This window comes from Python bivittatus, unplaced genomic scaffold (genome assembly GCF_059951505.1).
Source record: "Python bivittatus isolate LINGU-HERP-01145 unplaced genomic scaffold, Pbiv_v1 ctg000200_np1212, whole genome shotgun sequence".
Taxonomy (NCBI): Eukaryota; Metazoa; Chordata; class Lepidosauria; order Squamata; family Pythonidae; genus Python; species Python bivittatus.
In genome coordinates, this window is record NW_028277040.1 from 7,142,870 (window position 1) to 7,283,677 (window position 140,808).

The window sequence follows — 140,808 nt, forward strand, 5'->3', positions numbered from 1 at the left end:
TGCTCACCACTTTTTATCTCAAAATTGCCTCCTCAAATTGCTCTTTTTTACTCTAGGGGAAAGAGATGAAAGCCATGTGAAGTTCTCTCGCCAGGAAGAAAGCAAGCCAAGTTAGTGACACAGTTTAGGCTAGATGATGATATACGGCTCAAAATTAATTTCAAGTCCATCAGATGCTTTAAGTCACTAATGAAAAATAAAGACAAGTATTTAGGCCATTCATTTATATCATATATTTCCTAATGAAATTAATATTTAAAAAATTGCAACAGAGAACTGAATGGTATTAATTGAAAAAACCAATAAAAGATATACAAATATGATAAAAAGTGAAACACAAATTGTTCTTCGTTATATCCTTTGATGAAATAGGCTTTTATAACCTTTATCTTAATGTGCATGTTAAAATTCTTATCTCAGAAACAATCATGGGGAAAAATACATCAGAAGGAGCACTTAGAGATGCAGCAGATGGGCAAGGACTTGCCACTAAAACATCACAAATAATCCTGATGAACAATTTCTTTCTCAAGCATGAACCTATTTTTAGTTCCTCCCCACAACTTACAGGTATTCATGATTAAAATAGCTTCTGAGGAACAATGCAGTTTATGCATTTTTAAGTTGTTCATTCAACTAAAATAAATGTGACTACTGAACAGAACAACCTTCTACTTTCAAATGTGATGACAAAGGTAGCATGAATTATTTTATTTGTTATATCTAACACAAAATGCATGCTTTTTATATTGTTCTCCATAAACTAAAAACTGAATTAACGTATCTTCAATTTTTAAAAAATTCTTCACTTATTATACATTTTATACAATTAGAAGAGTGCAATTGTTTAACTTGTGCACTGTTTTCCTTCCCCTGCGTTACAGTATGGATGGGGTGGGGATGAAATGACACTGAAACAATGAGCCTGCCACATTAGAAAAATAAACTGTCTTTGATTTACTAAGTAATGGAATTCTGACACCATGCTCCTATTCATTTTTAGAAATCTGATCTTACAAAATGGCGAAGAATGTACCTCATCATACTTTCGCATTCAAAATATTGACACGTGGAAGTACTCTTTCAATAAATGCTTCTCAACTGATCATTTGCTAGCAGTATAATTTTAAGGAAGAGAGCATTCCCCCACCCCCCACCCTGGATAACTGGAGGGTTAGCCTAAGAGCAAAACGTCTATGGCATCGAGTCATAGTTGGGGAACAGAAAATTACAAATTAAATGATCTTTTCAAACTTTTAAACTTGGGACATTGAACTATATAGATGTGAGACAAAGTGAAATCACATTCAAACCCTACAGTTACTGTCAGTATATTCTGACAGACCTAATACCAAACAGATCTAAAGTGGGGCTGTGCTACTTTCAGAGACTTTTGTTTGCACCAGCATCCCCTTCTGCTTTTTATTTAATTAGCCTCTTATCACATTAAACAAAAAAACACCTAGAAAATGCTTAAGAAAACTTGCTGTCCCAGGCTGCCTGCTTTTGGGGAGTAGGAAGAGGCATCTGTCCAAAGGGAGTTCACAGAGTAAGACCCACCTCTTCCCTGATCCTTTTGATATTTGAGATAATAAAAGGAGGGAGCCAGGCAAACTGGGTCCATTCAGGCTAATGGGCACTAGGCAACTCCCTTCTCAAAATGAGGCTTCCTTTTCTGGTGTACCCTTTTGGAGCACAGCACCTCTGGGGCAGTGGGGAGGGTACTCTAGTCCCCCTAATCAAATTTCTTCTTGCCCTTGAATACTGCTACCTTGAGAAATCAGTTTGGCAAGTGTAAGTGAGAAACGGAGCTCCTGCGATGTTTTCTCCAACAAAAAATTCCTGAACTTGTCCTTTAAGGCTGATTTAGGGATTGCGCAGCTGTTTAGGTGGATACCTCAGACTTTCTTTGTAAAGTTTGATTTAAGCAAGCCATAGATTCAAGCCTGTAAAACTGCTTGCCATGAAAACTGTGACTGTTTGTCTCCCCCACCCCAACTCCAGACAGTTCAGTGTAGCTCAAAGGGCAAACACTAATAAGAAAACCTAATTCCATGAATACTCAACTCAACGGTACTGTCAAAACAAACTAGAATGAAATGTGGTAGGGCTATAACTTCCAGTAAATGCATATTGTATGAATCTAGGCTGAAGTCTTAAAAGAACTGGCAGCCAAATTGTAGGTATGCTATGACTCTAAAGAATAAAAGCAAGATACTTTTACAAACTTAGTAAATAATAGACAAAATTCATTGGGAAAGTAAATGATTTTTAAAATTATGAAACGTGGGCCAGAAGAGGGTGAAAAATATTACTATAATAAAATTATTTCATTCAGAATGTCGTCATGCTAGGTGCTATGTTGCTTGTATGGATAGATAGATCTGCCTGCCTGCATAGCTACAGGGTTCATGCTGTGGCAAGTGCTATACTAGTTTCAGTCTAAGCAAATGTTCCTACTGGTTTTCAAGACACAGGTAGTCCCCAGTTTAAGAACAAGTTCTGTTCCCAAGGTCTGTCCTTAAGTCAAATTTGTATGTAAGTCAGAACAGCATTATTGTATAATACTGCATAAGTAGTATTGTGTAATGAACTTGAACCATTGTGTATTTAACTCGAATCATTGTGTATTTAATTCGAATTTTGCTACAATAGGCTCTGTTCTTAACTATGGGTTGTCTGTAATCTGGGTGTTCTTAACCCAGGGACTATCTGTTGTAGTTTAATGCACCAGAGGTTGTAATAGTCATGTGCAATTATGTACTGTTCTATATATTTTCTATATGATTCTTTCTACTGGGCGATTTCCAGATATGTTGGATTACAACTTTAATAATTCCCAGTCAGAACGCCAAAGGTTGATAGGCTTTTGTGACAGGCGTGAATAATATTCTAGAGGAATAACTAATGAAAAAAGAGGAAGAGATGAACTGAACAGACAGGATCCTTTTCATTAAACTCTAAAGTAGCCAATCACATATAGGCAACTTGATGTCAGTACTAAGCAAGGCCATTTTGGCTGTAAAGATAACCAAGACATAGAACTCATCCCTTGACAATTGGGCAAATGAATCCAGGTTTTAGCTTTCTACTTAAAAAACATGCCTAAGCAACCTGTACACAATGTGTTTAAGATAAATTACAAAGATTAGACAAAAATGTATTTTCAGTAAGCACCAAAAGCATTCATTAAGGAAAAATATACATAAATACTATATTTAACTGACAAATTGCATAAACTATACCATAAGAATGACAGCCAGCCAGGGCTAGTTTACACACACAAGGGGCTACATCCACCCACCCACAAGCATATGCAAGAGATTTTACCTTTGCTCTTCCCTCTATGTCACTCCCCCTTTCAATTCTGCTCTGCATTTGTATTTCTAATTTTCACATGCAACTTGGTTTGGTGAAAATATACCATAGATCACCTATCCAAGGTAGAACTTTCTTAGCTTGTAAATTTGCCAATCAAAAATACATTTAATTAGTATCACACTACTTGGGTAGATAATTATTGGTTGTACAAAAGATCCTTTGATTCCTTACATTTTGTTCAATACTTTCTTGATTAGAATTTCCCAACCTATGTCATTCATTATGAAGAAAAATTAAATATCTAATTTGGAAGCATGAAAGAGAAAAGATTTGTTCTTTCTTTTCAGTTTTTTTAAAAAGGAGTCTTAACGGTAGGGGAAAATCATGCATTAACTGTAACCTTAGAGCACATATACTGATGGATAAAAGCAGTTACTTCAAGCTGATTACGCTCTGCAGAATTCATGGTTAGAAACCACTGGTTGCCGAATTATCAGATTAAACACAGCTACTGACATTTTAACTCCAAAAAGAACGTGTAGTAGGAATGGAAACACAAAGGATATTATGAACTACAGACTATTGCACATTTCAACATAATACAAGTGTAAAATAGAAAGTTCAAAAGATAATACACTCTGTTACACAGAAACATACAAATGATTTGTGCACACAACTCAAAACATGAACAGCGGATGCCACCATAGCCCACTGGCTTAGCTGTTTAGTGACCTTTAGAAACCGGTCCAGACTGATTATCAGCAATACGTTTTCTTGTTTTTGTTTTTTAAAAAAAATATTTTGAGACCACAGCATTTGATACATATATATATAATTCCGTGGTCAAGGATGAACAGATGTAATTTTGCAATTCTAAATAAAAAGTGCAAAAATGTAAAAAAAAAAGAACAAAATTAAAAATATGGAAGCATAAGCTAAAAATTGTCTGCATAGCTGAAATCTATTTAAAGCAAGTCCTTGGTAAGGAGTACTGAAAGAAGAAAGCAGGGTTTGTTTGTTTTTTAAATATAAAATGTCTTCTGCATGTTCATTAATAGAATACAATAATGTCAGTTGTGTAAGCTTTTAAACAATTCACAGACAGTTCACTCCTGCATCTTTAGACACCATAGTTGTTGCGGTACCTCCTTCTCCAAGGTAAACAGCTGTACTGGATTTAGAACTAACCACCCTGTCACTCCCATTGTTGTTAATCTCACAATCCAGGGGTTCTGTGGAGATGACCCATGTTGAAGGGCGCCATCTCTTTAGGGAATAAGGCGTTTTCACACGTTTCTTGATCTTTTCTCCTGAGCCGGATTTGCCCTCAAGAGATGATTCACCCACTAAAAAGGAAGAATACACAATGTTATCACATAGGCTAAAAAACATAAGAACAATAAAAAGAGCCAAATCCTATGACAAGTAGTAGATGATAGACCTTAACCATATACTCAACTGTATACAATAATCAAAAAAGTACAGTAACTAAAATGCAAGATGATTTACCACCTAATCTACTTATTTTCTATCTAGTTTGTGTTACTGTCACTACTAAAAATTTTAAAGTGTTATTTTGGACTTATTCTTGAATGGCAGATCTAAGCAGAATGAACAGCAGACATTTAGAGTACAGTTTATGCTAGAGTGCAGATAAGAATGTACTCTTACTATGAAAACTTCTTGGACACAAAACAACAGAATACCAAGGAATACCAATGACTTCAGCCAAGTCTTCCTAGGATATAATTTGTTTTGTGTAGGGATTGTTTTAAATGGAGAAGCATCAAACATTCAGTCACCCCTTCCCTAATTAAAAAATGCTAAAAAGCACCAAATAATTGTGCTGATTCTTTTGCTCTAAAAAAACATACATTTAACCTAGTATCAAAGTTTTTCACTCAAATATTTACCACTGCATGTCTAAACTGACTAGTTAAACTCTTAGCTCTGCTTCTGAAAGCTACCATACTAAAGGGACTGATACTTTTTTTTCCTAGCGTTTTTCCCACATGTACAGGGTCTGCTTTTCAGATCACCAAATGTTGATCCATTGGTTGCAACAGGAATTGACTGACTGGCTTGTTATCCAAGCCTGACACTGTGGGCTGTGAGAGTGACTGGCCCAAATTTACCCAGCTGGCTTTCAAGCCTCAGGCAGGACTAGAAGTCACAGTCTCCTGCTTTCTAGCCTGGAGCCTTAACCACTTGACAAAACTGGCTCTCACTAGAGAGACTGATATGCTATGAGAAAACTAGTAAACCAGTAAACCAAATCATGGGTTTCGTCTGATGTTTGAAAATTCAAACATAAAGTTCTAAATTATATTTAATGCATAGTTGGTATGAAGGCTTAATTCAACTACAGGTAATCCTCAATTAGCGACTGCCTTGTACAGTGACCATCTGCAGTTATGATGATGATGAAAACTAACTTTGCAATCAATGCCCGCATTTACAATCTCGCAGGTCTGTAAAGCAAAGGAAAGCTGAAGTAAGATCATAAGCACAGTCGTGGTTTCACTTAGCAACTGCTTCACTTAATGATCAAGTTAATTGGTCCCAATTGTGGTAGCTAAACGAGGATTACCTGAAGTATGGCAAAGAAACTATTCAGATCCTACTGGACTATAATGGAAAGAAGGCTCCTTCTCCTTTAATTAAATTACTCAAACTAAATAATATAGTGTTTTACATAAATCTGATACAGCTTCTTATTTCATATAGATAAAGATAAATTATTCTGGTTGTATTCAACTAAAATTGAGGATATGTACATGCATATGCAAAATATCTGTTCTTCCATTATGCCGCATATTACAGGATAAGAAAGCTTTCTAAAATGTAAAAGAATTACTGCTCAAAGTGATTTAGAATATAATGACATAGTGAATTGGTAATGAGCCATCTATCAAGCAACGGAAGGTTTAGTCAACCCTCGAAAGCACTCTTTGTCTCATGTAACTTGAAAACATTGATAGATTTCCCTTGCTAATTCCTCGCCTTCCAAAAGAGTCTATTATAATATTGGGCATAGATAACAAACCAAAGATCAAATGTTTAAGAAAAACAGTTTTGCTAAAGCACTTTCTTGAAGCCATGGCTTTCTTAGGAAAAATACACTAAAACCCCTGCACAAATTATTTTTAGATTCCATAAGCATAAGCACATATTTATGCTTACGAGATGAAAGGATACACTTCACGGGAAAGAACCAAGGTAATTTAATTGAGCTACAAGGCAGACAGCAATGGAACAAATACAGAAAGGGACTTATGCTTTGGTTTGGGGGAAACAGGCTGCAAACAACAACTTTACTACTTGTCACCTAAAATCAACATGCTTAATTCTGGGAATAATTTTGCCAGTATTCACTGATGAATCCCAGCAGAACTCACACTGAATATTACACCCATCCAAAATATTTGTGGCAGAAAGATCCAATGAGTTAGGTCTCTGCGCTCTTCTAGTGTGGGTCGGTCCAGAATTTGGTGCTGTTCTCCGGCTGCTCTGGGTAGAAACACCTTGCTCTAGATACAGGTTGCCGCTGTTGTTGTTGTTGTTGTTGGTATTTGTCCGGCCATTTTCCAGTGACCGTTCTCTTCTGTCTACCAGTCGATCGAGAATGCCCTCGTCATGGCTCACTTGCTGCTCCCTTCTTAATAGCGGCTCATGTTCATCAGGGCTTGAGTTAATATTCAGACGACTATCCTCTCCACTGAACTGATGCTGCAACATTTCCTGGGCTCTGTGTGCTCCTGAGGTGGTTGTTTGGCCTGATGGCACTGTCCCGTTGGCATACTGTGTCGATACAGGATGAGAGTTTGTTGTATGGCTCCTCCCTGCCACTTCATTTGTTGTAACTGTTACCAAGTGAGGTTCTGCAGCATTTATAGTATTCATCTTGGCAACTCCGGTTTCTACTTGCTTCAAGTTTGATTTGTGCTTCCCTCCAAACTTCAGCCGAGGCTCCTTTGTTGAATTTTTGGTGTTTAAGGGTAGGCTAGTAGGCCTCTTTGGGAGGTTCTGCTGTTTGGGAAGAGGGTAGACCTGAGCAGGCTGAACATCTGGAATTAGACAGGCTTGGCCATTTCCAACTTGCATGAAGTCCTGCTGTCCTGTTGCTTCTACTGCCAGTTTTATCAGTGGGTACAACAAACTGGAACTAGTGCTGCTAAGTGGATCTGGCCCACTGAACTGTTTAAGAGAATGCTCCATCAGGTTTTCATCAGAGCTTTCTTTTAAGTTTTTATCCACTTCTTTTGGATCCAGCTTGTTAGTTTCCAAGTCCTCCTCTGTTAGCTGCAGACAAACAGGAGTTGGACCAAGTGACTGCATGCCATTTGCAGCACAAATATTTGTTTCACCTGAATAAGGCATCTCAGAAATGGTGGTCATGCCAGTGCTTGGAGTAAGGCCAGTTGTGTTAGTGGTGGTAGTGTTGGTTGACAAGCTGGTGACACTAGTCTCAGGGCTTGGAATACGAGCTTGTGCTTGCTGCCGCTCATAGTTAATGGAATTTCTGTTCTTCTCCCCAAGTGTCAGTGGTGTGCTTGACATTGAAAGTTCAGATGAAATGTTCTTCACTTTGCTATCGCTGTGATTAATTGAATCCTCAATGAAAGATGAGGAAGAATACTCTTGATATGGTCTGATCTTTGCCATTCGTCTATGATGTGACAGATTTCTTTAGGAAAACAAAAAGACAATAAGATTAAGAGTACTTAGATAGTGTTTCATCTTAGAAGTATTTCAAATGCAAAAGAAGATATTTTAACCAAGTTTAATGACTGGGGGCCTGAAGAAATGGGAGGGTTCAGTGTTGATATTTCACAGGTTTCCATGTGACCTCCTTGATATTTCTCCCTTTCTCTTTAGAAGTGGCATGCCTATGTTTTGTTTTGTTTTTAATTATGGTTAACCCATTCCCAGCAATGTTACTAACACAGCTTTTTAAAATATCGGGAGAAGGGAATTTTTGGGTGATCTTATCGTAGATGTTCAGTTTCATTCTCTGGGGTGAAGAAGCAAATAACAATGGGATATGTGCCAGTTAATTTAATCACTAGAGAAGATGACAGTTGCCCATGAGGGCAGAAAACCTTCTGAAGTACTCTTGCAAAATCTGTGGGGTTTAATGAAGCTGCCAGATATGGTTTGCATGACAGTTCTACATACTTCTGTAAGGGATACATTAGTGGAGAAGACTCCAGGTGAGGCTGTTATCCTGAAAAAGCAAGCTGTTGGTTCTTAAATACTTTGGTAATGTATGTTCAAAACCACACATTTGGTTAAAACAGAGATTGGGGTTTTGATCCTTTATGGAAGTGGGGTGACTGGAAAAGAGTAAGAGAGGAGGAATAATTTCTAGCCTTTTTTGGGCTACTGAGTATTTTGGAATTTGGAGATTATATTATGGACATACTCAGAAAATGTTAGCCACAGAAGATGGGGTCAGCCACAAACCTATATGGGGCCCAGAAGCATTCTTGTTAATACAAATGCTAGAAGGGTACTTACTTCTCTCTGATTTTTTAAAAATTAAAATATTCTTTAAAACAGAGGAGGCATGAATAGGACATTTCCAGGCACCAAGGAAAATGCCCAAAGGCACCTCAAGGTTCATGGGCATCATATTGCTTATGCCTGGAGTAAAATGTCTCCTTCTTTTAGTGAGATATTTTGTGCACCTGAAGGGTTTTGTATGAGAGTTTTAAATCTTGACTGTCTCTATGTATCCAGGATGTGACAATTCTGCCTGAAGGAATGAAAGGATTCAGGGAAGAATGAAGGTTGTACTCATTCCTGAGGTGAGTGAATGACAGTATGTACTTCTGATGTGACAGAGGACTATTCCTTCTTTATGGACAATATATCTGATCTACAGGTCAGGAAAAGGACACTGAACAAAAGCTACTAAGATAAAGTGAACATTCTAAGAAGAGAGAGAGGTTGAAATATAAAAATTCATGCCTAGGCAAAGAAGGGGAAAGAACTGGGGTGGAGTACAGCAGAACCAAGCTTAGAAACAAACATCTAAAAATGTAATTCTTGCCTTCCTGAGCAAAGGAAAAAAAATCTTTGTAGGATGCCTTTTCATGCCAAACTAAGGATATTTTCAATTCAAACAATGTCATGTACATCTCAGTAAGTATCTTTCAAAGTAACCACAACTGTATTTAACTGTATATAACAATTTGCGCAATACTTTCCTGGACTTATTTTCAGTTTCATACTGAGACAGCCTATAAAAGGAATATAGATGCGGTTGAAGATATTTTTCTATGTTTATGTGACTTCAATATTGCGATACTGATTGGATTTAGCTTCCTTTTCCAAGTATGCAGCTAATATGCAGATACTGTATATGTGATAACAATTCTTAAGAAATTACTTCAGAAAAAAAAAATCATTACAGCCTGTGACTCAAGAATAACCAGCATAACAGGAAGATGCTACCGGTTGGAAAAACAGCTTTTTCTATATATGTAAATTAAGTGCTGGAGAAATGTGAGGTTCCTGTAGTGAAACCAAACCTTTAAGAAAAGCATGTGCAACAAATGTGGAGCTTATGTGCATATACTGTACTACTTTTTTTTTTGGACTATATACCGTTCATTTTGCATAGCTGTAGACATAGGGTTAACAGTTGGGCTGACAGATTTATTCCTCTCCCAAATCATCATGAGTTCCGCCATCCTCTCTTCAGCACACTGGGCTGTCAGCCGAGCTTCGGCATCTTGATCCCAGCAGTCTTCGATTGTCTCTTTCAGTGACCTCACAGCCTACCAAAGAAAACAGGATGACATTTTCTCACCCTCTTTTTTTTAACCTTTTGTTCTTCCATACCAGTGCTAATGATTAACAGTTGGATCATGCATTATTATTAAAAACGTACAGGTCTAGGAAGAGTAGTATTGGATAAGACCAAAGGCTTATCCATTCTAACACTGTTTTCCATAACAGCTAACTTGATATTTAGGAGAAATCTGTTATGTTGGACACAAAGACATAAGGTGCATTTGAAAAGTATTCAGTCCCCCTTCACTTTTTTCAATTTTGTTATGTTGCAGCCTGATACTACAATCGTTCAAATTATTTTTTTTTCTCATTAATCTACACTTAGTACCCCATAATGACAAAGTGAAAACAGAATTTTGGAAATGTCTGTAAATGTATTAAAAAGGAAAAACTGAAATATCATATTGGCATAAGTATTCAGACCCTTTGTGGCAGCAGTTACAGCCTCGAGTCTTTTTTCGGTATGATGCAACAAGCTTTGCACACCTGGATTGGGGGATTTTCTGCCAGTCTTCTTTGCAAATCCTCAAGCTCAATCAGGTTGGATGAGGACTGTCGGTGGACAGCCATTTTCAGGTCTCTCCAGAGATGGTCAATAGAGTTCAAGTCAGGGCTCTGGCTGGGCCACTCTAGGACATTCACAGAGTTGTCCCTAACCATTCCTGTGTTGTCTTGGCTGTGAGCTTAGGATCACTGTCATGTTGGAAGGTAAACCTTCGGCCCAGTCTGAGGTCCTGAGCACTGTGGAACAGGTTTTCATTGAGGATATCTCTGTCCTTTGCTCCATTCAGCTTTCCCTCAACCCTGACCAGTCTTCCAGTCCCTGCTGCTGAAAAACACGCCCACAACATGCTGCTACCACCATCATGCTTCACTGTTGGGATAGTATTTGGCAGGTGATGAGTGGTGCCTGGTTTCCTCCAGACATAATGTTTAGAATTGAGGCCAAACAGTTCAATCTTGGTTTCATCAGACCAGAGAATCTTGTTCCTCACAGTCTGAGAGTCCTTCAGGTGCTTTTCTGCAAACTCCAAGCGGGCTTTCATGTGTTTTGCACTGAGGAGAGGCTTCTGTCTAGCCACTCTGCCATAAAGCCCAGATCGGTGGAGGGCTGCAGTGATGGTTGTCCTTCTGGAACTTTGTCCGATCTCCACACAGGATCTCTGCAGCTCAGTAAGAATGACCATCGGGTTCTTGGTCACCTCTCTTACTATGGCTCTTCTCCCCTGACTGCTCAGTTTGGCCGGGCGACCAGCTTTTGGAAGAGTCCTAGTTGTGCCAAACTTCTTCCATTTGAGAATTATGGAGGCCACTGTGCTCTTGGGAACCTTCAGTGCAGCAGAATTTTTTTTGTAGCTTTCCCCAGATCTGTGCCTTGCAATAATCCTATCTCCGAGCTCTGCAGGCAGTTCCTTTGACCTCATGGCTTTTGCTCTGATACAGTATGCATTGTCAGCTGTGAGGCCTTCTATAGAGAGGTGTGTGCCTTTCCAAATCATGTCCAATCAATTTAATTTACCACAGGTGGACTCCAATCAAGGTGTAGAAACAGCTCAGCACCAATCAAGAGGCACCTGAGCTAAATTTCAAGTGTTGTTGCAAAGGGTCTGAATATTATGCCAATGTGTTATTTCAGTTTTTCCTTTTTAATAAATTTATAGACATTTCTAAAATTCTGTTTTCACTTTGTCATTATGGGGTATTGAGTGTAGATTAATGAGAAAAAAAATGAATTTGAATGATTGTAGTATCAGGCTGCAACATAAAAAAATTGAAAAAAGTGAAGGGGGTCTGAATACTTTCTGAATGCACGGTAGTTCTCTCCAAATATTGTTTCCCAGCAATTGTCATTCAGAAGTCTGCTGCCACTGATCATGAAGATTTCATAAATCATGACTAGTTGTCACCAATGTTTTCCTCCTTGAATTTGTTTAATCTCCCTTTAAAGCTCTCCAAACAATTAATAAGTAATGATATATTGGAAAACTGTATTCCTGCGGCCTCTTGTCTATTAGCTGTCAATATATAGCAGGCATTTAACATTACAAAAATAAAAGAGTTAACATAGCAAACATTATGGAATGTATCAGCATTTTTCTATTTTGCACTGAAATGTTTGTTACAGCACTTAAAATTTCACAACAGTGATCTGTTTCATGGTCCAACAACATCAACTGAATTGAAAAGAACTGTCAACTGAAAAGAAAAAGCAGCATAGCTTATGTTTTGCTTTTCTTACCAAGCTGTTCTCTTTCCAGGCCTCTGGGAATTTTGGTCTTTGCTTTTCTCTTGAAACAAGAACTTGCATATCTTCAAAAGTGGGGTGGTTTCCAACTTCTATTTGGAATGCTGTTTGGAACTCTGGCACAGATTCTCCTGTTTGCCGAAAAAGTTATGTCAATGTTATCATAAAGCAGAAGAAGTAAAATAACAGAGTTGATGTTGAAATGTTGGGGCATAGCAAAAAAAGTGCTTATCATATTGTTTCTTCTTTTTTCACAGCCAAGATTGGATTTGTTAATTTACAGAGGCAGAAAATAAATAGGGAAATGGTATATAAACAGCTGGAGAGGTTCTGAAAGTTTTCACTGAAGCTAATAATTAAGCAAAATTCCTAGAAGTGGCTTACCTATACAGCTAGGTGATTCAAATGTAATAAACATTTTCAAAAGCCTTCTGGCTGCACATTCATGTACCCCCTACTTATATTATTTAGGACTTTGATTTTAGGATAGCTTTGAGTTGTAAAAAAGAAGGAATAGCTCTGAGTTTTTAAAAAGAAAAAATGATTTATCCCTTTTATATCTGTCTACATATAAACAGAATTTCATAGCACATACTAATGGATTTCAACTTTTTATACTTTACTTCAGAAATAAAGATGGATGAGTTTTGGCTACTCTGTATGAAAAGTGAATACAGTCTGGATATATTTCTCAGGTACAGAAATAGGTTTAGCACACAAACAACATTAAACAGCTGTGTTCCTAAAAAGCAAGAAGTGAGTGCTCCTCTTTAGGAATCTCATCAGCCTGGAATACAAACCTTATAAAGCTGTTTGGAGATTATAAAGTAGGAAGAATTTAGAAGATCCAAATAGAAAATAGATGAGGTATTCTCTTTAAAAAATATTTCTTTTTGCTGAACTGCATTAAAAAGCTTTGTTGGTTGTCACAACAAGCTTCTGCAAAGAACTGCAATGATAAAAAGTGATGGTATAGTAATGTCATGATACAAATTCTATCCTTTCATAGGTGTATCCTGGTTGGACATAAATAACAGGATTTGCATTATGACATCGTTATGCATGGGTTGTCATTTCCCCTCTCCTTGTCCCTGCTGCAGATGTGTACGCTTATTACCTGTCAGCCGAGTGCTCTATTATATTACAGGAGAAGTTAGGGGAATTATCCATCTTTTCCTCAATTCTTGAAAAAATATAGAATTGGAAGATTTTTTAAAAATCTTATGGATTCATTGTCCAGTGCCAGATCTAACACTTATATCCAGAATATAAGCTTTTCAGCTCTAGAGCCAACCAACTCTCAATTTCATTTTCTTCCAAACTGACCCTTTCAACATTCTGCAGTCTTTGGAAGCCACAATGCTTAAATTGGTTGGTTTAATTTTTTTACATTTATAAATGAATATGGTTCTACCTAGTTGGAACATGTCTTTCCTGAGTGTGCAGAAAACATTAGCTTAGTTTTAGTGGCCACATTTCACAAACAATAAGTCGTTACTGCTATATTTGAAGGATTCACTTAAAGGAAGATTGTGAAAGTACAGAAATCTAGGAATATAATCTAATTTTTTTTAAAAAACAACGAATGGAGATTTAAAATTAATATATCTATAGCTAAGCTATATTTGTTCCAGTTGTGCTGAAAGTTGCATATATATGTTGCTTTAACACAGAGATAATTGATATGTTAATATGTATTTTAATTATCTTACATCCACTATATTAAGAAAAAATACTCATAGCATGAACTAGAGGTTTAAATATGTGGTAGGCAGACTTCGGATCTGTGGCATACACTTTCTTTTTTCATTAAATCTCTCTGATCAGAGGATGGCAATGTGTGGCCAGCAAGCTGCATACAGCCTCCAGTTCCTTTTTTTTTTTTGTTTCCTGGCAAATTGCCCTGCTAAATCTAACTGGCAAATTAAATCAGTGGATTAAATTGCCCCTTTCAAAAAAAGAAAGGACTAATAAAGCTTACCTACTTTACTTACACACATCCCCCCAAAAAACAAAAAGCAGGGATTTTGGCCTCATACCCTTGATGTTACCAGTTCAATATTCAATGCTGCCAACTGGCAATTGGGGAAAAAAGTAATCAAAAAACTCTGCCTGCAAAAAGGTTGCCCATCCCTGTCTTATATACACCACCTGGCAAGTGGTTGGGTTTACAGACTACACTAAGCCACTCCCTTCCCCAAGGAAAGGTCAAAACCTAAGAGCTGAACACACTATGCATGGCAGTAACCATTAAGTCTCATAACTGACCTGGTTAAGCTTGTTCTTTGAACCCAGCTGGTGACTCAACAGCTGTAGTTAGAATTAAAAAGAATATATGGTGCCTCCAGTCACACACTCATCCCCAGAACTGATTTTCATTACCAGAACTAAGCTCTTAGCCTGTTAATGTAACAATGAACACCCAGTTGTCCTCTCCTCCATTTTTCTTTGCTTCAGAAAAGTGAGGGAGGGAAAGGCAGCCTTAATGGCTATTATTACTAAAGAGCTGGGTATCGCCATCTTTGTCCAGCTACTGAAACTCATGGAGAGATTCCCAGCCATCTTTTGTCTTCTCCTAATGTAAGAACCAGTGTGGTGGTGTGGTTAATGTGCTTGCTTAGACTGACAAGTCCCAGATTCAAGTCTACTCTCACTGATGGACTTTGACCAGCCACCCTTCAGTTCAATTAATCTCACAGGGTTGCTGCTGTGGCTAGAAGAGGGAGAAGGGAATTGTTTGCATAGTGCCCTGAGCTGCCAGAAGAAATGTAGGCTAAATAAACAAACAAGTGGTGTGAATTACTAATAATTCAGCTGTTAAATAGGAGCAAATGTTTAGGCTAAACCTGGCATTTTCATTTTTATTTCTAGAGGCATATTGGTACAGAAGTTTCACAATCTCCCAAGAAAGCAAATCAAATTGGTATGATAATATCATCAAATGCAAAGAATTTAATGCATCTTCTTGTATGAGTTATGCTGCCTTTGCAGACCCGGAGGATACCCTGATCTACTCTTCGCACAATTGGCAGGTGCCAGATAAACTTATGGAAATTGGATATACTAGAGTAGTCATCATAGAGACTTCCAATCAACTTCCATGGACAGGTCCTTGGCATCCATTCCATCAGACTGCTACTAAGCAGGTAAGCTTTCCTTAATACCTAATGCTTATTGGCAAGATTAACTTGGTATTATATACCAAGGTTATGTATTTCATCATAAAGCAGAAATGTGGATACCACTCTATAACACTAGATGGCACTGAGCTAATTTGACAAGCGAAACAAAAACAAGATAAAGCAAAAAAATCTGACAACCAACACCCCCAAATTCTTTACACTAAGGAATTACCTTAGCCTTGGCTCAGTCAAGAAAACAACAACAATCAACAAATAGAATGGCTGATGTAAGTGAAAAAGGATGGAGCATTTCAGAAATTTTTCTATTACCTGGGAAAAGGTCTGTACATCTCATAAAAATCTCCCAATAGATTAGACCTAGTGCATACATATCGACTTGTTTCAAAGCTGATTCACAGTCCCTTAAATTTACTGCTCCTTCCAGCACTTCAGGGGCCATATAGCGAATTGTCCCAACCTGTAAAGACATGTTGTGGCATCCTTACATTAGCTTGGTATTTATGAAATCCTGTTCACTGTCTTTCAAGTAATTCAACAGGAAACATTTTTAGCTATATTTACTTTCATCCTCAAGATAGCATTAACATGAACATAAAGCTTCTTTGAGACCCATGCTGTTGAATCCCAGTCTTGTTATTTGGATTTAAAGTAATGTCTATTCTGTCCTTATTCTCAACACATTTTATTTTGATATTTAATCAGTACTTTTATGAAGAAAACCCAGTGAAACTGAAGAAAAATTCTTCTTTAACAAAAGTCCACTAAAAAGAGGTGAAAGTTGCATGTTAAACAAAAAATAATCACCAAATCAAGTAGGTGTTAAAATCATAGTTTTTATTTAATAATCAACAATCTTTAAAAAAATCTTAATCTTTGCACAATATACATTTGAAAAATAGTATAATACATACTACAACTTTAACATTAAATCAAAATCCCCTGGAGTATTCTTAAGTTTTATGAGTATCCTTAGACTACTGAACTGAGAATAAGCAAATGCTAGAAAAACCTACCGGCCTGCGCAAAGTACTAACCTACATTTGTTTATCCTGAGGGTAGGTAGGCACCTCACCAGTTTATCTATTGATCATGGGGTCTTTTCTAACTGTCTGTGCTCACCATGGCAATCTCTTTTGTGCCATGCTTTGGAGTAGAAAAAAACCTTCTCTCTTCCAGTTCAGGTTTTATTAGCAGTCAGGCAACCCTGAGGCTGACAGAAATACCTGCAGGACTCTGATGCCAGGTCTAGTAAGATATGTTCATTGTGTAAGGTATGAGCAACTCAAACATGTTTCAAGTTGGCTTTCCCACTTCAAAATATATTTAAGGAAAAAATTACCTTTGCCTGTGAAAAATCAGAATAAGAAAGGTATGCTTGAAGCTCACTTTATGTTTTATTTGCAAGCAGATATGCTAACGATTTTTCAGTGTTTAAATCCACTCTTAATTCTCAAAGGAGATGAACAAACCTTATGATAGGTTTGGTTTCAAAATTTCCAAAATGTATTTTTCTTTCTTACTCACCTCGCTAATTGCAGCATTGTCCTCCTCACCTGGGCGCACCAATCTATTTCCTGTTAGCTTCATGGAGAGACCAAAATCACTAATGACACACGTTCCATCATTCTTTACTAATACATTGCGGCTGTTCAAATCACGATGGGAAATGGCAGGCTTGTAATGTTCTGTTTGAATATATAAATACATCGCTTTACCATTTCTAGTGGCTTCTTTTCATATAATATAAAACAGAACATGGGTACTTCAAGAAAACCGATAACACTTTGAGCAGATGAAAACTATGATGGCAGTTTTATGATTCTTTTGTGATGGCAATTCAGATACATTAACAGCAATTAAACAGGAATTGTTGGGAATACCTGTTAAAGAATGTCATAGTTATACTGTATATCAGTCAGGAACATATGAAATATCAAGTTCCTGCTATTTATCAGAGAACTGTACCTCCTGAATATCTTAATTTCTGAATCTCTTAATTTCTAAGCCTTAAAAAGTCATCTAACTTCCAAGCAATTCTATAAATAAATTACTTAGCTAATACTGTGAACCATAACTACACCTTTAATAAAGCTTGATTTCCTTTTTTATTAGCTGCCCCACAAATTAAGATTTTATAATTTTAAATTTTAAAACGAAGACTTGAACACCTGTTTCTTAGTTAATTAGGGGTTCATTATAATTACAGATCATACTGCCTACCACAAAATCTACTAGTTAGGTATATGCATGGTATCTAACTACCTAGAGTCACTGGGAGTCGGACAGCATACAAGTTTAATAAATGATGATGATGATGGTGGTGGTGATGATTAAAAATTGTATGCTGTTATTTAATATAAGTATCTTACACACTATTTTCTGCTCATTTATAAATTAAATTTATGTACACTTGCTCTTTACAGTATTATTGGGACAGCAATGGCGTTAGCATGACAGGTCTGCAAGGTAGGGGCTAAACTCTTAAGCTCAAAGAAATACTAGCAACCATGATAAGGAGCTACTTAAGGCGTGTCCCTCTTGTTGATTAAGACTACCTACGGGGAGATGCATGGTTGGCTCCACGTGGTGGTAAATACATCCTTGAGAGAGAGGATGGTTCCATCTGTCTTGAAGGAGACAGTGTGCCTCCTCCTCAATGAGCCTTTTCTGGATTCAGTGGTTCTGGACAATTTTTGTCCAGTCTCCAATCTTCTTTTTTGGTAAGATTGTTATGATCAGACTACAACTTTACAAGGCCATGGAAGAAGAGGGTTATCTAGACTTGTTTCAGTTGGGTTTCAACTAGGGCTTAGCGTAGAGACAGCACTGTTAATATTTGTTGATGATCTTTCAAGGTGTGACCATTCTGGTTTGTCTTGATCTCTCAGTAGCTTTGGATAACACTGATCATGGTATCCTTGTGAACTGGCTACTGCATCTGGATGGGGAGAAACAGGCTTAAACGCAACCCTGACAAGACTGAGTGGCTATGGATGCATGGTTCTTCCAGTGCCAAAGATTCTTCATCTTTGGTTCTGAATGGGGTGGCACTTCCCCATACAGAACTGGTGTGCTATCTGGAGATTCTCCAGGACTCAAAGCTCCTGTTTCAACTCCCACACAACTGATTGCCTGGGATGCTTTAATTTGGATTGCTCCTCTGACCTGGACTGTACAGTGCACTTTTTCTGCAGTAAGCAGAGAGTTGAACTTCATGCCCCAAATGATCCCTTTCAACTCTATGATTCTAAGATTGTATTTTTAATAATATGTGTGATCATTTCTATTAGTACTTGTACATGAAATACTTTTAACAATACGTATCAAACTGTACACTAGTAGGCATAACATAGCTTAAATCAAAAGTTCAGATCTAAACACCTATTATTATCTTACCTCCTCGTGGTAATTCTGTATGAAGATATGCCAGGCCTCTAGTTATAGAGTGTGCCATTCGGCAAGAACTCACCCAATCACTAGCATGAAGAGTCAAATATCTGCACAAAGAACCCTGGAAAGAATAAAGAGAGGGCACTTCCTTAGTGTTTATCTCCTACATGCTTTTCAACATTGGAAATCACGGAGGGTGGTACAGGGTGATAATCAACAGGATGAAACTAATGCACTTGTGGTTGCTGTTTGCTTTGTTTATGTAACAGCTCTCTCTGCATCCTAACAAATGCACTTCATGAGAACCAATTAAATAATACCTATTTTCTTCAGGAGAAAGAATAAAATCTAACACACATGTAGAAAAGATATTATCCTATATTGTTTGTACTGAATGAAATTACTTAAACAGTGTTTACTTACCTGTAGCTGCAATTCTTTGAGTGGTCTTCTATAAATTCAAACACATGGATTATATGCACTTGCTGCAGAGCCCCACTGGAACCTTCTAAAGCTTACAGCCTTGCCCTCATGCATGCTATGGGATTAGATGTAGCTCCTACTGAAACTCTTCACTTCTTAAGACCAACACAGGGGTCCAAAGGAACAGTGAGGTCATCTGAGACCCAATGGAGTAGCAAAATGGGTTGTATAATTTCACACATTACCACTCAAAAAACAGCAAAATTGCAGTTACAGACAAGTAATCAGTTCATGAGATTTACACATGTGATTAAATAGCATGTTGCTTACCTACAGGAAGGCCCTGTTACCATAAAATGCTTGCAGAGAAGACAGCCCTTGCAAAGGTTGCATCTCTCTGGAAGCACAGGTCTAGCCGTTATTGCTGGGAGAAGGTAGAGGGCTGAGCCCATATAGTTCCTATGGGGGAATATCCTGGAGGAAGCCTGCTGATGCTGCCATTCTTTGTGTGGAATGAGCACAGATTGGAAGAGGGCAAAGCTCTTTGCCACCTCATTGTAAAGTTTGATGATTGCCACTATCCATGTGGAGAAACCAGGCAGGAAATACCATACCCTTGAAATCGGTCATGGAAAACAAGGACTAAACATTGGCCCTAGTGAAACAGTGCTGTACAGTCCAGGTAAAAAGTGAAAGCATGATGAATATCCAAAGAATGAGACAACATTTCCAATGATATTAGGGATTTCTGCTTTACTGTTACCACAGAGAACAACAGAGTTGCTGCAGGCTAATGGCAATGGGGGTGCTGGAGAATAGAGGCGTGGAAGTCTTTTCATGAAAGGCTTTTTTAGCAGGTAGAAAAAAGAGAAGTACTGCCCACCAAAGCGGGGGGAAAAAGGAGGAGATAGCTGCAAGGAGTTGCGGAGAGGGTTAGATCTCACTGGTTTAATACAAGCAAAAGGCCAAAACATGATGAACCTGATGCTGCAGGGGACTAAAGCTGTTATTTCCAAGCAAAATCTTCAGAAGATTTCCATTTAGCTGCATGGAAAACCTTTGTGGAAGCCTTTCAAGAAGGTAATGTAACCTAACCTACCAAATTCTCCAAGCTATAAGTGGGATATGTCAACAGCTGTTTTTGAGAGGAAATTATGGGGTGTCCCATTCAAACAAAGATAAGTGGTAGAGCAAAATCCACATTTTGCTATACTGTTGTTATTATAAAGATGCCCAGTTGGAGCTAATAACTACCCCATCTAGTCAGATTTCCAGGACCCCAGATCCATTTTATTTACAGTTGTTACTGTATTAACAATGTGATTTTTTTCTCTGAATATGGCTAATTTTTGTTTTGCCATTTGTAAAATATGCCATACTTTGGCCACATCAGTTTTACAGTATAGTTATTAAGTTTTACTACATTTTTATTCGCTAAGAATTTTTCTTTTTTGCTTCTGAATTGGCCAATCACTGTAATAAAGTTCCCTACTACTATTATTACTACTACTACTTGAGATAAGTCTTGGCCCTGATGGATGGAGAATAGGACAGGCCATTTTGGAAATGGAGGTACTCCTGATGGGTGAGAGAGAGCCACAGAGCAAACTGCGTCTTCTGAGGCCACCTAAGTCTGGTGAAAATGCAACTGACTGAATTCCTGATTTTCTCCAGGACTCTGGCCAGCATAGAAACATGTAAAAAAGAGGTCTGTGGAAAGAAAAAGCAAGGTGTCATGGGAAAGTCTGGGTCTATCCCACCTTCTCGTAAGAGTTTTTTGTCCTGTGATGCAAAAGCAAGATCTTGGGTTTGTCCCAATGGGATATGATGAAGGCTATCTCCAGTGGATGTAGGTTTAGTTCAGGGATTTTAGTACAGCTGAACTAGTTGACAAGAATGTCATTGCTTCCAGGCATATGGATTGCCAGGGTGAATCTACAATGATGGATGAACCAATGCAAAATCCATAATATGAGGTGCAAAAGAGGGGTGGACTTTGTGCCACCTCATGTAGAACTGTCCGTATAAACCAGACTCTGGACATGGAAACAGCCTTTGAGGTCTCAGAGTGCCTTCCAAACTGTGACAAGCTTGAATTTCTTCATGTGGCACAATGCTTCACACTTGGATTAAATATCTTAGACGCAGAGAGCTTGGAGGTGAGCTCTCCATCTTGACATAGATGCATCAATGTAGAAACATGCACAAGGGAAGGAGGCATGAAGGGAACTCCTTTGGTGGGCTAAAGAACAGCAGGGGAAAGGTAAGGCCATAAGTGGGCAATAGCTAAGGGAAGATTCATGGAGGAATTGGTGGTTCAATTGGGTATGCTGCATAGTAATCTTTGTTTCGTGTATGAAACAAAAACATTTTCTGTTTTGTGCATACCCCTACTTTCATGTATCTGTATTCAATCATTACTCCTTGCTTTTTAAAATTTTATTATTCCTTGCTTTATTTTATAGTACGTGGATCTGTTTACAAATTTTGTGCTTTTCCATCTGTGGCAACAATTTTTTTTCTAATTATATAGCACCTGATATTACACTCCTCTGTCTCCAAGATACCATTTTGTTCCCTTACTTAAAAAATGGCTACTAGTTGTACATTCCTGTGCCGAGCAATCTCACTGTGCGCTTCAGGTCCTTTGTTTCTAAGCATCTCAGTCTCTGGCCAGTTAATTAGGAGACATTCTTCACTCACAGGTTATCCAATTCCTTAGGCAATGATAGATACCACCAGAGGAGTTGCTTTTTTTATCAGAACTCCACATACTTCAGGAAATTGTACACAAGATCTCCTAGTAAGAGCAAGAGCCCATGCTGCTATCCATTGGACATGATCTTAGCAGATGCAGACTTATAGGGAAAACAGTCACCTTTGGGCAAGAGGCAACACTGAACTGGAGTCTGGATGTGATATTTGACTTCAAGAAATGTCTTGAAGTATAGAAGAGTCTAAGAGATGAGAGACCAACACTTGCAAAAACTATTTGTTGCATACTTGGCCTGAGGCACAATTAGGATACAGAATTTGAGAAAATAAGGAGTAGAAGGCCAAAATGTATAATGATCCAGTTCATCTTAAACTAATCCAGGCAGGACAGGATGACTGACCTCATCCAGAAATAGCTGACAGCCAAGAGGGCCAAATGATCTACTCTAGAAGAATGGGATGGCATGGAACCAACTGAAATTGCAGAAAGGGTTCTTCAGAAGCAGAGTGGGCATGAGGTGACCAACTACAGTTTCAGTGATCTGGAGTCAGCTGAAGGGGATGGCCTTAATTTTGATTATCCTGATAGATATTTAGTATGGCTTATTTGCTACTCAGTTCCCAAAGTCTCTGAGTGGCTTACATCCAGCAATAACAAAGGTTAGAAACAATATTAATCAGAATATATATTAAAAAAACAACAACCATGCACTGGCTGCACCATCCAGTAGGGAGAGGTTAATACTCATTATCTACAAATACTTTCCTGAACAGCCATATCTTCACAGCTCTCTCGGACAGATAAGAGGGCAGTATGGAACAGTAAATCTCAAGGAGAATCTGTCATGAGTTTCCTTTTTCTGAGATGAACTCGTGCACTTAAAGACGAGTCAGTGAGGACTGTACAGTAGGAATTGGAGAGGCAGTAGAAAAGAGATGGCCATTGTGGAAAGGAACTTGAGGCTGCCAGAGCTAGAATCAGAAATGCAATGGAGATTCCTCCCCCCGTTTTTAGCTGCGGTTAGACATGGGTGGGCCAGACCTTAATAATGGACTATTTCCTCAGCTGACAATAGGACAGCAGAATCTGGAGGATCCTGTGCAGGTGGTAGAGAATTCAGTCTATCTCATTATAGATGAAGGAGTTATCACACAACTTCTGGGAGATGACAGGAAGCTTGGAGGAAGACGAAAAGGCTTTAGTAGCTTTACATTTGCTATTCTTAGAGCTTCCTCCCAAAGACTGGTTTGCAAACTAGAAACTGTGCATGGGTTTGTTCACTAAATTAGTGGCAATATTTAGAAGAGTCTATTGTGATTTTCACCCAGACAAAAAAATACTATTTGTGCCCCTCTGAGAGAAGTTAACCATATGAATAGCACCCAGGGATTATTGAAAAGGCAGTTTCAAACAATACTTTTATATTAATTATCTCTTATCTTTATTTTCTTGTAGGTGTCTGAAATAACAGAAATTACTTACATTGGGATAATATTCCATTACTAATAAATATTCCATCCGTCCATCTGCAGTGAATCTCTCATCCCCCACAATGAAGTGGGCAATATTGTCATGTTCCATCAGTGGGATTCTATAAATATTTCTCTCATTTATAAAATTCTGGCGATTAGTGAAAGAAAATACTTTTACAGCCACTGGACGCTCATCTAAGGATCCTTTGTATACAGCTCCATATCGCCCTCGGCCAATAAGCTGTAAATTTTTCAAAAAAGTAACTATTAGTTACATTTCAAGGTTCAGGACACTTAAATTATTGATTTTAATGACCTTCAGCATTTTATGTGTTCATGGACTGTAATCCTTCTTTTGTAGCACTGAATTTCATCCCTATTTCTAATTCAAATGTTAATTGAGATGGAATTATATCTTCTTCAAATTTCTTCTTCTCAACTAAATCATCCTAAATTCTTAGTATAAGGAAGATCTTGCATTATGTGGATAGTATTAATAATGTGTTAACAGACACAGATCTGGAAATTGCAAACAGTAAACTTACCTCCAGTAGTTTCAAATTATCCAGATCTAACGAGGGTTCTAAAGCTGCTGCTTCCATCATGTTCATACTATGTAGGCCTTGTTTACGGTCCCCTGAGGAAAGACAATTCAGATGAAGATTAAGACTTGAATTATATTACCCACCAAACTGATCAGACTTTTTGATTTATTTCAATAGTCCTGCAATTCTGGCTTAGTAAACCATACAGTGAATGAGATATAGGTCAACACACTCAGGCTATCTGCACTCTTTGCTCTTTACATCATATGACAGAGTAAGTTAACTGCAAAGTAGATCTGGTGTGATGTTTGAATCCAGAATTATAATTAAGCACACACATATTAATCAAAACTACAAGGGTTTTTTTAAATCAGATCTGTTATGGTTTACAAAACTTGATTTGTTTGGGCACAAGAAACCATAATTTTGAGTTTGTGAACTTCTCCCATTCCTTTTGTTTCAAAGTTCATACAAAGAGAAGAGAGCAAAGCAGAAGTAATCCAATGTAGTAATGTTTGGCTGGATTTAACCTAGCCAAGAAACTACTTTCAAAACATGGCATTATCTGCTTTGTGTCTCATATGTTGTTGGATTAAACTCCCACAATCTTTTGGGTCTATGATAGTAATAAAGTTAACTAACTCCCATAATCCAGTATTACTGGCTATGTTGGATGAGGATGTTGGCAATTGTACTGCAACATTTGGAACCCAAGATTGAGAAATGAGAGCATTAATAAGGATGAAGCTACTGTAAGAATAAGTAGCGACGATAATGTTATACAAGTCCAAACTTTACCTTTTCAGGTCAGGTACTCAAGGCTTCTGCTCTGATATCTAGAACAATTTGTTACAAGAATCCTCTGGAACGTAAGTCGCTCCAGTTCAAGTGTGCCTTCTAAGGGACTAAAAGATTTTTTTCTGTATTCCCCTGTGACTGTCCAATAGTAGAACAGAAACCAAACTGTTGCCTAGCAGATTGTAACATATTGAGGAATAGGTGGGTTGAATATTAAAAAATTATACAGCAAAACTATACAAGGAACTAAAGAGAAAGATAATATGAACATGAACATTACCCCAAGGAAAAATAGAGGCAAAATATTAAAATAGAAATTTATTTATCAAAGCTTACCTCCAAACATCCTGTATCCAAAGAAAAGAGCAGCCACCAAAACAGCCAGTACAGATACTGATGCCAGAGCAATTATAATTGTCTCATCTCGTGGAGAAGGATCTGAAAGAAATCAACATATATATGACTGTCTCTTCATATATAGTCAGTTTCTCAGGACAAATTAAAGTAATATTCTAATCTGCTATCAACTATCTTGGTATTTCTCAATTCTTTTTTTGTTTTTTTGAAGGCGGGACTTTCAAAATGCAGAGACTGAATCCAATAAGCAGAGTTCACAGAATACCTCTATCAGGAGAAAGGAGGAGGGAGACCATTTTTTCTAATTTCCCATATCTCACTAGGCTAGAGACTTTCCCCCAATTCTCCAGAGAAAACTCAGTTGTATGGGAAAGAGAAAGTAAATGACAACTGATTCAACTATCATTCTACCACTATCAGAGGCATTCTGTTGATGAAAACAGTCCCCTTTTCCCCACAAATTCCAGATTCCAACCCAATGGCCTTGATTACAGATACTAATTATAGTTGTTAATCACTCTACCCTTCCAAAGTTGTACAGTGGAGTATTATAAGAGGAAAGTTATTTCTTTGGAGTATATTAACTGAATAAACCATAGTTTTAACAAAAGCCAATTAAATGTAATCAATATGAAAGTCAATAGATAATACAATCACAAGACACTACAAATCAATTTTCAATTTCTAGTTATAGATCAGCTTATAGCGTAACAAAACCAAGAAGCACTGAAAGTCAATATATTATTATTGCAGCTACTGGATATTATGAGTTCTTTCAAAAAATAGGTCTGAACTGGACTAGAATTACTATGAGAAAATAAAGCAAAATTCCTTTTCTGAAAGATTAATGGTAGTCAAAAGGGATCACAAAACATTACTGCTTGGGAGAAATGTTCCTACAGTATTTATATCTTACATCAAGGATGTGCAACTTTCCCAAGGTTGGGGGGATACAACTCTCTCTCCCCACAATGGGAGGGTTGCAGTTGATGTTACTGGAAGGGAGGTGACACCACAGTAAGTGGCAGGACTATTTCTTTTTGCTGTTTTTCAGCCCATGAAGTGGGCTAGGTTGTATCCTCCTAAAAAACAAATATAAAAAGTGAGGTTGGGAGACGAGGAAAAAGATACTTTAAACGGGAAGAGCTAAAGATATCTCACCTGTGGGATGAGACAAAAGCAACATTGTCTGGACATAGCATTAAAAAACATTACTGGGACTTGTTTCTGCTGCAGTTAGGGGAATGAAGGATGAGCTCTGCAATTTAAATAAAGTGTTTCTTATTTTATTTCTGGTATGATTGCAATTTATGATTCTCAGTTTAGATATGCATGTGTACAATGCATATTAAACAACTGGGAAAAAAAGCATTTTTCACCCATGTATGTAATTTTTTTCCCCTATTCTGCAGATGTGTGATGCAACCCACTAGCAGTTAAGGGGTAAGAATGTTGGGCAGTTTGGCCTGTGCAGGTAAGACTAGTTGTTCCATTTTAGTAGTAATGACAAGAGGACCTGCATTTGAATCTGAAGAGACTGTACTTTAATTTCCTAATACTCTAATCACAAACTTACATTTATTCCTTTTTTCATTATCTTCTCTGGCTCATAGTCCAGATCATAGGATGTATAAGTTCTGACAAGTTCTTGGCAAACATCTTTCCAGGCAACTTGCCTTACTTCCATCAATTATCCTCTCTTTTTTAGACATGTACTAATAAACACCAGAGGTCTTTAAAACCTTCCTCTTCACATACACAATTTTTTGTCATTGCTATCTCAACTTTCAACTTAACACATGATAGTGGCTTTAATACTCAAGGGCAAATTTCAGGTATTTAAATGAGTAATTAAATATACTTTAGCAATCTATGAAAGTAAGCTTGAACTACTAATAAATATGTAACAGATGTCAAGAAGGAATTAGCTAGCTGAATTGTCACTGCTGCTTTATTTTTTCCGTTTCTGCTTTCCGTTTTTCACCCAGATGTTCCACCATATATTATTATATACAAAAATTGGCTCAACAAGAGATTCAGAAGGATTAAAGAGTGTTTCTGCTTCTGGGAGTGATGGAAAGTTCCATGGTCCAAAAAGCTGCACCCATAGCTAATTTATTTCTCAGCTCAGCTGAAACTGCTACTCATTGCCTATCAAGTCTGAAACATTTAGGGACCATGAACCTTACAACATGTAGGTTGTAAATCTTCCTGATTTGTAAAGTCAAATTGGCTATTTCTTTATTGACATTACAGCATGCTACCAGCATCAATCTTTGCCACCATGCCTTCAATTTGGTTTATTTTCTTGCTTTCGTTCATTTTATAATTTGACTGATGTTTGGGTGTTGTTTTAGAATGCTCCTGTTTTAACTGGAATGTTAACTGGAATGTAAACTATGTGTTGTAAATGGTATACATCTCCATGCTGACAAGAAACTCCTATGAAAAATTCCCTATAGAAAGTTATTTGAACAGGTAAATTCAGGAATGTTGGGTACTGGAAAGCTGTGACTAATCCCTCTCATTATATCTTCGTCTTCTAATATACCCAAGCCTAAATTTAGGAAAAGTGGCTTGAGAAGACTTTAGAATGTTGGAGTAGAATGTCTGATTCCAAAGGTACCTGTACTGCAAGAAGAGGAAAAGATATATCTGCTTAGAAATTGATTTTCAAAATGCTGCATCAGTGAAAAGAGAAGGGAGTAGGAATGTTAAAAGAGGCATAGGCAGTGAGTTATTACAGCATAAGGGTAATGAACCAGAGTGAAATGTGGGCTTGAATACCCCTATCTCTAGTAAGGCTGTGAGATCAGAAGATTTCTTTTCTAAATTATCTTCAGAATCTTTTTTTTATCCAGTTGTTATACAACCTAGTAATAGCTCTTTGGGCAGTGTGCAATTGGTTAAAACATACCATAGTAAAACACAAAAACAATGGAAAAACAATACTTTCCAAACCCAATAAACTGTGGGATAATACATGGGTTGGAGACCATCAGAAAATTCTAGGGCTGTAGGATAGATTGGGGATTTATCTATCTATTTATCTATCCTGGAAAAAGGCAATGGTACATCACTTTTGCTCTGTTGACCAGAAAACCAGTTAGGATCAGTTCAGAGGAAACTACCTTTTTAAACCAAAAGCAGTTTGGACCAAATCATGATCACACTAGAATGGGAAAGTAAGAAAAGATGAGTCTGAACTTAAGACCATGATTTTTGGTGCCAATAAACTGATACAATAAAACAAGCAGAAGGAATTATTAAAATAGATCAACTTACTCTAAGTTGGTGCCTTCCTAATGTATCTGACTACAATTTCCATACAGGCTAGAGATGAGAGATTTTATAGAGGGTTGATATAAATCTAATAAATGACTGATTCAGAAAATAATAAGGTATGATTTTATACAATCAAGAGGGATGCTTGTACCTGTAACAAGTTCTACCAACTTGTTCTTCCCTAACCATGGGAGGAAAAAAAAATGAGAAAAAAAATTATGCCCAGACATCTCTATTCTGAGAAGGTATTTCCATTTACTATCAGAAGAAATCTTAAGAAACAATTTGGATTCAAAGCAAACCTAGAAAATTGGTTGTCTCAAACACACAGGTCTGTATGTGCATAGAGAAAGTACTGTATCAAAGTATTTATGAACAGAGAGACACAAGCAGTATATTTCATTTATAAAAGTATAATTATGAATAGCATAGAAGTACTACTGGAAAAGAAGAGTGTTACCTGAAAGGCTAAAGATGTGAGATTTGAAAATGTTTTTGAGATATTATAGAGAAAAAAAATGGAAAAGAGCAGTGATTTTCCACATTTTGATTAAGAAGAGTTGCACAGCTAAGTCATTATTTCCTTGGTTATCAACATGGTACTAGACAGAATTCATCTTTTTAAGTATGACAGCAATTTCATTTTTAATTAATACTTATATTTTTATCAGTTGATTGTTCATTCTATAAAATATAAAATATAGAACAAAATCTTATTCAGTTCATATCTTTTATTATAGCAATAATAAGCTATTCTTGAAAACATACTTTATTGTGAATTTTAATTATTATATCCCGACTTTGAAACAGCTTTATCTGTGAAATTTAAGACACTATCAAAATGCTAAACTGCATCACTAAACCCTGCATCATCTGATAATCTTAGAGTGCATAAACGTTTTTGTAATATTGCACAAAGTGCTTTATAAATTTCAATCTTCTTTATATAATCAAAGGATGGAAGTACAGTTACAAAATATTTTCCCAGATCAGCATTATAGGTTTTCCTCACATATGCTCAAGTTCTACTATGAGTCTGTGCTGGCTAGTATTAGAATTTGCATTTGTAATTTCTGAGCTGTTTCAAATACTACATATTTTCTGCACAACACTTTATATGCAAGAGAACCTGAAAAGCACACATTAATGGTTGTTTCATTGTGTTCAAAGTGAAATACATGCACTGTATCAACACCAGGTTAAATATAGGACTATAGTTGTCAAATATTCTTGGATCTGGAGCAAGCCACCTGAGGAGGGGCATAGAGTAGCATCTCTTTCACATTTCTGGAATGTCTCCCTCCTTCAATGAGGAGTTGATTACAGCCAGATCAAACTTTTAGTTCTCCCTGTGCCATTTTAACTAGCCAGGTGGTACAAGGATTAAGTGCACAAATAGCAGAGCTCACATCACAAAGGACTCTGTCCACTGCCTTGTGATCCACAGGCTTAAAAATCTCCCAGTTAACATCAAACATTGCTTCTGTTATATCTTACATCTATCTGCCACCCAACCGGGAGCAAATATAGATGATTTTATTCATGAAATGTCTGGCAAATTATGACATCCTGCCCTTGGTGAATCTTCCTGCTGATGTTGCCATCCAGAGTGTTTCTGGAAAAACCTAACTGCAAGGAAGGCAACATTTACTTGCCAACAGGTCCAACTTGCCAACCAATTATCACAAGTAAGGATGGGGGTAGGTAGTGGAACAGCAATCAGAGGAAAAAAAGCCTACTATTTGTATCACTCTGAACAGACAAGATTTACTTTTCTAAAATTGCCATAACTTGTAATGCTGTGTTGTGTATTAATCTTAAAAGTTCATATTTCTGTTGAATCTCTGGGCTGACTTCTATAAAACTTCACAAGGAGTGCTAGAAAAGTATATTGAAGGATCTGTTGCCTGATTATCTTTTATGAAATATGAGGTCCTTTTAACTGAACAATTTACTATAGATGGAACAAACTGGCAGGAGCTAAAGAAAAAAGCATTTCACTTAGTTATCTCAATGCAATATGACAAGATCACATGTAAAAAACTCAAATAGAAAAAAAAATCTTTACGTTTATTTTTAATTATTATTCAACATGATGTATGACAATGCATTACATGCTAAGCAATGCCTCAGCCATTAATCTATGTTTGGATGACAAGAATCATTGGCCAATGATTCTTATTCAATAACATGTCATAGTTATAACTTATGATTAAACTCAGTGACTTAGTTTCTCACTTATTCATGAAGTTCCCATGTTGTGAAGACAAAATCAATCGAGTAAAAACTGTGTAAACTAGCTTTTCCAAACATGGTGCCCTCTACATATTCATCTGTATCTTCTACTACCTTTGACCACTGGTCATGTTGGTTGGAGTTTGGAGGTGCTATATTTGACTATAATCAAAAATATATCCAGGCAACATGTTGGGGAAGGCTTCTGTAGATATTGCTATACAGTGGTACCTCGGGATACGAACGCCTCTACTAACAGACGTTTCGGGTTACGACCAGCTTTGGCAGGAAAAATTTACCTCGGGTTATGAACTCGCCTCTAGTTACGAACCGGATCCGCGGCCATTTTCCCTGCTGCCACGCGGTCGTGGCTTCCTGTGGGCAAGGTCGCGGTAGCAAGGAGACGTTTGGTGAGGCTTGTGGTGTGTTTTGCGGTGTTTTGCAAAGGTTTTTGCTGTGCGTGTCAGCATGGCCCCAAAGAAAATGCAGAGCAGGCTTGGCGGGAGTAAGGCTCTGAAGAGAAAATTGCCTCGGGTTGCGACCAAATTCGGGCGGAGGGAGGAACGGATTAACCGGATTTACATTGAACCCTATGGGGAAATTTGCCTCGGGTTGCGACCAAATTCGGAGGGCGGAACGGATTAACCGGATTTACATTGAACCCTATGGGAAACTTTACCTCGACTTGAGACCAACTCGAGTTGCAACCAGAGTCACGGAACGGATTAAGTTCGTATCCCGAGGTACCACTGTAGATGTTTTAAGAAAAGATTGTGTATCTGCTAGATGAGACATGTGGCAAACATAACATTTCAGTTTGACATACCCATAACTGTATTAATAAATAAAACAAAAACTCAATAAACACCAGAGAAATAAGAGCATTGTACCTTACATCTAGTATTTATTAACTTTAAGGCTTATTAAATGCATTTTAAGTCATTGGTGCTTAAAGTGACATACAAGAACCACAACAAACAATTAAAACCATGCTAAAACAGTAAAAAAAGAAACCTATAAAAACTAACATAACCATAATTCTAGGTCAGTGATCCATAGCCACAAGCTAATTTTAGAGAAGATGATCACTTTGATACAACCAAAGAACTAGGATTCATAGAACAATCTTAGAATTGGTTGCACTCCACAAATGTAATGAACAGTTTTTTATTCCATCATAACTGTTAGAGTCAAAGCATATTTTACAGTCCTAATTTCAACTAAGACTCCTTTGTTATTTTTTTGCAGATTTATATTGGCTGCAAGCTCTTAAAAGTCAGCCAGTTTGTTTATGTGATTGTGGCTAAAATTTTAATGATGAAGAAAAGAGGAATGACACAATTTTGCTAATGCTTCAACATTTTCTTCTAAATGTACCTGAAGATAAATAGATTGACAAAATGCCATTTTAATATCTTATTTATAACTACTGTAAGAACCATGGTACTCAGTTCCCAATGAAAGCAACTCTCATTGAAACCAATGCAGGTTCAAAGGAAAGTTCATTTATTGGAAAGTAGTGAATAGCTCTAGAAGCAAGCGAACTAGTTGCAATCAATCGCTTGCACTGCTAGGCATTTTATGCAGTTGAACAGGTCACAAGCGGGAGGGGGCCCAGTAGAATTCTACACCAAAGAAATCGAGATGAGAATTGGGACTCACCGAGAAACCTTAAGTTTCCTAGTAGCTCCAACTGCTGGCCATGCTCTATCCTACTTAAAGCAAAGGAATCCCAAGGTGGATTGGAAGGTGGGGAGCCTGACATTTCAGGATGGTGGTTACAGAATTCTAAAGGGAATTAGCAACACACCAATGTTGGTACTAGAGGCGAGTGTGGAGTTTCCAAGACAGAATGACACCGAAGAAACCTGCTCAATCCCAGAACAGTATAGAGACTTAAAAGAGGTGTTTAGTAAAGCAGAGTCGGATCAGTTCCCTCCTCACAGAGCAACAGACTATGCAACTGAAATTGAACCCGGGGCAAAATTTCCTAAACCGAAAATGTATTCTATGACCCCTAAGGAATTGGGAGCGCTGAGAGTTGCTTTCATTGGGAACTGAGTACTGCGGTTCTTACAACTACTCTGAGGCTCCTTCTTGGATCTTGTTGGTGCTGAGAACTCTGGAGGTGGTCCTGGGGACTTCAACCTCCCTTTCAAGATTTTAAAAAACTTTATTGTTCAGCAGGATATATGGGCACTGATGGTATAAGAACCATCTGGTTTTATTACACTAGGCATGATTTCATTTAAACTGTTGTTGAGTGTTAGTTAACTAAATCCTTGTTGAAGTGGATGGTCTATAAATAGACCACCCACTTGTCTTAAATAAATTCCACAATAGTGCTTTGCAATGGGTGGAAGAAAGGGTATGTGAATTGTGATGCTGGATCAACTTAATTTTGCTTTGAGCAGTCTAATTATTCTGGTAAAACTTGGCAAGGCTGTATAGATCTTGAATGTTTGGTTCTCCAAACACACCCATATATTTCATTTGGATTTAGTTTTGTTCATTGAAATTAAGTTTCAAACATAGTTATGAATGTTGACATGTAAAGAGATACCAGTTTAACAAAATCTGTTTTACTGAGACCTATTAATGCTAAACAGTTTATATGGTTTAATTAAAATCAGTTTCTCAAGCCATTATTCTATACCTAATAACTTTTTCCAAGATCAGATTATAGCTGTATTCCGAGACATGTGATGGCATTTCATTCAACTTAATAACATGTCACAATTAAAGCCAACTTTAATTAAGTACAGTTTACTATTTAACAGAAGATCAAGAATGCAGGACTACATGCAATATAAATTGAGTTGATGACAAAATTCTACTTAAAATGCCTGAACATTCTAGACATTGAAAAGTATTTTTTTTATTTCTTGTATTTTCATTCCAACAAGTTCACTTAACGTACATGCAACTATTCCAGCCTTGTAAGCAATCTTCAGTGGTTAGCAGAATTCCAAGATACTTGCTAGTCCACATATCTACACATACATAGCTATGGTGGTCATACAGACTCAATTTACGTATACAGTGTTAATTTATGTATTACAAATCATAACACAGCAATCAAACAAAATATTATTATGGTTTTTGATAGTATTCCCACAGCCATAAAAATGCAAACTACAATATTAGAATGCTATATAAAAGCAAAAATTCAAGTAAGAAAGGAACTATTTAAAATAAAAGTTATAATTATCAATTACAAATAAGACTAAAGAGCAGCATTTTAGCAACAGATACAAGTAGAATAAAGCTTAGTATCTATATACTTACAAAGAAGTTATTATCTACTAGTGTCCTAAATTACATGTTGCCACACAGAACTTTGCAACACTCCATTTTATAAAATAATTACTATCAGAAAGTTTCAAAAAGTATAAAATCGGCTTGAGTAACCCTATCATTCAGTCAAAGAGCACTACATATATCGCTACTAATGCTAGTAGAAGTAGTAGTAAACTTGATTATAGTCACTGGCCAATTCAAAAACAGAAAGAAAACAAGTTCTGTGGCAGCAAATAAAAATGACATATATCACCATAAAACTGGCAAAATGAAAGAATATAGTCAATTGTTTCTATCTATCCATTGTCACAGGGGCATAAATGTCCTGGGAGGGGGGGTAATGTTTCCTCTTATAGAGCTGAAGGAAAAACACCACAGCAAGCCACAGTAAAGATTTTTCTGTGAGCAGGGACTATTGTATAAGGTACACGGCAAGTATTCATTTATACATTATACTTAAGGGTGAAGGGTGATTAAAAGACCAGCTTAAATCAGACTGCCTTCCTGTGTCCATAATATACTGCGTCAGAAGTGATCTTGTTTGGTCTTAATCCTGAGAAAGTAGACAAGGAGGGTAAATCCAAGCAAGAACAGCTTTGATATAACAAGAATGGGGATCTTTTCTTTTGCTCCAAGATCATGTTCCCTTGGATGTAATCTGTCAGGGGGCATGCCAACAACAGGAAAATCTAGATATATTCCATAGGCTCTTTAGTTCATCAGCACTCCACATGATCTTTCTCTCCCATTTTCCTGAGGATATTAAGAAAAAGTGTGGAATGGCAGAGATGTCCTTAATATTAGATCACAACCCGATAATTGTTCTCATCCACATGATGGCATTCTTGTGTGCTCTCATTCATTCATTCATTCATTCATTCATTCATTCATTCATTCATTCATTCATTCTTGTGTTAGCTGTTCTGAATGGATGGATGGAAAACTGCATCAAAGAGAATGATCATAGATTCATACATACTCTCCAATCTATCTATACATCCCACACTCACTTACCCAGAGACCTCTAAAGACATTTTCACTATTTGGTGCAGAGCCTGATTTGCTGCTCCTATCATGGTCCTAAGGCAACTTGGTCCTTATCAATTAATAACACTATTTAGCAGTTATGTAGTACATTATGTCTTAAAGTGCTTCCTATTAATATCTAATAATCCTGTAATACTGTTCTAAGAGATGGCTGAATCTGCTTGAATAGTGGCTTTACCTCAGCTGCTGACAGCTGATGGCAGGTGAAATTTCAGCAATCATGCAACACAGATAAGCATGACTAAGATGACAATCTATGAATATAACACTAACTATTAAGAACTAAATTCAAGCAGTGAAGAAGCATTGGATTGCAACCTTTATGACCATCTTACGTTAGTTTTTAAATTAAGCCAAAAGCACAGAAACTCATACAGTGCAAGTTCCCAAACTCTGCAATATTGCAAACTCCTAAAATGATAAATGAATTTAGGCAGCTAGTCTGGTGAATAAAACAAACTATAAATAAACAAATAACTAAACAATAATAAATAAAACTGCTATGATTGGCAGATGATCTTAACAGATGGCTAGACCCACAGATTTAGCTTTGTCTCAAACACTGTTCCATGCTTTGTCTGCCCAAGCCAAAGTGGGAACACCCTCAGAATTAATGCTGCGTTTGCTCCTCACTTTGCCTGTGCGAACTCTGGGTGGGCTGGCAAAGGCAGAGTAGGAATGAGTTTTGATGGGGCTCCTACTTCGCCTGTGCTAACCATATCAGCCTTCAAAAAATATCATGAATCTTCCCTAAGTTGCTTAACACCTCATGTGGGATTGTGGCCTGCAGTTTAAGAACTCTTGCCATAGAGATTTATAAAAAATGCTAGGGGAGGGTGGATATGGCTTATGCTAATTTTGAGAGAAGAATACTGCTTCACAAAATAGCTGACTTAAGCTACAGAAACTGGCAACATTGCATATGAACAGCTGCAGCACAGTGACTGGGGGGGAGGGGTGCAACTGTGGTAACCGAGTGGCAGCCATGCAAACCAAGCTGGATCCCAGGCAAATGGCTGGGATTTAAGAAACTATTTGTAGAAGGCAGAAGGGCAGCCTCACCCCAGTTTTAGACTGCCTCATCACCCACCTGTGCATAAATGTGTTTTACATAATGTAAGTCATAATGCACATCATCAAATCTCTTTTGAAAATGTAACTTCAGCAGCATTGTGCCCAACATTCCTATTCCAGACAAAGAGGGGGAAATCCATTTCTACAGGGCTATATACTGTTTTGGAAACGGGGTTCCCATGATATCTGTGTTTGCAGAGAGATCAGCTCTTCTTGCCTGGATGGAGAGAGACCCTCACTTCCCATCTAACAGGAACAGAGGAGGCACAGATCCCATCTTTTTGTGCTATGGATATCAGCCATGAAACCTGCTTCCTCTAGGACACTTTATTCTCTAATTTGAGCAAGCTACACTTTAACATAACATCTGAACCACCAAGCTATGACTGGTGTTTCCACTAACAAATCAGGATGGTAAAATATTTTTGAACTATAGTTTTACCCTAGTCTAGAGGGCAAATAAAAAATATAACTTCTCTAAATTAAATTTTAACCAAAATAAAATAAAAACATGCAACAAAAGAAATACAAAAATGCAAATTAATTTAATTTCCCTGACAATTTTTCTTCTGTTGATAGTGCCCATATTCTCTCATAGCAATAAATAACTGTTAATTCTTTTACATCTTTCCAGAATTTTGCAATAGGTTGCCTTGCTGCCAGTAATATACGCTCTATTAAGATTTTTTCATGCAACTGAACTTTGCCCTTGCAAAATGTTTAACAATGATAATAAAGGTGCTTGCCTAGTAATTATTTCTACAAATGTTATTTCCAACAAACAGAAGCCCATTGTGTATCTATGATGCCTTCCCCCAGATTTGCCTCCCTGATATGTTTAAACAACTTGCTCAAAGTTTATCTGTCAGACACTAGCCATTTTTATCTTACAAGACTCTTGCTCTGGTGGACTGATCTTTGGCTCTACGAAGTATAACATCTGTACATGGTACAAAAATGAGCACAGTATATTTCTGCAAATGTGAATTCATACTTACTATTTCTGTGGTCGTTTACAGATTCAAAATAAGAAAACAGTGACTATGGCAGTGCAGAAGTTGGGAACCTTTTCACTCAGTACTTTATAGAACTTCCTTTGGTAGAAAAAAGTATGCATTTAAATTTGTAGAAAGATAACCATGTTTAATTTTGTACCATGTAAAGTGAGCAGTTTCTGTTCACTTAGGGTTTTATTGAAACATACAATTTAGCCAAAGGTGCCTAAAGCTTTATATACAACAGTTCTTTTATTCAATTCGGGGATGGATTAAGAAAATTAGCTTGGTGAAAAAAATAAAGGAGTAATAAAACGGGGCATAAGGAAAGGACAAGATAAACAAATATCCAAGTACAATAAAAAAATATTTTTGTTTACCCAAATATAAGGTTGTCTCTGTAGAATGGGCTAGTAATTGAAATGATAGTTCTTTTGAACAAAAATTGAAACAGGGATGCTTCTAATAAATTCTATGAGCTTTCAAACTCCATTAACACCCACTAGTGTTTTGATAATTACTTAATAAAGATAGGAAGCATCTTACCTGAAGAGCATCACTTTAAGCTTGTGGTTACCATTCTTCCTGAAATGAACTATTATTGTGAAATAACAGAGATTATTTCATACTGACACACTGGAATCACTGGTATGTCATTCCACATTCCCAGATCACCTTTTCTAGTAACGCCATTGAAATGTTTACTAGCACAGGAAGCAAGATGAATCCAATGACAATGGGACTAAGCAATAATACAAGCTTCTGAGCTATGTCTTTCACAAGTGTTAGAGTAAAATAAGCGTATTATATAAAGTGTTATCTTTCTATTCAAATTTTCTTGCTACTTGTTAAAGAATATGAGAATCCTATGCTATGAGATCCAGTTCAGAATACATGCTAAATCATACAACAGTGTTACCTTGTATCATTAATTTCCTAGAAATTAGGAGAAAGGAGAAAGCAGCCAACCTTTCAGTAGCAGCAACTAGCCTCTTTCTCAATGACAAGATTTGTCTGCTAGCCAGTCCGGAGCTCTACGAAGGCTAGGATCGGCTGCCTACATGTGCAGGCAAAATGAAACCTGAATTCCAGCTATGCTGCTGCAGAGCTGGGAAAGAGAGGAAAGGCTGGCCATGAGAAGGGAACTCGGAGGCAGGAAATCCATGAACACAAAGGGACTTGCTTTAGCTGTTGGAGCCCTCCTTCTGGACATAGGTGCCCCAAGGACAGTCAGAGGAAAATCTGAAAGCAACACTACTTCAGAAACAATTGCTTTAGGCATGTTTTTAACCCTGCTAAAAATGATACAATTAACGACACCAAGGACTAGGATGTTTCAAGCTACGCTCTGGAGTTTTTTGGAGTAATGCTTCGTTTGCCTGTTGAAGCTGGCAACACTTCACTTTCCTTGAAATAGTACAATTCTTATATTCTGGGGCAGGAGATGGGTGGGTATCCTTACACCTACAGGCATTAACAGACACAATTTCCTACATTTCATTTTACTGTTCAGGAAACACACCGTGATCCTCAAACAGTTAAACACTACATGCTTTTCCAGCATTCACAGAAAGGCAAATTTAAATAGCTCATAGGTACTTTTATGTAATGGAAAGGCTTGCACAAGCAGGCATTTCCTCCATGCAGATCAGACGGAGGGAGAGCCATCCGCTGTCTGCCTTACTGGAGCCTGGCCTGTTTCTGTTTACAAATCCTGGAGCCAGACCGGGGCACTGGCTGGAGGCGTGCCGTCTGCTTCCTTGCTTACACTCAGCCTTTGTCTGGTGCTGCTGTTCAAAGAATGTACAACTCTGACGTGCTAGCAGCAAAGCAGAGTTTTCCTACAATGCATTAGCCTGGGTTCCCTTTCCCTGCCCCTCCCCCTAAATCTTATCCAAAAAGATAATTTCAGGAGTATAGTATTTATATTTTCCTGAGAGGTAAGACCACCCCAAAAAAAGGCTTCTGGCCAAAATTACTTTACTCTTTTGTGGAAATGATCTAATGCGCTCACATTTTCAGACAGAACAATAATACGTCTTCCTCAACCATCCAAAATATATTATTTCGTTGAAAAAAAAACCCCTGCCTGTACAGAATACAGATTTAAATGTCTGCAATATTTACAAAGATGTAGTATATCCAATATCAATAATTGCATGTCATTGTTTACTGTTACTAGTTTTAGCAGAAATGTTTTCAATTTATACTTCGTACTAGAACTGGCTTGTAACCTGGCACAGATTTAACAATCTTTTAGTTCTGCTTTTTATTAAAGGTGTACAATATTCAGATCTGAAGTGGACAGAGGAACTTCAGATCCAGCAAGGGCATTTCATCAGCAGTAGCTGCGTATGCTCAGGAAAATATGCTGCTAAGTTAAAAATTAATTTATTATACCACCCTGCATCAAATATCCGGCTTAGTTAATCAAATTGCTGCAAGAATTGTTTTGATTTGTGCACCACTGCATATACAGCATTAAGGCTTCTTCCTGTCAATTTCATACGCAGATGTATAACTGTCATACATGCGTAAGAGAGAAAGCATAAATCTCACACCCTTCTTTGCTTTGTCTTCCACAGTATAAGTACAGCAGACAACAAGGTGTCACACAGTGCACTGAATAATCTAGACTGAACAGGGTGCCATAGGTGGCAACAAACTCTCCCCACAATTTAGAAATCCAAAGTTGGTGTTAATGAAGACATGCACAACTAAGTCTATTAAATGGTTACTGCTGGACTTGCTCAGTGGGAGCAAACTGTCAAATATTGTCTTCAAATTCCATCCCCTTAGCCAAGAGAGAACATTTGAGTACCAGTAATGGCAGCAATGCACGGGAAAACCCAGATTTTTTTTCATTAACATTTTTTTTCACAGCTTGGAGGAAATGCCTATTCATCCTATACATTTGTTCATACGTGCCAACAGCAAATGGTCAGGCATAGGCACTTGCCACAGGCACTGCAGCCAGACTTTTTTTTTTTTTTTTTAAAAGGCATTTCTATTCAAGTTTGTCAACATTCTATATTTTTCCTGTGAGAAAAAATGCTTCTGTCCAACTGACAAAATCTGGCATCAATAGATTTCTGCTATGGAGCAAAAACAAAACAAAACAGCTCAAATCCCTGCAGATATCAGATCATCTCTCTGTGTGAACTGTTTATTTATTTATTTATTTTTTTAACCATTGAGTCAGTGTTGACTCCTGGCAATTGCCTGAATTCATCCTTACAGTCTTCTTGGCAGCATTTTCAGAAGTGGTTTGCCCTTGCTTTCTTCCCAGGGCTGAGAGTGAGTGACTGGCCCAAGGTTGTCCAGCTGGCTTCATGCTTACGGCAAGACTAGAACTCATAGTCTCCCGGTTTCTAGCCTGGTGCCTTAAGCACTAAACCAAACTGGTTTTCAAAATTCTTACTACTTATACCTATTGGTCTTCTGCCTTATCAACCCTAGTGGGAGCAAGCCATTCAAGTGTCCTCTGTATCATCAAGAACCAATGCTCAGAACCTAGCCTAACAATGTTGTCTAACAGACACTATTCCCAATTGCACCTCAATCTCTTATTAAAAAGAATTCGATTCCACTGCTAAAAAACAGTATTCGTTCAAATGTGGAAGCTATCTAATTTGCAAAACCTTAGTACAGCCTTTGAATAATTTTGCCATCTCAGTAACAACCAAAAGAACATTAAACAAATCCACATACTATCACATATTGACTCGATAGGGTTAATACAGAAATGCATACATGTGAGTTAATCCAAGGATTTCTACAATAGCTGAAAAAGAAACATCCATCTCTTCTTAATCTAACCTATTCTAATTTATTCTGTTCTGTATATTATTTATACAAAAATACATTATAATTAACATTAGACTTGTCACTGAACTAGCACTTACTAAAATGCAGCCTACAAAATGGCCCATTCACTGCTAAAATGATATCAGTTTCTATAGCAACTGAGCAATGTTCCTTTTATTTACACTTTTAAAATATTATTTGCCAATGTTCAAGCAAACTACAATAATCTACTGAAGAAGAGTACATTGTAATATTAAATACCAATGATCTCAGGAGGTCAAACAAAAAACAAAAAATGTTCAAACTTATGAAGGTTGAATATTCTAATAGTGATCATTTTTAAAATTTATTATCTATTTATTATTAAATTTATCTCCGCCCATCTCCCCTGATGGGGGACTCTGGGCAGCTCACATAACCATTAAAACAATAAATATATATACAATCACATAAAACATAAAAACTGTACAAAACGTTACTAAAAGAAAAGAAAAAAGAAAGAATCCAAGAGGCTGATGGTTTCCAGATCTGCAGATGACAGGCCTCTAAGGGGCTAGGCATCCCCACACTTGATGTCTTCCCTCCCCACCCCAGGCCAAGCGGCAGAGCCAGGTTTTCAAATCCCTCCAGAAGGCCAGGAGTGAGGGGGCCAATCTCACCGCTGGGGGCAAGATATTCCAAAGGGCGGCGGCTACAGCAGAGAAGGCCCACCTTCCGGACCCTGCTAATCGGAGCACTTTTACCAAGGGGGTCTGAAGCATGCCCTCTCTGTGTGATCGGATGGGACAGGTTGAAGTCATGGGGAATATGCGGTCCCTTAGGTATGATCATTAGATCATTAATTCTAGTTCTTTAAAAAAAAAACTGTATGTAGTCATCATCTTGGGAGCTTTTAAGGGGAAATATTGCTAGTATTAATTGTTATTATCAAACAGGAATGAATACTAATGAAATGGATTTCTTGTTTCCTTTGGAAGCTTTGCATGTCCCTACAGCCATTTCAGGAGTTTGTGGAACTCACAGGAGTCCAGAGAAAACTCTTCCACATGCAAGTTAAAGTTTGTGTACACAACACTAGAATGTTAGTCCACAAGGTGACAACTTGATTCTTTCAGGATGAAGTTTTATTAAATATATAAGTGGAATCAGTTTAAAACATGTCAAACAAGTAAGCTTTTACTTAACACACATTTCTTGGAAAATGGAACAAAATCTAAAAGGATGCAGAAGAAAACATAAAGGAAGGAGAAAAGACCTCAAGGATCCTTCAGCTACTAAGGCAATGTATTTGGTATGTACTATTGTTGATAAATAGTCCCTGATGTTAAAACAATAATTTACCTTTCATATAAAAATGTGCATGTGAATCCAAAATATTGTTGGATAGGCTTATGTTTGCAATTTTCAGCCTTGAATAGCAACTGTAGCCTACTTCAATTCATTAAATATTAAATCTGTTTTCTTATCTGTGACCACACATTAATTTGGGTAGAATATATTGTAGAACTAGTTTTAAAAATCTAGCTATGCAAAAAAGCACAAAACAGACTCAAAATTTACTTCAGAGTCTGAAGCCATCCTTTAGAATTCCATTTTTGAGTTATATTTGAAATCAGATATAAATATATGTTTGTAGTTACTCTGAAGGAGAAAGAAGGTTGCTTTAAGTAATTTTGGAAAACTGCAATAGCATGAAACAATGTCACTCTTTAGATACTCTAAGATTAAAGCAAAGATAAGACACAAAGAAATAAAATCACTTCATGATAAAGCAAAGCACTCCTTAATAAATGTATAATACACCACAGGGGACAAATTCAAATAAGTAACAGAGAATGTCAATTATAATGCACTAATTCCAAATTACACATTTAATTACTGAATGGCCATTATAATACATTAAATCAAGACATATTCCTTCTTTTTTAAAGCAGAGATGCCAGTGAACATTTCAGTCTGAATTCCAAAACTAACTGCCTTAAATTAGAGGTGAGCTTTTAAAATTATAAATTCTTTGCCAGCACAGATTAAAACTTGCAACAGAGAATAATATCCAGCTATACTCAATCATACTGCCATCCCTCCCTTTCCTGAAAACTAATTCTTGTCAGTCCCCTACCTCTGCAAAACAATCTTCTGCTTCTAGTGACTGGACCAATAAATACAGTCAGGTCCAGAAATATTGGGACATCGACACAATTCTAACATCTTTGGCTCTATACACCACCACAATGGATTTGGAATGAAACAAACACAATGTGCTTTAACTGCAGACTGTCAGCTTTAATTTGAGGGTATGTACATCCAACTCAGGTGAACGGTGTAGGAATTGCAACAGTTTGCATATGTGCCTCCCACTTGTTAGGGGACCAAAAGTAATGGGACAGAATAATAATCATAAATCAAACTTTCCCTTTTTAATACTTGGTTGCAAATCCATTGCAGTCAATCACAGCCTGAAGCCTGGAACGCATAGACATCACCAGACGCTGGGTTTCATCCCTGGTGATGCTCTGCCAGGCCTCTACTGCAACTGTCTTCAGTTCCTGCTTGTTCTTGGGGCATTTTCCCTTCAGTTTTGTCTTCAGCAAGTGAAATGCATGGTCAATGGGATTCAGGTCAGGTGACTGACTTGGCCATTGCATAACATTCCACTTCTGTCCCTTCAAAAACTCTTTGGTTGCTTTTGCAGTATGCTTTGGGTCATTGTCCATCTGTACTGTGAAGCGCTGTCCAATGAGTTCTGCAGCATTTGGCTGAATGTGAGCAGATAATATTGCCCGAAACACTGCAGAATTCATCCTGCTGCTTTTGTCAGCAGTCGCATCATCAATAAATACAAGAGAACCAGTTCCATTGGCAGCCATACATGCCCATGCCATGACACTACCACCACCATGCTTCACTGATGAAGTGGTATGCTTAGGATCATGAGCAGTTCCTTTCCTTCTCCATACTCTTCTCTTCCCATCACTCTGGTACAAGTTGATCTTGGTCTCATCTGTCCTTAGGATGTTGTTCCAGAACTGTGAAGGCTTTTTTAGATGTTGTTTGGCAAACTCTAATCTGGCCTTCCTGTTTTTGAGGCTCACCAATGGTTTACATCTTGTGGTGAACCCTCTGTATTCACTCTGGTGAAGTCTTCTTTTGATTGTTGACTTTGACACACATACACCTACCTCCTGGAGAATGTTCTTGATCTGGCCAACTGTTGTGAAGGGTGTTTTCTTCACCAGGGAAAGGATTCTTTGGTCATCCACCACAGTTGTTTTCCATTGTCTCCCGGGTCTTTTGGGGTTGCTGAGCTCACCGGTGTGTTCCTTCTTTTTGAGAATGTTCCAAACAGTTGTTTTGGCCGCGCCTAATGTTCTTGCTCTCTCTCTGATGCGTTTGTTTTGTTTCTTCAGCCTAATGATGGCTTGCTTCACTGATAGTGACAGCTCTTTGGATCTCATCTTGAGAGTTGACAGCAACAGATTCCAAATGCACATAGCACACTTGAAATGAACTCTGGGCCTTTTATCTGCACATTGTAATTGGGGTACTGAGGGAATATCACACGCCTGGCCATGGAACAGCTGAGAAGCCAATTGTCCCATTACTTCTGGTCCCTTAACAAGTGGGAGGCACATATGCAAACTGTTGTAATTCCTACACCGTTCACCTGAGTTGGATGTACATACCCTCAAATTAAAGCTGACAGTCTGCAGTTAAGGCACATTGTGTTTGTTTCATTCCAAATCCATTGTGGTGGTGTATAGAGCCAAAGATGTTAGAATTGTGTCAATGTCCCAATATTTCTGGACCTGACTGTATGTGATAAAAAAAGGGGGGTTCTTCACTTTCTGTTCACTGTGGCATCTGTAAGAAGAATTTTACCTCCTGGTCTTCCAGGTTCCCTTCTGCTCCAAGGAGAACAGAGGAGGATGGGGAAAATCTTGTCTTTTCTCTATGTGGCTGTGGTGCAACAGGAAGACTATTAGGAAAACAGGGGAATGATGGGAACAAAGGTTAACTGTTCTAAGCTTTTAGACTGGTTCAGAAAACTAGAACTCTCTGGTTTTTTTCCAGGACAATTCAGGTTATTTCAGAATTAATCCAACATGAATGTGGCTGATATAATGTTTAGGGATTATCTTCAAATAGCCAAGCAGAACAATTTAGCCGTTCCAAATACTGATTGTAATGTGTTGGCATCTGCTCAACTGCTCTCCACTCCTTCAAATCTGCCATTTGTACTGTTCCTCGTGAACATCAAATACAGTGGTACCTCTACTTACGAACGCCCCTACTTACGAAATTTTCAAGATACGATCAGCTCCGGCCCCAAAAATTTACCTCTACTTACAAACTCGCCTCGACTTACGAGCCATTTTCCACCCGTGCCACGTGGTCCACGGCCATTTTTCCGCCCGTGCCACGTGGTCCGCGGCCATTTCCCGCCCATTCCACGTGGTCCGCGGCCATTTTTCCGCCCGTTCCACGTGGTCTGCGGCCATTTTTCTGCCCGTTCCACGTGGTCCGCAGCCATTTTCTGCCTGTTCCACGTGGTCCGCGGCCATTTTTCCGCCCGTTCCATGTGGTCCGCGGCCGTTTTTCCGCCCCTGACACGTGGTCCATGGCCATTTTTTCCGCCCTGCCGCGTGGTCAGCGGCCGTTTTTCCGCCCGACACGTGGTCCGCGGACGCCGGAACGGATTAACGGTAATTACATTGAACCTTATGGGAAAATTTACTTCGACTTGCGACCAACTCGACTTGCGATCAGAGTCACAGAACGGATTAAGTTCGTAAGTAGAGGTACCACTGTACTTTTCTAGATCCTCTTGTATTGCCAATGGCCTTTTTGCCTGTCAGAGTTGCCAAATGGATATGCAAATACTTTAAGATGGCAGTGAAAGGCTGAACTACAACCTGCATGAAACACCAGGGATGGATGGATGGATGGACGGACGGACACACACACACACACACACACACACAGATCAAATTCAACTAAGACTTTACATGATCTCTTGTAACCTTGCCTGAAATTGCACAAGTCTCCTGAGTTTGGCAGTCTTCTGAGATTGGAAAGTTTTAACATATTTTCTAACTTATGATGTCTCTAAATGCCACCTAGCAGTGTTGTAGGCAATTGGCATCCATGAGAATAGCACTGCTGACCTTTCCCATATAATGCCTCCTCATAAAATGGAGATCATCAGCCTCAGCTGTAAACAGCTGATAAATTTAATAAGTATATATGATCATTTTTTATTTTAATGGCAAATACTTATGTCTTATATGCTGGCATTCAAATTTGTAAATGTTTTAGATTTGTTCTACTGTCAAATGTTTTTCTTCCTTTAGAGGTAATTTTGCAGGATTTCATCACTATTTACACTTTAAACACTGTGTATTTCATAATCAACTACTCATTTCACATTATTCCTACTATACAGGCATATGAAAAGCTTGAAAAAAATGATGTTATGATAAAGGGAAACAAAGTATTCCAACAGTTATATAATCTGCATCCTGCCTGGCAAGAAGCAACTGCCCTTCAGTGAAAAGCCAAACTCACTCCTGATCCCAGTCTCCCATTCAATCAACTGTGGTGTTATCTTTGAAGTATTTCCCATGCCACAATACCATGTGTCTCCAGCCAGAGAAACCAGGGTCACTGCCAGACACATTCAGAGCAGAAGACAAAGAACAAAACTAGCAGACAACAAAGGAACACTCTCCTCCTCCAATCAATGCAACAAATCTCAATGTTATGGTAGCATTTTGGATTTGATCTCTAAATAGGCTTCTGAGCACACAAGAACAGGAATACTGCACCTATATGTGACATCTTAAAGACACAAATGCTTTGAGATGGCAGACAGATGCTTCTGTATGCTCCAAAGCACCTTTTGGATACCATATTTGAAGCATTTCATAGCCCTAGCTGACTGTCTCTCTTCTAACCTTAAGGCAGAGTTAACAGAGCTAGAAATAAGTTTATTCACCTCCACTACCATTCTCTCAATTATAGCTACTGAATTTCATAAAAATGCATAAGAATTATAGAGAACATAATAATTAACTTAGTTATTTAAAATACAGATACTTTCTCTGGTTAAGAACACTACAGCCTATTCCTTACTCATATACTATCCTACAGCATGGAATATAAAATACAGGCCATATTAGTATTCAGCATATATCTGCTATGGGCTATTAGGATTAAGATTAACAATGCAGGAAGCATATCTGAGAACTCTATCTTCAAACATATTAATGTATTTTAGATCAATGTGCAAGGGACATATAGCTCTGTTATTTTCTTATCATTCACTCTCCAAAGTCATCTTTATGTTTCCAACAGGGATTCATAAGAATATTGATTTGGATCTTTTCAGCTGAAGCTGAGATTATCCCACAGTACCGGTCAATATCTTTTTACTGTCAGTTTGTTCCACCATCTTTAATAATGTAAATATTAAGATAAAAGACAATAGGGAATATGAATACAAGGAAGGCCATTTCCCTTCTTATCACAAACTTAATGTACAACAGTCTTCACTTTCTGCAGGCCAGTGCCAGCACTGTTGTCATATTCCTTCCAATAATTAAGTTGGTAGTCCTGTCATGATTCCTTAGCATGCTCTGAAAGGCATGGAGAAAAATACTGAACTGTGAATTAAAAAAAAAGACACACTCATTCAAATGGCCAATGAGGATATGCCTTGAAAATAAGCAGTCAACCTTGTAGTAAACTCTGAATTTGGGAGCTAATAAAACAAGGTGTTCAGCAATCTCCTACTACAATGCTATAGGGGATGGGGGAAGCAGGAATTTAATTCTTCCCATTATGAGTTGCAGGACACCAAACAGGGCATACAGATATCAAGCAATATTATTCTCTTGCTGTCAGACATTCTAGTTTATGACCTGATCCTATTCTGAAGGCCATAGATTTGAATTGCTTCTATGTTCTTCTAACATTCTTTCACTATACAGTAATATTTTCTCTCTTAACATCTGATATTAAATGTTAGTTAATAGTAGTTTGGTTCACTTTTAATAGCTACAAACAGATTTTTAAAAATTCAGAACATTTCTTTTTGAAGATTCTAACATCTCTATATGAGCTATGAAATAATATCTACTTAGCTGAACACACAACATAGAAAGAGCATGTGTGTTTGTAGAGTGCGTACAGAATGTCTCCTACAGTTTTGAAAGTTAATGCAAATGTGTTGACCGTGCTATTTCCTATTCAAGAGCCACCTGATTAAATCCTTTCGACTAAGCTATTTATCACACTAAGTATAACTAAACAGAATTCTGAGAAGGAACAAAATATTATAGCTAAAACTAAACTAATGATTCCTTTGCTCAGATTACAAGGGTTATTTGGTGTATAGTTAGGCTAGCCATAATTCAGGCTTGTAGTACTCTGTAAATGAGCAATGAAAACACAGAGATACTGGTTTTATAATAGGGCATGTCTAAGCATTTAAGGATTAAGTCCTAAGGCAACAGACTACATAATTATATGTAATAAAGAATATTCAAAACTAAAATCTAAAGTTTAAAATACAACTCCACCCCCCAACTAAAATTGTATTCTGGTATGATGAACTCTTGCATTTTTCTATGAAACAGATCTATTGAAGCCTGTATTTAAAGTATTAATCTTACAACACTGTAGCACAATATTATTACTGACATTTTACAAAGAATATTAGATGAAACAAGGAAGCCTCAGTACTTTTTAGATGAAATAAATATGAGATCACTAACATATCAACAGAAAAATAATAGGGTTTTTTTTTAGCTTCTCAAATCAAACTCAGTGGATTCCATAAAGATAGCAGTAATGCTCTTCCTTAAATCACAACTGCTCTTCAACATTCATTGTAATTCAGTCTGAGGTAACTCACTTAAAGGAGGCTCTGTAGGATCTGGTGGTGGAAAGTTCTCTGTGAAGTTGACATTGCACAGGTTGGTACTGCAGCAACAAAAACGGTATGTCCCATTCTGAACTAATGAAGGGGTGTTTGTTACTATGCACTCTTCAGCATGGCACTCTTGGGGGTCTCCTATATGAGTCCAACATCCTAAAACAAACAGCAAATAAAACAGCGCATCAGTTTCATTTGATTCATATTGTGAATCTATATTAATTTGCTTTTCATCTTTACTCTCTCATCAGGTTGCCTCTTTTCTACAGAATCCCTTTTGCCTTTTAACCCAGGCCATGGAAATATTGTTTGAATCTTTTCCTCAAGCGAGGTATTATCTCCTCCTCAATCTGCAAAGGCATTATTTCATATTGCACAGGGGAAAGCATGGTAAACCACTCCTGTATTATAGCAAGAAAACCACATGGATAAAGTCACTGATGATATAGTGACAGATGATGGACCCAGCAGGTTGGATGGCACTCAGCATGCTACTAAGGAAGAGCTGAGAATCTTTCAGAGTACTAACGGTATTTATTACATGACTAGCTGGAAGCCTTCAGGATGTCTGATTGCTGATGTTATAATGCAAAAAAAGAAATCTGAATAATGCAACCATTGACTGAATAATATCAGATTTCTCAGAGAACTCTTTAATATGACAGTTATTCAGATTTAAGCTCCAACCACTAATGCAGAGGAAGGAGAGGTGGATGAGTTGTATGATAATGTGAAATCTGAAATTGACAGAAAATATAAGTAAGATGTGCTATTTGTAGCTGGAAACAGGAATGCCAAAGTGGGAAATAATAACCAAATTTTGGCTAGACTGGAGGCTCCCTCAATCCCCATCACCTAGCATCATAAAATGTGTTCAGGTAAATGGGCATGGCTCCAGGCTTTTGACTGGGTCCAGTCCCACAGCCTTACAAATTCTAATTTTTTTTTTAATGGACTACTTTCTCTAACAACCAATTTAACAGTATTTCTTAATTTTATTTTTGAAATATGCATTTTGAACTATCCTAGAAGAGATTTAATTTTATAGATAATAAAACTAATTAATATAATTGGAAAAATAAATACAAATATATTTTGTGTGCTTTTTGATCTTCAATGATCTGCTATATACAGTAACCAATATCTGTGTGTTCATTCAAACTCTATATAACCATGAAAACCTTCTTCTTCAAGGTTTTAGTTGTCTACCAATTTAGATCAAGCAGTTGTAAACTGCTGAAAATGTACCCTTTAATCTTTTACAAAAAACAACCAACCAAACCAACCAAATTACCCTTCAGTAACTTAAGTTAAAACAAGTTGAAAAGCAATCCACTGGTACAATCAGGTGTTTTTGATTTCTTTACCACCTCACAACAGCAAATCACATATAAAATAGCAACAGTTACATTGCATGGTATATCAGAGTTCCATCTGTGGCCACATTAGCTCATAAGCCAGGAATCCTAATTTACTAAGTTATAACAAAAACAAGGAGCATACATAACATGGCTCCTCCCTTTGTACAAGCACGTAAGCATGTTAGAAAGACATCTTAAAGCATCTTAAAGCAGTGCTGGGTTAGATATCTTAAACCAGTGTTGAGTTAGGGATTATGATTCACAATGCTGAAATCATCCAAGATTCAAAAACCAGTAACAAGCTCTGTTGATTCTGATTTAAGATTCTACTTTCTACCATAATCCAAGATCCATATTCTCTATTTGATATGTTTATCCATTTGTGCAAAACAAGAATGAGTGGGATTCCTAAGCATAGTACTCTTCATAATGTGGTTCAATAAATCAGCTCCTGGCTTATGATTATTACAAATTGGGCAGTGATTCTTGAGCAATGAATTGAACTATGAACAATCTGGGTGTGGCTAAAAATCCTCAGAGGTCCAGATTGTAGCCTCTCATGTAATCATTGATGAGACAATCTATGTACTTAGTTTAGTTGATATAAATATTGTGTTATTTTTCCTTTTACATCTCACCTGGATATAAAATCTTAGATTCTGGAAGTATGCCCATCTGCTCAGGAAAAAGAATAGAGGTAAATAAACTATGTAGGCAGAGAATATCCCAGGAGGCTAGAGGTTAAAGGTATGATAAATTGATGTTCTGTGATTAGCTAAGCTCAACAGCAGCCATTTTTGGGGAAATGCCCATAATAAGCTCTAAATTTTCCAAATATGCTTTTTATGCCAAAAATATTAGTAATCCCTGGCAGACCTTCATTAAATATATTACATCAAACCACAGTAAAAAATAAACAGCACCACTATTGTTGAAATTACCTTGTTTCACAAGATGTATTTCTCCTTCTCGGGTTTTCTCCCAGAGACCATAGCAGGTACTTCCTTTCATACATAAAACTGTACCATTCTCTTGAGAAATCCGACTTTCACTAATCCCATGATCATTTTGGTATGGGTCTCTATAAGCACACATTGTCTCTTCATGCTGGGCAACTAAAGAAGAAAATTAAAACTATTATTAATATTATGCCAATGTTTAAAACTAGACATAGCTGACAAAACAGGAGGAACAATTTTGGTACTTCAGAACTCAACTGTAAAAGGAAAATAATGGATGAATATCAGTACAATCCATTTGAGTATGTATGAAATAATTTTCCTTGGCAATTTGTGTGTGTGTGTGCGCACAACTCCTCTTCATTTATAAACATTCTATTACTCCCTGAATGGTAATGTTTTAAAGCATGTTAATTTGTGAATACAATAAAAAGGATCAAGCTTGACTTCCAGTTTGAAATGATGTGTTGAATTACCACTTTGGATATCACTCCTGATTGCTTTATTGCAAAAGTGGTAAGCAAGCAACTTCTCCTATCTAAAGTACCTGCCAGTGGCACCTCTCACTTGATTTATCATGGGTTTGAAATTGTGAAGATAAAACAGAATTTTCCACCCTTCTAATCTGTTGTATGTATCCATGTATGTCTGTATACACACACACACACACACACACACACACACATACTCACTGTATGGTGAAAGATAAAATACTATATTAAACTACTGCAAAACAAAACAGAACAACCCCCCCAAAGATGAAAAATAATCCTACAGTGAATAAAAATTTAAAATAACAAAATACCTAAATAACTAACTTATCTTTTTTACTTAATATGTATATAAAAACACATTTAAAGATACATACATAGATACACAGATGCATAGATACAGTATCAAACTACTAAGATAACAAGACTTTCTTCAATTTTCCCAAGTTGTGATTCAATTTTTAAACAATGAATTGAACCTAGACCATATAGCTCAAATTTAAGTAATAGTTCTATTATAACTCCTGCATTAAAAGCTGCAATCTGCATTTGGAAGATGTTGAGAAAAATATATAATTTAGAGCCTTATTCATATGACACATTCCAGAGTAATCCCAGTTTGAAAACTGCAGACAATCTTTTTTTCAAGTTGTAGTTCTCAAGGAGGGATATTAAAAGTTTAGATCAGTTTGCTGCCAATTACATTTTTAAACCATCTGAGTTATTACAAGAGGAATCTGGATTGCTTAAAATGCAAAGTGGCAGTATATTCAATTAAAACATCTGATTTCACAATGGTCCAGATATGTGACAGAGCTGGAACGTGCCGTATTAACAAAACAATGGTTTAAAGAACATTAAATCACACATTTTAAGAATTTTGGATGTAGTGGCATGTGGAATGGGGCGGGGGAAGGTAGCAAAAAAGATTACACTTCCATGTCAGAAAGGGAGTTTAACTCCAAATTTACAATCCTGGTTCATCAATACATGTTCGCTTTGTGTTTATAAATTTAATGTATTGATGCAATAGAAAGATTGCTCAAAATTATGCTGTGTGGCCAGGGTTTATTTATGTGATTAAAAATTGGGTTGAATGTTTTTTAAACAGTATGCAATATATTTCTTTTTGTGTTTTCTGCCCTTTTTTCTTTCTCTCCCCCCCTTTTTTTATTTTACAGCAATAAAGAAGACCAAAGGATCAAAGTTGCAATGCTGCAAAAGGACATTACACAATATCAGTTTTTAATTAATTGTGTGGCTATACAATTGGCATGCTAAGACATGGTGAGTTGCTCTTCTCAAAAAAGTTATTGATAAAATTTGAATATTAAATACACAGAGGGATGAATTACATTTTTATTGGATCTGGAAAGTTTTTATATGTTATGTTAATAATGATAGCTCTAATTTTGACAAATCTAATGATATATGGGAACTGACTGAATTTTGAGATACACTAATGTTATCTTATATCCTTGTTAATATTCTGTCTTATAGAATATTAAAAATGAAATAGAATTTAATTAAAATATAATTTTAAAGTATGTGGATATGTATGTGTGCATATACACGGCTCTTGAAATAGGACGTTCAGTTAGCTATTACATAACTGGAAAATCGAAATACCCAGTATCCAGTGTCATTACACATACATACCTGAGTAATACTGCTGAGGAAAGAAAAACACTCAAAAGTAGCTTGCAGTAGAACTACAAGCTTGGCATTTTAAAAAGCTTTAAAAATTCAGAAAAGATGACCAAATGGATAGGAATTAAGTACAGTTCCATACCATATTATCACTAAACCTTAGTTCATCATAAACTTTTAACTAAGCACATATCTCTCTAGAGCTAGAGTATTAAATATCAAAAAATACATTTTATATACTTATTGTGAGAACAACTTCTCACATGGTTACAAGAAAACAATCTGATATCAGATCAGTTTGTTACGGAAAAAAAGAGGCAGGTGGAAACTGTCTCCTGCCACTAGTCAGTAGAAAATAGTGTAAAAATTTGAATTTTGATTTCATTATGAATTGGACTTGCATTCAAAACATAGCAGTCCCTTCAATTCTTCTGCAATTATTTTATTAAGTTTGCTGCAATAAATCTACTTATCAGGGACTTCATGTTTAAAATCTATTTTTGCTGTTTCTTGCCTATCTGAGAGAAGTCTGGCACAGATTATATCTTACTATAATAACACCACTATAGATTACTGGAATAGTTTCATTACAAAGAAAAACAATTTAAGAATAAGAGATCAACTGAAAGTCCTAACAATCACGCAGAGAATGCAAACTCGTTGCATTTCTCAAAGCACAATTCCTGTCCTGTCTGGAGAAACTGGTTTCCATCTTATTCTAATAGGGTTGAATAAGTAGTATTTGTGCTTTTAAGGACAAAACGGTATTTCCAATTTGGTAGAAGTCATTAAACCACAATTTATCAATTTAGATATCATACAGTTTTCTTAAACATAGTTTGGATATAAACTGAATAATCTGAATTGCAAATTGTTCACTACTTTTTTAAAAAGGGAGGAAAGCTAAAAATGGTTATGAAATGTAAAATTGTTTCAGGTCTATGAAGGAAAAAAAAATCTGTACTGTCTCATGAGCACCATGAAATAGATCCCATAGCAATCAAACCAAACTCTGCTTGAACACCATTCACTGTTTTTCCAGCTTATAGACACAAAATATAATACAATGGTAAATAACAGCAGCTTTAAAATATAATTTCCAAGTTTCCAACAACACTGCAGGACATATACATGTAAAGTAACACATTTATCTTATGGATGCAGCCATTGTATTAATCATTATACAGCAGAAGATTAACAGCAGATGGCCTGTCCAGGACATCAGTCTTTTATTCTATCTTGCTATGATTTATACAGAACAATAATTAGACAATACTATATGAGAATTTTTCAGACATCTCTGAAGACAAAGGAGCTAGCATGTGTTCATTTGATTAACAATTGTAAGTTGCACATACACAGTTTTATTCTCAGAAACAGATGCTTTGCTCCTGGAACCCTCAGCTGCCCTGTATTTTCTGGTTCTTGGCAAGAGATGACCAAAAAAACAAAGACAGGATATTTCAATCTCCTGTGACAAAGAACAATTCAGTTCTTGAACCTAAACATAAATATAACTGCTGTGACTCAAAGGAAAAGTGAAGATTTATACATTCTTGTTAAATGTTTGTGCTCCCTACAAATTCTTATCTATACTACATTTGAACTTACAAAATTAAAACCACAATGTTGCATTTAAAATGGTCAATTCAGATAAACACGTTTCAGAGCATGATATGTTATATTCTAATTAGTAGTATGGAGGCCCATTTTATGTACACACAGAATGAAAACTGTAATCTGTTATTTACAAAGGCCAATTCATGCATTCAGAATCTTCACAGCAGGGAGAACAGACTTGTAACCTTAATATTGTAACTTTAATGATCTCTTGGAAGTTCTTCCTATAATAGCAATTGGATGTGCTTCATTATTATATGGAGTTTTCTTCTGAGTGACTATGATGGCATCTATAAATAAACCTGATCAAATATTAACTTCCACTAAATTAATTCCTGACCCGTTAAGATATGCCACAATGAGAAAATTATGACCATATGAACTGATCCCAGGCTTTCATAATCACTTTGGAATCATACTGAAAGTTTTATAACTTTGGCATTGTACAGTATCTTTTTTCCTTGCATCCTTCCTAAAGCAAATGATCACAAATCAGATGTGCTTGGGCAAATAATTGCTCTACCTCTAGCAGATCCAACAATTCTTCTTATTCTATTGGCATACTGAAGCTAAAGAGCTTTTGTTGCTTTGTTTTACATTTTGCATATTTTTCATAAAATTATATAAGCAAAAGCTATATCTTTTCTATCAGTCATTTTGGTTACATCCAGTATGATGTAACTGTTTTGCTTAAGTGACAGTTTTACCCATCCTCTTCTCCTCCCCCTGTAGCCCCACACACATTTTCAAATCTGAAAGTTTCATCAAGCTTCCAGCATAGATTTAGCATAGCATGGAAAAGGGGATCCTCTGGCAATTCTATTTTGTCAGTGGATGGACATCAATGTTTTTCACAATTCAAGTATCTGAAAACAGCAGTATGTTAGTTACTAAAACTTACTTTACTAAAAAATACACAGAGTTCTCTCACCTTTCCCTATCATGTTTTTCTGATACATACAATCTTTATACACTTTTTCTAGCAGATCAAAACCTTGAATCATTAAAACTGGGTACAGACCCAGGTTCTTATTAGAGCCAAAACAGCACCACCCTTATTTCCTGACTCTTGAAAACAATGCTTTGTTAATGCAATCTAAAATAGCACATTCTTGATTTGTGCTCAACTTCTCGTCCAGGACAATGTCTGAATCACTGGGAAGGCTACTATATCTTTCTTGACCTCTTATTATTTTTTGCATATAATAAAATTGCTAAGTAGATGATTATGAAGATTACAAGCCAGCATTGACTTAAAAATATCACTGACTGCTTCTTTACAATCTCCAACCTCAAATCAAACCATAATAATTACTATCTTTTAATCAGAATTTTATATCATGCTATACACTTACTCGAATCCTGAGAAATATGTAAGATAGAATCTTGTCAAATGACATAGTTAAGTGGGAGAGAAAACAGCTAAATTTCATTTTTCTATCTTAACAATAAATATTTTTATCAAAGAAGGAAAACATATCAGTTGCATAGCTATTATTTATAAAGCTAATCTTTGCTCCATTTTTTTCAAGAAAGAAACATTAATTTTTAAATTACTTTGACTCTGGGCGGCATACAACAGTTAAAAAGAATAAACAATTACAAGATAAAATAACTATAAAAGCACATTCTTCATCATCATCATCATCATCATCATCGTTATTATTATTATTATACTAATAAGGGAGCCATTACAAAATTTCCCCGGTCCCCTGGGAGCCCCCAGGCCTGATCACATAGCCAGGTCTTGAGGGACTTGCAAAATGTTGAGAAGGATGGAGATAATCTCACTTCCGGGGGGACAAAATTCCACAAGGCTGGCACCACAGCAGAGAAGGCCCGCCTCCTGGGACCGGCCAAATGTTATTCCCTGGCAGATGGGACCCACAGCATGCCTTCTCTGCCAGACCTGAGGGGATGGGCAGATGTAATCAAGGAGAGGCAGTCCCTCAGATAACCTGGTCCCATACCATTAAGGGCTTTAAAGGTCAAAACCAGCATCTTGAATTGGACCCAGAAGCAAACTGGCAACCAATGAAGCTCGTGGAGCAGGGGTGTAACATGTACTGCTCTAGGGACACACATAACTACTTGCACTGCTGCATTTTGCACCAGCTGAAGCTTTTGGATACTCTTCAAGGCCAGCCCCATGTGGAGCACATTACAGAAATCCAAATGGGAGGTGACGAGGGCATGAGTGACAGTGAGTAGAACCTCCCGCTCTAGGAACGGGCACAACTAGTGCACAACATGAAGCTGTGCAAAAGCCCTCCTAGCTACGACTGCCACCTGCTCTTCAAGCAGGAGTCATGAGTCCAGAAGGACCCCCAGATTGCGCACAGGGTCTGTCTGGGGCAGTGCCACCCCATCCAGTACCAAAGATGCAAATAAACTGAAACATAATTTACCACTCATAAATAGCAGTCCCTCAGGAGTTTGATATACGTATTTTCCAATGCTTAAGACAGCAAGTTATAGAGACCTAACTAAAAGATTGTTGTATACTTTTGCTTTCTCTTCTTCTTAAAAAGCTACTTAAGCAAAATAAACAAAGAAATCCAATCTGCTGCACTCTCTTAACAAAAAGGTAGGCTAATATTCATACATAAATTCTTCTTAACAATCTGAATCATCACCAAATTACTGTCTTACCCACCAGTTAATCTGGTCACTAAGTTTCTGATCCTCTTGATAATTTCTTATCAACTCTTATTAGAATGCAGGAAATGTATAAACCTTTTTAACTGTTTAATCTAAATAATGGACTTTTTTTAAAAGCACAATTATATATAGTCACACAATGTTAAATATAATGCACTATAAATTGAATACTGTTTGTTAGTTATTTGTAAATGTTACTTAAATTCTATTGCTCTTTTAAATAGAGTCTGATTCAATGTGTTAATAGCCTACTGTTTCATAAACGTGCTAAACTGTAGAAAGACTGAGCCACAAAGTAGCTGCGTAACTTTTATCAGAACTGGAAGAAACCAAATGTTTTATCTTTCACCTAGAATGAAGTTCATGGACTTTTTCTAGATTGGCTCAGCTTCCACTTGCCTGAGCTGTACAGAGCAAACAATCTGTCAATGGGCAAAGTAACAAGTTGTTGCCTCTCAGACCTTAAGTATTTGCGATTTTTTTAAACAATTGCTTGTCATTTCAGAATCCAAACACTGGTAGATTTTTCTGAAATGAATGATAAATATCTCTAATTAATTAATTTAATGAGAACAAATAAGATTCCTAGGCCTTTCTAGACATTCTATACGGGTAGACTGCTGAATTCTAGTTAATCCTCTGAATCCCATCTCAGAACACTAATATGAAACATTTCTATTATAGACAGATCACTGCTTCCTAATAAACAAAGTCAGCAGCAATTATTGAGAACTCGGGGAAGGTATCATTAGGCTTGCAAGCACAAACCTCCCGGCCCTGATTTTGCTTCATGAAAGTTATGAATGCCTTACAGGTAGTCCTCGTTTAGTGACTGCCTCGTTTAGCTACCATTCACAGTTACGATGGTGATGAAAAAGTAACTTTGCAACAAGTCCTTGCATTTACAACCTTCACAGGTCGGTAAAGCAAAGGAAAGTTGAAGTAAGATCATAAGCACAGTCACAGTTTCATTTAGTGACTGCTTTGCTTAACAATCAAGTTACCAGTCCCAACTGTGGTCACTAAATGAGGATTACCTGTATTGATGTTTCCCTTAGGGCTGAACCTTTATGTCCATAAATAGTTGTTAGGTAATTTTGATCTAGGAAAAAAGGAACATTTTTGTCTATCATTTTCCTACCAGCATCAGAGCAGGACATTATTTCAGTAAATCAGTATTAAATCCAGCAGACTCTCTCAATATAAAAGATGACTCCACAGTTTCTATAGCACAGAAGTAATGATATTGATGAGGTACCTGAAGACAGCAGTCCCCACAGATTAAAGCTCATATATAGCTACTCAAAAATTTGGCTACTCATAAGATTTTGTTTTTTAAGCTTGCACTGTGTTTTCAAAACTCTACTCTTCTATTCTGCCTTCCGCATAGCTCCAAGTTCTGAAGCAGGGTTAGAACTCAGCTCAGTCATAATATCCTTTCAATAAGCTAACAGCAGGAGTGACTTATCTATCTTTCTTCTGTCTCTACAGGAACAACTCTACAAGCATGCATATTTTGAGGCTCCATTCAATCTTAAATTTACAGGTTAATGAAAGAATCACCTGAAAGACATAGTGTTTAGATCACCTCAGACTGATTACCTTGATTTTTCAATCCCTTTCTTGGGATTGCTCTAAGATTCCTTATATGCAATATCAGCTGTGTTTAGAGTAATCTCAGCAGTATAATCCAACCACAGGAATCATACTGTTTCTCCCTAGCCACAAGGTTGAAGACTGAAAACAATTCTCAGCTCAGCACAGCAGAAAATGGGATACAGTCAGCAAAACAAACTCCAGTGTTGCTACTTCTTATGGCACAAGTTTTAAGAAATTAAGCTCAGACACAAATAAGAAATGGAAATATGATCAGAGATTTATCAACTTTGGTTTTACATGGACTGGCAAGAAATAGACTATGTGTTGAATGTGAGCAAGTATTAGGAAACAGCAGTCTGAATTCTGCAAAATTACGAAGACATTTGGAAACCAAACATCCCAACCTGAAAGATAAAATCCTGAATATTTCAACAGAAAATGTATAGAATTCACAAGAAGAAAGCAGCATTTCATACATTTTTGTGTAATAAGAAAAATGCCCAAAGCACTGATTTGATTGAAACATTTATTCATTAAAAATTAAGCCACCGAATAGCCAAAGCTATGATTAAAAAACCAGAGGAAATAAAAAGGGCGTCGCCTGGTGAAACAATGTTAATGTGGGTGTCAGTTGAGCCTATCTGGGAAGGGCATACATAAATGATTGCTACCACAGAAAAGGCTCTCTTCCTTGTAGAGAACCATCTCACCCCTTTTGGTGGGGCATCCTGGAGGATTTCATTACAAGAGCTTAAGGTCCAGGTAGGTAAACACAGGAGAAGGTGCTCTTCAGGTAACCTGGTCCTAAGCCATTCAGGGCTTTAAAGCTCAAAACCAGCAGTCTGAATTGGGCCTGGAAATGAACCAACAGCCAGTGCAGGTGGCAAAATACTGGAATAATATTTTTAAATTGAGGTTTGAAAACCCTTGTTCTAGACCATTCAAATAATTATTAATAAGCAACCCAACAGGACTGCAATCAGACCTTTTTTTTTTAATCAATTCACAAAATGTTATGGGCATAGAAATAGGAGAGCAGCACTTTGGGAAATTTCTATTAAAAAGACACCTACTAGACTTCTTGGCCCACCTGATTATTATTATTAATAATAATAATAGTAATAATAATAAATTATTATTAAAATTTATATGCTGCCCAACACCCAGGAACTATAGATGGTTGGTTATTTTAATTTAAAAAGAAGTTAAAGATAATATGCTGCAAAGTTAATCACTAGCATCCATCATAATCTTTATTTAAAAAATTACTATACTACATAGAATAACCATCCATCCATCCATCCATCCATCCATCTCCACATAGACCACACAAGCATTCTTAGAAAATTAAAAAAAATTGATAGTCCACAGTTTTGTTTGGATGTGTGTTCACCTCCACAGGAAAAAGAAAGAAAAAAGGAATGCTGAGGAGACACATAACATGCTGGGAGATTACATGGTATACTACGGAACAAGCTTAACAATTTTCTTTCTGGTAAGGTAGACATTTTGCAACTAGCCATTACATCTATTTTATGAAAGTGCTCACAATATTTCTGTTGTGGCCATTGCTCCTAACAATGAAGACTCCTGTAATACAAGGAAGATAATCATATTTTCTTTGTAATTAACACTAGGGCTGCATGATTTCCTGCAACATAATGTGTTACTTTAAATAAAGATTCCATATTATGAGAGTAAATTACTGCACAGAAGTCATTTTAATTAGATATGCCCAGAAAACTAACACAATTATTCTCAGGCTGTTGCTGCCACTGTATCAGTAATGGCTTTTCTATGCCTATCACAGCTAAGTATATTTAGATAATCACTGCACCAGACAGTAATTCACAACTGATTCATTAGAAATGGCTGCATTTCAACTCTGCCATGGCCTTGGGATGAGCAAAGGAAACCAACTGACTGCAAAGGAACTTTGTAGTATTTATAATGGAACGGCACCCACACAGAGATATGGATGGCCCTGACCCTGTTAGCCTTTCATAAAGTTCTCAAGATCTGGTTGTTTGCCAAGGCATTTGGGCCAGGCAGTTAGGTGAGCTCTGATGGTGATGTGGCTTTTTGTTTTGAAGGTTACTCTTTAACCACGGAGTCATGGGTTTATATTTTCCTTGTGGTTTTAATCTATGTATGCCAGGCAGAGTCACTATTGTGAGATGGATAGCTCTATACATCGAATGAATGAATGAATGAATGAATGAATGAATGAATGAATGAATGAATGAATATGAATATATATATATATATATATATATATATATATATATATTCCTGTACATGTATGAACTTCACAGTTATAATCCAGACAAGCTGCACCCAAGGGTATTGCACAACATCACATCCCAAATGTGACTGTATCCAAGTGCTGATACTAGCCCAGATAAATGTGATTGCCAAAGGCAATGCTTTCAACAAAGCTATATAGTAATGTAGTTTTTGTGAAAAACCAGTATTATATAGTTAAACAAGGGAACTTACCAAATAAGCAGAAATTCAAATATTTTGGTTTTAGTTTAACTAAGCACCAACTATATTTCTAACCTCCCCAAATCTGTATGCATTCCTGAGAAGTTTGGGGGAAAAAAAGAGTTTTGTTAATATTTTTGTGCTGAACTTTAAATGGAGCTGCTGGTTCAAATACCTCAAAAGAAAATAAAGGCTAGATGGTCAGGACAATTCAAAAGGAGGCAGAGACTTTTCTTCATTACTCTATTATTCAATCATTATTTCTCCCTTACATACAGATATCTTTTTATGTAAACCCACTCCCACAGGCATAAACATTCTAGTTCATCTTCCAGAAATAAGGGCAAAACACCCAGCAAATGCACCTTCTCCTCTTTTCCCCATCCTTTCTTTCATACACCATACCATTTTCTATTTTCACACTTTAACCAGCACTCCCCCACTGTGAACTCAATTGCTTCTCAATACATTTATTTTCCATTCAGCATTTTTTTCTACACTGCAAGAGGAAGAAGAGACTTCTCTTTCCCCCAGCTTAGTGAGGAAGGAAAGCAAGAGAATCCTGGAGAAAGAGAGTTGTTTTCCACTCCACATTGCTTCCCTTCCATGCTAGGTTAAAAAGAAGAAGCTTCTCTCTCTCCCACACAGCAGGGAAGAGCTGACCGCAAAACCGGCAGCAATGGAGAATTCACCAGGACCACAATTTGGGCGTCTACAGAAGGCCTCTGAGTACCTTATGCAGCTCAGGGCACATGACTGCCCACATGATCTCTAAAAATTAAGGAAAAGCAGAGAAGTAAAGTAGAGAAAATCATTTACTACTTCTCTGCCTCCCATCAAAACTCAGTAAGAAATGAAATGAGAATAGTAGGTTCCCTACGTTTCCCATAGAATATAAAGAAGTTTACCTTTTACTGAACTTAGAAAAGGAGAGATTTCCAATCCTTTGCATTTCTTTTAAGGGTGGCAACTGATCTAATGATTATAGCTGTACCTGTTTAAACAGGTCTTCTAGCTTTGCTATGACTTTCTAAACCAAAAATTATCTGCCCCTGTGAACTCAGTGCAACATATTTCTGAATAACCGGAAATAAGATTCATCTATAAATGAAGTATAAACCATGAGCCGCCCAGAACTGACCTCTGGGGGAGATGGGCAGCATATAAATTTCAATGAATGAATGAATGAATGAATGAATGAATGAATGAATGAATGAATGAATGAATGTTACATGGACAACGTTCCAGGAAAGCAGCTGTTAAAATTATATAAAAGAGTGATTTAACTGATGATGTATCCTAGAAACCTAGATATTTTCTATTTCCATAAAGTAATTAGCAATGTTCCCTGTCATTTTAGTCTTTTTCATTTTATTGATACCTACATGATCAGAAGTAGACTTTATGAATTTCATTGCTTATTCAGAGCAAATATGTGCTTTTTTATTGGAAACATTTCATTTTGTGTTAAAATATTTCTTCTACAAGGTCACATCAGGAAAGCTAAAAATCAGAAGGGGTCTGGAAGTACCTATTCTGACTTACGAATTTTATTAAAAGGCATAAGCTTTTGTGAGCTATAGTACAGCTCACTTTATCAGATGCATATTGTAGCTAGACCAGACCTGCACAACATGGGGCTCTCCAAGCAGCCTTGTACAGCCCACTGGTGTTTTTCAAAAAGTCAATAAATTTGCTGCTGTCAACACAAAAGATGCGCTGCCAAGCATCTCCAGGCCTCACCACTGCTACCAGCTCTAGCGTTGCCACCATTCCATTAATTACTGAACAGCTGATTGGCACACCAAGTATTCCTTTGTGGTCCACGAGGATTTTTAATTTATCAATGTGGCCCTTTCTCCTCTACAAATTGTACAGGCCTGGACTAAACTGAGAGGAGGGGGATGCAGAAGAGAGGGGAAGACAGGTTGGTTCTGCAGATGCAGGTTAATGTAAGAAAGACTAAAATTACCTTCACAATTAACAATTGTAATGCGTTGAACACCCATTAAATTTGTTGAGACTTTTTCAAAAGCCTGAAGCCTTTTGATGTGTGTGAGAAAGTGTAAGCTTTCACTTAATAGTGCTGCTAAGTCTTTTTTCTTCAAGAGAGTGTCCTGGGAAGCTGATATACTTTTATATTACTTTGTCCTTGTTTTGAGTTCTGATGTCACTTCTGTCAGGTGTCACTTGTGTCCATTAATTCTTCTGCACAAAGTTTGTCCCATTTGTCCTACCTAGAATCCAGAGGGGCATTGCTGGCAGATAATGGCACATATCACATTAGAGGAAGAACATGTGAAGACACTCTTAATCTTGTATGTGAAGTTGTTGTGGCGTGTGATGGTGCTGCTCATGTAGATGTGGGGGCAAAGTAATCATTTAGTTTGTTGCAGGGTCATTATCAGTATTAACATGGGTCTCCTCCTACAATGTCAGGAAAGCTAAGTATTTTTCATGAATAAAGTATAAAGTGCAGAAAAGGCAGTTATAACATTATTGGAACTAGTAGTGGTATTGCTTTTGTTGCTCTAATTAGTAATTATTTCTTTATCTTTTATGTTTATGTACTATTTAAAACACTCAAAGCTCTGGAGCAGTACTTAATCATTAATATGTAAATAAAGGATTATTAAAAATTATAGTTTTCCCAATCAAATGTTGTAAAATATTTGAACACTATGGCTTTTAAAAAAAACAAAACCTGAATGAATTGTGTAGAATGTCACGATTTAACAGGTGTAACTTAAGATAATCAACATTCAACTGTTTGGAACTACAGTGGTCATACGACGCAGCCAGCACAACCCACAACTAGTAACAATCAACATAATCTACTGAAATTTCTGGAGGAAACCCTGTTGCCTACTGCTGGCTTACCAACCAGGCACAGTGGGCAATTTGTAGCACTCCAGAAGATATATAAATTATAGCTCTCATCATCTCTATTTGGCAAGGACAACGGATAAGGATGGCAGTAGCTGATGTCTTCTATATTAGTAGAGGCATACTTCGCCCATTCATCGGCTAGACTTTATTCTTCTTGAAACTGCTCAATCTGATAGCTAGTCTCCTTTGGAAAATTATTGAGCCAATTCCAAAATTAACACCTCTCCAAATGACTGAAACAAATGTTATAATAAATGTGCATATGAGCATTGTATAAACAGCAAAATGTCTTAACTGGAATTTGTAATCTCCAATTCCGGCAAAAAAGCTAGAAGATAAGATTTTGATCAGGGGACTAAAACATAAGCAAGGCAGGAACCTAGGCTTGTGCCAACTGTGAGACATTACAGTAATAACAAATAAGCAGGAGATGCCTCTGAGCATGGTAGCTTAACATAAACAGAGGGAAGCAGTTCTTCAACAAGATAATTTCATGCCAAATGAAGTCTTTCCATGTCTGTCCGTCCATCCACCTCAAAGATCCTCACTCCAATTGTTACCATCAGATATCCTGACAGAATTAGTGGTAACAACAACAGCAAGGTTTATTTAGCCAATTGCCTGGTATTCCAAAGGCTAGAATGATTTAGGATTAAAGTAAACTGAGTTAAAAACAATGTTATAAAAATAGTCTAAGCCTACTATTACTTCAGATATTTCTTCAGTATTATTATATTAATATTAGAGGTCTTAAAGCTACCTCCATTTATTAAATTTTACTACTTTTACCTATCAAAGCAAGTTTTGAATAAGAAATAAAGATGTAAAAACATACAAAATGCACAAAAAGGACTTGCTCTAACTACAAATTATTCTATTCAAATAAAATTAAGCGGCATTGATATTATTAAAAGAAGCTCAACAATAGTTTTTTTTTCAACTCTCCAAAGAGATCCTAAGCTAACAAGAACGAAGTTCATTGGCCAGAATACAGAGAAGCTTCTGTTCTGCTTCAGCTCTTCCCCAGCAAGTAGCAGCATGAATCTATTAAGCCATCAGCTGCTATACAAAAGCCAACACTGTTTATCAACACACTGCTCTTATAAGAGGAGTTTATTTTCACTAGTTTAAATCAGACTAGAATACAATAATTTTGAACAGAGACACTTTTCTCACATCTGAAATTATATGCTATTAAAGCACAAATTATATTTTACAGATCTCCTAATGATTCTAAATGGTTTAATACATTTAAACAACGTAAATAAATAAAATTCTAGAAAACGGTATCTCACGACCAGAATGAGAAAGAAAAAGAATTATATTTACTTTATCATAAGTAAATATAAAATCCAATTATTTGTTTGGGAATTGAGTGCATCAAGCTTTTACTTATTAGCTGCACTCCAGGATTTTATGGTGAAAACCTTTAATCACTTAATTTTTTTAAAAAAAGTATCTCTTTCTCAGTCATTGCAATTATATTTTCCCCAATTTAAAAACATCTAACTACTTCTGTTTCAACTAGCCATCCAGTGACCTTGTTTAGAGTCACTCTCCTGGAATAAGAGGGGTCAGAGGAACACTGTGACAACTTGAATTTTCTGCAATAACACTGATCGCCTATTCAGTCCTTCATGGCACAGGGCCAGATTATGTGCAGGACTGTCTGTCTCCAATTATTTCTGGTTATCTCATGGAATAGAGTGAGCATGCGTCGGGACCTTCTATGAAACAATTTACTTGATGGGATCCAAGAGGCATGCCTTCTCTGTTGCAGTGACTGTCCTGTAGAACAACATTACCCCCCAAATTTGGGCGGCCCCGACTGTGCTGGCCTTCCATAAAGGCTTGAAAACTTGATTCTTCTCCGGGCATTTGGCCAGAGCATACGATGAGCCCATCCAGAAATGGAAGATCATGAATACAGTGGTTGTCCTTAGTTATTCTGTTCTTCTATTCTGGGTGTTTGTTTTATGCTTCTAACAGAATGTAAGCTGCCTAGAGCTGCTTTTGTGAGTTGGACAGCAGTATAAATCAAATCAAATCAATCAATCAATCAAACTATTCTGAAAAGCTAAACATTCTGAAGTTTATTTTGGCATCAATTCACATATCTTTTTACCCCCTAAGCCACTTTTTAAACCCTAAGCCTGTAATGTGCAAAACAAATCAATCTAATGTAAACAAATGCTCTCTCTTATAGCCGTCTAATAACACACTGTAGCCAATTACGTTTTTCCTGCCCCTCAGTCATTGAAAGGTTTAAAAAATATGCACACGCCGTTATTTCAAGGAAGACAACCCTACAGGGTTGTCAAAGTAACAAATAAATAAAGCTATCTGATGTAGATTAAAATCATACAGCCCTGTTGCTATTTCGCTATTTTTATAGTAACTTAGCTTCAGTGCACGATTTTATATATCCAGTGACTAGGAATAACGTTTATAATGTTTGTTATTGTGTTTATTTTATTTTAATTCTGTTTGCCACCCAGAGTCACCACTGAGATGGGTGGCCATATAAATTGGGTAAATAAAATAATAAAACAAACTTTACAAATGGACTCAGAGGCCCCATTATCCCCTTCTACACTTTTCGTAAGACATAAAATATTAAATTATCTGAAAATGCATAAAACCTTTCATTTGAAAACCAGCAAAATTTCCTACTGCATTATTTATTAATAATAATAATTACTATTATTTCATTTTGATGCTGCCCAACTCCAGCCAATGCTGGGTGGCTCACAAAACAAAGAACATAAAAATGAATAAATGGGAATACAATAAAAATTAATCCAGAAAAGGATTATATGATAACGACAAGATGGCAATCCAGACAACACCTCAAACAGGGGGGTCCCACTCACCCTGCCATAAGGCCAAAGAGAACAGCCAGTTTTCAAGGACTTCCGGAATGCTGTGAGAGTGGGAGCTATCTGGATCTCAGGGTGCACTTCATTCAAGTGCCACTAGAGAGAAAGCATGCTTCCTGCGTTCTGAAAGATGACACTGTTTAATTGAGGGGACCTGGAGCACGCCTCCTCTGTTGGATAGTCAGGGAGAAACCACAGGAAGTAAGTAGTACCTCAAATAACTGGACCCTATGCTATATAGGGCTTTATAGGTGATAACCAGCACCCTGAATTGTACCTGGAAGCACCATGGCAATCAGCGCAGCTCGCAAAACAGAGATGTCATGTGAGCATGCCAAGGCAAGCCCATCACTGCCCATGCCTCTGTATTCTGGACCAGTTTCTGAGTGGTCTTCAAGGGCAACCTCATGTAAGGTTCATTGCAATAGTCAAGCCACAAGGTGGCATGGGCATGAATAGAAGAGATATAGAAGATGACCTTGACCAAGATATGCAGGAACCATTACATAGGCAAAAGGGGCTGAAACATTTTTTAAGTCCAGAACAACAAGATAACATTTGGAAGTAGCTGCAAGAGTGAGGTCAGCCCCACTAGGTAGACGAGACCAGGAAATCAACTCTGTGGGAATGCTAAAACTACTTTGATTGAGATTGGCTATAAAAAGCAAATCTGCTTATGCTGTACCTCCTCCTCCTCCTTATATTCTAATGAATTAGGGAGGTGTCTGCCTGAGCCACTTCCAAAAGTTGTCTTGTTGTTCTGGACTTTCAAAATGTTTCAACCTCTTTTGCCTAGTTAACGGTTCCTGCATATTTCCATTAAGGTCATCTTCCTTACTCTCTACAGCAGTGTTTCTGAACCTTGGGAACTTTAGATGTGTGAACTTCTTATGAAGATGCTGGCTGGGGAATTCTGGGAGTTGGAGTCCACACATCTTAAAAGTTCCCAAGGTTCAGAAACACCGCTCTACAGCAACTAAGAAGGGAAGGACTAGGATTCAACTAGCAAGAAGAGAGATGTTAAACAACAGTTATCACTAAGTGTAAATTGTTTATTCTGGTTTGCTGATATTAACATGAAAAAAATTATTGATAAACATAATTATCAAAGGATTGTGTTTTTAACAGATTTCTTGTCACACAAATGAAACCAAATCATTCTTGTAGCAAATGAGAAAAGGGTACAGAGTGCATGAATAGCAGCCAAAAGTGAAACCTGAAGGGAGAAAATGATGCAAAGCTTAACATTCCAGCAACAATATTTTGTTCCTAGAACTCTGGTAAACATGTCCTTGCCTGGTATCTATTTTTCATTCACACCTCATTCGTCACCCTCATTGTTGCTCTGCTACATTTGCTTTCACACTAGCAGAGGAAAATGGTTACTCAATTCAAAAAGCACTCTGTAATGGTGGCTTAAACACCATGGTGACTTGATTTCAGCTGGGAGGGAGGACAGCTGAGAAATTGGAACAAGAGAATTTTTGCTAATGGGAAATGTACCCCTTTGCAGCTCCAATATCAATGCTATAGAACTGTTCTTGCAATGCTTATTTCTGAAGCTGGGTCAGAAGTTAACCAGGCCAGCTGGCAAAACCTGACCATATCACGGGAACACAGCAGGGTAGTGCTGATCAGCACAAATATTACAGATTTAAGAGTAATCTAGAGAATCAACTGATTTGGAGAAACTATACATGTATCTGTGATAGTATTTTACTTTTGTGGGTTCTGTAATTCAAATTATGTTTCTGACCTAAAAATAATTGTTTATCCTCCTCATATTGTTTGCTGCTCTGGCAAAACAACAGGAAAAGAACAAGCAAGTCACTACTTCATTCTGAGTTTTAAAAAATTACCTAGTTGGGGAGACACAAATTCTAATTAGATGAGAAAACAGGCCTATTCAAATGAAAAGCTTACTGGATTACATTCTTTGAAACTCTTCCAACATATATAGCCTGCAGCAAAAATATCAACATTAGAATATCTGCAGCAGTTACTCTAAGCATTATCTGGAAAAGTAAATTATGCGAGAGCATTTAGCTTAAGATTATATATGAACAGGAAAAAATGCTGAAATTCAAGTGGCAAACTGTAAAAGTAGTGACTGAATATTTGGACAGCTGGGATACTAAGTAGCAGGGGGTTGGTCTTTACTACTATTTGCATTCCTAAACTTCCAGCTAATTTTTAGCCTTTTCCAGATCTATCTACTCATTTATTTATTTTTCATATTTCTCCCCTGCTGCAATCTAGAGACATCCACAGAAAAACATAAAAACAGTAAAACACCACCACCCAAGAATACAATGGCAAGCAATAAAAATGGAAAGATGGCGAAATCAGAAGGCTCTCTAGAACAACTCCACCTCTAAAAGCTTCCAAAACATCAGCAAAGACAGCGCCAGCCTGATCTCAATCCAGAGGCCGTTCCATAGCCTCAGTGCTGCCAAGCTTCAACCTCCCCAAAATGTGGGATCAATAGCAGATTATCTCTGTTTGATCTAATTGGTCAAATCAAATTTGACCAAATGAAATCACACCCTTTTTCTTAGCAACTGGGGCCAGAAACCGTCTCTAACAAATAGAAAAGCTCCTATAATTTTTCTGCTTGGCTGAACAGACAAGAAAGTGTTCTGCACAAATTCTGACATTACCGGTAGTTCTCTATGTTGCCTGACAATGGGTGTCAATGTACCTGGAGAACAAAGAGCGAGCCAATGCTGTTGGCCACACAGGTACATGGGAGTCAGAGAAACTGTTACATCATTTAGAATAGTTATTCTGTGTATTGTGCACAGCATCCTCAAGAGACAAGGAAACTGGCTCCCTTTCTCTTCTTCCCAGTAGAAGCATTTAGAGTATAATTCCACTCAAGGAGTCATCTTATAGGAAACAGAAATAGGTTCCACTCAATAGGCATAATTTCTTAGACGTTTTCGTGTAGAACATTTAGCAGAATAGATGCAATTGTACTGGGAATGCATGCAACCCTCCCAACATTATAATATACGTAGTATTTCTAAACATAGAAAAATTTGCTCTCCGAAAAAAAAATGCTGTAGATGAAATTATATACATTAAAGTAGTAAGTTTTGATTACTCTTATTTAGTAGCAACTTCAAAATCAGAGTATTACCAGTACTGTAAAACTATATTTTATTTTGTATATCTGAAGTTAATATTCTACTTCAGTGAATGTGTTCTAGATATGAACTAGAGCTTAGTATTTACTGTGTAAACACTACCAAAGCACCATGTATTAAGTCTTAAATGGTCTGAAAGAGCCTACAATAAGTAAATCCAATCCTCCTTTCCTCCTGCAACTACCCGATCCCTCCAGAATGACAAGGGAGGGGTTGTGAAGAGCCTTAGAGGTTCACTCAACATGGAGCCATTCCCCCCTCTTTGAGCAGTTCCTCACATGCATATCAGTTTATTCAGATGGGCCCTCTTACCTCTCTGGAATAGATGTTTTAGGAGATATGGGTGGCTGTAGGGGAGAGGAGTTATTGGGGAACTTTCTTTCTATGACATTTCTTAATTTCATTAGTTGTAGGAAATTACTTCAGAAGTTTGAAAGGAGTTTATATTGCATCTTTAAATATGAGAATTACCACACATGTTGAAAAACAGGTGCTAACTTCTAGCCATCTTAGAATATGAGAATATTTTTAACACCATCTCTTAGCTGACAGATCCCTAAGTATCTTCAGAATGGTCACTAAATGTGTTGCAACTGCTTAAATGTTTAGCAATCTTGATAATTTTTCTTTCAAGCTGATTTGCATGCTATATTTATTTTACTTATCACTTTTTCATTTTTTTAAATATGTGTGTTTTAGTCTTTGACCATGAAATTAAATAAATAGTTTCAACACAATTACATTTCCCAAAATGTAAACAATGTTAAAAAAGCTGAAAGAAATGGGTGTAGGGAAGTATGTTATTCTTAATTTAAATTATATTTTAGAAAAATCCAGAATCAAAAATTGTATTGTGGAAATATATATTCAGTTAATTTGAGGTTTATTTCAGACACTTGATTTCTTATACTGATTGGAAATAGTTGCTTCCAGGCAAGTAGCAGAACTTGTAGCCCTTATACATATTCACACACTTATACGAGTGTGTAAAGGGCCCCATTTCATGGTTGTGTTGATACTGACGGTTTTTAAAGATCTCTTGGCTGCATTTATATTATATTTAATTTTTGTACAGTTTTTAATTTTGATTGTTTTTATTGTTGTTAGCCGCCCAGAGTCACTGGTGGGCGGCTATATAAATTGAATAAATACATACACACATAAAGTCCTACTAGACTAGGCAAACTTAGTTCCAATGTACTACAATGGGGGCTTCCATCTCTCTACCTCTCTCTCCCAGCTGCCAATCACACCTGCCATCCTTTCCTAATTACACCAGTCAATTGTCAAGCAAAGCATACAAATGGTCTGGGAAGAGAAGAAAAATATATCTTGCTTGCTAAAAATGATACAACTGTTACAGACAGTTACAAAAGAGCCCTTTCCAGCTTCAGCTAGTGTATGTGTTATGGTCTTATTTGCAATGGGAGGCCCTTGCAATAACTTCTTCCCCCATCATTTGAAATTAGACTATTGCAATGTATTTAACCTGAAGCTACCTTTGAAAACAACTCTAAAGCTGCAAGAGGTGCAGAAAGCAGTAGCCTACCTATTAGTGGATAAGAGCCACTACTGTCATGTAACACTGATCTTAAGGGCATTATATTAGCATCCAATAGGCTTCCAAGTCCATTTCAAAGTGCTGGTTTTAACCTATAAAGCTCTACATGCTCTACATTTGGTATCTCTAATACCAAATCCTGCAAATAGACCCAACCCTATACCATTTGCTCACCTAGTGAGGAGCACCCCTTTGTGAGATTCATGGGGGAGGTGTGACCCAGGGGCAATATTACTCTGTAGCAATTCCTTTCCTCTGAAATAGCTTTCCAACAGAGGCGAAGTTGGCACTCACTTTGTTCTTGTTTAGAAAAGCCATAAAAATAGTGTTGTTTGAGAGAATAGCTGGAATGAGATGATCACCACTGAGACTAGGCATCAAATGAGGGGATTGTGTATTTCTAATTTTAATAGTGTTTTATTGTATTTTAATGTTTTATTGCTCTGTAAACTACAAAATAAATAAATTAAACATTATTTTTTTCCAGGATACAGGAGAGACAACTATCTGATTATGATAAAATTATTTCAGCTTTAATAACCATCCTGACATGGTGGGAAAGCTCAGTAAGTTTAATGCGCTGAGAGCAATGCCAGGGAAATCATGAGCTCTTGGAAAGGCCATCCTTGCCAGAAAGGCCAAAGGGAGAGGGGTGACGTGAACAGTAATCCACAATGGTGGCAGTGAAGGCAGGTGGGACTCTGCAGACGTGGGAAACCAACCCCCCTCACAGACAGAACTCCAAAATCAAAGGCAATGGCAAGCCCCTCCTATACTGTTGCCAAGAAAACTGCATGGACATAGCTGAAACATTTAAAGAAGTCTGGGGGCTACTTTTATAAGTAGATCTGGAAGTGATGCCATGATTAGACCAAACTTGCATGGAAATCTAGGTGCTAATGGTACTGGTACTGAAAGAACAGCTTCTTTACAAGGAAATACAATCTGGAACATGTTAAATTGGATGTTTAAGAAATATGTAGACATAGGGGGACTAGAATGTCCTGCTTTAAATCAGAGTATTACCTGATATATTCAGGGTGTGAGTTCATGGAAAGGGTTTATATTTATATTTAAAAGGGCATATTTCAGTCTACGCATTGCTCAGTTGCAACCTAACGTAACAGGAACTGAAGACAGAGAATTGCAATCCAGCAGTCAACCAGCACACTTCCAGGTACAGATTGTGGAAAGTTCTTGAACTTTCAAACATACCAGTCAAACTAGGAAATTTAATGAGCACAGGTATGCCAGAAATTCTTTTTACCTGGAGGGTCCATGTAAGAGATTCAGTATTCAATGTTTAACCTAGATGCAAGAGAATCTGAGGAGACATTACGAAAACTGAAGGGGAATTTTTCCCCCCAAAAAAGTTAAAGATTCAAGTGGGTTTCAGAACAAGCTACAGTGATAGCCAAAAGGATGAAAACCTTGGACAACAAGGAGATAGCACAACTGTGCAACAGCAAGTATTAAAAAAATATATAAGGAAAGAGATGAAATAATATAAATAGGGAAATGTAACAAGAAAAGGAAAATGAAATATGCTTTTAACAAGATCAGAGAAACCACAGAAAAATGCACAACTGCATTAAGAATACCCAAGAATAATCACATTAGAGATCTAATGCAGACAAATTAGGATAGCTGATTATGTGCATCGTGTCATTTTTGACTCCTAGTGACCACATAGATAGATTTTCTCCATGATGATCTGTTTCTAACCTGGTCTTTTAGGTTTTCTAACTGTGCATTCATTGCTACAGTAACTGAGTCCACAAATTAAGATAAAGGAGGATGGAAAGATTATATGAAATCTTTTACAAATGGGATTTTCACTACAGTAGTCTTTGGGTTATGACACCAATTGGGACCGGAATTACCATCGCTAAGAGATTCAGTCATAAAGCACAATGTGATGTGACCACATTGCTTAGCAACGGTAATCCCCAGTCCCTGTTGCTGTTGTTAGGTGAGGACCACATGGGTTGTTAAGCAAGGACCTCCTTCACATGACCGCAATGTGGGAAAAGGCAGGAATCCAGAAACACTTGCTTATGCTGCTGAAACTGTATCCCAGGCAAGCAGGCTGGCAGGCAGGTGGACGCAATGGAGTAAGGGCAGGCAGGTTCTGCAGGCGGGTGCTACAGCGTATGGGCAGGCAAGTGCTATGTTGTATGGACGGCTGAGCGCTACAGAGTACGAGACCCCCATGCCATTTGGGGGCTCCTTGGGAGAAAAGGCAGCAGGAGCGGGAGCAACTTGCCGGAGTGACTTATGACCTCCTGCTGCCTTCCCCACTGCCTTGCTTGTGAGAAGTTGGCAGGGAAGATCGCAAGTGGTGATCATGTGACCTCGTGACCCTGCAACCATTATAATTGTGAGCCAGTTGCTAAGTGCCCAAATCGCAATCACGTGACCATGGGGATGTTGCAATGGCCACAACTTCAAGTCCCTCTCACTCAGCACTGTTGTAACTCTGAATGGTTGCTGAATGAGTGGTCGTAACCTGAGGACTACCTATGTAATCTTTCAATCTGCCTTTAACTTTATTAAAGAGAACATCTGTAGAGAGATATACTTTCAGAAATGAATTACACTACAACTGGCTATAGACTGTTATCAAACAAAAAAGTAGCAGGCAGAGATGACATAGCGTTGAATATTTAACACTGCCGAACAGGCATTTAAAAACCTAAAAGTTCTATATTAACATATATGGATGAAGACTGTTTGACCTACAAATTCAAAAAGAGCAGTAGACAGGCATAGAAGGGAGATTCAAGAGAATTTGTAAATTACTGAACCACTGCTCAGATTCTTCACACCAAGTTTTGTGTAAAATTTTATATAGAAGAATGCCAAATGAACAGGGAAGTTTTTGAAAAAAATCGAAGGAAATTGAATCAGATACCTAATAGAAGATAGATAATGGAAAAAACAAGAGAATATAAGGAAGAGAGTTATTTTATCATGTTAGAATGTGGACTATATTAAAGCTAATGAGTGTGTTTGAATATTCTTCTAATTAATGTTTATAATGAACAAGGTTTTACAGTAATAAACAAATTTGGAGAAATGGACTGGTTCAGAAAAAGAAAACGAGTGAAACAAGAATTTATATTGTAAGTTTAACTTATAGAGCAAATGTGTTATAAGAATGGCTGGAACAGAAGTGATGATAGCTGGAAACAAAACAGGAGACTGAAACAGTAATAATTTAATATATGCAGATGACAACATTTCATTAGCTGAAAGTAAGGAAGACTTATGCAAGTTCATTATGCAAGTAGCGACAGAAAATGAAAAATCTGAGTTAATGTTAAATATTAAAAAAGACAAAGCTAATGTCAACCAGCAAGCTTAGTGAACTAACAGGTGATGGCAGAGAAATTAAGGTGGTAATTAGTCTATTTTCTTGAGCTCAAGTATAGATAAAAACGGACAATGTGCTAGAAAATTAAAGAGGAAATTCATCATAGGAAAGAAGGCAATAACAATTTAGTCAAGATGATGGATGAAGACATTTCTATGACAACAAACATCAGTATAATTAAAGTAACAGCCTTTCAAGTAGCAATGCACAGCTGTGAGAAATGACATTAGGAAAGAGTGAAAGAAGACTGATCCCTTCAAACTGTGGACCTACTAAAAATATCATGGAGTTCTTAAGGATTAGCTACATGTGATAAAATAACTTTTACTGTATAGTCCTGATGCAAAAATCAAGACAATTCATTTATCAAATGGTAATTAAAATCATTTATCAACTAAAATACAAGTGATTCTAGAAAGTTAACTTAATTGGAATATATGTATTCCATATATGTATTTATGGTAAGATATATAGTATAATTTATAGGATTCAAAAACGTGTAAATTTATTTACCTGCTTTGCTCCTAAGCACTAAGAAGTTTATTATGGAAGCAATACAGATCTGTCATTTGAAGAATCCATAGTTAAGAAACAAAATCTGGTAAATAGAAAAGTCACAGGTATGTATCCCTACTCTAACCATTCCAAAACTGTCTAGTTTTTCTTCAAATGAAGTAGTTTCAATTCCAAAGAGATAATAAAATATGCTCTATTGAGCCTTCTCTTAAGAGTGCAATTAGCTGCTGAAAGCTGCTGAAAAGGAGAAGCAATTAAGATTTCTTTATTACTCAGTCTAACTTCCAGGTGATATTTTGTTATTACTTATTTAGAACAAGATAGCTATTTGTGGTATTGGTTTTCCTTTATTAAGAAGTATTTTTCCCTCTGTTTAGGCTTTTCTTCACTACATTCAGTTAATATAATTAGATTCATGAATATTAGATCAACCAAGAGTCTGCACAGAAATATTCACAAATGGCAAAGACGAATGTCTTCTCCCTTACACTCTACCTCTGCATAAGACACAGCTGAAGATTTTTTATTTCTCACTATGCAGACCAGTTTCTTAAACACTGTTTCTTAAACAGTGAGGTCCACCCCATAACCCAGGGGCTAGTAACATGGCACCAGTAAACACCATGACTTACGTAACTCCACCAAGTGGGATTGCAAAGGGCCATAAAGTTTCAAAAATAATTGTTAAAAATAAAATGCCCAAAATCTCATGAAATTGTCAAATCTTACAAGATATTGATGTTCCCTCCTGAAATCTTGTGTTATTTTGGCCAAGAATGCCAATTTCTTATGAGACTTGGATATCCTGCAAGATTTTGGCCATTTAAAAAGTATACTTTTATTTTGGCACCTGCTTCAGGGACCAAATGCAGGTTCACAAACGTTGCATTATGCAATTTTGTCTAGCAGCTATCATGCAGCATAATACCTCTGCTCATTTTAATCAGCCTCAATTCTTCTTTAAATGGAAGATCAGATAATGCTTTTTAAATGTAAAATCAGTTAAAAGTATATGGAAACATTTAAGAACAAGGGATGGAAAGAGTTTGCAGTAAGTTTTATATTAACATTACATGAACAATTCTACATAGGCATCAGACAAACAGCTTCCCACACTGCAGCCATAAGGAAACCAGAAGCTTCTGCATCCATTTTTACTGACATTTTGGCACAAAAGGCTCAGCTGTGAATAATCTTAACTATGGTTAATTGAAACAGCTCTATAGCCTATCACTTGAAGTTGGCTTGTGTGTAAGGGTTCAGATGAAACAACAGCTGCAGTCAGAAATAGAAGCTAAAGCTCCCTGAGCCAAGTAGTTAGGGAAATAAAGTGGAAACTCAAGCTCCCTGAGCCAAGTAGTTAGGGAAATAAAGTGGAAACTCACTTAGGTTTGTTACTAACATAATGGTAGCCAGTCAAAACTTTGACTAAAATCATGAAAATAATTCCAGAACTTTTAATGAACTGTCATAAACCTTTGGTATATATCATATGAGAGCCAGTTTGGTGTAGCGGTTAAGGTGTCAGGCTAGAAACTGGGAGACTGTGATAGTCCCGCCTTAGGCACAAAGCCAGCTGGGTGACCTTGGGCCAGTCATTTTCTCTCAGCCCTAGGAAGGAGACAAGGGCAAACCACTTCTGAAATCTTGCCAAGAAAACTGCAGGGACTTCTCCAGGCAGTTGTCAGGAGTCAAGACTGACTCGGAGGCACCAGACCCAGGCTCAAGCCACAGAGACTCCCTGGATGACTCTGGCCCGGTCATTCTTTTTCCATCAACCTACCTCACATGGTAGTTTTGCTGAGGGTAAACTGGAGAAAGGAGTGCGTGTGTGGCCTTGAACTCCTGGAAGAATGCAAGGATATAAATCTAATAAATAAATGTAAGTGCATGCTGGTTGTTATAAAAAATCAATTTGAAATAAGATAGAGCTAGAAAAAAACCTTAATCAGATATCTAAATATGCCATACTGTTTTAAAGAATCTGATCATTTTTTCCATGTTGGGATAATGTTACCTGGTCTTAATCAAACGGGTGATTTCTGGATAGACTGCAATGTTTGTTTTCCTTCAATTGCTCTGAAAGGGGGCGTGTCCTTCTCCTACCTACAGAGTGACTTTAAAAATCTGCTACAAAGACTTAGGGGACTCTTTAGAGCAGATTTGATAGGGGATGGCATGTGGGAATGGATGAGGAAAAAAATCTGCTCAAAACAATCAATTTCATCTTTTAATCAACTGTTTTCAGCAGATACCAAGTCTAATTTTTAGGCTCTAAAAAGGGAATAAATACAAAGCTTTGCTGCTTGATAACAATAGCTCAATACTTCATTCTCTGGGTATTTCCTATGGTGAGGGAAAGATGCCACTTTTTATGCTATATAATGTTTATTAACAATAAGCAATCAGAAACTGAATGACTATGGGATCTAAAAAACAACAGATCAAAGCTCAGCTATGCTGCTCCACTGCTAATTTTGTTACAGATTGAGTGTGATTTAGGGAAAAAAGTAGTATTAAACATGGTAATATGGTTTAATTTCAGGAACACTAAAAAATTCAATTTGTATCTATGATTTCAGCAGGAAAATTGTTACCTTGTATGTTGGGCAACCAATTCTAATAAAGTAAGTTTTAAACATTCCATTACGCCACAATATGTATTTTCATCCAATATAAAAAACTTAAGGCTTTTCTTTTCTCAAATATTTAGAGAACATTTAGAGAAGTATTCAGAAATTTAAATTTTACTAGATACACTGTATTTTGCAATGATTTCCAGCAGTTGAGAAATACTAGTATTTTACAACTAAGAATTCTAGTTTAAGACTTGAACAATTCAATTAATAACTTTTTAGTTTTTTCTTTCTGACTTCTTTGAATCAAGCCTCAAATGAAAAAAAAATCTATATTTGGCAGAATGTATTAACAAATTTAAAATATCCATTTAAGTTTGTTATCCTAAATACAAATAAAGATTTGTGAACACAATAAGTCTAAATCACATAAGTTGTTCTTAGATTCTGAATGAAAGAATAAAATTGATATAGAACATATACATCTGCATTGATTTATGTAGTCCGATAAGACAGAAAGCTAAATTTCAAGAACAGAACTGAAACCTTCCACAAAACACATTTAGGTAAAAGAGAGTAAGGCCAAGGGAAAGCAGATATTACTCATGTAAATATATATCAAAAACAGGATATCCTTTTCTGGATATTCATTTATCGGGCACATTCACTTTTATACAGATGCTTAGGTACACAAATAGAAAAAGCTGTAGTTATATAAATTCCTTTTTTTTTGTTTATTAATAACTACTCATACATTTTTAAAAATAGACAGGATAGTCAAATCACAGGGCCACTTCTCCAGGCTTTTCTCTTTATGAACTTCCATCAACAATCTTGTCAAGCAATAAAAAGGAAAGACAGGAAGTATGATCACTCAATTAACTCAGCTGAAGGATCAGCATTTTTGACCTATTTCTATTCCAGCTAATCATAAACATTCCAACATCAGGCTACATTATATCTGAACACTCTAAGCATCTTAGAACATTAAGAATATGAGAACATTAAGAACTGATGCCTGAACTTCCCTCTAAATTCTCAATTCTGTTTTTCTTTTTGCATCAGATTTGGTAAATGAGGGTTAGAACAATCTGACAGTAAAGCAACACAGAAGGGCTTTAAAAATATATTTTGAAATTAGAAGTTAATTTGTTTTCATTGCTTCTGTAAATGTTTCCAGATACTGAAAAATTATATTGATTATTCAGTGTTAGAAATTGTGAATTTACACATATTAAAACTACTCTGGAGAAAGTCAGCAATTACTCTGAATGTGTTTTTGGCTGAGTTTCAAAAGAAAGTATTTGTACCTGTATAGTCCAATATAAGAACTGCTTGGGAATTTCCCAAGTCTATGATTAATAACACATATCAGTAGATGCTAGCAGGTCAAAACAGAAAATAGTTAACACAGTTGTTACCCCTTCCTCCATTATAAGTAATGGAACAAGGCTGTTGTATCTGTTCATTATTTCAGAAATCACAAAAAACCATTTTGCTAGTATTATACAAATTTGGTAGGAAAAAATGTATCTTTTTCCAAATTAAATAATATTTTATTTCACTTACACCACTTCAATAAAATGTAAGTTTCAAAAATCCAGTTTTTACAGAAAGAGCCTACAAAATTAGCAAAGATAGAAATGGTGGATATCAGCTTTAAGTGCCAATGATAGAAACAAAATATTCCATATAAGCAAATATTCCATATCATTTTAGTTCAGTATTTTTCAAAAGGATACTTTTTAAAAACCTAACTAAAACTTCAATTGCACTTAATAGATGTGCATTGCAATACTGAGCATAGTTGCTAAGAATTAATCATTTACATTTAATCATTTTATATTTACATAGAATTAAAATATGATTTTTAAAAATGTTTTTTATCAAAAGTCTTGCTTTATTACTTGCTTGCAACCATTAAAACATTCTAAATTTTCTGTTAAAAAAACTAGATCATTAAGATTATCCTTCTAATATCATTGTTGCGAAATTTTCCAAGAAGTATCTCTTGCCCTGTACAACATATGCTTGTGTCCATTAAAACAGTAAGAGGAAAATAAAACGGGTTTGTTATTTCAGGTAGTGAAAACCTTGTTGGTTTCTAATAATGCAGTCCTATGCACTGCATCCTAATAGCTGGAATGAAATCATGTAATAAAAAAAGTGAAGATGCAACACTTTGGAGCATAACTGCATCCTCATCTCCCAGACCAGCCTATGCCAAGATCAAAATTATACATGAAGTATAGATGAAAAGAATTTCCACTTCTTGTTGAAATGGCCAGAATGTGGTCAGCAATTAACAAAGCACACCCCAACAAAAAATGGTCAAAATGAACATATACTTTATGTGGTGCAGTTCTATAGGAACAGCTATGTATCATTCTTGATATTTCATTCTAGACATTGACAGATTCACTTAATACCCCTAGAGTATATATCATTTTACCATTTTTTATTATGTAAGTTAATGATCCTAAAGAACCAATGATCATGTCAATGGCTGTGAATGAAGATTTCATGCACAACTAATCTTTTTTTTAATCACATGTATAATCCCACTTTGTTTAGAAACATTCTTTGAAAAGATATGTCTTGACAAATAGTTTAAGATCAAAATATATTCAACGAACACAGACTGTGTTCATCTAAAATACTGCAAAACAAGTACACACCTTTAACCCACAACAATTTCCAAGACATTTTTAAAAGATCGGAGCCACATGCCATTCCTTTAGCAAAAAGAGCATGGATACAATCCACAGAACTGAGCCATAAATTTGTCATCTATTCCCATGGACTTTGTCAGAAGTCTACTGGTTTAAATCCAAGTAATCCAGTTTAATCTGTTTGCAGAACATGCTGTCATGCTACACCCACTGGCTACTTACCAGCCGCAATGCTGAGTTGTAAGGTGGCACTGGAGAACAAGAGCACCAGCAAAAGGTGCTGCAGCAAGTCAGTCATATTTGGAGGAATCCAGCTGTGTATAGTTTAAAAAACGCTGACAGGAGGAAATCTGTTGTCTCCCAAGAGTCTTAATCTCTTAGTTTACAATCCAGTCTGAAAGGGCAAATGGTAGATAAGAGGAGCGGTTTGAGCTTTTATTCCATTAAGCAAATCTGCCTTCATGTTTCAGGGCTTGGCCTCAGAGGATGAGTTTTTCTCAAACTGGCATGCATGTTCTTTTTCTCAAGATGACAGTCATTACTGTAATACTGAAATTCCAATTAATTCCCATGTGTCTTCCGAGTGTCACCGCACCACTCAGATTTCAAATTAATCATATCCAGAGGTGAAAAGGACGACAACAACAAAAATCGATTGTCACCACAAAAGGGCAGACGTAGACAGATTTAAAGGCCAAGATTTAAGATATGGAAAAGGATCCGAATCTTTGTGTTGTTTCTTTCTTAAGAAAAGATTATTTCCAGTCACTTAGAAATACGGCGTCATCCTCTTCACAGGGAATTTTAAGGACCAACTGCCCCATTACGTATCATCAGCCTCGAATTAAAATTTAAAACACTCAGCATCCACTTTGCTTTACACGCGCACCCACACGCACGCAAGTACGCGGAAAAGGAAATAACTCCAACCAAGGAAACGGGCAGAAAGTCCAGGCGTTTCTATGAAGCAGCAACAGCAAATCAGGACTTCCCAGTTCCTGGCTCCAAGCAGCCCCAGCGCAAAGAGGCCTTTCGTCTTCCACAGCCCTGCGAAAAATTCACTTTCTTTCTGCCTGCCCCCTCCCTCCTTTCTTGACCACAGGGGAAAGAGGGGAGGGGAGAGCCACTTCTTCCACCCTCTTCCCTCCCTTCGCAAGAGCCCGGTTTTCCAACGACCAGAACCTGAGGGTGGACCCGTGACAAGCGCTCCAGCGGCGGCCGAACCCTCTCGCCCTCATGCGCCTTCGCTCGCTCGCTCGCTCGCTCACGACCCTGCCCTGTCTCCTCCACTCCCCTGGGGAGGCAGCTCCCAATCTGCCCGGCCCTTCCTCTGCCCTCCGGCTGAAGGGAGCCTACACACGAAGGCTTCGCGCAGGGGGATTCTCACGGCGCGTCGCCTCCCCGCCTCCGGCTGCTGGGCTTGGCTGGCTGGCTGGCTGGCAGCGGCTCTCTCTCCTTCTCTCAGTCCAGACACAAAGGGGAGTCGCTGCTAAACTGCCAGTCTGAGCGCCTGGCCCGTGGGCGCCGCGAAGCCCCGCCCCGCCCTATCCTTCTGCTGCTGCTGCTGCTGCTGCTGCTGCCGCCGCCGCCGCCGCCGCTTGCTGCTGCTGCTCCGCTCCGCCCGTCTGCTGAGCTCGCCCTCGCCCTCGCCCTCGCCCTCGCCCTCGCCCGCTCCTTCCCCGGGCCTCTCCGATCCTCGCGCGCCGGTCCAACGCAGCCCGCCTCCCTTTGGATGCCTCCGAGCATAGAGAGGGCTCTCCTGCTCGAGCTAGAGCGACCCCTTCAGCCGATCGAACCTCGCCGCTATCGCTCGAGGCCTCTTCTGTGGAGTTGCGGGAGGGCCGAAGAAGAGGGGCCCGACAGGAGGTTTTCTGCGCCCCTCCCGCACCGCCATGTTGCCAAGAATTGCTAGTTTGCCAGATCGGCGGCTCGAGCAAAGCTGCGTGGGGGGAGGAGGCGAGGAGCGTTTGCGGTTCCTTCCTTCTCTGGCGGCTGCCGTGGCGTTCCGCAGCTCTGCTCCGCAGTATTTGCTTATTTTCTGTATCGCTCAACCATCCACTGGTCTTGGGAATGCTTTACAGCTAGCGAAGCCAAGATCTGCAAATAAAATAAAAGCTGGTATTGGGGGCATTTTTACTCATCGGGAGTAAAGTTTTAGTTCCCTTAAACGATTTATTCTAACGAGCTCTTCTCTGGAATAGAGCCTTATCAGCCTGTTTATTTAAGGAAAGTAAGTTCAGCGAAGAGATACATATATCTCATTCCTAACCCAGAACATTAGTTGAGAGAGATGACCAGAACTGGAAGAATAAAAGCCCCTGGAAGCTTTGCATTTGCTTTTTGCAGTGTTTCTCAATCTCAGCAACTTTGAGATGTGCGAATTTCAACTCTGGGGAATTCTGGGAGTTGAAATCCACCCATCTTGAAGTTGCTGAGATTGAGAAACACTGTCCTGGAAGAAGGGATGGTAAGCGCCCATGGTTAAGAAGGATAAAACCTGAGAAAAGAAAATGGTGGGGTTTTTATTTTTAAACACGTAGTTATAAAAGGATGATCAGAAGTTGAGAGGTTTCAAAATATCCTCCCTTATTTTTCATAGCTGTGGGCCCGTATAAGGCTGGTCCACGCAGCAGCCTTCAGCTGCTGGTTTCTTCTGCTGAAATGGCCTGGAAAGAAAACTGGCTTAGAAATTGCTCAGCTTTGTAATCCAGGAATGTACAAGAGCTTGTTTGCTACGGCGCTCCCTGCTACTTGGTGGCCTTGATTCATCTTCAGCACATCTTGCTCATGATGCGTATGCAGTCTACCCAGCTTTCGTGTCATTCTCACTTCTAAAGTGTTTTATAGGTTTTGCTTCTTTTTTAAAAATATCCTTTTTAAATATCTAAGGTCATTCAGCTTATAACTAAATAAAAATACCAAGGCTCCCTATTCATGAATATCCTGCTTCTTTACTGCCTCCCCCACTCCTGCCCCCAAAGAACCATGGCTTTCCGTGGGAAGGTCTTGGGGGACGTGTGGTTTCCATGATTTGTATAAATCCCCCTCTGTTGAGTCCCCCTCTTATTTGACACCTTCATCCACTAGTAGACACCTGAGGAGAAAAAGTTTTACTATTCCTTCTGCCACCTGGGCTAGGAGGGGAAACTGCTAGAACTCTTGTCAGTTTCACTTGATTTAAAAGAGGGAGGAAGGAGGCATGCCTACCACAGATAACTGAACCAGAGGCATTTGGCTGCAAGGAACTGAAGCCAAGCAGGCAGCCCACACAGCCCCACTCTTGCTGGCAGAAGATGGAAAATGCTACCTTCGATGCAGATCAAGAAAAGACTAGCAGAAGATACTTTGTAGTGGGCTCAGAGTAGTTTGAAGATGACGTCATGCATTCCTGTCCTCCAGAAACATCTACTGGAGTGGACTGTCCTCCTGCTGAAACAAGCAGGACAGGATGTGCAGAGGAGCCAATAGAGCATGTGTCTGAGTTTTTAGATTCAGACCTGCTTACAAAATTGATGGGCTTTTGAGTGTCCTATTTCATTGCTCAGCCCAATTCCTCTCTACATCCCTGCCAGTCCCAGCCCTCACCAAGGGTTTGGGAGGGAGAGGGAGAGAACAACACTTTCCCTTCTCTCCAGGAAGAAAGAATTGGCAATTGAGGCAATTCTTCTATCTCTAGGGTCAACAATTAACTTCTAATAAGTTTGAGAGATGCAGTCCTTTGACTTGGACTCTTAGGTAAACTTACTCATTTTTTCAAATATTCAAATATTCCCCTCCATGTCTGCTGATGACTGAACTAAATGGTAGGTTTTTGGTGATTAAAACTTTAGAATGGAAATTATTATAGTGGACTTTATTCATTTAACATGGCTTTATAGGGTTAATGACCATTTAGTAAAAAAATTAATTTATTTTGTGAAGAACACATTTCTGAAGTGACATACCCTGTTGAATATTAGGTAATTTAGATAAACAACATGGATGCGATTTTTAGAGCAAATACATCAAAAATAGTGGATGAAAGAGCAGGTAGCTGTAGCCTTTGCACAATTTCATCTAGTGTACCATTTGTGCTCTTTCCTAGATAAGGAGGGCCCTTCAGACAGTCACTCATGCCCTGGTCACCTTGTGGCTTGATTACTGCAATGCACTCTACATGGGGCTGCCCTTGAAGACCAGTCAGAAACTCTAAATGGTCCAGAAAGCAGTGGCACGAGCAGTGATGGTCATGTCTTGGTATGCCCATGTAACAACTCTGCTTCATGAGCTGCACTGGTTGCCAGTTTGCTTCTGGGTGTGATTCAAGGTGCTGGTCATTACCTATTAAGCCCTACATGGCGTAAGGCCTGGTTACTTGAGAGACCACCTGTCTCCCGTAGTATCTGCCTGTATGATTCAATCATGCAGGGTTGTCATGCTCCAGGTTCCTTCAGTTAAACAATGTCATCTGCAGGGCCTGAGAATCATGCCTCCTCTGTAGCAGCGCCTCCCTCTGGAATGAGGTTCCCCACGAGATCTGGATGGCCCCCACTCTGCTGTTGTTCAGAAGAGCTGTGAAGACCTGGCTCTTCACCCAGGCCTTTGGCAAGGGAGAGGGAGACTCCTTGTTTCTTTTCCATCTGTTCTGTCATTCGTGCTATCTTTTATTGTTTTTTCTTCCTTTTAATTGGTTTTATTTTAATTTCCTAGTTTTGATCGTTGTGAACTGTGTACAGTCATTGGGAGCCGGGCAGCATACAAGTTTCATAAATAAATAAAATAAATATTTGGTTAATAATTTTTGAAGTTAATAGAAATAACAAACCTGAAACTCTAGTTTATGTTTCCTTCATTTCTGCAGTAGTGGCAGTGTCCTACCTTCATAACTCTGCTTGCTAATAGAAGCTTTACTGCTTCTGAGGACAACTTCATTCATTACCTATTGTTTCTGTTGTTGGACCAGAACCCTAACTTCTCTAAGAAAGTTGCAAAATTTCTTTCAGCCATCATTGCTTTATGCAGGAAATTAGTCCTTAGGATTAATCCTTAGGATTCCACCATTATATAATTAAATTTTTACTCACCAGTTGTTGACTCCTATTATATATATATACACACCAATGTTTCTCAACCATGGCAACTTGAAGATATGGGCTTCAACTCCCATGCCGGCTGGGGAATTCTGGGAGTTGAAGTCCACACATTTTCAAGTCACCAAGGTTGAGAAACACTGATATATACACACACATGCACATTCATACTTGCTTAGAGCTTAGCATTTAATAAGCCATTAAATAAGCTTTTTAGTATCTTACTCAAAGTAGTTTTAAAATCCTTCTATTTGTTTTCAGTATTGAGGAAAACAATGTTCTTATTCTTTCTCAACTAGCAAAGGCTTTTGATAAAGCAAAATAGCTCTAACGTTTCTTATATTTGTTTTGAACTTTGCTGCATATGGCTACAGCAGTCTCATAAACCCTGACAGCTGGAATTTGTATCAGTAAAAATCTCTCAAAGACATAAAGGTACATGAAGTATCTTTATTTCTTCTCTATTTCATTTCTCTTGTTCACGCAGATTAGGATAGCTAAAATAAGTCATCAGCAGTGACAGCCCCTAACTTACTAGCTAAGCAGGATTACCCCTGGTTAGGATTGGATGGCGATTCTACTGCTCGGTTTCCAGTACTTGGTTGTGAATCGTAGGGCTATAGGCTAGACTGAGGAGCTGGAGGAAGACAATGGCTAACCACTTTTAACAAGGACAGAAAAACCTCATAGATGCAATCGCCAAGATGAGGGTCCCCCTATTATAATGATTTTATGATAATAAGAATAGCATCTAATACTTAGGTGGGAAGGAAGAGAACATTTCTTGTTATATACAGATGGTGCTGTTATTCTTGTGTAACAAAATCCCCATAAAATGTAGTACTGTATAGATTTATATCAGTTATGATCCCTGGGTGGAATGATGGAGATTAATTTATTTTGCTTAATTAACTCCTTAAACATCTTTCCTTTTCATACTCCAACAAGGTTAATAGACAACCAGGCAAGACATGGAGTTTTACCCATATTTCTAATTTCCTTTCTAAGTCTTTTAGTAAGAAACCAAAGTCTTTTAATAAGAAACTGCTGACAAATTCCATTAACAATTATTGTTGACAATTTTTTTTAACACTATTCACTCACCATTCTCAAGTTTTGAACCAAAAACCCCAGCTATGATTATTCTTGTCAATAGCAGAGGAGAACAGAGCAACTCTGTTCAATAGATAGTAAAACCACATCAGTTTAATGCAACCTCTAAAATTGATTAAATAATGGAGTTTGACGGAAAATCCCATTAAGACTTTCAGCCAGCTAAACTTAGATGCTTCTGCTTTAGGAAATAAGATCAAGGGAATCTCAGTCACACACACTTTACTGTATTTAAAATATCCAGACCCATGTTCCCACATCCCCTCCTTTGCTCTCTCGTCATTCCTCTTAATCCTGCAAGAAGACCATGACATACCATTTCCGTATTGTATACAGAACCCTACATGAAGTCAAGTCACCAGAAGTTCAGCTTAAAGACTTTACCTTTGGGGACTTGAGTGTGCACATGAATACATGCAAACTGTCTACACCTATTATCACTCTTTCCCCTCACTGGACACACACACATTGTCTTCTCTCACAAACACACACCCTCTTTCACTTGGAAGGAAGAGGAATCCATGAGGCTTCCGTTTTCCTTCCAGTGAAACAGATGAAAACTTCTGCACCGCCTTTGTCAGTGATTTAGAGTGTTTTTAACTGGGAACAAAGGGAAGCCCCTCATTATCCTTTCAACAAAAGATAGTCCCTGCAGCTTACCAACTGGAAAATCTCACAGAGGATTGTGTGCCTTGTGCATGCAGGTTCCTGATTTAAGATGCTAGGCACTACTTACCTGAGGCAGCAAAATGTCGTTCATTAATACTGGTAGCCCAGGTCACCGGCCAGCACTAAAATAAGTGTAATTTATGACTCCTTTACCTTATTTTAACTCTAGTTTGAGAGACAGAAAAGTATGCAGAACTGGTATTGAGAAAGCTGCTTTCGATTAAGTCAGACTTAGGCAAGGAAGGTATGTCCTTCAGATGTTGCTGAACCACATTTCCCCAGAGCTGGTCATGCTGGCTGGAGCTTCTGAGAACAGTTAGATTTAGAGAACTGTTGTTGCCCATCCCTGGTCTGCAGTCGCTGGCAGAGTTTTCAACCAGGTTTTTCTCAGCTCTATGTCTTTTACATGCAAACCTGTCCCAGACCTTCAATATTTCATACTGCATAGGCAGCACACCATTTATACAGTAGCCAGTAACTGAATCAGGCTAAAGGATGTTTAAAATGAGAAAGCAAACAATGATTTTTCTGGGGTTTGTGTTTGCTGCATCTGTCTGTCTGTCTGTCTGTCTGTCTGTCTGTCTGTCTATCTTGGATGGAGCACTAAATATTGGAGGGACCACTAAATATTCCAGAAAGTTTTTATGGTATTGTTGAAATAAATACTGATATAATTGCAAAATTAAATTATTAACTATCAGAAATTGTGAAAAGATAGAGGTTTCTTGTGCAACATCCTGGATTATAAATGTAAAATATCTTCAGTTAGAGAGATATTTGGTTTTCTCTGAGTGATCTCAATATTTTGGAAATTAAAACAGAATATGTTAGGGATATAATTTTACCCTTTGTTTTCGCATTTTGAAAGTATCCTATAAATTATTATGGTTTATTTTATTTTAATTTTAATCAAGAAGTAGTAATTTGGCCTTTATTAAGGACATTACTTCATTAGAAACCTTAACGTCATTAAAGATATTAAATCAAAAGGATTTAATTTAATTTATAGTAGTATTATATAAGCGTCCTTAAGAAAAATACATAGCACCTTGCATGCTATTCTGTTAAAAATTGGGGGAATATTTCTTCTTAACAGGGTATTTGTCAGTCTTTGCTTACTCATTAAGTTCAAATAATCTTATCAGAAAAATGTTATTGAATCAATTTAAAATTAATGTTCTGGTGGAAAATGTTATATTTCTATCATCCTTGCCTTGTTTTTTCACATTTTAATTTTCACCAGTAGCTGTAACTATATATAGTGACATCAAATTATTTAATATACACCCTTTTAATTAGCATAATTCATTGCAAATGCAATGATTGAACCCAATTTAGCCCTTTTAAGTCTCACAAAACACAAGGATCACTGTTTCCCATTGCTTCTACAAGGCTGTGCTGCGATTATTTTCAGAATCACTTCTAAAACAAAGAAGTATTCTCCCCATTAGTTTGTTAGAAAAAAGTCCATTGAGATATGAATTCACAAGTTATAAAGTTATAGGGGATATTAAATGATTGATGATGAAACAAACAAAAACCAAATATATGTGTTGTTATTTTTACACTTTTGTTATTTATTAAAACTGAGATCAGGTCAGGGATGTGAAACAAGCATGCATATTCAAAGTATAACCTAATATTTATTGGGGATAGAATTCTGCTGGTTTCACTGGCGCTTACTTCCAAGTAAATGTTCACAGCATTGCAACTTTAGTTGCTCTGTCAGTTTGCCTTGAAGTGAGAAGAGCACACTGTATCTGTTTATCCTCCAAACAATCTCTCATCACAAAATGAGAATCACAAGCAGAACCATTCAAATGTTGAGAGTTTGCCTACATGATAAAAACTGACTTGATTGTTATTCTAAAGTATCACATATTTTTCTTGAAAAAGCAGTTATTTCAATTCATTAAAGTCCAAAATCAAACTGGTCAGGTACAAGTACAGATGGCAAGCTGTAGACATCACTGAAAGACTAGCGGCACTTGCATAGAGCAAATTGAGGCATTTAGATATTTGGGAGTTACCTTTCAATCTTCTGCTGTTTAGAAGACATAAATGACAAGATCTGTTATTGAGCAGGCCCACAAGATTGCTGATGCTATTCTGTGTTTTGATATGAGGAGAGGCAGTCATTAAGTTCACACCTGTATAAATAATTTTAAGGCTAAGGTAATTTGTGTTGTTGTTCAGTCGTTAAGTCGTGTCTGACTCTTCGTGACCCCATGAACCATATTGCACCAGGCCTTCCTGTCCTTCACTGCCTCCCTGAGTTTGCTCAGTTTCATGGTCATTGCTTCAGTGATGCTATCTAACCATCTCATCCTCTGCCGTCCTCTTCTCCTTTTGCCTTCAATCTTTCCCAGCATCAGGGTCTTTTCCAAAGACTCCTCTCTTCGCATTAGGTGACCAAAGTATCTGAGCTTGAGCTTCATTATCAGTCCTTCCAATGAGCAATCAGGGTTGATTTCCTTTAAGATTGACTGGTTTGACCTCCTAGCAGTCCAGGGGTCTCTTAAGAGTCTTCTCCAGCACCACAGTTCAAAGGCAACAATTCTTCGGCGCTCAGCCTTTTTTATGGTCCAGCTCTCACAGCCATACATTACTACTGGAAAAACCATAGCTTTGACTATGCGGATCTTTGTCGGCAAGGTGACGTCTCTGCTTTTTAATATGCTATCTAGGTTTGCCATAGCTTTCCTCCCAAGGAGCAAGCGTCTTTTAATTTCATGGCTGCAGTCTCCGTCTGCGGTGATCTTGGAGCCCAAATAAATGAAGTCTGTTACTGCTTCCATTTCTACCCCTTCTATTTGCCAGGACCCGCTATATGGTTCACAGATTTATAGTTACAAAGATCTGAGACATTTAAAAGCAATACTGTACTGGCTAAATTTCTAAGAGTTTTTATTATTCTCTTGATGGTGTAATGTGTAATTGGCAGCTAGTCTCTGTCTATAAATCAAGTATGCTACTTACAAAGTAGGAATAAGAAATATATGCCACAGATAAATGAAGGACAATAGAAAGTAAATAAAGTTGACAAAAGTTAAAGGCAGGAAATGGGATGAGAGCGTGGGAGTTGTAGCTCAGTCTTAAGAAAAGGATATTAGGAACTTCCTGCTTATGTGGAAAATCTACTCACACATAGTGTTGCAGTAAGCAATGTCTATATCAGGAGTGAGCAATTGTCTGGCTTGTCAGATCTATTCATATTTTACTAAAATTCCAGTATTTGCCCATTTCCACCAGGCCCCAAACTCACACCCTTAAAGATGAAAGAAACTGACTTCTTCTGAGTCTAATTAGTTCTCTATCTGACCATTCTATTGCAAAGTACTGATATCTCCAAAAGGCCCTGATTTAGTTTAGCTTCTCCTTGTTCTGGACAGCACCCGAGGTCCGACCTGCCATACAGCATACAGAAGCAACTATTTTGAAGCAGCACCGCAAATGGAGGAAGGAGAGAATACATGATGGCAAGAATGGGTGCTTTCTACAATAGTCCCCATTTGCTGCTTGTGGTCGGCCAGCTCACATGGGGCTCGAGGAGGGGTAACCAGCCCTGGGGGTGGTTAGCACCCTGAAGATGCTCCCAGAGGTTGGTAATTTATTTATATCATCTATCCCTTGGATTATATTATTTTTGTTTACTGTTTTTATTGTATTTTTATTGGTTTTTAATTTTATCGTAAACCGCCCAGAGTCGCTCGTTGAGTGAGATGGGCAGTGACTAAATTTGAAAAATAAATAAACGAACAATGGAAAACAAGAGATTTCTCCTCCACCTAAGGAATGTGCTTTGCTATACTAACCTGAAGATGAATGCAAGGCTTGTCTGCTTCCTCAAATCTTGAATAAATTGATGTTTAACTTTCTAGCTCCTTCATGTATGAAAATATAATTCATCGGTTTAAGGCCTACCATATATATGTGTGTGCGGGCATGTGTGTGTGTGTGTGTGTGTGTGTGTGTGTATCTATGATACTATGCCTGAAATATATTCCTCTGTTGCCTTATCCCAGTTACACTATTGCTAAAGAATGTAACATATATCTGGCAGATGTTTCCTATTCCCATTGATTAATACGTAATGTCTGACGGATATTTAACACACAGTTCCCTGAATTTCATTGTCAGAGGGATGACTTCTTCATCTCTGGGCTAAATTTAGCTATCCTTTCAAGCTCAGTACCAGGCTTCCTCAATCTGAATTCTAGGAACTGTAGTCCCAGCACATTTAGAGAGTGCCAAGTTGGAGAAAGTTTACGCTTCTGAATGCAAGCCAAGTTTTTAAATATGCTTTGTGGTTTTCCTTGCTTTGGAACATAGGCGATTGTGTTTTGCAAGTCACTTTGCCTCTTGCTTGGATTGGATCTGCGTGCTTTAATTGTTCACCTTACCAGACTCACCATTTCCTATTATTCGAGACTTAAAATATTCAGAACACTCATTCTGATCAGCTTGTAATGAGAAAACACCTCTTGTTTTCCTCTTTAGTCCTCTTTCTTAAAATCGCACTGGAACCCACTACCAGATAAATATTTTATCCTTCTTTAAATCAAATGCTCTTAACAAGAACCTTGAATGAAAACCATAATCTGACAGCAACAGAATATGATTTTATATAAAATGAAATGTAAACATTAAGAAATATGTATTTCTGGAGATATCTAAGAGATTTGAGTATCTTCCATATAATTTCAACCCCAAGAAATGTCCTCTGTGGGAACCATATAGGATCAGGAAGCTTCTCTCCAGTGATACTGTTTGATGGACAATCCAAGCTTTGCTGAAAGTGAAACATCAGGACTTTATTCTCCTCTAACTAGACCCCAGGACATACTGAGTCTCAGCTTTAATCTTAAAATTTATATCGTATTTGTATATGCAACTAATACACACAAACAGAATTGCAAAATCAGAAACTGTTGTTGGCTAGACAGGAAACATGGGCATTCTGCCGGAAAACCTTGCAATCTCTTTCTGTTGATATCTGGCAAATGCTGAATCAGGTCTTCGTGACCTCCAGTCAGCAGCAGTGGAATCTCAGAAGGCAAATGTGTCCAAATAATCAGCTACTGTATTTTTCCACAAATATGAGGCATAAGAGAGGGCTTTTGAGGCTATGTTCATCTGGTTATTTTTGAGGAGCAGTAAAGGCAGTGGCTCCCACAATTATCGTCCACAAGCCTCGATCATGTTTCAGTAGCTTAAGAATGTTATACATTTAATACAGAAGCACATTAGCCTGGTTTCAATAAAAGAGCTTTGTCTGGAGGTGGGATAGGAGAATAGACAGGTGCTTTTTTTTTTTTAAGCCCCTCAGAAATTGGGATAAGCTTTTTATATGAACAATTATTAAACTTTTACACCCCAGTTCAGATCCCTACTCAGCCATGAAGTGGCTGGCACTGAGCTGCTATCCGTCATGGCCGTCACAAAACATCAAAGTGGCCCCTGATCTGTGGAAAAAAATGACGTAGAAGTCTAACCTTTATGAATAGGATGGCTTTCTCAGTAAGGATTAGGCCCATTTCTAAATGAACATTCATCACTTCGGTATGGGAGGAGCGAGCAACTATTTGTATATGGGAATGGACTGTCCGAGGTCAACCTTTCATGTCTACTCAAAGGTTTCCAGTGGAGTCAAGCTGATGCATGATCAAGTATAAATGTATCCCACAATTTACACAGTACAAGTGGTGATGAGACAGATAGATGTGTAAGACACTTAGAGATCTCAATATTCTTACCTAGTTAAAATAGGAATTCAAGGATCAAAGCCCTCTCCCAGGGTTAAAGGGAAGCTTCTGCCCTTGTTTCTGTAACAGCTTCTGGATATTCTCTTCAAGGCCATATCCATGGCTCCCCACATTATAGCGTGGGGGCACATGAAATAATTGAAATGGCAAATAAGCATTTCATTAGAGATCAACTCTTTTCAAAAGAACATTTCACTTTAAAAGAGATAACTTCAGTGGTGTGCTGGAGCTGGTTCGCACTGACTCACCCACGTCTAGCTGTGTTGCATGTTACCAGCAATGGAGCTGGCAGAGCTGGTTCTTAAACATTTACCAGCACGCCACAGGATAAGATGCATAAAAACAACAGTAATCATAACCTTATTATTCCTGAAAAATATGAGCCCTCATGCTCTTAAAGACAAGTGCGTAGCAGGTGTTTAACTGGATGGTCCCCCCATTCTCCAGTTATTTACTTAGCAGTCTAGGATTGCAGAGCATTTGAGAAACACTGGGCTAGAGACTATGGGAAATCAGTGCTTTGTAACTTGCAATATCTCCCATTGGTAGACATTTTATGAGCAGGCAAGCCTAGCCCAGCAGCCACTTCGCATGCATGACCGCCACATGTTCTTAAAATTCCTAATGTGCCCACCAGCTCAAAGGGACCTTTGTTCTTATGATCTACTTCTTGGTTTTATTCATTATTAGTTTAAACAATTGTATTAGCTTCTAGCTGGAGAGGTGTATTCTTGTGAATATTATTTATTCCTTTTCCCACAACTAACAGATCTGAGAAGTTGGAGAAGGAGAGAGTAGTGTCAGCAAATGCCCAGGGTTGGTTTTGCTGCTCCCACAACAGTAGGCAAAGTTGACAGAATCTAAAAACACAGCCAGAAAAAACAGACTGGAAGGGAACATGGGTCAAGAAGCACGCAATCAGCCTCCTTGTTGTCCGCAGTCTGGGTGTTAGCACTATGGAAAACAGATGCTGTGCCAGAAGGAGACAGCTTCTTGCCAGGTGGGAGGGGGAAAGGGAACAGTTTAAATCAAAAAGGAGTTCTGTGAACGCACATGCTTTTTTCTCTCTCTCTTTTCCTAGGCCAGCGTACAATGATATAACACTGAATTCCACATCCCTGTGGTTTCATCATCTGGAAAATATTGCACACTCACAGTTAAGAAACCAAGAGATGGTTCATCTATGGTCTTCTTTTAGATTATGGTTTGATTTCAGCCCTCATCGGGAAAACCGAGATTCCAGTTTGGAAGTCTGAGTTGTCTTCTGCTCTTATTTAAACAACCAGCTATGTGGAGACAACTGTTTATATTCATTCTAGCAAACAACAGTTCAGCAACAAGAACAAAACAGACAAACCCACAAAGATGTTCCTGAGTCAACTACACTCCACCTCCTTCCTCTCAAGGATTAAACCAAGTCCTTTAACTTGACTCACTGACTTACTGTCAATCAAAAAGTAGAGTAAATGAGTAGGGGTCCCTGGTCTTGTAAGCACTGGGATACAGACATCTAAGAGGGTGGCAGTAAGCCTTTCCTGACTACCAGCCTCTTTCCCTAGATCTTAAGGAACAAAACTTCTGAATTGTCTTTTATTTTTCAAATGCTATAATTGTGGTCTACATTTTTGCAGAAAACATCAACCAATCTGTGCCCATCCCCACTACTTCCAAGCTGGCTAACAGCTGTGCTCTCTCTCTGAGCTTCCAAAGACTGTGAATTAACACAACTACCCACTCACTCTACACAACATAAAAGGACGTTTAGGCATTCCCCCCACCATCACTGCCCCATCCAGGTCATTTTCTACATGTGCTGTCTATGTTTTTCCAGGGATGGGCAAAACCTTCTTTCCGAAAGGCTGCCGTGTGGTGCAGTGGTGAGGGAAGATTGGTGGTAGAATATGTAAATGGATGCATTTAAAAGCCTGCGTGGTTGTCATGGTAGCAAGCCTGCCCTTTAAGAGCTTCAGTAGCTCAAGTTGTGTAACTGGCATGGCGGCAAATGTGCACTGAAATCCTTTGCATTTTTGATAACCTCGCTATCACAATGGCGAATCAGAACAGGGAGGCTGAACACAATTACAGCTAAGAAACGTCAGGATATTGAAAGCAGGTTGTGGCTGCTCCGGCTGCTCTGAATTCGCACAGAACTGAAATGGTTAAATTGAGCCCAGGAGGCGGGGTGTGGTGTACTAACAGTTTTTAACAGTACTGTAAAATGTCTTTGACTTGCTAGGAAAAAGAACTGAGAGGGAAGAACATACATTACACTGGAAATGAAATGGCTCCTGTATCATGGAAACCAATGGTAGATGGGGTGTCCTGTTGGGGAAATAAAGGGATTTCTAGATGCCCAACTTCATTCTGCTCCAGCAAGCAGATTGGGTGAGTTGCAATAGGTACTATTCCCACAAGTCACCAGTAGCAAACTCGGGGCAACGCAATATAGACTCCAGCCAACAACGGACTGTACAAGGTGTCTTGTTCCTTTTGGCTTCTGCAACTTCAGGCAGACAGAGACAGCCAAAACAGATGCACATTGCTAGAAAAGCTCAGGACTTTCATCCTAATAGTGATTGTAAAACATCCAACTGTCATTCCAAGAAACTGACATAAGATTCTAAGACAAGGCTTAGCAGTTTGTTATTTCAAGCACTCTTCATGAGGATAGCTTAGTTTATGTAATTATTCATCACATATGTTTTCTTTTAGTTCCATAAAAAGAAATGAAAATTCATAGCCCCAGACTTTTACTGATCAGGTCTGTGTTGTTTCCTGTGTTACATCCTAATACGCAGCATATATTTTGAGTTGATGGGATGTGAGGAATGCTAAGTTGGCTCGCAAGGTCGTCTCTAGGCTAGTGTTTATACCTTGCATACAACAGCATGGTACAAAATGGTTGTGTTTGCAGCCCACTGGCCAAAAATGTGCCAGAACTGACTGGTACTTACCTTAACAATGGAGAGCAAGTCACCTGTGGCATGGGTACCTCTAAGGTTGGTAACCTAAGTCAATGTCTTCTGTGTCTTACTAAAAAGCAGAATGTGAAAGCCTCCATTGGTCAAAACCAAGATTCGCACTGGAGGTTAATATCTATAGGCTCAACTGGTGATGACCATGGCATGTGGAAGATTGCGACATGGCAGGGAAGAGGTAAAGAGTGTGAATTAATCAATGGAATGGAATGAAAGAAAGAAAGAAAAACTGATTATTTTGTATGTTTGTGAAACTAAGAGGCAGGAAAGGATGATGCAATAGATCTGAATGAAACTGGTCTGATCTTGTGGAGTGGATTAATTCATGTGGGAAAATGAAGGTGTATGTTTAATTATAAATGAAATGACTAAAATGGTTATTAGGAAATATGAATCGATGACATCTAGGTTGTTGTGGGTGCATGTGAAAGTAGGATTTCATAGGTTGGTGATAGTTACTTATTACCATCCAGTGAATGGTGATAATGGAGTTTGGGAGAAAAATCTGCAATATTCTGAATGAATATTCTGTTAGGATAGATGAATGGATGAGAAGTGAATGAGAGTTGGGAATTAGATAAAGAAGTACAGAAAAAGATTATGCTGTGCCAAAACAGAGAGGCAGAGAGGACTTATAAGTCTGAAAAATTTTATTGCCATGTCATTAATTAGCCAGGGAGCACTTAGGACTTGAATTATCAGCAATCTGCCAGCAGGGGAAAGGCAGAGGCATATATACAAGCATTGTCATAACAGTCCAGGGTTCAAGCTGGTCTGAATGCCAAGCCAAGGTCTGAGTGCAGGGCAAGAACGAAGAACAACAGGAACCCAGATTTGGAGTTGGAAGGTTGCTTCCAGTGGAGGGACATGACCTGGAGGCTGCTCTTATGTAGCCCCAGGTGGTGGCACAGCTTGATTATGGGCATTCTCCTCTCAAGGAGATGTCCTGACCACCTTTGCTTTCTTCTTCGTAGCTGCTAGCCTATTCTTCAGCTAGGTGCCATGCTGAACCTGGCTCCTCATCATGTGAATCAAGCTCATTGTGTCCTGGAGCTGCTGCAGTTATCTGATTGCCTGATAGTTTTGCAGGCTGCCAGTCCATCTGGTCTGTCTTTCCAACCTCTGATATGGAGGATTCAGAGGAGACCATAACCGTGTTTGGGCCATTTGGAGACCCAAGTATGAATGCAGATACTGATCATTTGGAGAGTATCAAAGTCATGGTTTAAGAATAAAAGAATGAATATAAGGCTAATGTGATTATCATATCGGATTATGATAAAAATTGAAAGACTTCGTGAAGGATATAAGATTATTGAAGGGTACTTTTTATTACTATAACAGAAAAGAAAGAAACAATAACCCCAAACAAAATTAAATGCTAATACAAACAGCAAGAAGTAAACACAGAACTGAAGTTGGGCAGCCAATAAATTTAAATTAAAAATAATAATGAGAAAAATGCATTTCAGAGAATGACTGCTACAAAAAAATGAGGATGAGAGAAACCCGTTGTATAGAGCATATATAGAGAAAAACAAGAATTTATTTATTTATTTATTTATTTATTTATTCAATTTAAGTGGCCACTCATTTGCCAGGCAACTGTATAGTCAATACAGTCAAAAGGGGCAAGGAATTGTTAAGATTAAAAGGGAGAGATAGTGCAGAGCAATTCCGATGGAAATAAAACTTTGAACTGAAAGTGAGTGAAGGGGGCTAAATAAAGGCCTCTAGCAGAGTGAATAGAATTAAAAATAAAAATGAAATTATTTGGGATGAAATTAAAGTGAAGGCATGCTGAAAGAAGTATTTTACCGATGCGTATGAGAATGACAGTGATATGGTGAAGAGTGTAAATATAAATATTTGCTTCTAAGAAAAAAAATGATGAAAACTTTCCTACACTGGAAACAAAGTGTAACTTCCCAATGATTTTCAAGCTATTTTCCTATATTCCTACTTAATACCCAGTTTGCATAAAACAGACCCATGTGATTTATGTGTCGTTCCAGTTACAGGAACATCTCAGTCTTAGACAAATGCAATATTTTACTTGAAAACAGAGTGTACATATCAGCATGAATTAAAATTGCTTATGCTGCAAGGAGAGTGCTTTTGGGTTTGGGGTTTTGCTCTGATGGCTATAAAGTCCATTAACAGTCCCAGCTAATGCTTTACAAGCAATATACTGTTTGTCAACAGTTTTGATAGGAATGAATAAGTCTAAAATAGTATGAGTATAATCCTTTCCTCTAAAAGAAGCGACCTAAATCAAAGAGGAATCTTGCAAACTTGATCAAAAGGTATATACAGTGGTACCTCGGGATACGAACGCCTCTACTAACAGACGTTTCGGGTTACAACCAGCTTCGGCAGGAAAAATTTACCTCGGGTTATGAACTCGCCTCTAGTTACGAACCGGATCTGCGGCCGTTTTCCCTGCTGCCACGCGGTCGCGGCTTCCTGTGGGCGAGGTCGCGGTAGCAAGGAGACGTTTGGTGAGGCTTGTGGTGTGTTTTGCGGTGTTTTGCGAAGGTTTTTGCTGTGCGTGTTAGCATGGCTCCAAAGAAAATGCAGAGCAGGCTTGGCGGGAGTAAGGCTCTGAAGAGAAAATTGCCTCGGGTTGCGACCAAATTCGGGCGGAGGGCGGAACGGATTAACCGGATTTACATTGAACCCTATGGGGAAATTTGCCTCGGGTTGCGACCAAATTCGGAGGGCGGAACGGATTAACCGGATTTACATTGAACCCTATGGGAAACTTTACCTCGACTTGAGACCAACTCGAGTTGCAACCAGAGTCACGGAACGGATTAAGTTCGTATCCCGAGGCACCACTGTAATTGGAATAGTTTCCACCTAAATTACTGGCTCTAGAACACACTGGGGATAGCCATCAGGAAAAGCAACGTCATCCAGCAAGGCACAATTACAAATACTATCACGTACAGATACTAAAAGCTCTTAAAGGAACTCTACCTGACAGATGACCAAATGAGCTGCCTGTTAGTTCTCCGGTTCCAGGGCAACTGTCAGTAGGAGCTCAAGGGTCCCTCCCAGTTTCCTACATCTGCTCCTTCTCTGGCCAATAGATAGGCCCAGGTTGGCCTTTCTCTTCTTGGAAAAAAGAGGCTGTGGTTTCCCAGTGGCCCTTGGTCTCCGTGAAGGAGGCAGGAGTGCCCTTGAATTTAGTGGGACTCGCTCCTAGATAACAAGATCATATAAAGCCTCTCAACGTGCATCTGAGAAACATTTAATTACATTTTAATTATTGAGAGAATTTTAGTTGGAAGGACAGTATGAAATGTGGACCAATGCTAAGAGTATAAAATTAGGCCATAAAGCCTGAACTGGGGAGAATGGTGTCGTTCAGAATTGTAAGACTTCAAAGGGCAATTTTTTCAATAATCTTGCTGATGATAATATTGTTACATTATAGTTTCAGGCTTAAGAGTAATGTTATAAGTGCTGATAGTTACCAATAAACTATTAAAAAAACAGTATCACAAATGAACATATATACTGTTTAGATCCTCCTACCTACCCCAGACCCATTCAACTCTGTAAGGCATGTTACGCTTTGATTCAAGAACTAAGTCAGAGGAGTTGAACCCTATTCTCTATAATCCAGTCTCCAGTATGCAGTGCTGTTGACTGCATTATGCAGAGTCTCCTGATGCTATTACTAAAGTTTTCCTCATTATTGCTTTGGGAAAACCTTCCACTCGCTGTGTCAGCCTGGAACTCTTCAACATCTTTGCTTTCTGTAGATGACGGGATTTATAGTTCACATTTAGGAGAGTATCAAGTTGGGGAAGACTGCTTTTAATAAACAGGCCTGTGTGCACAGAGGCACATATCCCCACACCCGCCTCGCTAGATGCTAATAACACTGCTACCTTTTTGGATTCTCATCAACATGAACATTGCTGGAAGGATGATTATTTTCTGCAGCACAGAAGTTTGTTTTTCTTATTCCTGTTACAGTCTAAGCTTTAATAAACTTCACATCTGGAATGTGCTCCCTCTGCTGTTACTTTTAACAGTGTTCTTAATAATTCATTCTTTGTAGAGAAAGCTTCTGAGGTTGTCCATCATTACCGTTTTAATTTCCACGAAGTCTCTAGTGCAAATGGAATTTTTCATCTGTATCTTCATTGTCTGATTCTTATAACACTGTCAGAGATCAAATTCTTTTCTTTCTTAAAACATTCTTGAAGGTACATCTTGAAATATTAGGATTTGTTTCCCTTCTGTAATCAAAGGTGTCTCAGTCTTCTGTTTTGGAATAGCATCTCTTGTTCTTTTAGGTAGAAACCTAACCAAGATATCCAGAACATTTTTCTTCTTTGGGCATATTTTGAAGTTTTCCTGATAGTTCACCTTTCAGTCATATCACATTCAGGGGCTCCTAGTGGTATACATGGTCTTCCCTCCTCCCACTTTTCCCCACAAGACCAACCCTGTGAAGTAGGTTGGGCTGAGAGAGAGTGATTAAACCAAAATCATCCAGGGGGCTTCCAAAGCTGCATTTCTAATCCCTTAAATCTCATTTCTCCCCTTTTGGATGCCAAACTAATGGGCTTCTAATCATTTTGCAACTGTGTTATCTTATCCCTTTTTACTATATAATTTTGGATATTACCAGTTGATAGTCAGGAAGTAGAATGTCACTAATTTATGTACTGTAATTTTTCTGATCTAACTTGGGTATTATTTTAATGTTCTCCAATTTTGTTTACTTTCTTGACTGGCACTGCAGAACCTATTACATGTTTGCAAGTTTCTTTCATTCTGAGCCCAGTGAGAAAAAAAAAATGCTTGATTTATGTACCTTATCCTATATGTTTTATATATTCATCTTATTCCTCCCGAAAATACGTTTTTAAAAGGTGAATAAATTCAGGTTTATTTTAATACATTCAGTGGAGATAACACTACATGCTGACAGCCTGTGGTCTCCAGATATTGTTGCCTTACCTCAGTATTGGCCATGCTGACTGGAGCTGAGGGTCTGAGAGATAAGATGCATTTCAGGAAGATTTAGAAGGTCCTGAATCAAACCCCCTGAGCTGATTTCATGTATTGAAGACTGACAACCATTCTTAACAGAACTTGGTATAGACCGACTGAGACCTCTTTGAGATGTAAATCTAAATTCTGGGGTTCCTGTAAGGAGCTTATGTTAGTGAAGATTTCAGACTTAGAGATTGTTCTGACAAAGGCCAGGTTGGTGATTTACCAGTCACCTATACAGATTTTATAGTATCTTTGAAAAACAGATTACTGAACCTAATTAGTTCTATTCTCCATAGAGAAGACTGTAAGTACAGATGTATTTTGTTAGAAGCTGATTAGAAAGAGCTCATTTCTGTTACTGTACAGTGACAAAATGTAGGGGTTTATGGGCTGGCTTACTTTCATTTCAATAGCATTGTTAGAAGTCCCTGCTTATTTCAGAAAGAGATTGACTGCTATCCATGAAATAGATTGAAATGCAGCCTACTTATCAAACAAAAGCTGTCAGCATGCTGAGTGGCTTCAGGTCCTGCCATAGTTTTCCCTTGTAAGGCAAAATTCTTCTTATATACTGCAATATACGCTAACATTCAAGTATTTGGTAGAATAAATTTACCTTAGTACTATCACTGCAAAGTAAAATGGGGATGATCTAGAGCAAAATGGAGCATAAGTCTTTGTCCAATCAACTTTTACTTCCTATCTAACTAACTAGTATTTTATTTATCCAACTAGTATTTTATTTATCTACTGTAACTATTTAACTAACTCTCTAACTAAAATTCAAGTAGCCACTCTTGGTATGAAAAAAAATCATTCCTTTACCTCAGTGTTTCTCAACCTTGGCAGCTTTAAGATATGTGGATTTCAACTCCCAGAATTCTGAGAGTTGAAGTGCACATATCTTAAAGTTGTCAAGGTTGAGAAATACTGCTTTATCCAGATCAGTGTTTTTCCAACTTGTGTGGACTTCAACTCCCAGAATTCCTCAGCCAGCATGCTGGCTGGGGAATTCTGGGAGTTGAAGTCCACACATCTTAAAGTTGCCAAGTTGGAAAAACACTGATCTAGATGGAATGCTACGTACAGCTGGCAAGGTGAGAAATGAGAAGCCCCAGATCACAATTCACTATTCTGTCAAACAGGCCAGGTGCAAGCAGTCTGTGTGAGAAACAGACAAGAAGTTCTCAGTCACAATAAAAGGGTGGGAGAGAAAAACTTGGGGCAGGTGTGTATATGTAGACACATACACATATGCACACACACACTCACATACAGTAGTGTGTGACCAGTTTCTTAGCCTTTCTAGAAGTTCATTTTCATTATAATTGCCTTTCCCTGCCACGAAGTATCTTATCTATTGAAGCCAGGACTTCCCATGAGAGCACCAAGTTCCTAAAGAAAGAAGTATCGCTAGGTGGTAACCCTTGAAAGATACAGTACAAATCAGTGTTCAGCTGCAAAAGGTGGGGGGGGGGAGGTGGAGCTTTGATCCTTGCATTTCTGGAAACTGGCCCCAAAATAAAATAAGTGAATATATCATTGGCCTGTTTTTGTTGTGGTTGTTGGCAAGTTGACTGGCAGCTATAAACAATTTTTCTTTTCTGGTAAATTATCATCATCATCATCATCATCTTCATTATTATTATTATTATATTCTTTTCACATATATATATATATATATATATATATACACACACACACACACACACACATATATACACACACATACACACACACAGAGTATATACATAAACAAACAAACTCAAGGTAGCAAACATAGCTAATGCTCCTGCCTCCTATGGTCCCCACAGCAACAACCCTGTGAGGTGGGCTGGGCTGAGAAAGAGGGACTGGCCCAAAGTCACCAGCTGGCTTTCAGGCCCAAGGAAGGCCTAGAAGTCACAGTCTCCTGGTTTCTGGGCCAGCACGCACATTCCCATAGAGCTTCTATCTCACATTGCCCCACCAAAGCCACCAGGGACACCTGCTCAGATTGAAACAGAATAATATCTGAATCTCAGAAATAGGTTGTGCTCAACTGCCACTACATACAAAATCTATATGTGAAGTTTGCTGTGGTTCTGAATGGCATAGCCAGGTCATAAGCATGCCAGTGTCAGATTTTAAGGATGCTGACATTCCCAGGGATGACGTCTCCCATGAGATTCTAGTAGAGAAGGTGACTTCCAGGGGAGGTATGGCGAACTGAAGACAGCTCTGCGAAAGTGGAGCTCACAACCCTGGCAAAGACCAAGGAATCAGTGAGTAGACCACTTTCAGAAATTGCCTATTAACCATCTTAAAGCTATTAGAGACCTTCAGAACGACAAGTTTGAAAAGTCTTCATGTGAGTTTTATCTTCAACTCTGAACCAAAGATTAATTATAAGCTTGAGAAATGAAAAAAATTGAAATAAAGAGAAAAGAGCTAAATAAGAGTTTGATCTAAGAAAATTATAAACAAATTAAAGGTCCAGATAAATTTGGAATATTGACTTTTACTATAATATTTTGTAATTAACTATAAAAAATAAATAACTTCTTGTGGAAAACAGACTCATTTTGGCTCTCCTGGTTATTGCAAATCAAATGAAAGAGAAGTGATGATTTTAGAAACTGGTCACTAGGACTAAAGATTTTAAGCAACAACAGCAACAACAACAACAAAAGCCTGATGTCAGTTAATACTGGGACTTACAAAATGACACGAAACATAACATCAGAAATATTAAAGGAGATCTTTGAAGAATGGAACCAGAAGTTAGTAACTACAATATTAACACTGTCAGTAATGATGTCAGCTTCTATGGATAGACTGTGGCTAAAACATGTTAATGATGGAATGACAGATATGGAACAAATTTTATCTGACAACATAAAAAAGTACAGAATGTGGAACTATAAATGACAGGCCAAGAGAATGATTTGGAAAAGGATGCTTTACTGAATATACAAAAGAAACTGGCTAAACTTTAAAAATTAAAAGGGAAATACAAATGATAAACCAAGAGAATGATCTGGAAAATGTTTTCCTATTGGATTTACAAAAGAGGCTTATTAAAGCCTTGAAGAAACCTGTGCAATGGGATAAAGAAGAATTGAAAAGAATTCAAATCCTATGACAATATTTGACTGAATTAAAGATTAAAACTGTTAAAAAGGAAGGACTATAAAGTTGGTTTATTTGATCAAAATTAAAATAAGATTTTTTATTTTTTTTTGCACTGTTCTGGCAACCCTTTATGGACTTTTTGCTGACACCAGGATTGAAAAGCTAATGTTTTATGGATTTGCTTATAGATATGGGATGAAGAGATATCTGTTGAACCTTATAGGGGGTGAAAAATTATTGCATTCGTTTATTCTTGCCAGTCATTAGAGATACTAATAAATCTTGACATTCCAATCTCTTGATAATATTGGCTGATCTACTTCTCTCTCTCCTAGGCCTTACCCAGCATCTAACAACTTAGTCTAAGACAGCCCAGACTCTCTACAGCATGCAAACAGCTGAATCAATGGCATGCAAAAGAATGGATCTTCTTGATATCACAGAAATCAGTATGAAAGACAAAGCCAACAGCACAGGAAAACATTTAAGCTTTGTGGAATGATCTGTCACTGATGTGGCTGTTCTGGGACAAAAGAACTACACAGTCAAAATCTGACACAAGCTGAGCTGAGCTATAATGCAACAAGGGGTCTCAGTCTATCATTTGGACTTTGAACAGGTACAAAGGCTTTTTATTATTCTACATGTACTAATTAGCTCATCAGTGCCTTAACATTTGTCCCTGAAAAACTGTTGGGTGAATGGTTACTCTCAGTAAGGCAGCTTCATTTCAATTCCTTCTGACCTGGTTATAATTTCCACTGAACCATACTTCTAACTCAGACAATACCTCATGTAGTGGTGAAGGCGGTGCCCAAGATGGTTATGGGTACATGAGACTGCCTTTGAAGACTACCTGGAAGCTACAGGTGGTGTAAAATGCAGTAGCCCCCACCTGGTAGATGAGAGCTACCATAACCATATCAATTCTGCAGGCAACAGGCTTCTGAGTATAATTGAAAATGCTGGTTTCTTTGCAGCTTGGTGCCAAGTATCTTCAGGTCCACCTCCTTCAGATAGAATCAACGTACCCAGTCCACTCATTCTGAGCTGGGATATTGAGGGAAGGGCCTGAAGGTTTTCACTCCATCCCTTCCCCTGGAAATCCACATGGTGCCCTCTCTGATGTCTTAACAGCTTTCAGGAGGAGAGTTAAGACAGAGTTTTTCCATACAGCTGTTAACACCTTTTGTTGCTGGACCATGGATGTCAGAAAGGATTGAAGATTTTTTAATGTTATCAGATTTTCTATGTAATTGCTTTTATTGTTTTATATGGAAAATTTTGACTGCCCCATGTGTTACTCTATGGTAACTTCTACTGTATAGAGATACACATAGCTAGCTTCTAACACCCCTCATTAGGCTTTCCCTAGGATAAATATTATGTGAAACTCCTTCTAGAAGACACCCTAAAACACTAAGTCACAAAATCTGCATTAATGACAAATTTGTGCTTTGCTACTGACAAATTAATTGAGGATTGATCACTGGTTACATTGTGTAACATATTAGAGTCTTATATTGTTCTTATTTTACTGTAGTTTTCCTTTTTACTGCTTATTTTATTTTACTGTATTGTATTTCATCTTACTTCTTTTATTTTGATATGCTTGGTGGGTCTGTGATCTGTAATCAAGTCATTTGTTCATTCATTCATCCATTCAGGATACTGTAACTTCCAGGAGTGCTTATGGAGTCAAAGTTACATGAGTACAACTAACCAGCCAACCATGTTCACAACTGTCCTCTGTAACATCTTCCAAATGAAGCAACACTATGACACCAAATCAGACAAGTTGCTAGTTGAGACTTCAGCGAAGAGGTGAGTGTAAGAATGAGATCAGAGGATAAGATTTTTATGGGAGTGACTAAAACAAAGGCAAGATCTTGCTCAAGTCAAGCTCAACTCTTGATGACTTTGTGGACATGTCTATGCAGTTTTCTTGGCAATAGTACAGAAGAGTTTTGCTACTCTCTCCTGTGAGATTTTTTTGATCTCCTAGTCAAGCCTACAGCCTTGATATTCCCTAGGAGTCTTCATCTATGTATTAACTGGGCTTGGCCTGATTTGGAGTGGGTTTTAAGAGGCAATGTAGTCTGCCAGTTCAGGGGAGAGTGAACTCCTGAGAGCGATTAATTTAATCTGCTTTTGTCTCTACTGCACTGGGTTTGTCAGATCAGTCAAGCAAAAATATAAAAAAGACATTACAGGTAGTCCTTGTTTAGCAATCACAGTTGGGACTGATCAGTTGGTTGTTAAGCAAAGCAGTCGCTAAGTGAAATCGTGACTGTGCTTATGATTTTACTTCAGCTTTCCTTTGCTTTACAGTCCTACCAAGGTCGTAAATGCGAGGACTGGTTGCAGTTACTTTTTCATCACTGTTGCAACTGCGAATGGTTGCTAAACAAGGCTGTCGCTTAACAAGGCCTACCTGTATCCTTCCATTCCATTTTCTTATAAAGGCTGAACCAGACAGCAAAATATACACAGTCATCACCCTATTGATTCATACAGTGTGTTGCAATACACTTATTGAGCAAGAAGTAACTATTCCCCTCCTTTTCTTTCTTGCACAATGGTGAGGTGCTTTGAACTATATAAAGAACAGACTTCAGGGTTTCGCTTCATACCAGTTTGGAAATCTAAGCAATAATCTAATATAAAAACAGATTTACTAGGAAGAACTGTACATTCCTTGATAATTAAAAAGTAGTATACAATGTAGATTAACTGGAATGTTTAAAAATTATTTTAAAAAATAATTTGCTTCTATATTCCAGTTGTCCAATCTATCAGGCACAATCCAATCAAAACTAAGCATTGTTAAATTCCATTGGTTTTAAAGTGAAAGAGTTAGATATTTTTTCATATTGAAATCAACTGGACATTACTCAGATTTTCCTATTTCATCCCCATAGTTTACAGCATGCTAGTGTAATTAAGATTACACTTACAAGAAATTCATGACCCAGGTTTTCAAGGAGTGCCACTTTAATTTCAGCCTGTGGGCTCTCCGGTGACCCAGCTAACGCAAGTTGCTTAACTAAACATGCTGAACAAACCAGCTCAGGAATCATTGAGGCTTAAGACATTTGAAAGCGCGCTAACATGGCCCTGTGGTTTAGGACATACTGCAATACGATTCGGATACCACTCCCAACCTTTACTTATCCTTCCACTCTTTGTCTGGCAATCTGCACAAACACCTCTCATTTTGTGCTCTTTTCCCCGCAAATACTTTGATCTATCCGTGATAGAACGAAGTGCTCCCTGCTCAGTTGATGCAGTGCCTGGCTTCTCCCCTTCCCAGGCAGACACCAAGCAAGGAAGATAAATATGACTAATCTCTACAGTACGTGCTAATTTTACAAATAACTGAAAGGCTGTCTGACTTGTTTTAAAGATAACCCTAAGATGGGAGAAGCCCTGAAATTGCTATCTGTAGCTAGAACGCAAACTAAGCAGTCACACCAGTCCGCTGGCAAGAGCCAAGACGTATTTTGTTTCTGTTTAAGTTTATAAATATGCATCTGGACACATAGTGCCTTCAAGTCAGTCGTGACTCCTGGAGTCTGTGCAGTTTTCTTGACAACATTTTTCAGAAAGGATTTGCCCTTGCCTTCTTCCTAGTGACTGGCCCAAAGTCAGCCAAAAGGCTTCATACTTGAGGCAGGACTAGAACTTACAGTTCCCTGATTTTTAGCCTGGTGCTCCTAACTATATAATTACCTGTAATTAGCACATACAAATGTTATGTCTCTCTCTTTATTTGCTGACGCATTTCCTCTTTCTGGGGGAAGACAGAAGAGGCTACCCTCCCATCCTTCCGGGAAAGTTCTCCCTCCCATTCTAATCCAAGGGAAATCTCTTCTGCAAGCAATGTGGGACAGGAGCTAGTGCAAGCAGGAAGAACTACAGTCTAGATCAGTGTTTCTCAACCCTGGCAACTTTAAGATATGTGGACTTCAACTCCCAGAATTCCCCAGCCAGCATGGCTGGCTAGGGAATTCTGGGAGTTGAAGTCCACGCATCTTAAAGTTACCAAGGTTAAGAAACACTGATCTAGATAATTTTGCTGTAATGGAAGCTCTTCTGCAGAACATAATTCGGGACTTGGATGTGCTGGATGGAGATGAGCAAGATGGTTCTAACTGGTAGTTGTACCAGATGACTATACCGCTTGGCTCATACCGGCTATACCGCTTGGCTCATACTGGCTCCCACAGGACTGATTTGGATTTTTAGAATTGTGTGTGTTATAAAATTCTCAGCCAAGTTTTAAAACCTATTTTGGGCTCTATTGATGTATTTTACCAGGATTTAAAAACAAAAAAGCACGTAACTGCAGCATGCATAAGCATGGTTACTGCCCACATCCAGCCATATGGCTGAAAATATTCCCAAGGATTTACTTTTCAACCAGATAGGCCTCGTTCTTTTCTCCCCCCAATTTTTCACAGGGAAGAGTAACATTTGTCTCCTGTAGTTCTCAGTAGCAAATACTGGTTCCCCGCATAAGTGCATGTGCTCAGAGACAGGTTATCAAGGATAAGTAAAACTGTATGTGCCCAAGAGTAACAACTGCTTCACTTATGGTTTTAAATTGCAAGGTGTGCTTAAACTGCATCTTTTAAACATAAGGGATACCTATTCCTTCGAGAAATATAAAATGTGGTTGAAAGGATCTATTATTTTCCATAACTCAGCTCCTGTTCTGAACATATTTTCAGAGAAAACGTACAATGGTCTTTAGAGTAGTACATGAACACTTGGCTGCAATGACTTTCTTGATTGTAATCAAACTGAAATTTGGTTCTCCTTCTCCAAGCAATGTGTGATTCCCCACCCCATCCCCCAGATCACCAAGTTCTGTGAGGAAGCAACTTCCAAGAATAATTTTCTGCTTTAAAAAAAGGGGGCAGGTGGGCTTCCATTGGGTTCTATCAAGGAAAATGGCAGTGTGGTAGTTTTCCTTTTATCCATTCAGAAGAGAAAAGGAGAGTGAATCACAGCCTACCCAGCTTCAGCATCCATTTTCCATAGCAACTGACCAGCTAGCCAGCCAGATGTCCCCTAGGAAGCAGACCGGTATGACAGAAAGAAGCCACTCACTTGTTCTTTTACCTATAGATCAGTGTTGTCCAAACTTGGCCACTTTAAGATGAGTGGACTTCAACTCCCAGAATTCCCCAGCCAGCCATGGGAGTTGAAGTCCACTCATCTTAAAGTGGCCAAGTTTGGACAACACTGCTATAGATGCAGCTTCTGAACCTGGAAACAGCATGTGTTCCTTGCTGGTAGCTGCAGTCTCCATGACTTTGCCAATCTCCTTTTAAAGATGGGTTTAACCGCCCCCCCCACCAGAAAATACTGTTGGTTTAGTATTGGGACACTTGCTGTAACTGTGCTCCGTCCTTCAGGAGATTGATGCTGTAATGATGCAACAATCATTGGATCGCTTCCAATACTCAACTTTATGCTTTTTTTTTTCTTGCCACTAGTTTAGCTAACAATGAGCATAATGCCCTGGCCAAAGATGTAAAATTCTTCCATTCATATTTCTAAGACAGTGCAGCACCCTTTTACCAGCAGAAAGGAAGGAAGCAAGGGGAAGGCTCAAAGATCAGTAACCTGAATTTTCCGTCTGTTTTCTTCGTGGTCCGAGAGAGATGGCAAGGCTCACTTCTTAAGAGTAAGTCAAGCAGAAGGGTGCAGACAGTACTTCATGCTTATTGTCCAGCCACACTTGGAACAATTTTAAGTCACGGAGGTGAAAGATACCAATCTTCCATTATACGCATTCCAGATAAAGCTTTTACTACAACTCTCCTTTCTGTGGGCTCAGCCAAGATGTCAGCTTTTCTGTCATTTGAAAACATACCTCCGATAAAAATGCAACCTGCTGTTTTGACTAAGGAAAAAGCAGGCATGAAGTAGACTACATTTTCTTTTCCCTCTTTATAATCACTATATTTTGGGACATGTCGAAAAAAGATATATGGATATAAGATTTCAAAAAAGTACCAGGTTGGAAAAACTCAATCCGTGCTACCTTTCTATCATAAATGCCATTTGGTGAATTAACAGTATCAAACGAAGCTGTCACATCACTTCTCTCCAGTGATACCTGTCAGTTTCTCCCCATGCCCTTTTTCATGCTAATGTCATCCCACAGGCCTCAAAATAAAGCTGGTGGTTTCCACTAGGACCCAAAAGTTTCTGCCTGCAGAGAACTTTTCAATCTCCCTGATATTGCCTCTTTTGCTGCTGGCCCTTTCCTGCTGCTCCTGAAGGTCAGGGAAATCTGGGGAGCGGCAGTTCATGTGAATTTGGACTGGTTCCTGCTTCTCAGCCAGCAGGAAAAAGAGTGGGACAACCACTCCCAGAAAGGAAACAGCTTGGTCTCTCCTTAGCCTCTTTTTGCCTGACTACACCACAGGTGGTCCTTGTTTACCAACCACTCATTCAGAGACTGTTCAAAGTTGTGACGGCACTGAACAAATGCTACTTATGACTGGTCCTTGAAGTTTTGGCTGTTGCAGTGCCCCTGCAGTTACGTGATTGCGATTCAGGCGCTTGACAACCAGCTTACACTTACGATGGTTGTAGCCATTTGCAACCTTCCCTGCCAGCTTCCCACAAGCAAAGTCAATGGGGAAACTGGCAGGGAAGGTCACAAGTTGCTCTGGTAAGTCCCCCCTCCTCAGCCTTCCTGCACATGGACTGGTGCCCTCCTTCCCTCAGCCTCCCGGTGCTCGTGCCAGGCCCCACTTAACCCCCTGTGCGTTTTGGGGTTATGATGGCAACCAAGACTGCCTGGATTGCCACCACTAAGTGATGCGGTCATGTACGTTGTGCTTTACAACTGCAATCTTAGTCCAATTGCCATCGTAACCCAAGGACTACTTGTAAAGGGATTTAACTGGCTAGTACTGATGGCTGATTACAAGTTTCTTTTAAAGAAAATGTTAGGTGTTTCTCTTCTCTACATCAATGGGTACAGCTCAATTTCTGTCAAAACTTCAAAAGGCCAGAACTTATTTGTATATATCAAACATAACTATTCTGTACACATTATTTCAGCTAATATAGGCAACATTTTCTGTAATGGAACCACAGTGCATCACATCCACTAAATACTGTTGCAAGAAAAGATCTTTGAAAATTCTTTTCATAAAATTAAGTTGATAGTAATCCAATTAATAGGAAAGAAACACATATAGAACCAGTAGGGATTTTTCTTGAGGGGGGAATTCAATGTTACTCATTTCAAACAATCACATACTACTTTTTTGGTGATAAGCAATCTCAAAACAGTTCATAGCATTACTGAAACAAAACTACAACCATATAACAGGGCAGTGGTAAAACTAAGATTAGCTTTAAAAACAAAATATTGAAAAAAAATGCTCCAAGGAAAATACACAGAATTTCTTGACCTTAATGATTAGAAAAAATATATTTCAAAAGCTAGTGTCTCTGGAAGTCCCAATGTGAGGCAAACCATCCAAGGAAACTCTCTGTTCTTAATCTTCTGGCTCTTCTTTAATTTTCTTCTTTTTCTTTTTCTTCTTTTCTATATTCTGAAAAGCAAGCATTGCTACATCATCTCATTGTGCTACATGAAATATATAATATCTATACATATCTATAAAATTTGTAGATAGTATTTGAAAAAAAAATACAAAGGTTTTTTCCCCTCCCTTCTAAGGAAGAGACACATAGCACTTCATGGTCTGATTTTGTTTCTATCAGTTAATATCTTTAGATAGAGAAGCTTACAGAACTGCAGGAACCCTAATGAAATGAGTCAATGGAACTCTGCAAGAGAGTATAAAAGCTTTTTATCTCCAAGCATCTTAGTGAAACAAAGTCCTTCTTCCTCAGCTTAGGCGGAGGCTATCAGACTTAGAAAGACTGGGTACTTTGGGATTTTAAATGGAGAGAACATAGCCTCAGATCAGATGTGGAGCCCTGCTGAATTTCAGCGTATTAGTGGAGGAAAGGAAACTAATCAGGATTCCCTTAGTCACAGTGAGTGAAAGGCTCAGTGCCAAATCTGGGTCCCATGGTGAAGCCCAGAAAACGTACCACACAGATCTCTTCCCCAGCAGTGGTCTGGGATTGGATTTGAGAGATGTGCGACTTATCCATTTTTGAAAAGGCAATTTTTTTCTATTGATCAAAAAATGATTCAGTCTGTTTTTCTGTAGCATAGCTTTTATATTTTATAATGGTAGACAAGCATTATTTTTTCCCCTAAATCAGATTTACCCGTGAATCAAACATATGAACTTCTAATGAGTCTACATTTAGCCAAACAAGGATGTAGGGGCTTTTTTTTTTACTCAGGCCTGGTGCATATATGAATACTAAAGATAGCTTTGCTAAGGCAGCCTTCTCCAAGCTAAGTCCAGCCAGATTTGTTACACCAGAAAATCTACAGCCCCAGTCAGCACCACTAACGCTCAAGGTGTACAGCAGATACAGCAAACACTTCTGGAGGGCCGCAAGCTGGGAAAGGCTATTCTGAGGTGTCCTACCTCCACCACCATACTGGTCGATGGTTCCTCTTCATTATCTTCTACCCAAACTGCTGTCTCTTGGGTTTTCTGTTTTTTCTTTTTCTTTTTCTTTTCTTTAACAAGCTCCTCCTCTTGCTGAACTTGCTCATCCTCCTCATCCTCCTCTCCTTCTTCTTCTGTGTCACCCAGAAAAAAAAAGCAAATACAATAACAAGTTAAAGAAAGCAGAAATGCCCAGAGTTAGCCAAAGTTGCTAGTGGGCACTTTTGAAAATTTGGAGCATGCTGTTGGCACTGATATGAATGGTTATGAATTATCACAAACCCAGATACTGGAAAACAAGCTGGTAGAGATGTTTTCTGCAACTTCATCTAGCTCTTTAGACACACCCTGCTCTATCACTCTGCAGGCATTTTCTGTCTGCCTAGGTGAACACGTTTCCAATTAAGCACCTTCAGCAGCCACCCATTGCTATTTTCTATGAATGCCCTCAGGGAGGCAGGGAACTGGGTGAGTAGACATTGCACAGAAGGTTCCAGACCTACAGTTTTTACACTCATGCAACTCAACTGGAAGAAGTCATTAAGGAATGTTTCAGACTGGCCATGATATGAATTATAATACATCTGAAAGACATCACATTAAGGAACGTCTGGTGCTATCATGCACCATCATACAATGTATAAATTATTCCTAAAGAGAATGCGCTTCCCCTTTGAATGATTCTAGGTAAAGAAAAAGTACTTTTAATACCGAAAACATTAAACTAAACATCCTGTCAAAAAGGATATTAGAACTAGCTGACAAAATCTAAATAAGAAAGCCTTATAGCATTTCTTGCTGGAGTCTGAACTTTGGAAGTCCTTCAAGAGAGGTAGAATCTTTTGACTTCCATTGTGGAGATGGGAGTAGAAGGGATGGGGAGCTCACTGCTTATTCCAATCTCTGACCTGGAAACTTTAACCCAGAGGTGTGACTGGCTAGGTGTGTATGAAATTCACCCAAAGCAAGACAAAGTTCTTCTGCTGCAAAGGTTCTGTAAGGAAGGAGCAATAGGGCTGAGAAGAGCAGCATCTGCTGGATTTTCTTCTCTTGTAGTCATTAAAAGGCCCAGAAGCCTCTCCTTCTTAGCCATGGCCTACACTTATCCATCTCGGAGTGTTGGTCCAGGTAACACTGCTACAATGAAAGGACTTTATATTCCTGCTTGCCCAGATGTCCTGATCCACCAAGCTTACCCTCATTAGTACATCTGCAGCTTTCAAATGTACCAGTACAATAATCATCCAATCTTCATTTCCACTCATAATGAAGTGGAAGATGATATGGTGGAAACATGTTATAGGAAATGTAGATGTTATGGAGTAGGACAGAGATAAGGAAAATGTGATGCTCCAGCTGTTGGAATGCAACTCTCATCATGCTACCTAAGACTACTGGGAGCTAACCTTCAACATCTGGACAACTAAACACTGCTCAATCCATTTGTAAGGTAATGTAAGTCACGTGTTTTCTATGTCCTAGTTCATCAATGTGTCTCTACACTAATGTCACGCAGAATCCATCCACAGTCCCCAAATTAAACTAGCAAAGTATTTATGAGATGAACACAATTCCCAGGCTGCAAAATAAAGCTTGGCTAATAAGCTTTGCCAGAAAAAAATACAGAAAGGCAGCTCCTGTTTTTTTCTTCTGGAGATGCTCAGCTAGGTACTTAAGATTCAGGGCACAAGACCCAGAAGACCACCCTGAGATTAATTAGGTATGTTAATATTCTGCTGAAGGACTAAAAAGCTTAAGAATGCTAATGTGCTGGTCTGCACGTATAAGTGTTATGGCTACTACGGGGAAGGCTTCCTTATTCACAGACCATTATGATGCTGGATGTGGCCAAATCACAAAACACCAATTTACCAGAAGGCAAATTCATACAATTGTGTCCCATCTCGTTCTATACCCTCCCTAGCAATTGACCTTAGTCTTTTTTTTTTCTGGGCAGATAAGGAGAGTTCGAAATAATATTCTGGACTGCAGCTACCCACCATTTTTACTTTCTAAGAATGTCTATAGAGCTATATCTTTAGTTTGCAGTGTGTCAGCTTTCCATTTATTTACCTGTACAGGTAGTTCTCACTTAACAACCACAATTGGGACCAGAATTTAGGTTACTAAGTGATGTCATCATTAAGCGAGATGTCACACGACCGTTTTGCTTAGTGACTGCAATCCTGGCGCTCCCTCTCATGTGATCATTTGCAATCTTCCTTGCCGGCTTCCCCAAAAAGTCAATGGGGAAGCTGGCAGGGAAGGTCGCAAGCCACTGCCACCTGCCAAGAGAACTCCCTCTCGTCTCTGGGGGCTGGCTGAAAAAGCGCCAAGCAGGACTTTGTCATGGGGCATTTTCAGCCAGCCTCCAGAGTTAAAATGACTCCCTCTTTTCTCTGGGGGCTGGCTGAAAAAGCTTCATCCTGAGTCCTCAACTGTGGAGGCTGGGATTTGGGCACGGAGCTTTTTCAGCCAGCCCCCAGAGACGAGAGTGAGTCCCCGTGGCAGTGGCTCATGACCTTCCCTTGGATTTCAGCATGGAGGGAAGCCTCTCAACTCTGGGGCTGGCTGAAAACTCCCCATGCCAAAATCCTGCTTGGATTTCAGCACAGAGCTCTTTCAGCCAGGCTCCAGGGATGAGAGGGAGTCCTCTCAGCAGCTGGCAGCAGCTTGCAACCTTCCCTGCTGGCTTCCCCACTGACTTTCTGGAGAAGCCAGCAAGGAAGATTGCAAATGGTGATCACATGATCACTGGGTGCTTGGCAACTGACTGCAATCCCGTCATTGCGGGGGCACTGCAACAGCCGTAACTTCGGGCATGGGTCGTAAGTCCCTTTGTTCAGCACCGTCATAAATTTGAACGGTTGCTGAACTAGAGGTTGTTAAGCAAGGACTACCTGTAATTAAAGGAATCCAAGAAAATGTCAGGTGGAGCAGGTAGCCTGGCATGAAAAGTAGCATCTGTAAATACCAAACTACCTTCTTTTAAAATATATTTTAATGCTTTAAAAATACATTGATCCCAGGACTTTTTAACATGTCATGGAAGTAAATTTCATCAGTTAATTATCCACAGGTGGGAAAAAAATGGGATAAAGTACACTAGGATTTGAAGTAGGCCTAGAAACGGAAAGCAAGTAAAACAAAACTGCAAAGGGGAATGAGGAGGGACTCTGCACTATGGGAAAGAAGTTGTTGAAAAAAGATGCAAGGTTGTCCCTTTTCTCTGGACTTCCAACTAGCAGATTTCCACCATACGAAAAAAGAGCTCCAGGTACCTGCAAGCTGGCACTGGGATCTATTCAGAGTCTAGGTCCTAATAGCCCATAACAAGCCCCCAGGCCACTATCATTGTTCAGATTGAAATGAAGACAAAACCACTTGCATCCAACCCTGTGTCTGCTGTCAAAATGCTATTTGATCCATTGAAAGGTTCCATCATCAGATTTCGAGCAACTGCCCTTACCATGCTATTCCAAAAAAATCTTCCAAACAGCAGACAGAATTCTATATACAGGAGGCATCAGTGAAAACCACCTCTTCCTTATTCAGCTCTGAGAGTTTAAACAGCTTTCCAGCAAGAGAAAATCTTAGCTGGATACAAGTCAGGATGCAAGTGAAAAAAATGATCCTACACAGAGAACATTGAGTCCTGTTCTACTATTGCGGCTCTTAAGATGAATGGGAAACTAAGTATTCATTTAAACCCTAAGGAGACTGTGTCTGTAGTAATAAATGGAAACTCTTCTTGCTCTCTAACATCCTACATTCTCCTATACATTTGTATCTGGTCTAGAGGGACACCTCCCCCCCGCTAAAAATACTGTGGAGATTTTGAGGTAGAAAAAAGGCCTACTCTACCAGCAAATGCAATTCAGCAAATAAGCACACCTGTATTTAACCATACAAAATCCTTTTAGAGATTCAAATGGATCGCCATTCAACTTCATCAAACCAACCTTTGATTTCTACTATTTTAGCCTTCTTTGCTTTTTGTGGAACTGCCTGTTCTTCTTCATCCTCTTCCCGTTCCTTGCGCTTCTTTGGGACCAGAGGGAGCGTAGATTCTCCAGAAGGATCGTAGGTCTTCACTTCGCTGGAATGTTTAAAGGAGTATAAGCAAATTGTAAATGTGTGGAAAAAGAGCAACAAGTATTTTAAATACAATGGTTGGGGGGGAAAAGGAGGTCATACTGAGTGTCCCCCTTCCTCAAGTGTCTATGAAGTTACCACTGAGCAATTTATATGGTTGGCTTTTTAGGAAACAAGGGAGCAAAGCAATTCCTGCCAAAAGGATGCTTATATTACATGAGATAGGTGGCCTCTAATGTTCAGTTCAAAACTCTTCCATACATCAATCTCTGGTGAGATAAAACTACAATCTCACAGCTAGTACAATTCCAGGCCAGCAGGCTCTTAAATATGCAAAATGTTCAAAAGAACTGCATCACAAAACCTGGTAGCACAAATGAAGCACCCCTCTTGGAAGCATTAAAGCAACCATGTCCTTTGCAAAGCTTTCAGCAACTACTGTGAAGACCATTCCTTCCCATGCACGAGTAGCCACTTTGCATAAGTGAGGGACAGACTCCAAAGCAGCCTTCTGAGCTTGGCATAGTATGTAGACATTTACCACTTTAAAGAAAGATGCTTCACTTGACCTTTTGAGCTTTGTGAAACACCTCTTTCAGATGCTTTGCGCAGTCCTACCACAGGCAGCTGCAGTGGCAGAAATGCAGAGAGAAATATTAGCAGAGTTGGGATTGGCACATCAATATCCACTGCCAATTTGATGTTCACTACAGTTAGAGAAGGGATTGCAAGCACAACAATTAATGGATATACTGTGTATAATGTAGCTTGTACTTATATTGTCTCATATGATCACAATGTGAAGAGATCATATATGGTGGTGGGAACTGTCCTGCTTGAGCTGCTGCAAATCAGGGATGGGGCAACGTTTTGGTGTTGGAGAATGCATCTGTTAAACCCGGGGGGGGGGCCAGAGGACATGACAATGGCACAATAATATCACCAGAGGAGGCAAGGTTAAATTTTTCAGCTCCTTTCATCTCACTCTTTGGGAGAGTGCATAGTTAAGTTCAACAGGTAGCTTAAGTCTATCAGAGGCTCAGCATATCTATTATTTTTGCCCCCAAATCAGAAAACTGCTCCACTATTATTCTGCAATTTCCAATGTTTGGCAACATAATCTTGGATTCTGTGGACTGCATTTGTCTCAAAGTTGGCTCCTTACGACTGCTCTGGATCTTGTTCAGGGACCCAGTATAGATCCATGAAGTATGCCAACTCTTCCCATCGCGAGGCCCTCCAGATACTCACTGGGAATTCTTGGAATTATAGTTCAACGTATCTGGAGGACCCCAGGAAGAGAAAGCCCAGACTAAAGTTAGGGATATCACCCGTATGAAAATATATAGGACTATACAATCAATCTGAAGGTAATAAATTACAGGGCTGCCATCTTCTTACCCCCCCCCCCAAAAAAACATTAATGACAATTGCTGGGTGGCAAACTGAAACAGAACTACTGCCACAGCATCCTAAAGACCCTTAGTCTGTTTCAGCAGAGTTCTTCTATGCTCTTTAAGCTCTAATGGAGGTTGTGAAATAACTACAATGAATTTGTGGCTATTTGTCAAAAGCCTAAAGGGGCAGATATAGGGTACATTACACCAACAGTTTTACACTGTAAAACAGAGGCTCTTTTTAAAACGAAGCTGAATACAGAAATGCTAATTAAGAAAGGTAAACTTCACAGCTATTTAAACTCAGTCTAATCAGCAAATTCTGGCAAGGTGTCAAAAAGTTTCTCTTTAGAGGTGGCTATCTAGTTTCACAAAGGCTGGAAAAGCAACCAAGTTAGGTGGTACTGAGGACAGATTGAAAATATTTCTCTTGATACAAATAAGGGACATTTCTATGAAGCTGAAGTATTTGAGCAGGAAAATTAAACACTCTTGGCAGAGTTATCTGTAAGTAAAGTGAACATCCGCCTACCCACCTCTTGTGCTGGTATTTGTCTGCCCGGGCCACAGCTTTTCCAGTACCACTTATTCGTCTTATCTGAATGGGAGTGGGTGGGAGTCACAGCCAAGAAAAAAATGATAACTTAAAAATTAGTACAAACCCATGCAGTCCCTGAAAAGGATTAAAACTTAAGAACAGGTGATAGTGGAAAGAAAAAAAAACATAACTGTGAACACAAACCTTAAATCAGCAAGGGTAAACAACTGTTCTCTATTCATACAGATAAACAGATAACTGGTTAATAAATCTATCCCATATCTACTTACTCTGATGGAAATAAAAGCTCCTTTGCAATTATCATGCTTTTCATAGTAATCAGTGCAGGGCAACAGCTCTGTATCTCAAAAGGAAAGGAGGAAATTGCCAGGCAAAGAGCAGCCTTCTCAACTCCATCTCCATTCAGATGTATTTGGATGATCAATCCCAAAACAACAAGCCAATATGGCCAATAGTCTCCCAAAACAAATAAGGAGGCTGGGGGCCAATGGATTTTATATGTTTCTAAATTCATAAACTTTTTGAAACGAGGCTTTGTAGCCTTCCTGTTCACCCATTTAGCCATCAATGGTTTAACCACATAAGCCAAGGTACAGTGGTACCTCGGGATACGAACGCCTCTACTAACGAACTTTTCGGGTTACGACCAGCTCCGGCCGCAAAAATTTACCTCGATGTGCGAACTCCGCCTCGGGGTACGGTCATTTTTCCGCCCTGACACGTGGTCCGCAGCCATTTTTCCACCCGACACGTGGTCCGCAGCCATTTTCCTGCCCCGCCGCGCGGCACCCGGCCGTTTTCCCACCCCGCTGCGTGGCGCCCGGCCGTTTTCCCGCCCCTGACGCGTGGTCCGCGGACGCCAGAACGGATTAACAGTAATTACATTAAACCTTATGGGAAAATTTGCTTCGGGGTGCGACCAAATTCGGAGGGCGGAACGGATTAACCGGATTTACATTGAACCCTATGGGGAAATTTGCGTCAGGTTACGACCAACTTGGGATACGCCCAGAGTCACAGAACGGATTAAGTTCGTATCCCGAGGTACCACTATTTCTGAAACACTTTCAATTAGTTATTTTACTAACTTTAATCTTCAAAGGTCCATTTGCCAAAAACATAAGGCTTTTATAAACATACCCCTTTCTCCTCCAGATGCCGTAGTCTTGTTTCTACTTTCAGTCTGTTCTCAGCTCCCATCTCAGCACTTGTGCTCTCTCCAAGGGCATCATAACGAATAGTCAAAGCTGTTTTAGCTGCTAGCATTCGTGAAATCTGTAAAGAAAATATGTGAAAAATATCTGGTACGGTCACAGCTTATCCCATAGATGAGGATGCCCACAAACTTGTCAAGCTGAGGACCAGGCTGCATAGCACTGATGTAGCTGAGAAAACTAGGACCCCAGAACAGATGAATCTTCCTACAATCAGCCAAGACTTAGGTAAGCTGAATGCCCATGGCAGAGAACGTTTAACCATGTTTGCTGGGACAAATACCTTTGCTCTGGTTCCTCACCCAAACTGACTAGGAAGAGGCAAGTTCAGGCAGCCCTCCTTCTTTGTTTAAATGAACATTTCCTGGGTATGATTTAATTGATAGATGGGGGCAGTGATTTTGTTTTATTCTTTCACATGAACACTGGATTAGATATAATACAAGAATCTATACTGTGGTCCATGGAACTGTTCAGAGCTGATTAATTAGAGCAGCAGCATTGTGTAAGATTTGGAATTACACTGGATTAAATTGATGAACAAAACCTCACTGAAAACCAAGCCAAACCTTAAGCATCCTTAGATACGTATCTTTCTCATATCCTGCCAAACGCTCTTGCCAATTTGTTTTTGTTTCAGAAACAAAAGCAAACAAAACAGAAACACAATCATTTCCAAGCATGTGATTGTCCAACATCTCACCTTTCCTTTATTTTTAGCTGTTGTTTGTCCTACGAGGGAAGCATGATAAATCAGACCAAACTTTGGAGTGTCACGCTTAGTCTTCAGTGCTCTAAAAAGTGCTTTCTCAGCTCCCAGAATTTGAACCGTTGATGCTGGATGCTTTGCTAGATTCAGCAGGGAACCTATCGCAGAAAAGATATAACAGAAGGTTGTACGAATAAGCAGTCTCTGAAATAGGCTCTCGACAAAACATTAAGTTCAAGGTTTGGAAGTTTCAAGCTTCATACATACTACCCTCTAAACTAACTGAAGAGCTCTAGGAAAATGGAGCAGAGGCATCATTGGGATGGGCATCACCATACAATTTCTGGGAACTGTAGGGACAATACTGAACCAAAGCTTGTCTGCCCCGTTACATTATTTGAAAATAACTTAAGTGCAGTATAAATCTGGGAGTGAGTGAGTGAGTGAGTGAGAAAAAGAGAATGGTTCAAGAAGTGTCTCAGAAGAGGTAGTGACTAGAGATGCCTTCACCTTCCAAGATGAAATCAAGCAAAGTTCAAATAATATCATCATTGTCAACTTCTTGATCCTGACACTGCAACTCCGTGCATTATCGTTTCTCATTTACTTCATCTCCAAGAGGACTATAATGCTGTCAAGTAAAGAAAAGGATGCTGCATACAGCCAACCCACAAACTCAGAATCTCAACATACCAGCATGGGCAATAAGCCTTGCTCCTACTAGTTCTCCCACCATAATGGTGAGGTTAGGTGCAATGGCCATCATTCTGTTTTTCAGATAGTCATAGAGTGTTGCTCGATATTCGGAGATCTCAATAACCTGAAAGACAAAATAGCAGAAAGTTCAGGCCATGGAATCTTGCCAAATTATGTTCCAATTATGATAACCAGCTACTCGCGATGGCATCAGAAGAGGTAGTGACTGTGCAACCGTCATAGTTTGTACATCAGGAAAGCATCATTACAGGAATCATCACTTGCCACCGAAAACTGATATAATTTGCCAACTTGGTTGCTTTTTTTAAAGAAAATATTATAACATGGTCAATTGTCAAACTGATTAAAAGCCAACCACAAGATTTTGGGGCAATTGTATCTTGATTAAATAAATTTGCTTACATATGTTTCCCTTTTGCTTTCTTCTTCATGTAAACCAATTAAACCATGACAGAGTTTGTGGTTTCACCAAAATTAAAAAAAAAATGGTTACCAGTCTTGGTACAAATCAGCATATTAAACTATCATTAACAAAGCTGGTAATCATCATTTCTAAAGAAGCTGTGGTTAAACAGATATTTTCTGAATTAATTAGGACATGAGATATAAAGGACTAAAAGGACTTTGACCATTTGTGGACAAATGTTTCTTCATGCCTGAGCTCATTAAGCCAAGACACGATCATCTAAACTGGATTAATCCACTCAGATTATAGAGCTTTAGATTTAAAACAGATTTAGTCCACTAAACAAAGTGGCACATAGATGTGTTAAATGGACTATATAGACTGAAAACCTTTTTGAACCAACCACTGATGCTACTGTTCATTTGCCGCTACATCATCACCTGATCACAAAGATGCTGTATATTGCATATATCTTCTTCTGACACTTCAGTCCCCATGGAGATCTCTGCAGCTGCTTTCACTTCCTCTTCCACCTCCTCAGGAAGAATCTCAGATAGATCAGAAGAGGAAAAGTTTATTCTGTCTCCTAGGGAGTAAAAGGATAAACAGCAAACAAAAATTAAGATTTAACCTAGCCACAAGTTTCTGTCATACAAGGTAAATATGAAAAGGAAATAGAAGAGCAAATGATGATTTTCACAGGTTTAGTCTAGCAAGGAATTTCTGCTTAATAGTTTAAATGAGAATCTACACAGGTAAGACCAATTTTTCAATAACCAGTCTTGTTTTTCATTTCATCCTGCATACAGTGGGGCAAAAAAGTATTTAGTCAGCCACCAATTGTGCAAGTTCTCCCACTTAAAAAGATGAGAGAGGCCTGTAATTTTCATCATAGGTATACCTCAACTATGAGAGACAAAATGAGAAAAAAAATTCAGAAAATCACATTGTCTGATTTTTAAAGAATTTATTTGCAAATCATGGTGGAAAATAAGTATTTGGTCACCTACAAACAAGCAAGATGTCTGGCTCTCACAGACCTGTAACTACTTCTTTAAGAGGCTCCTCTGTCCTCCACTCGTTACCTGTAGTAATGGCACCTGTTTGACCTTGTTCTCAGTATAAAAGACACCTGTCCACAACCTCAAACAGTCACACTCCAAACTCCACTATGGCCAAGACCAAAGAGCTGTTGAAGGACACCAGAAACAAAATTGTAGACCTGCACCAGGCTGGGAAGACTGAATCTGCAATAGGCAAGCAGCTTGGTGTGAAGAAATCAACTGTGGGAGCAATAATTAGAAAATGGAAGACATATAAGACCACTGATAAACTCCCTCGATCTGGGGCTCCACGCAAGATCTCACCCCGTGGAGTCAAAATGATCACAAGAACGGTGAGCAAAAATCCCAGAACCACATGGGGGGACCTAGTGAATGACCTGCAGAGAGCTGGGACCAAAGTAACAAAGGCTACCATCAGTAACACACTACACCACCAGGGACTCAAATCCTGCAGTGCCAGATGTGTCCCCCTGCTTAAGCCAGTACGTGTCCGGGCCTGTCTGAAGTTTCTAGAGAGCATTTGGATGATCCAGAAGAGGATTGGGAGAATGTCATATGGTCAGATGAAACCAAAGTAGAACGTTTTGGTCTAAACTCAACTCGTCGTGTTTGGAGGAGAGAGAATGCTGAGTTGCATCCAAAGAACACCATACCTACTGTGAAGCATGGGGGTGGAAACATCATGCTTTGGGGCTGTTTTTCTGCAAAGGGACCACGACGACTGATCCGTGGAAAGGAAAGAATGAATGGGGCCGTGTATTGTGGGATTTTGAGTGAACACCTCCTTCCATCAGCAAGGGCACTGAAGATGAAACGTGTCTGGGTCTTTCAGCATGACAATGATCCCAAACACACCGCCCGGGCAACGAAGGAGTGGCTTCGTAAGAAGCATTTCAAGGTCCTGGAGTGGCCTAGCCAGTCTCCAGATCTCAACCCCATGGAAAACCTTTGGAGGGAGTTGAAAGTCCGTGTTGCCCAGCGACAGCCCCAAAACATCACTGCTCTAGAGGAGATCTGCATGGAGGAATGGGCCAAAATACCAGCAACAGTGTGTGAAAACCTTCTGAAGACTTACAGAAAACGTTTGACCTCTGTCATTGCCAACAAAGGATATATAACAAAGTATTGAGATGAACTTTTGATATTGACCAAATACTTATTTTCCACCATGATTTGCAAATAAATTCTTTAAAAATCAGACAATGTGATTTTCTGGATTTTTCCCCCCATTTTGTCTCTCATAGTTGAGGTATACCTATGATGAAAATTACAGGCCTCTCTCATCTTTTTAAGTGGGAGAACTTCACAATTGGTGGCTGACTAAATACTTTTTTGCCCCACTGTACAACTGCATTGGAAAAGAGAGTTAACACTCTCTATATTTAGTATTTTTATTGCTTAATTGCTGAAGCTGACAGAATACAGAAAAGAGTTTTGTATTGTTTATATAAGAATTGTGTTTATGTAAATAAGGAGATAAGGTTAGCAACACAACTATATTCCATAGCTGTTATTGTAGCCTGGACCTCATGTCTGATAGGAAAACTGAAATAATTTCAGAGATAATGAATGGTTTAGATAGTTCACTCTTTGCAGGAGCTTAACCATTACTTACCAATTTTCTGTACACATTTACAGTATGCTAGATTATCTGTGATAATTTTGCCCAGTTCAGGAAAGTGCCACCCATACCATTCTCTACAACGCATAATATAGTTATTCAATTCTTTGTCCAAGTCATCAAGAAGAGCTGAAAAAGGCAAAATACATGTTTTAGTTCAGTTCACTTTGGAAATACATGTTTCTGAAAATAGTATCAGAAAGTTCCAAGGAATGCTTCAATTAGTGAAACATGGCAATTTAAAGTTATCAAAGGATTCATGATATATTTACAAGACGACATCTGGACATATAAGGACACCTCTGCTAATATTATAAGGCTACCCCAAAATATCAGCTTGAAAAGGTGGGGAAAAACTACCATCCATATTTTTGATCCCTCAATTCAATACCTCTAACAGTGTGTCCTAATTTCTATAATCTGTAAAAGAGAAAGCTAATTCTGGTTTCCTTCTAAAATGCCAACACACCTAGTCAGATCTAAAATCATATGCTACTAGTAACTTTTTCTATGTTGTCTTCCTAGGCCACAGATCTCTTGTTTCAAATATATGCCCACCACACATATTGTTAATTAGTTATTTCTATACATCCTCAGAGTTATTTTTAATTTCTTCAGAATCTCATCCAATTAAAATCAGAGGCTGAATTAATGTCTGAGTAGACTTTAACCAATTAATACATAAAGGGCCCTCAAGAATGCTGAAATGGTTTAGAAGCTATGTACTCTTGTGCTGGAGTGATCTAGAATTGAAAGGGTTTTTCCAACTACTCATGGTGGCTTGTCTCATCATAATCTGAGACATCACCACCTGTGTACAGCTGCCTTGAACATAAAGAATCTCTCTAAAAACCTGGGGAAAAGCACTTAGAAGGCTTAATTTGCTTTTTGGGAAAATACTCAGTTACAGCCATGTCAAATTACAGAAACAGGAAGCCTTTTAGAAGGAATATTACTTAATTAATGCACTGCCAAAAAAGCCTTCCCAAAGCAATCTTACGGTCTAGTATCATATGCTGTCTCAGTGGTAGTAACAGAATGTATTCATTTCCACAAACATTTCTATGCTTCAAAAGAATGATAAATTTAAATCAATCTCTGTAGATTAATTTTCCATAATGTTTTAAAACTGTTTTATTGCATAAGCTTAGACAGATTATTTAAACAGAAATCACATCAAGAATAAAGTTTAAAAAGCAAAGTAAAAGATAAACAGCTAATAAAACAAAATAAACGTTGGAGGTTATTGCTAGCATGTTTTAAGTTATTTTATCTATTGTTTTTGATTGGTTTCTTAATTCTTCTCCTAAAAACTGTTGTTTCAAATGTTTGAATTTGCCTTGCTGCACAATGTGTTGTACATACTATAAGGGAACCATTCCTGGTTGAATTTATTTAGTCTTCTATTATGAATATATACTGGCAGTTTCACCATCATTGCAAATTCTCCAATTTTGGTTTCCCAATCTTGTATCGTCGGGAAAGTTTCATTTTCAAATGTTGTGCAAAATTTGTTCTATCTTAGTAAATTGTGATACTTTTCATTTAAATCTTATGGAATTACTCCTACTAAAATATTTGTGGTTTCAATTCAAATTTTGTTTATTTTTCTGAATCTTTTTATATATTTCCTTCCAATACTTTTGAATTTTTTCACATGAACACATCTGGCAAAATGTTCCTTCTTTTTTTGTAGCGTTTCCAACATTTGTTGTTATATTTATCTATCTTGCTAATCACTGACAACATCATATACCATCTATAAAACATTTTGTATCAACTTTCCCTCAAATTATAGCTTGGAGTAAACTTGTTTTTCATAGCTCTCCTACTGTTCTACTATGATTACTCCTTTGAAGTTTTCTATCCACTTTCTCATGCAATTTTTAATTTATTCCCTCTCCATATTATACTTCAATCAATTTATATATACTAATAGATGATCTTGGTTTTGTATAAGTGTTTCAAATTCTGTCATCATTCTCAAGATCCCTCCTTTCTTGAGATCACTTTTTATTCTTCCAGCAATTTGTAATTACATCAACCATAGTAAATTCCTACCTTCATCAAGCAGTTCTTGCTGTGTCTTTAGTCTTTAACCATTTATCCTTTATCTGTATAATGTTACTAAGCAATTAGCACTACACTATACAGGTAGTCCTTGAGTTACAACCATTCATTTAGCGACCGTTCAAAGTTATGATGGTGCTGAAAAAATGCACTTATGCCTGGTCCCCTAGGCCACTGCAGTGCCCCTGTGGTCACGTGATCACGATCTGGGCGCTTGGCAACCAGTTTGCACTTACAAGTGAGCGAAGGAGGGCTCTGGTGTGTGTGAGCGAAGGCGCAATGCATGCGAGCAAGTGAAGGAGGTTGTGGTGTGTGCAAGCAAGTGAAGGGGGGAGGAGGACCAAGAAACCCCTGAGCCATGTGTTCTGGGGCTGCTTGCCGCCCCACAAGACAGGGTGCAGGGCAGCCAAAAGGGCAGAGATGGGGGGAGATAGCTGGGTGGGGGGAGTTGGAGGCAGCTGCTTACCTTACTGAGGCTCAAGGCTGGGAGGGGCAAGCCCAGAATGGGTTGGATTGGGATGGGTCCTCGGCTAACAACTGATGGAATTCACTTAACAATGGCAATGGGGAGTGCCAGGATTGCCATCGCTAAGCGATGCAGTCACATGACATCTTGCTTTACAGCTGCATCACTTAGTGATGGAAATTCCGGTCCCAATTGTGATCGTGAATTGAGGTCTACCTGTATCAGCTAAAATTGCTCATTTTATGGTTTCCTTAACCATTACGATAAAGTCCTGCTATTATACATGGTGTTTTCTGAGATATTTCTTTAAAAGCCAACAATACATCTTCAATTGCACAACTTAAGGAACTGCGCTTTCTAAGATGCATTACAATATTAAGTCTATAAGCAAATCATGTTCCATTACGCATACACCAAACCAATTCTATAAAATTGACACAAAGTATTAAGTAAGCCCCACAAATCTGAGCTGAGGATCTCATCACCAACCGGCTTCCCTCACATCTCAAGGCCTCTATCAACTTGATGTTGGCACTTGACCACTGAAGCTTCTGCTCTTCTCCCAAATCACAAGTTGGATACAGCTCTGGTAGAATTAACCAGAACAAAAACCAAAATTTGCCACTGTCAAGTTGAGGAATTCCATACTGATCCCAAATTTTGTAGATTCTGATATTATAAGTCAAAAGCACTCACATTATTTCACTTAAAATTGTACTTACAGATTGCTTGGATAATCATTGTATCAACTTTGTCTGGGCTAAACTTCAACTTATATCGGGAGAGGCTAAAAATAAAACACATAAAAGAAATAATGTCGTATACCAGCAGGTGACAACACTAAAGACAGCATATTGAAAAACATTAATTCATTATTGCCATTCTCTGCACTGGAAGCATATATTTGTTAATAGCACATGGGACAGTTGTGGGACAGTGTATGTTTCACTCTGATATGCCAATTCCAATCCCAGCACATATCAAAAGCCAGAAAAACCGTACAGGTCATATCTATCTCATAGTGCACCTTCTACAACACTTGGTATCATTTTTTCTAATAAACTGCAGGGATTTTTGCAATATAATTTAAAGAGTCTAACTCCTTCTGAGATTACTTGATGGCATATGGAATTCATGATGGTTCAATAGATCTGCAAGGCACTAAGTATGAGAAAGCCATCACACAAGATTTTACAATCTTGTAAATACGAGAAAGGGGAATTGTTGGAGCTGGAGAGGGCAAAAGGGAGCCTGTCCCAGGGAAACTAGAGGCTGTGCCTTACAACACTGATTCATTTTGTTTTTCTGTTAGAGTTACTCCAATTTTTCATTCAATTTTTTGCTAACTGAAGATGTCTACAGCCCTTGTATCTGTGACTTGAGTGAAGTTTTATGCAAAAGTAACAAGATGCTGAATTACAGCCCCTCAGCTGCTAGAGGATATCCTCTGGACAGGAGGGCAGTAGGAACTCTGGCTGGTGGGGGTTTCCCCAGGAGGCATTCAGTCACCATGCCCAATTCAAAGTTCCATCAGACCTCTCTCCTTAGCTGCCTTAAGGGAAAGCCAGCCCTAGCCTTGGGGTCCAGGGAGAACCACTTTCAGGATTTCTCCTTCTCCAAAGGTGGTGAGTGCCTGCTTCAGCAAAAGCAGCTGGTGGACAAGTCAACTCAAGTCACTACAAGCCCATCTGAGGAGAATGAGACCTGCAAATATGGAGACCAGTGCCAGTCTGCTCACGGCATCCATGAGCTGCGAAGTCTGACCCATCGCCCCAAGTACAAGACAGGACTGTGTTGCACTTTCAGTATCACTGGCTCCTCCCCTTACGGGCCTCGCTGTCATTTCATCCACAATGCTGAGGAGTGCTGAGCTGTAACTGGTGGCGGTTGAGAGCCTGTGATAGCCAAAAGATCCTGCCTCCAACAGAGTCTCAGCTTCGCTGGTTTCCCAAATGTTGCTGCTGCCAGTGGGCTGTTGGACACCCCCACCTCAATAACCCCTCCACCCATCTAAGTGCTGATGACCTCCTGGGCTCTCCTACCCTGCCTCACTGGCAGGAGGTGGTGAATGGATTGCTGGCACAGTCAGGCAGGGTAGGAGAACCCAGGAGGTCATCAGCACTTAGGATATCAGATGCTGACCAATCTCTTTGCTCCTAGTATGTAGGGATGCAGGTGTCGGGGGGGGGGGGCTCACCCACTGCTTTCCTCCTCAGGCCCATGTCTGAGTCCCCAAATATGTTTGACTCTCCTCAGAGTCCACAGGACTCCCTCTGACCAGGAAGGTTATTTGAACAGCTCTAGCAGCAGCCACAGTGGCTCGGATTTGCCTATCCTGGACACCTCAATATGTCTTCCCATCTTCAGCAGGCTGTCCATCTCTGCTGAATAATCTGGTATTGCCTTTTGGTCTCTTCCTACATGCATTACAATGTTAAGCTTGTAGCCCCCTTCCTCTCCTAAATCTCTCTTAGCATCTTTGGGTTTGATGTTAACTCCAAGATTGTGCACCTGCCTAGAGTCCAGACACTGGCTGAAATCGAAAGTGCCAAATTAAAAAAAAAAGCTATAATTGTTTACAAACATAGTGTCTTTTAATATATTCACTGTGACTATATTACCTCTCCAGCTGCAGAGGGCATCAGCAGCCTCTATAGAGCTCTGCATTTCCAGATGTGCAGGAATATCCAGAACTGAATTCCTGTCATGAGCAGCAATTCAGATGCAGAAAACTCTTCCCCTTCTTTGCCTTCCCCTCCTTTGCCTGTGTTTAGTAGACATACGGGAGGTGGACATCTGTTAACATCCAACCCTCTCCACCTTTTATAAAGGCTAGTTGCCTAAATCAACTCAGATCAGCCAGAAGAACAGCTGAGACTGGACAGTTCACTCTAACATGCGTGGGACTTAGTAAATGGAGAGTTAAGCCAGATGGACAGTGAACAACTTGCTTTTGCTGCTGCAGGCTCTCTGCATGTACATGTGACATCTTCGCAAAAAGTGGGGAGGGGAGGGGTTCCTAATGGTGTTCATTCCACATACACATGTTCAGTGCAAACAAAGTTCCAATACTCATAGCTTTAATGGTTTTGCTCTAGAGTACAACAGATCTTTCCATGAAGCACTCACACCACTCTTCATTTTTCCCCCCTGGGTTTTTAATTCTTTATAACTTCAGAAATTGGAGAGCAAATTTTGCTTGTCACTGCACAACAATATATAGCTTATTTAACTTATTTATTGCTGAAACTTCTGCTTTCTTGTTAATTTTGTTCATATTTATCTGGATGATGAATTCATAAAATATATTCTTTTATGTTCAAATTATGATATTCCATATTAACCTTAAGATTGAGAAGTTCCCCCCCCCAGTTTAATATATTATACTACAATGACATTTTTTTTGTAACTTTACACTTTTTTTGGTTATTTTATTTTTAAAAAATGAAAATTAAAAAAAAAAAAGATTTTACAAATTCTTAGAATAACAGAGTCCAGAGTCACCCACTATTAGTGACAAAGAATATTAGCCTGGAACATGGGAAGAGATTTGAACCCATGTTCCTATATCCATATTTAACAACTGTTGATAGGATTGGTCTTGCTGTACATGCTCGCTATATTGTTACAGCTGGGGGTCAAGAAGCACTCCAAGGCTTCTGACCTGCTCTTTCTGGAAAAGTGCAAGCCCATCTGAAACAGCCTCCACCTTGATCCACAAAATCAGCTTCCTCCTTTCCAAGATCACGTCTATCTGGTTGGATTTATTTAATTCAAGCTTGTTCTCCCTCATCCACCCTGTCATCATCTTTAAGCAATACTCAAGAGTGTTAATTGCTTCCTTGGAATATGATGGTTTCAAATACAACCAAGAAATCTAGAACTACCATGGTTGTAATCTCTCATCTAATTTCTAGTACAGGTTATTCACCAATGAAACCAAAGCAGAGTCAACCGTGTATCTCAAGCAAAAATGCTGACTGAAATGGGTCTAGATAACCAGTTTCATTGAAATGCATCTGGAGCTGTGAGGCTACCACCTTCTTAGTCACCTTAACCAGGAACGGAAGATTACAGACTAATGTATGATTACAAAAATCTTCTAGGTTCGGGAAGGTGGGATTTTCAGTTATAGTTATACAACTTTCTGCTTTAAGCAAATGGAAAGACATTCCTCCTTCAAGAAGATATTAACTACAGTACCTTTTAAAACCATGAGGCCAATTTAATCAGTCAGGAGATACATAGGGCAAGCCAACAAATGATGTCTTTCACCTCCTCACATATTAGTTCACATCCTTGAAATATACCTGCTGAAAAGAATCCATATCAACAGGGATACTTCCCTATGATCTGGAACCCAAGTCAAGATTAATCCAATTAATTACAGTTATTCTGTTGGTTGGGGATGATTGGAGATCTAATACATCACAGAGAGATGGCACCAGTTTGGAAAAAACTGATAGTCACCAAAGATGGGAAAACAATACCTGTGTGCCAGTCCTAAACACATAGCTGCCATCTCCCGGGATGGAAGGCCACTGATAAGTCCTTCTATTTGAGAGCGAATGCCTCTCATCAGCTCAGTAACCATTGGACTATGGATGCAACTTAAATTCAGCTTGTCCTGCAAAAATTCAAATTGTATCATTTAGATCAAAAGGCGTACAATATGGTCAAAGCTGCAAATATTTACAATTCAGTATACAACAAACAAATGTAAGCTCTCCAAGACTAACGCACTACCTAGCTTAATATTTTTGTACACTCCATACTTCTTCCCCAACAGTTAGCCATTTTTGCCCACCAGATTATTTTCAATGAACTCCATCTACCTAGCGGGTAAGACCAATGGCAAAAGAGTTATAAATGGTAATCCAGAGGATATTACGTTGCTCTCTAGTGTTGCACTGTGTGTGCATCTACATATAAACACACATACTCATACATACATATGGCATAAGAACCAGCAGATTATAAGTTTCCAGAAAAAAAAGGCACTAACAATCAGTTCAAACAAGTAAGCACAAATCAGACAGACTTATTTAGGATCGAATATACAATTCCTGATCCCCCTCCATTTTTTTCTTTTCCACAATGTTTATTAAATTACAACCCTGCAGGTAAAGAGTGTTTTGATTTTTTAATTTAATTTATCTCTATATAGTACCTAGTAACATGTAAACACTTGGTAAACCATAACTAACAACAAGCTAATAGAGTCCCAGAGAATCATTCTTACAATTGTTAAGATTATAAGAGACTGCCTTTCCCATGAGATCCTGCAGAAGAGGCACATTACATCTGCCATCCATCAGAGTATCATCTGGTAGGAGCCAGGAAGCTAGTGTTCTTGTGGTACCTGCCCTCTGGAACATCATTCCCCTGAAGATTAAGATTGGCCCCAACCCTGCTGGCCTTTTGTAAGGCCTTGAAGACGTGGTTGTGTTCTGGGCTTGGGGATCGGAGTGTCAGTCAGAGCCAGTGAGATGGCTACATTAATCATAGTTTCATTGGTTTTTGCCCTGGTTGCTGGTTGCATTTTATTTTATTTTATTGCTGTTGGCTGTGAGTTTTTTAACTGCTATTAGCTGCCCAGAATAACTATGAATAATTCCCAGAATAATTCAAATGGCTCCCACCCTACTAGGATTTTGAAGGGCCTTTTTAGAAAAAGAGCCAGGTCTTTAAGGTCTTTGGAGAGGATGACTGATGCCCCTGTCTTCCTTTCTGTTCCCCTCTGGGTTTATTGTCTTTGCCACTGTTTTTCCTTTGACTTGTGCTGTTTTTGTGTTTTCTGTATTGTTCTTTTTTTAATGTTTTAGCAAATGTAAACTGCCCAGAGTCACTGGAAGTCGGGCAGCATATAAATTTAATACATCAAATTAATTGAATTAAATTATGGTGTGATAGGTGGCTAAATGCATTGAATAAAATAACTGAATTAATAATAAAATTACAGGCTTTTAGTATATGCTGTTATCAGAATACCACATATCCTTTTTAACGTAGATATTAGGACTTACCTTTATTACACCTCCTAATTTGGCATCTGCTACAGCTAGCTGTTCGTGGGCATCTTTGGCTACTATTTTCTTTAAGATTTTCTTTAAATTTTTGCCGATTTTGCCTTCCACCAGTGCTGTGGATGCTTAAGGAGAAAACAAAAAGCTGCAAAAAATCTAGAATTTTCTAAAAGACCCAGCCAGAAAAGATTAGCATGGAATAAAATATGTATCAAGCAGTAGCTACAGAACATGTAATTTTCTCTGTTGTCTCAGTGGTAGTGACGAAAAGTTGTATGCAATCACAGTGATTCAGTTCCACTAACAATACATCACTGACAACAGAAATTGGTTTGAAGCCTGCACTCTATTCAGTTCTAAGGCTATAATCTTTTACTAAAGGCTAGTCAATACTGTATAAATACCACTGTATCTAAATAATATAATGTATAACTGATGTCTTACAACAATATAATAAATAATTAAAATGATAAAATCACAATGAAATGTGTTAAATAATCATAATAAATCTTTTATTAAGGTCAAATGCAAGCAGAACGTAAGCCTAAATATTTATTCAGTCCGCCACTGTCTGGGTGGCTTGCAGACAGTTATGCTTATATTAGCATTTGGGCAACAGATCTATTCATTCAGTGAATACAGAAAGGAAGCAAACTAGCAAATGTATAGCTCTCTCCCCAGCTCCTGTCAAGCATTTTTAGAGACTTTGGTTTACCTAAAACAAAACAAATACACACACAGGGCCCCAATCAAGATCAATGCCACCATGCACAGAAGAAAAGACTTTCTCCCCCACAATCAGGCCCTTTGTTTTTAAATAGAATTCATCTTCCCCTGCTAGACAACAAAGGGTAAACTGGAACAATAGAGATAATACTATGAAAGTGAAGTTGCTCTTGAAATCCAGCTGTTTGGAGGTTGGAAAAGAAATAACCATTGTATGTCACCCAATCTGGGTTCAGATATCATGAGACACTATAGTTTAATTGGATTAACTTAACAAAAGTTCTATGGCATCAGATTGTGGGGGCACACCATCTTAACTACAATCTTGGCTATGATTTAGTTTTGGATGAAACCAAAGCATAATGACAAAAAGGCAAATAGGCTGTGGAAATACACTTAGTAACACCAACCTGACTATGCTATTCCCCCATGGAGCAACCTTATCCAACTTGATGCCCTCCAAATATGTACTGGCTTTGCTGGAGATGATGGAAATTATACTCCAAAATGTCTGGAGGAAAACAGGTTGGAGAAGGCTGCTTTAAAAGATAAGGTGAGAATGCTTTTGTTAATGATATGAAAATGGATTTTCTATCCTTACATACACTACATTTATTGATGCATGCACTAGTAAATGAGAAAATAGTTGAAGTACATGCGTACCTTTCAGAAATTTGCTTGCAAAGTTACACATATTCAAGGACATAGGTAAAGCTAGTACAAAGCAGGGCTCACTGCAAAACCTTTGCAACAGAGCTATTAAATAAGCTTAACAAGAAAGAAAGGAGGGAAGGGTATCAACTCTACTGTATACTGCACTGGTTAGATGTTATTTCTAAGCCCAACTTAAAGCAGTGAATTTAATTTTTAAAAACTTCATAAAACTTTCTCCTCACTCCTAATCACTGGCGCTGATAAGAATTGGAATTCAGCATCTCAGATGGCCAGCACTTCTTCTCCTGCCTTACATAGCTTGTGGTCAGGTTAACTGAAGGGCCACCAGCTTCAGGTAAATCCCCCTGTTTGTTCTGCAATATCATTTCTAGAAGTTCAGCTTATGCATCCCTGAAAACCTGCACTGGATATCTGGAATCTCTTTTAAAATGATGCTATCATTAAAAGTGATCAATAATTCTAATAGTAAAAGTATTACCTGCAAGAGCTTCTGTTGTGTCTTGAAACTTCTCAAAGTGTTTCAGTTTCACGCTAAATAAAGAACATCAAGTTTTTACAATAGTCATGAGGACCTGAGCAATTGCTACCAATTATAAAAATGCAGGAAACTGAGAAAATGATAGGCACACAATGCCTGGTTTTTTCAAAAGGCAAGAATTAATTAAAAACCCCAGCCCATCAGGTCAATGTCTCATATACAAAGAGAAAAATATGCTTAAAAAGCTTTTGGTTCACATGTCAATTACCCCTTAGGCAAGTTCTCCACCCATCTATCTATTCTATGAAAATAACTACAGGTAGTCCTCATTTAGCAAGTGCCTTGGACAGTGACTATTTGCAGTTACAACAGTGCTGAAAAAGTAACTTTGTGACCAATGGCCACATTTACGACCTTCACAGCATCTCTCTTAGTCACATGTTCGCCATTATAGCCAGTTAGTATGAGAAAAAAAAAATACGTATCGTCCAGTGTAAAATCATAAGCATGGTTGCGGTTATATGATTTTTCACTTAGTGACTGCTTCACTTAACAACCGAGCTGCTGGTCTCAACTGCAGTTGCTAAACGAGGACTACTGTACAGCCTACTTTATAGGATAATATGTAATGCACAAATATAAAAACATTCTTCATACACATATTCCATACAGACATGAATTATATATAATGTTATCTGTTTATAAGATAAGTTTAACTAATTCATTAATCAAGACTATTACTTCCTACTTATTCCTATTCAATCTGCATCATACAAAACCCGTTCCACTTCAGCAAGCCTTCTTGTGCAATTCTTGTGATACCTAAGCCTACCAGATCATGGCTACAAAAATCGGGGGACCACTACAGCAAAGAACTGGTGATCATTCAGATTTTTTCAGCTCAGATCTGATAGCCCTAATTACAATAGCAATGTAGGATTAAGGTTAGAGTAGACCTAACTCTTAGAAGGAAGTAGGTTCCACTCCAAAAAATCTAAGTGACTAACAACGTCAACATAATTATCGAGGGTTTTTTTTATTCCACTGCAATCCAACAATTTGCATATGCAATAAAACAAAATTAGAGAAATACAGAAAGACTAAAAAACACAATAATACAATGCCAAACAGAGAGGCATCATACTGCAAATTCCCACCAGAAAAGTTCAATCTTCACCATCTTCTGGAAAATGGCCAAGATATAATAATGACAATACAGGTAGTCCTTGATTTACGACCATCTGTTCAGTGACCATTCAAAGTTACGACAGTGCTGAAAAAATGTTATGGCCATTGCAGTACCCCCGCAGTCATGTGACCAACATTTGGGTGCTTGGCAGCCCACCCACACTTACAACTGCAGGGATGCTGCAACTCCTCCCTACCTGCCTATCTCCCCCTTGATCTATGCCCTTTTGGCTACCCTGCGCTTTAGGCAGCCAAAAGGTCATAGATGGGGGCATAGGTGGGTGGGGGGAGTTGCAGCGCCTCTGAGGTCGTAAGCACTGCTGGGCTGGGGTGGCTAAAGGTTCCAGGTGGAGCTGTGGCTTTGCGCTGCACTGCAGTACCCCAACTCGTGCACGGTCTGCTCCTGGCCTCCCACACACCCCTGCAGCACCCCCGCACTCTTTACCTTGGAATCCCTCCACTTAACAACTCGTGATTCTCGGTTAATGTGAGTACCAGGATTGCAGTCGCTAAGTGATGCAATAATGTGACATCTTGCTTTACAACTACATTGTTTAGCAATGGAAATTCCAGTCCCAATTGCCATAGAAAGACTACCTATATGTTTATTTAGTTGATTATATCCAATATTCAAGGATATAAAATAACAGCCCCCAGAAAACCCCAAATACATATAAAAATAAAAAGATCAAGATAAAAACCAATTTTATTATTAAAAAAAGCTATTGGCCATGCTCTTGAAATATTAGTTATTACTTCTTGAAGGAATTTACTTACATTTTATTAGCTTTTTCAGGTGTTTCAAACTCTTTCCACAAGTTATCAATTTCTTGAAGCTTCTTCTCATCCAGAACCTGTGGTAAAGAGAAAGACTAATGAAATATATGAAATATTTGGCAACAAGATATCTGTCTTATTTGTCACTAGGAGAAATTAAAAATGTGAAACTACACCCCAACCCTTGAGTACCTGTGTAAAAAACAAACAAAACAAAACAAAAAAAACCTAAGTCTGTTTCACGAACACTATATCCATGTACTCAACCCTTCCAATTTCAATTAGAAAAAAGTCCAGCTGGCAGTAGTAAAGCATTATACTTATATTTATTTAGCTGATTTATAGATGGTTATTCTATCAATAAGATGATACAGTCTTTATAATCTGATATTCAAAGTCACAATTTTGGGGTCAACTTTATCAACCAAGCCTAACATTAAAGTCTACCAGTAGAAAGGCCGGACATAAACTGAATAAATACAAATATTAGCAGAGTTCAGCACTCCTACCTCACACAAGGGCTTTTTGGGGGAGTGGGGAGAAGAAAGAAGTATCACCAAGAATGTCTACAGGAGTTAAAAATGACAATGCAGATCCAGTTTTAATACAAGATGAGTCCCTTATAATCAAATAATACTGCAAGTGAGAGATTAGTTTATGAGGACTGTTTCCTTGAATAAGGAGATGGTGTTTCCAGAATGGAAATGAGAGAAGACTGTGCCCCACTGGAATTAAAGTGGTGCCAGCAGGCAGATTATTTGGTCCTGACAACGTTCAGATCACTCAAACAGCCTAGAAATGTGAGCATTGCCAGTAGGTGGGGGAGAGGAAACATCTGATGCTGCTGATGCCTTCCAGGCAATCACACTTACAGTGTCCAGATCCTTCTGATTTCAGTCTAACATACATCAGAAATAGATCTGGGTTACTTTGAAGACCCATTTCCTGTCTTCCTTGCAACTTTTCAACTCCCTTGCAACTTCTTCCAGCATGTACATGAGTCCCGGCAATTGACCAGAATTAACTGGCAATAGAACAGATGGAACTGTGAATGGGCTAGAGAAAAAATTAAGCGTACAAAGCACCAGACTGGACAGGAGAGTTTCCACGGCATATAATTTTTAATTTTTACTTGCAGAAATAGTTCCAGTTAGTTTTCTTTTCTTTCTTTGGCAGGGAGAAGCCAGCATACAAAACACCAACCCCCCTCCCCAGATTAGTTTCAGAAACAGCAACTGCCTTAAAATATAAAATTCCCTGTCCAGGGAACCAATTGAATGGGGATACAGCCAGGTTTGGCACAATTGTGTGGCTCCCGTTATGACTGCCTCTCATCACTAGGGGACTCATCTCACACCAAAACCAGAACTATACCAACTAGTAATGTTCCAAATCTTGCTTCCTCCTTGCATTTTTGCAATTTGTCCTCCCCCCCATGGCAAAGAGGAGAAAAAAAGATGGCCCACTGCTCCATGAGCATAAAGCAGGCAGCACACCTCCAGACAATTTCGTGTGCATTTCAAAATGGATTCAGAAAGCTTGAGAAGGCTGGTCATATAGAAGTGCTCTCCATTTCTTTTCCTGGGAAGCCTGGGAAAAGGGAGGTAATCCTCTACCGAGAAACTTAAAACCATGATTCCCCCTGCCATTCAACGCGGCAGAAGCGAAACCACCTTCTGCCTTCTATTCCCGCCATCATCCAAACCCTCAAGAAGCCCAGGAACACCTCACCTTGAAAATGGCGTATCCAGCCGCTGTCTCAAATAAAACCAGCATCGCGGCGGCGAGACGAGACCGGAGCGCCCAGCAGCTCCCCGGGAAAAGGCGAACACGCAGCAAAAGAGCGCGAGCGAAGAACAGACGCACGCGCTCCAGGAATACGCACCACGCGGGCGGAAAGCGCTGCTCAACTGACCCGGAAGTGCTTTTGATGGCCTGCCGGGAAGAAGGAACGTGGGAGAGGGCGGGGAGGGGGGCTGAACGCTGATTTCTGATTTCATCCCTTATAAATCTCCCTGGGCGGTCTGAGTGGGGATCCTTATTATTCATAGGCTTGTCTAGTTTTCAGTAAAGTCTGTTGGGGAGATTCTTCATCTGCGTTTTGTATATTTTAAACCTATATTCAGAATAAATGATCTCAACCGCCAGTTGACCAGTATTCAACTTCAGTGTTCGCGTCTTAGCAAAACGTATTATATTTTTCAGTAGGAGCGAAGCTTGGCTGTTACAACTATGATTCACTGCAGCATTTAAATGTATCGATCATTTTTATGATCAACAATGTGTTCGCATGGCTTTCGTACCGAAAAGCCTCTTAGGGAAGATATGCTTAGAGACATGTCTTGAACAAATTAACATAATAACACAATAAACATGCATCCTCGCTGTTGAGTTAATTAACTTGGAATAAGGGCTCTCTGAACTTGCTATCCAAAATCCATTGTGCAAATTAGAATATCAAAATAGACATGTCACAACAGCTATATTAGACCCTAAAATGCTGTAGAACTTAGATTTTGTTACAACAGGCTAACATGAACAGGCTAACAGTATATATTTAAGCATTCTGGGTCTTGTTATTGGCCTATCACCTGCTACTCTTTTGATGAGTGATTCTCAATGTGTGGGCTGCACCAGGGGTAATCCATCCATATAAATTAATTTGGCAGTCACAGGGTGTATGTGTGATAAAACATGCATTGCAATGCTGCAATGCAACCTCTACCTTTTCATGCTTGCATGCAATGTTGTGATGCAAGTATGAAAAGTTGTGTATCATTTTGGCATGCAGTAACTGTAGCTCACTGCAGTTGCCTAGGAGCCATGTTAAGCAAGGTGCCAAATTTCAAGAAAAAAAAAATACAAATATCTGTATCTGCTCTTGGGGTTTGGGGATAGGGCCATCAACTGCAAGATTTAGCTTTGATGTCAGATACTGGCAGGTAGTCTTCAGCTTCCACTGGGTCCACACGCCACTGGCTGCC

The 140,808-nt window shown here is 38.4% G+C and overlaps 2 protein-coding genes, 3 non-coding genes and 1 pseudogene across 6 annotated transcripts; 1 reads left to right on the plus strand and 5 right to left on the minus strand.

Moving 5' to 3' along the window:
• Positions 1-3,159: 3,159 nt before the first annotated feature.
• Positions 3,160-83,359, minus strand: BMPR2 (bone morphogenetic protein receptor type 2). Of its 2 annotated transcripts, XM_007422019.3 has the most exons (13): positions 81,559-83,359; positions 51,193-51,366; positions 48,870-49,046; positions 25,191-25,292; positions 24,057-24,148; positions 23,522-23,752; positions 18,907-19,021; positions 17,035-17,195; positions 15,820-15,967; positions 12,362-12,498; positions 9,934-10,106; positions 6,720-8,008; positions 3,160-4,667 (listed from the first exon to the last, which is right to left on the minus strand). In XM_007422019.3, the coding sequence occupies exons 1-13, from the start codon at positions 81,632-81,634 to the stop codon at positions 4,417-4,419; spliced, it is 3,126 nt and encodes a 1,041-aa protein (XP_007422081.1). In that variant the 5' UTR covers positions 81,635-83,359; the 3' UTR covers positions 3,160-4,416. The 2 variants fall into 2 exon arrangements, with proteins under 2 accessions (XP_007422081.1, XP_087991778.1); XM_088135652.1 differs by lacking the exons at positions 48,870-49,046; positions 51,193-51,366; positions 81,559-83,359 and adding an exon at positions 38,117-38,608.
• Positions 83,360-111,012: 27,653 nt separating this feature from the next.
• Positions 111,013-139,727, minus strand: NOP58 (NOP58 ribonucleoprotein). Its single transcript, XM_007422020.4, has 15 exons — positions 139,556-139,727; positions 137,825-137,901; positions 135,860-135,912; positions 133,981-134,105; positions 132,445-132,581; positions 128,677-128,741; positions 125,413-125,547; positions 123,174-123,319; positions 122,304-122,430; positions 121,605-121,768; positions 120,828-120,962; positions 119,665-119,726; positions 117,599-117,735; positions 113,613-113,770; positions 111,013-112,652 (listed from the first exon to the last, which is right to left on the minus strand). The coding sequence occupies exons 1-15, from the start codon at positions 139,598-139,600 to the stop codon at positions 112,596-112,598; spliced, it is 1,623 nt and encodes a 540-aa protein (XP_007422082.2). The 5' UTR covers positions 139,601-139,727; the 3' UTR covers positions 111,013-112,595.
• LOC112542556 (small nucleolar RNA SNORD11) lies at positions 122,084-122,169 on the minus strand. Its single transcript, XR_003086269.1, has one exon. It is a non-coding gene; the product is annotated as a small nucleolar RNA SNORD11 (small nucleolar RNA).
• On the minus strand, positions 122,509-122,596 carry LOC112542558 (small nucleolar RNA SNORD11B). Its single transcript, XR_003086270.1, has one exon. It is a non-coding gene; the product is annotated as a small nucleolar RNA SNORD11B (small nucleolar RNA).
• Positions 128,872-130,473, plus strand: LOC103060848 (mRNA decay activator protein ZFP36L1 pseudogene; annotated as a pseudogene).
• Positions 134,220-134,308, minus strand: LOC112542553 (small nucleolar RNA SNORD70). The gene has a single exon (XR_003086266.1). It is a non-coding gene; the product is annotated as a small nucleolar RNA SNORD70 (small nucleolar RNA).
• Positions 139,728-140,808: the final 1,081 nt, after the last annotated feature.

Bases quoted from the DNA above. Each gene is read 5' to 3' on its own strand.
- BMPR2 (XM_007422019.3), bottom strand. From the start codon at position 81,634: ATGACTGACTTGCTGCAGCACCTTTTGCTGGTGCTCTTGTTCTCCAGT. The intron at 23,753-24,056 runs GTAAGTTTACTG...AAAAATTTACAG, and splicing joins ATAATTTGAAACTACTGGAG to CTTATTGGCCGAGGGCGATA. The intron at 4,668-6,719 runs GTGAGTTCTGCT...CTTCCTTTTTAG, and splicing joins GGATGGGTGTAATATTCAGT to TGGGTGAATCATCTCTTGAG.
- NOP58 (XM_007422020.4), bottom strand. From the start codon at position 139,600: ATGCTGGTTTTATTTGAGACAGCGGCTGGATACGCCATTTTCAAG. The intron at 134,106-135,859 runs GTAATACTTTTA...TTTCTCCTTAAG, and splicing joins CACAACAGAAGCTCTTGCAG to CATCCACAGCACTGGTGGAA. The intron at 132,582-133,980 runs GTAAGTCCTAAT...GAATTTTTGCAG, and splicing joins AATTAGGAGGTGTAATAAAG to GACAAGCTGAATTTAAGTTG.